This window comes from Diadema antillarum, unplaced genomic scaffold, assembly GCF_040938485.1.
Source record: "Diadema antillarum isolate AM-2024a unplaced genomic scaffold, OU_Dant_1.0 seq00000081_RagTag, whole genome shotgun sequence".
NCBI lineage: Eukaryota > Metazoa > Echinodermata > Echinoidea > Diadematoida > Diadematidae > Diadema > Diadema antillarum.
Window position 1 is genome coordinate 1,081,966 of NW_027271174.1, and position 144,179 is coordinate 1,226,144.

The 144,179-nt window shown below is 37.9% G+C and overlaps 1 protein-coding gene across 2 annotated transcripts; it reads left to right on the top strand.

Moving 5' to 3' along the window:
• Positions 1-12,942: 12,942 nt before the first annotated feature.
• Positions 12,943-117,860, top strand: LOC139726197 (tyrosine-protein phosphatase non-receptor type substrate 1-like). 2 transcript variants are annotated; one of them, XM_071637264.1, is made up of 9 exons: positions 12,943-13,108; positions 35,450-35,686; positions 57,559-57,676; positions 80,097-80,193; positions 80,484-80,816; positions 86,180-86,452; positions 87,928-88,287; positions 98,603-98,705; positions 115,050-117,860. In XM_071637264.1, exons 4-9 carry the CDS (start codon positions 80,133-80,135, stop codon positions 115,135-115,137), a joined length of 1,218 nt encoding a protein of 405 aa, XP_071493365.1. In that variant the 5' UTR covers positions 12,943-13,108; positions 35,450-35,686; positions 57,559-57,676; positions 80,097-80,132; the 3' UTR covers positions 115,138-117,860. The 2 variants fall into 2 exon arrangements, with proteins under 2 accessions (XP_071493365.1, XP_071493366.1); XM_071637265.1 differs by lacking the exons at positions 12,943-13,108; positions 35,450-35,686 and adding an exon at positions 45,628-45,811.
• Positions 117,861-144,179: the final 26,319 nt, after the last annotated feature.

Genomic DNA, 144,179 nt, shown 5'->3' on the forward strand with positions numbered 1-144,179 from the left:
TCGGAAAACCTGTCTTAAAACATGCAGTCAGCAAAAAAAGATCCATGACTACGACAAAAGTCAAAGGAAATGAATTTGTTAAGAATAGAAAGGATTGTAATAAGAGCAGTCAAGCAATTGGAATATATCATGTAGGAGGAAGTTATTGAAAAACAATACTGTTATAACAGAAGAAAAAGACGAAGAAAGGGAACACATTGATGATGACACTTGCGAAGACCAGAATGACAACATAGCAACAAATAGTAATGATATGACTGGCAAAACCACAGATCAGGTTCTTTAAATAATCAAAACAAATACTCCCACGACAATTATTTCAGTAGCGAAACTATCGATTCTCTTGTAGGAAGCACAGCTGCCCAATATGTTACCGACAACTTTTTTGAAATAGTCTACCCCAGAAAACTTTACATTTAATTTTGATAAAACAAACTGGAAAAATGGGTTCCATCTGTGAGAAAGAGGCGCTTCACTTGTCCAGATTGGAGGGAATATATATCAGGGATCATCAGTGATGTAAATGAAGTGTGTGTAATCAAATTCAAGGATCATGATGTGTCACAATATGGCAACAGATTTAGGTGTAAAGGACATTGTACTTTTAAGGATTGCTCTTTTTCATTTAATATCAATATGGACGAATCCCAACTGTGCAATGTAGTGCTAGAAGGGCGTATCAGGCATAATATAAGAGAAAGAAGAGCAAGAAAAATTTCAGGTCATACCAGGTCCCAATACATGACCACCTTTGCACACGGTAGAAAGCCATATAACCAGTATCACGAACTCTTACGGAGAAAAAATGACAAGGCATTTGTAGCGGGGAACAGAACAGGGGTTGGCTGCACCAAGAGCGTGTTGCAGAAAATTTCGAGTGAATCCAAACTTAATCTTCGCACTTGTACTGATGAATTACAAAGTTTGTTACAGATGTCGAATGTCAACTCAAAGACTCATTTTATAAGGCAGGTGTCTGGGTATCCCTTTTTCACAATCGCTTTCACTGAGGCAGGTATTAGAGTCTTCCATGACCTGAGCCCCAAACAGACTATGCACATTGACGCCACGGGGTCAATTATGACATCCTCTATTACTAAAAAAAGATTATTGTATTATGAATTGACAATATCCAACCCAATAAAGAGACAGACACCATTACCTATTGCTTTCATGGTGTCCAGCGATCATAGTTTACCTACTGTACTAAACTTCTTTCATCAAATACGATACCTAGAAGGCAAATGTTTTGGGTCTAGAAACCTATGCATTCCCAGGCAAATCAACTCTGACCGGGCATGGGTGTTTGTATTAGCCAGTATCAGAGTGTTTAATGGGGAAGAATACATCCAATATCTCAACAGATGTTTCCGTATCATTGTTGGAAAGGCAGAACCAGGAGATCTGAAGAAGACAGTACATCACACGTGTACTGCACATATCATGAAGGATATGAAGAAGATATGCAAAGATAATTTCAAAGGCCACCATACGACAGGAATGTACATGTTTAGTGTTTTGCTTAATTCATGGACGTGGAAGGAATTCCTGACTGTTCTGAAGGATGTAATAATACTCACTATGTCTCGATATGAAACAGAACTTGTAATAAGGGCATCACAGGATCTAGAAGAGAGAATAAACAACATGGGTGACGATACTGATGGTTTGATTCAAAGTTCTATCCAGTCCAATGATTGTGACGAGGACAGTAGAGAAAGTGGTGTAATGATGTTTAGCGAGGAGGAAAGTCTTAGCAAAGTCAATTCTCTGTTTATGAAATTCTTTGACTCATTTATTACAAAGGTTATCCAAGAAATAGAAGCCAGTCAATCGCAGACTCAAGAGATCAATAAACTCTATGCTCCTTCGTTCTGGACGAAAATAAAAACTCTATATCTCCCATCAACGCCCTTATGGTCTCTGTTGATGTTAGGAGATTTGTCTCGTCACCAGAATCCTGATCGGCAACATACAAAGGAAATTGCAGTGGATAAAACAAATGGATTATCCGAGCATCGAATGTCGATCATGAAAAATATACAGCTTCACAAGAAAAAAAAGATGAGGACAGACGAACTAATTGCCAAATTATCTGAGGATGTCCGTGGAATGGAACGAAGCTTTGTTGATATTTACTACAGAGGCGTTACCACACCTGCGGAGCCAATAAAGGAAACTTGGGCTAAGAAAAGCAAGACAGGGCACTTAAAGGCAACTTACCAGCACTCACCAAAATCCCACTTTTCGCTCAAAAATTCCTCAAGGGATAAAACTGTCCAAAACCAAACAACACTAGGAAGAGTTCTACCAATGGAAAACTTCAGCAACAACTGCTGGTTTAATTCTGTTAACCAGTTAATTGTAACGACACAGCAAGTGAAGGCAATATTTAGCAAAAATAATTGCCAAAGCGGGTATGATATCTTGTGGGACAACGCGTATGATCGTCGATTTGCAGAGACTTTGCACCTCTTATTCACAAATATTCACACAAAAGAAAAACTGACGAAGCTTGAACGCAGGCAAATAAGACCCTCTCTTCGAGCAGCTCAAAAAGCACTTAACCTTAACCGTTCTGAGCAGGCAGATGCCACTGAATACATCGTAAAACTCTCACAGACATATCTACAGTCCTATCGTATAGATACAACGGTTCAGATAAAAAAGAAACAAGAGTGTGTGGTTTGCGCAAAAAATGTCTTAAGCAATTATACTCTACATTCTTTGCCTGTAACTTTGCCAAGATCGACAAAGTCGTCTGAGAAAGTAACCTTACAACGACTTCTTTCAGATGTGACATCCAAAAAACCTGAAACCAGCATTTGTGGAAACAAGATACACACAAGCGTAGAGTCGGTAGATTTACATCTCTCCCTAGCCTTCTCATAATTACTATTTTGAGATGTGTAAATCAAACGGTTACAGGGCTAATGATCAAGCTAAAGAATAGAGTCGATGTGCCCCAAATTGTAACAATAAACGACACATCCTTCAGGCTACATGGAATTGTGTATCACCACGGGGAGGTAGCTGAAAGCGGCCACTACACGTGCACTGTTTTTAGACCTAATGGCACATTTGTAAGTGCAGACGACATGTCTATCACCGACAGTCAATATCATGATGAAAACCGAGATTCAGGGGATGCATACATTGTAGCTTACATTCAAGTTGAATCTGCTCCCTCTCTATCGGGTCAACAGTTCTTGTGTTTGATGAATTTGGTAAACAGCACAAAAGGTGGACGACTGGTACATGAACAAAGTGTAACACAAGGGACAGCAAGACAATGGTTATTACCACTTGATTTGTTTAACTCCTTGCACGATGAATTTGTGAAAATGAAATATGACTTACCTAAAACAATTGAAAATATATTGTCAATGGCATATCAACTTTTCACAATCGTAATGGCTAGATTTTCAATGTGTATAAACTGCAGCTGTCCTGCCGTCTGGGAAAGCAAAAATGTGAGAATCCTACGTAGTAACGGTTTCAATTCACAGAGTATTGCAGACGGATTATCTGACATGTTTTCATCATCAGACTCAACTTTGCCAAGTAAACTACTCAGATGCACGGCATGCATGAGCGAAAGGGTATTATCTGGATCTCCGTATGCAATTAAATTGCCAGAAACTATCGTCATTTGTAGGCACTAGGTGTTGGTCTATATGTACACTAGAAAGATTACTTAACATCGACCAGAGCATGATTATGGGAATAAACAAAGTAGTAGGATATGAACTGACTGCGTTGATTTCATCTGGTGCCTCATCTATGACTTTCTACATTCGCTCTGGTGAAACGTGGCGCAAACATACTCAGGATGAGAGAAATGTTGCGGTAGAATATCACAGTATTGCCGAAGAATGTGTAGACCAATCACAGATAATCGCCTTTTACGATCGATTGAATATGTCCAACCCATCTACTGATGTTTATCTATTTCGTACAGCAATTGACAGCAAGGTGCCATTCACTTGGCCTCGATCGCTAATTTCAAATTTGCCTCCATTAGATCCAGCGCAGCTGGAAGCCGTAGACAAGTACGAAGGATTGATAGAGGTAGGATGTGAAAAGATGGACCCATCGTCTATGCACAGATTACTGAACAACGAATGGTTTAATGATGAAATCATTAACACATACATGTCCCTATTGTGCAGCAACAGCATCGGGAGTACTTATCTAAGTTCTTTCGAAGTAGCTCCTCACTGGCGACCCACCGAAGACATAGTTGTGAAAGCAATACGGAACGCGAGGATACGCGAACGTATATTCGGTAAAACTAAGATCTTCATCCCCTGTTATGATCATGATAGGCGTCACTGGCTTCTTGTAGTTGCTTACCCTACAAGTCAAGACATCCTCGTATTCGACTCATTAGGTCAATCAATACTGCAGCTTGCAAGTATTATTGATCGAGTCACAAAGACTCTATCCATCTACATGTCAACAGTAGACCCCGCTATGTCCTACGAAGACCACTTCTGGACGGTATTTTCACCGTCAATACGCGAGGGATTTCCGTTACAGAATGACAGCGTAAATTGTGGCGCATATGTATGCATTTATGCCAAGTGTCTATTTTTGGAAAGCGACGTACGTTTCCAAAATAACGTAACATTTTTGAATGATTTTAAACGATCAATGGCTTACGAACTCATAACGAAATCAGTGATTGGTATGCCAAACTCCAGCGCCGAAGCAGACAAGAGTCCACCGCGTGGTGCACATGTTTCATCTTGGGTCAACTGCGACCCTGTTAGTCGTGACCCTCCAACCCACTCAGAATCTGACCATACTTATTGTAAAATTCACTCAGGTGAATTAGCTGGCATAGACGAAAATGATTTGGATGAGAATACGTCTAGCACTTGTGCGGAGACAACGATTGAATCAAGTAGAAGAACATTACCGGAATTACCCATGGAAATATGGAGTAAAATTATAGGATATGTATTACAACAAGACTATACGCAACTTCATGAGGTGAACAGAGTAAATGATATGTTTCAGAAATGTGCATGGTATAGCTTGATCAAGGTTCACATAAATGAGTTCATAGCCGACACTTTGTTGGATAGAGGTTATGTTAGTGTTCACAAACTAATAACCACTCCAGCTATAGGGGGTATATGTAGCGAAATTGTCCCACATATCCATTGCAATCCACGATGGAGAGATGCATGGTTGCATTTCACTCAAATCCAAGAAAATACAAGAAGGGATTGGTACGCGGTGACTGATGTACTGTGGATGAACAACAAATAACTTTACACAACGTATCTATTACTTGAGAACTAATAGGGTGAATAGGTATAGTCATAATGGCAGGATAAACATTGATCGATATTCCGATGACTTTAGCCCATAAAGTCAAAGCTATTTTTATCCTTTCAGGTCCAAAGGGGAGGAGGGGCACATTGTGCCCCCTGTATAACTACTTAATTGTTTGACGTATACAACCCTTATACTTGGCACATGGGTAGAGCAATTCATGCTCTACATGACCCAACATTTGAACTTTTTCAATGAATTCATGCATAGGATATTATGATGCTGATATAATGGGTTTTTTTTAATAATTTCTTTATCATCTTATGCTTTAACTTACTTTCGACCAAACATCTGCATATTCTGCACAAAAGAAGAGCAAATTAAACTTTGCCGCGAATTACGGTTGAAATTTATTCAGGTCACAACATATGGGGCGCTATTTGTTACAATATAAAGACAAATATGAGACCTAATATGTGATAAAATAGGGTTTATGATAGCTGGATACAGGTCTCACATTTCATTTTTCCATAAAATGTTGGAATTTTCAGTTCGTAAATTTTATCGATAATTTGATAAACGAATGATATTTCAGACAAAACTGAAGTGACGGATTCAAAATTACACAAAATTAAAGGATAGTCTTTAGAAAGACTGTATTTTGATTGATTTTTATTGGATCTATTGTTTGATGTCTTTGTCATATGAAAAATGAAGAAGTATCAAGAAGACCAATTCAGGGAATCTCACAACCATGATAATAATATGACGTTTTGGTCCTCCAGCAAATTACAGCCAGGAAACTCCCATTCGTTTCTACTTAAAATTAATGTAAAGTTAAATTGGAACAGAAAAACACGCAAAATCCGGCTGCATGACGTGGTTGTCAGTTTATGGCTGCAATGAAACCACCAATATCAGATATAGATGAGTTACATACCAAATGTTTGCAATAAAACTTTGTTTGTTCTGTATCTCAGCCATCTCAAAAAGCGATTTCATGAAATGAATGACGTACAGTTGTAAGTTCTGTACTGTTTCATTAATGATTTATGATAATTCTGCCAAACAAAATCTGAAATTCCACCTATATATACCTAAACTATACCATCCTTGCAAACTCATCGATAACAAAAAAAAAAAAAATCCTATTTACATACATGCTGGTTTCTTTCTCCAGAATTTGTGGTCAACCGTCGTTATTAATCGTGTATAATATACCAAGATTGATATATCAGTATCGAAATACGTCTGTCAAGTATCTTGTGATAGGGAATTTATCCGTAAGTGACCGGGCTATGTTGCATGAGGGCCTAATGCCCCCCCCCCCCCCAAGATCTTGGCATTTGATCATCTGTCATGAAGTTATGAATTTGTCCAATATTGCTTTGAATTCATAGATTACATTGTGACATTGTATATATATATATATATATATATATATATATATATATATCTTAATTTTGAATTTCTTCTGTATTTATTTTCTTTTATTTCGGGAGTATTTCTTTGTTATCAGTATAATATCTTTCTTTGTTCTTATAACGTAAGTTTTATTTCTTCTCCCAGCTGACATCACCGAATTACAGGTAAGAGAAGTTTAAAAAAGCATATGATTTTTTTTCTTTGAATTCTCGTACACTCTATACTTAAACAAAAGCAATTATTTTTTGTGAAATGCCGTGATGGGACGTATTTCTGTAACCTAATACCGGGGGCATACAAGTTTAGCTTCAAAAGTTACCGACAATTTAGATAAAAGGTTATGAAAAGCTTAGTTGATGAAAATTGATTTTGAAATGACCGTGATATATCCAAAATCAAAGTAGAACAAGGCAATTCTAATACTGTAAAAGGTGGGTCCCACCTTTAATTAGGATCTCTTTGTTTTGGATATCTCAGCCATTTCAAAACAAAATTTCATCAAATAAACATTGTATTCCTTTTATATGATCTTTTTTTTCATAAAAAAGGTTTTCCATTATCTAAAAAAAAAAAATCATCATTAAAAAGCGTTGGAAACCTGAAGCCCCGCCGCAACAGAAACTATAAACTACCTACCCTTTAAAAGCAGGGAGCGCAAACTGTCCAAATTGAGCATGTAATTATGATACCATTACTCCAAAATGCAGCGCACTGTTAACAGACCGTTCATTTCTTCTGCTGAGTCATCCTGTCCTAAAATTAGACGTCAATCACACCGTATTCATACAGTATTACAAATCATCAAACTCCTTCCAAAGGTATATGTATATCGATAATGACAAGCTTAATGATATAAGTACAAACTTCCGTAGATTTCCAAGTCTTCAACTCAAGTTGCTTTGCTCTGCTGTGCTTGTATAGCTATAGATAGCTTTCTTGCTGGGTTGCTCTAGGCTGGTGACGATGCCCTGCGTGGAGTATCGGGTTTTCCTTGCCGGAAACCCAAATGCCCTGTTAATTAAACAACTTATAAAGGGAATAGAGGGAATTATATAACTAGAAAATGACAATAAACAATTAACTTCCAAAGAGATGTTCAATCTAATCAAACGTTGCTGATAAACTCGGATCCTCTTTGTGAGCGATTATCTTTTGAGGAGGCCCTGCCCCATCTCCTTATTGTTGGGCGTTTTCTACCCGTGCAATCTTTCTTAACTATTTTATTTGCATCGGTCAAGCCTCGGTTTAACGTCTTAATAGCTGTCTATATACGGAAGAATTCTCCTAAATGGCTCTGTCTTGACCAACACTTGCAGTGACCAAGCTGTAGCTCGTGCTGTGACATAAAAGCTCACATTGCAAATAATGTGAGGCATACTCAGGGAGGGATAGTATTACTTGTATTTTGACATCACGAGGAGTTTCTCACTTTCGTCTTGAATTTCCATTCTTTCATTCAATTAAAACAAAAATCCAAATTGGTCATGTTGATGCAATCTCGTGTATGTAAAGTCGTACTACTTGTTTAACAATTAAGCAACATCAGTTTCGTACAATAAAAAAAAAATGAGCCAAATTATTGTTATGTATGTATATCCTGCTTGTTTGATAGTGCGTTTGAAGACAGACACTCATGTCTTCTTTTTCATCTTCTTAATCTTTTATGATACGTGTATTTTCAATTTTTTTCTTTGTTTTGGTGTAAGGCGCCTTGACCATTATTTTAAACATAATTGAAAATGGCGCTACATAAATTGTATGTATGTAAAGTAATAATGCCATTATACCATGCATGTCAGCTGGCTCGGGGCTACCTGCATCTTGAGAGTGGCTTAAGTGTTGTATGCTATCACTGCTATCCCTATAATATACAGGCAAATAAATTTGTTTCTAGAAATGAAACTTGAATTTTTTAACATAAGTGCTAATACAAAAAGAGTTATACCGCCCATATCATCTGTTACTAGATGGACATATAGTTTATTGTACTGTAAGTAGTGTCATTTTGCACTGTTTAGAAATCGATTTATGAACAGTACATATTATATTGATTTGTTTGTATACATTGTTCTGTTTATCGGTTATGCATTATGAGGGTAGACGATACGGAAATTTCACGTAATGTATGCATATATACTGTGCCATGTTTAGTTTGTGTTATCTCAAAAGAAAGAAAATGGCGGATATGAAATAGACAGAAAGGGATTTCGTATATTCCGACAAAAAAAAGAAGAAGAAGAAGATACAGTCAACACCATTAACTTAAGTGACTTCTTTATATTGCGTTCAATTCAGGTTTGTGCTATGATTAAATAGCGGATTGAACACTTTGGCCAAAGTTTTACGGCATTATAATATTTGATACGAAACAAATGATGTTGATGATGAGGTATGTTATAAAGTGGCGCGACAGTACATACCAGAATTAACGTGCAATTTTGACTCGTTCTTATGTGACATTGCCGCTTTTGTATGACATGGGATGGAATACATCGATACCAAAGAGACAGGTGTTCTCTATATGCGTTTGTGTAATGTGATATCTGTACAGTTATTTGGGATTCCTGATAATGATTGCAGATAAGTGTGTCTTTCATTTGCTTTCTCTTCTGTATAGCTTACTTTCTATTAGGATTGCAAGTGGGTGATGCGTTAAAATTAAAAACCGAAGTAGCATTGTGCATAATTTCCATAAAGACAAGGTGAAAAATACTTGACAAGGTGCCACTGACGTAGTATGTGCAATGCGGTTCTGTTTTTAAAAACGAAAACATACAGAACGAAGATGGATGTTAGATGATATAAAATAAAACAAGGTTAATTTTCTGATGATTATCCAACTGGAATGCGTGTTTGAAAGAAACGTGATCAAGGTACATGGATACGAAAATCCCGCGAAAGGTGTGTGTATCCAGGTTTGTTCCAATTTGATACTCAACGTCCTCAAAATGGAAATAAAAAGATATCTTTAAATGAATAAAGAAAATGAAGGTTCGTTTATGTCGCGACGCAAGCAGAAAAGAGTCGAGAGGTTAGAGTGCTAATTACTGCAAGGTAATCATAACATCCCCCCCCCCAAAAAAAAGACTGATGTTATGTAACCAGTATAATCCAATGCACTTTTCGTGCAATTATTGTGTTTACTAAGATAGTTGCAAAGGCTTTGGATTACAACATAAATCAGGCGTATTCCTGGACCTCACTCAACACTAATACAACATACTTCTTCACATTTTGTATCGTACAGTATACGTATGTGAGGAAGGTCTTGGAGTGGTTATGGAGCTACGTGTAAGAACCGCACAAAAATAATATTTTTCGATGACGGTTGCTCTTTGTTTTTTTATCATTGACAATGTATGCAAGAGTGGCTTATGCTCTTTTATACTTTTGATGTATATATATATATCATATATTATATATATATATATATGTGTGTGTGTGTGTGTGTGTGTGTATATATATATATATATATATATATATATATATATACAAACACACACACATACATATACACATATCTATATTTATATTTATTTAGGAGGAACAGTAACGGTGAGAGGAATAATGATGACAAAGTTACGCCCCGTTTTCTCATTCCTCACATATATGTATATACAGGTTTTCCCATCCATTTTCGCACTTTTGTCATTCAATTTCAAAGATTTATTGTTCAATTTCGTCCCGAGAAGCACGTGGAACGCAAATCCTAACTTCAATTTCGTCAATTGTCATTGTGATTCGTTTTTCGTCAAACATTTTCGAAGACATAGCATTTAAAATCGTCAATCGTCATTCAAATTCATCCCTCCCGCTGACGGATAGCAGAATGTGAAGATTAAATTCGTTTTTGTTCACACAATTTCATGAATTTTTCATTCAAATTAGCCAGATGTTGTCGATTCTATATTTTGAGGGTGAACCAACTTTAAGCCGACATATTTTTACTTTCTCTCGTAATGCATGAAGCAAACTTTAGATTTTGTACCCTGGAAAGCAGCAAACATGATTATGTTATCCATTCTTTGACATTAATCAGGCTACAATATTCTACACTTAAAATTTTGTCTTTAATCATGTTTGCCTAGAAATCGTTTGTCAGTGTTTTTGTATGCGAGACGGTACGTCTGTTTGTATCAGTGTGTACTCGGATTGCTTGTGTGTGTGTGTCTGTATATCTGTGGTTCTGTGTGTGGGGGGGGGGGGCACTTGTGTGCATGTTAACTCCTGAATGTAAAATGTGAACGGCTACAGGAAAAAAAATACATGAATGACTGGGAAATCACAACGGATAGAGATATGAGACGAATATGAATGAAAATTTAACGAAAATAATTGACAAAAGACGAAATCGATCCTGCTGTTTTAAGTGCTGCGAGTGAGACTGACGAATTTGAACTACAGTAAAATGACGAAAATGCATGCCAAATAATTAAATTGAATGGACTTTATTTGAAAATGAACGACGGAAGACGAATTTGAAAGTAAGATTGGCCTTTTCCCGACATCCCGCGACGAAATTGAAGTAAAAATTTGTGAAATTGAATGAAAAAAGTTTGAAAATGAATGGGAAAACCTATATTATATATGTGATATATATGAATATACAGTATGTCCCCAAAAAATTACAATCAAATTTTCGCATTCATAACAACCAATATGATTGGATTGTCTAAATGCTACTTCAGGGTCTTGAAATATAACATCTTAGCTCTATTTCGCAGAAAACCCCATTCAGTTTGATTAAGAGGTCACAGAGAAATGTGAAAAGTTGTTAAGCATGTCATGAGTCTGATTGTTTAGCACAATTCGAATGGGGTTTTTTTTCTGTACAGTGTGTTATAGTTTTATATCCTGAATTTGTATTTCGATTGATTCCCTATTTTTAAAGATATCTTTGCAGAGGGTCGCGTTGTGTCTTTTTCATATATATATATATATATATATATATATATAGAGAGAGAGAGAGTGTGTGTGTGTGTGTGTGTGTGTGTGTTAGTGTTAAGGAATTCGTAGTCCTCTTGTTGGAATGATGATATAAAAATGTTGAACAAAACTCAAGAAATGTATCATGGTGTCAATACCAAAAGTGAACTCGAAGAAACGCAAATTTTCGGGCTCCGTATCCTTTGTCAGATATCATTAAAAACAAATAGATAAAACAACATAAATTTTGGGCGTACTTTCAATAAACTGTTGGTATTTACAGCATATACTTGTCTTTAGTTCTGTTCTTTCATGATGTGTGTATATATGTATATAATACACACATAATGAGTATATACACTGCCGTGGAAATTGTGCACATTAAAAGGCGAAAGTGTATGCCATGTACTATGCCAACAAGGTCTCTTCAATCCTTTCTTCTTCTTCTTCTTCTTCTTCTTCTTCTTCTTCTTCTTCTTTTTTAAACGTGGGAAATTAAAAAGATGTCATTTATTTACAGCACAAGTGTACTAATGTGGTGGTGAATGGTGCACATTCAAAAGAAAAAAAAAAAAAAAAAAAAAAAAAGGTGTTTGACGGGCCTAGGAAGATTTCCCCCGGCCCTAGCCCCATTATGAAACAAACATTGTTCTAAAGCAATATAATACAGTCAGTCGTTCTGGTCGTAGAGCAGAAACCTTCTTTTTTTTTTCTTCTTCTTCTTCCAGGAAAGTTGGTGACAACGACGGTATGCAAATGAGACACATTCAAAGACAACAATGCCCTCTCCCAACTCCATGAAACATCCACATTCTTCCAATGCCAATGTACTTATATGTGACTATTTTTATACATACACTGTAGTTCAAAAATGCATTCAAAAAGTCGTCTCTCCGTATAGCAACAACACTTTAAATTTGGAATGCCCCCCCCCCCCCCCCCCCCACACACACACACACCACGCACACACACACGCACGCACACACACACGCACAGACACACACACACACACAAAGATGCAGTATCATCACAGTACTGATATTCCATAATAATGCAATTATTGCAATTATTATCCTACAAGCGTTCCATAACCAGCCCTTCTGCTGATCTTAGCGCTCATAATTTCTGTCCTTATTGCCTGAATTTAGCTGACTATGTTTTGCTAACTCCATAGACAATGCACGTGCCATAATCCCTATATTTATTATTTGCGTCCCAAATTGGCAACAAAATTCTGGCCGACCGTGGCAATTTACGGGGCATCTCTACAACACGCGTTCCGGCCAACTTCAACCCACGCATTTGTACCACCTTCGTGAATTCGGGCCCACTGGAGATTTACTTTCTGTGGCAATTATACTAGAATTGTGCTAAAACAGCCAAATTATGTCTAGCTTAATGCTAGATGCTGGAAAGTCTAAAAAAATAAGTGAGAAGACATAATTACGCCAACTCGCGGCAACATATCAAGGTAAGATGAATCACCTCCCTGGTGCTATATATTATACAATGCCATGTACGTACACCCGTTCGAACGAATGTAGTGAGCCACCACCAGAACGTACAATCGAAGCAGGGAGGTGGTAAAGCCAGGGAGGTGGACTTCCACCTCCCTGGTAAAGCTTACATCCTTCCACCTCCCTGCTCAAAGCCAGCGATGCTACACCATAATACTAGTGTATTATACACATAACACGTACGGACACACAGTCTGCTATTATCTTGTACTGAGTGAGTGGCGGGGTAGGCGCGAACAGCGTGTTGTATAGGATGAAGTGTATGAGTGCACAATTGGAGGGAAACATGATCAACATGAGGCGTGGGGAATCCCGCTGAACTTTGAACCTGAAGGGCGTCGGATCGCGCACTGCAATACTGTGTGCGAAAGTACGGCCTGTGATAACAGGCAACTGCCATCGGGCGCAATTGAAACGCGCGGAGTGCCGACTTTGACATGAAATTTTGAGCCAGATTTTGCCTTTATCGCCTGTTCCCCGTGGCAAGCCGCCAACGAATCCTAACAAATTCGAGATCACATGAAAGAGGACGTTGGTGTCGACATTTTCTAATAGGGATCACACCTGTAAATAGAATAGAATGTCCCAGACCCCTTCACAAATTCGGACCAAAGATACCAAATTAAATGAAGCAAAAAATGAATTAAAAATCATTATGCAGTTTGGCATAGATCTGAATAGCTGCAGATATTGAGTATGAATTCCTCTACAAACTGCATTTTGGTTTGAAAATTGAAATTTTTCTCATGGAATTTCAAGGGACTATAATTTCATTGGGTGCGAGTAATGAAAAAAAGGTGTTTTTTATTTTTTGTTATGATTATTATTATATAGGTTTTTCAGGTCAAATATCCGCAATATCAGATCAAGCGTCACATTAGGTAATTCAAATGTCAACAGGGAAATCAAATGTCCACTTAGCAAACCAATATCCTGTAAGGTAAGTAAGATGTCCATAGCCATGTCAAATATCCACACAATGTAAATTTCGTGTCACCTCAGGTCAATGAGAGCATATCACGACATTCATAGGTAATTCAGATGCCAGGTAAGTAATTTTTGATATCAGTTGACTCCAAAACACAGCAAAGAGAATTATCTTTCTCAAGAATATGACATCCTGATGAATATTATCAGGTGCAGACAACTGCGTTTTCATTCACAGACAATCTGTCATGACTTTATTAAAACAAAGCGAGTCTCGCTCATTTTTTTTCTTTTTCTGAAGAACACGGTTTTTATTCTTATCCAGGGAATTCAAAAGAGTGATGATACATAAATATAGAAATTTGAAACTCGAGAAGCAATTTTGCATTTGCAGTAAAATGGCAGTAAAATATCTATAAACTGCAAGAAAATGAACAAAAGAAGTATCACATATTCATGGGGTGAAGCAAAAGAGTTAACAATCATTATCACAAAGAGTGACTTCTTATTTTTTTTTTTCTGACCAAAGAAGTAAATAGTCCGAACTTGGAAAATCATATTCTTAAAAAAACAAAGATATTCGATGAAATTCCTATAATAAGATTCACAAATATATTTTCGTTTTTGGTTATTATTTGTATGTGTGCAAAGATTTCAATAAATTTCATATTTCTTGTTACCGTATAGTCTGGCATTTGATGTTGTTTGCTCTGCTGGCACAAGAACATAAAATTGTAGGCTATGTGAATCAAATTCATTAGCGAAGCAAGTATGATATAGTTATTCCAATGCCATTAGGGAAATCAAATGTCCAAACAGGTATATAAGCAGTCCATAGTCAAGTCAAATGTCCACACAAAAGAAATTCTTTCATCTCAGGTCAATGAGAGTATCATGTCGGTCATAGGGAATTCAAATGTTACATAGGTAATTCAATTATCCTTTGACTCGAAAACACGATGATAAGTATTGCCTATGGAGACTATATGCCAACATTATGCAACACAATTAAAGTGACATCACCGAAATAACTTCGTTTCTCTTGTTGTTTCTCAATTTTCTATCTAAAAAAAAAACAAAAAAAAACTTGTTTTTCAGGTAACACAAAAGCAGGACTTTCAAAATGAATGGCAAGGTATGCATTGTATACCACTTTTTAACCGAAAAAAAAAGAAAAAGGGAGAGAGAAAATGGGGAAGAGAAATGAGAGGATGGAGGGAGAAAAAAAGAGTTAGGAAAAAAACACACGAAGATAAAATGGTGATAAATGATAATTGGTTATAGCCCCAATTGAAACCGTCCAACTTTCAAATTTCGTCCGACAAGCCGGACAGGAAACGTTCTTTAGAAAACCGAAACTTAAGAATTGACATCAAAGTGACAGGTTTACGTTTGTTTCTGAGCTACAGCACAATCGTATTTAAGGGAATACAAGAATGGCCGTTCTGTATATATATGAACTATTTTTTCTATGTATGGGATGATGCAAAATATCAACAAAAAAGTGAAATAAGACTCTGAAGAAAATGACTTCCTATGTTTTAGACAATAAAAGAGAATAGTCTCATGCCAGAAATCTTCATTCTTTCGTATGAAATAATAAATTAATAATAATAAATACTAAAATGCTATCATGAGATTAATGTCAGTTTAGCTCTACTGATTTTGTTTGTATGCATTTTAAAAAAATTTCAATAAAATATGTTTTTATCTTGACATGGACCTTTATCTTATATGGACCTGTGTTTGTGTATGTAGCAAGTACATGAAAGACTAATTACTGAAGAATGCGTTTATGCACGTAAGGTTACGATGTCTAGGTTTAAATAAGCAGTTTTTAAGACAATGGACATTTGAAATCACTATGTCACATTCGATCTCCCTTATGGGACATTGCTCCAGTCATTTGGATACTTATTTGGCTATGCGGCATTTAAACTGCCTAGTCTGATTTTGACATGTGCTACATGGATATTCCATACCTACATGGACATTTGAACTGCCTATTGCTAACCGCATTGTATTGTGGACATACATTCATCTCTCTTGCAATACACATGAACATTTGAACAATGTGTTTGAGCCAGTGGACAGTTCACTTGGAAAACACGTCCTAAACGATACAATTACCTATGTGAAATAATTATTTTGTGATTCAAGAAAGCACTGTCTAGTAGGGAATGGACACCTGAAAACATTATCTGACAATGGTTTCCCAGCGCATTGTTCTCTGTAATATTTTGCTATGCTACATTAGGAAGTGCATTGTCTCTTGTCTGATATTTGTGTGGACATTTCATACCGAAGTGGACATTTGAATAGCCTAATTTGATACCATATTTTCTCATGAACATTTATTCAGCTGAACGGACATTTGAACTACCTATTTGACAGTTGGTTTATCTCGGTGGATATTTGACCTGGAAAACTAAGATGTATATTTCTTTATGTGCCACGTTCGCACGTCCGACTCAGTCGACGGCATGCCAACTTCGCATATTCTGCTCAACAAACAAAGCCGCCAAAACCAATCGATAAATCGCTAATCCCGCGGTACAATCAAAGCGTTTCTCGCGCTTTTGTTGCTGTCACATAGGGCTTGCATTCTATGTGGTGATTGACTATCAAGCGGTGTTCCCAACTAGATTTGCGTGTAGGGTTGGGGGTACCACGTATCGTCACCCTAAGGATCTGCAGCTTGTTTATTCTAAAAATATAACACAAATCCGCCTAATTCTTACCTCAAATATGCCATAAATACTGCAGTTTTGAATGTCGTGACCGTCTCGTTGATTATGAATCTCCGTTTTAAAATAGCGCAATTTTAGTGCGTGCGTTCCGTTTTCTTCGCGCAGCTAAAAAGGGAACCTTGCGATCGGCACCCCCTCCCCTCCATAGGTATACACGTGAATTTCACAGCATTAGGTAATACACGTAAATTTCACAGGCCATAGGTAATACACGTGAATTTCACAGCCATGCGTCGATACTGAGCGGATGTGTAATTTTTAGCTTGGTTTGTTTGAGTTTGATTTTCGTTTCTTCGTTTTTATTGTCTTTATAGCTAATGACACTTAATCCCGCGCGTACCTTTTCATTCTATACGCAAACAGCCATGATACGCAGGGTGCCGATGGGAAGGTGCCCTGCCGATAGATGGTGCCCCAACCATACGATTTTATGTGCAAAAGTCATGCCTTTACAGTAATGTAGCAACTGGTAATTCAAAAGAAAATTTGAAAATAAAATTGTCATACATGGTTTATGAAAGCAAAGTTTGGCATTCCTCTTAAACTTTGCTCACTATTATGTCCAGCTTAACAGAATTTGTAGAAGTTATACAAATTGGAAAAACAGAATTCTTTCTCAAAGCATGACTACCTTCGTGTCTCAGAATAACGTGGCACACAGGGGGTTTCCACCATGGCACATAAAGATATATATATATATATATTTTTTTGTTTTTTTTGTTTAGTGAACGAACGCGTAGTCTGGCTTTGCGGACCCTTGGACTGAGTTTGAGCCAAAGAACATTGTCTTGGAAATTTGACGCATGACAGGGTAAAGCTCATATATCTTGGTTAGTGAAGGTGAAACACCTCATTTCTCCCAGCTACCACAGAATTTTTTGAAATTTGAAATCTATTAACACATGTTTCTATGGGGAATTATTTACCCATGTGAGCCCTATAGAGAATGCACGCAATGCACACAAGTCAATGGGAAGTATTCATCCCATACAAGCTCTACTGAGTGCTGGTTTATGTTGATCTATTCTATCAAATCCATCCCTTCCCTCTCCACCCTCTTCTCCCCTTACCCCTCCCCCCTCTAACCCCAAACTCTGCTCAACTAACAATTTGTTTTCTAATTATGTGGTATCTTGTGGTACTAGATGGTAGATCTTGGGTGCTGTTCGTTATTCCGAAGGTTCGCTATTCCGAAGGTTAGTTATTCCGAAGGTTCGTTAATCCGAAATAGAAAAAGGGTTCGTTAATCCGAACATTTGCGGCGTTATTCCGAAGGTTCGTTATTCCGGAGATTCGTTAATCCAAAGGAAATTGGGAATAACGAACCTGCAGAATAATGCTACTTTGGACAGAAGAGCCTTTTGATATCAAACGAACCTTCGAACGAGCTGTTCACTCTAGATCTTGGTAGAAACTAGTCATCAGTATCACACAACTTTGAATGATTGCGTCATTTTAATGTATTTGTTTGTTTGGGCTACCACTGAAACAGCTCAAACTACATCAAGTTGATTTGTTTGATAAATAAAAGTGTTCCACTGTTCCACTGTACTTTGTAGGCAATAAGGTATTTTTTATTGAGTTTTTATTGATCATATTAACAGGATTAAAAAAAATATCACATCAAAATTCGAGATGATAAAAATACTACTACTGATAAATAATAACAAAAAAATATGTCAACAAATCATAGGAAATGAAAGCAAAGCAGCATAGAATAAATTCCATAAGAGTGTTGTACATAATGGTACATTTGAAAAACAAACTTAAGAGATAATAAAGAGCATCAACTCGCCCCTAGGACGCCCTCAGGAGAACCCACCAGATTCTACATGAGACAATTAACAGCATATATAGAAACATTTATACATATCAAACGGCTCCACCAGTTTATATGTGGAACCAAGAAGATGCCCCCAACGCCCAAAGGGGGCCCACACCCACTGCCACTGGCACCACAGATTGGCGCATATGACAGTGTCATTAACAATTTATCGCTTCAATATGCTAAATCTAGAGTGCTCACCGCAATAATATACCTTTTACATTGCGTATGTCAAATCTCCATTTACGGAAATGAAGTATAAGTTTTCCATTCTTATTAGCAATGCGATACTCAAGTTCTTTACACGTTTTTAAGTACACCTTAAATCCTTGAAATAAGGGTTGGTTACCTCTGAATTTACACAAATAAATATATTTAAAAATAAGGAAAATATAAGTTATTACTTCTTTAATTCTTTTAACCCCCCCCCCAAAAAAAAACCAAAAAAAAAAAAACAACGGAGGGGTTATAACTTTTCTTAGTATTTTGATTAATTACATTAACTATTCCATCCCAAACTTTTTTTTAACGTAATGACATTTAATGAATAATTTGTATCATGTGAATATCAGTTTATGGCAATCTTCGACAGAATGTGCAGTTGGGGGAGGCCTTTTGATTTTGTGCAAAAAATCATTTAGTGCTATAACTCTACAATATAGCTTGAAATAAAAGGAACGAACTCGAGCGTCAATAGAACTTTTAAGATAACTGAATATATATACATATTTAGGAACTTTCTTTACTAAACAGAAGTTATTTACTATTGTGTCAAAAATTTCATTGTGGTCCCAATTTGAGATAGTTAACCATGTTTGTGGAATATTGCTCATTAAAAAAAGATAAAATGTCCTCCTTCCTTCAGGCGAAATACCGAAATCAAGAATAGATTCTTCAAAAAGGTTGCTTCCAGGGAGTGGTGAATCTAAAAGAATACTGACAAAGACAATACCCCTATCAAACCACTATCGATAAAAAAAAGGAATCGCTTTGACTTGGATCTGATATTTCTGTTATAAACATTGACTTGATCCTAAATCTGAAAATGTCACACCAAACTCCCTATTTATTGCTTTCTCCCTGAAATAATACCAAGTTGTAATAGAATCAGATAATTGAGAGCATGGTAGCTTATTCAAAACAATTTCAAAACAAACAAAAGATTTCCATAAAATAATCATTCATCTGATTGAAATACAAGTATTCTAATACTGAAAGTTCAATGATCTTCCAAAAACCAGGTCCTTTTTTTGATTGATCATCCTTAAAATTCAATGTAGCCGCAGAGGGATCTGATTGAATCCCTGGGATGATTTTTTATTTCAAACAGTTGCTAACAAAATTATCTGAAACAAGAATAAGATCTAGTCTGATAGGGCCTTAGGGTTGATTTCATGCCTGGTATATCGTTTTAAATTTGGATGAAAATGTGGCCATATATCACACGACTTGCATTCTACTATCAAAGTTTAAATAATATTTTACTAACTTTTGTGTTTGAATGCCTTTGCCAAGCTCCTCAGTAATCTTAATGGCCCAACTCAGCATTAAAGTCACCAGCACATATCAATGATGTATAATCAAATTGTGGTACTTTAGCAAAAATATCAAGAAAAATATCAAAGTCATCATTGTTTGTTTAAGATATAAGCCATTAATAGTGAGATTATTAATTAAAAAAATCTCCCATTTGGATCAGAATGTGAAGAGTGAGTTATTGGTGAAACATGATTGCGAATTAAAATAGCAACACCACGACTATTGGAAGTATGGCTCGAAAACCATGCATGTGTCCCCCATTGCTGCTTACAGATTTTTTCATCTTCAACAGAGGAATGTGTCTCTTGAAGGAAAATGATATCACTGTCAATCGATCTTAGGTAATGAAAAATCTTTCTTCTTTTTAAGAAAAATCATGAATACCTCGACAATTAAATGTACTTAGTTTTGGTACCATGGATAATCATGACACTATTTGCGCAAACCAAACACTAGAAGTATCTGCATTGTGTAGCCTGGAGGTAACATACATGTAGGTGAAACAAAATATAGGAATAGAGCTGCTTGATATAAAGTATCAAATATTGTTACATGTAAAACAAAAGCAATGATTGCTGCTTTGAATTTAAAATCAATTGGAAAAAAGTCAGTATACAAAACAAAGCTAGATTGAAACAAAAGCAATAGTGGGGTGCAATTGCATCGCGACAGGTGACCAGTGGCTTCAAATCAACGACAGTCCTGGTCTGACACAACAACAAGAGCAACTTTTGAGCAAAAAAGAAAAAAAACACACTGTATGGCTATAAAATAAGAATTTTAGGTATTTTAATTCCTCTTGCACTGTAACTGGTTGTTGAATGTCTCTTTTTTCGGGGGGGGGGGGATTTGCAGGTGCATGTGTTCCCTCTTTAATACTCGCAATGTATAGATCTCTAATACTTTTTAACCGTATCATTGTTATCATATATTGAGTCATATTGTTATTATTGCCAGAACGACAAATCTGCATTAGAGAAGGATTTCCTATATAACTGTACAATCGTACTTTTTTCCTCTATGTTTCGGTCATTGTTGTACCCGTGCTCCCCATTTTAATCTTTAACTCGATTTTAACTGGGACCTACGCTCAACAAGCTCGCTTTTAAGTAGGTTCCTTCATATTTCTTTAGCATCCATTCACAGATTCAAAACTTCATTGATCGACCACTATATGTTTTATATATTTGCAATATTTTATGTATGTCTCCAGCTTGATATCATGTACTTCATTTAATTTTGTTATATTTGATGTATTTCTTCATCGAGAAATATGAAAATAAATCGAAATTGAAATTAAATTGAAGAAACTCTAGGGCACGCCTTCTGTATAATAGTACCACCTAAAAACAGATGACCCCCAACTCCTCACAATGAGCTTTTGTAATGAGACCCCCCCCCCCCCCCGGGGGAAAATTAGTAATATATATATATATATATATGAGATTAAAACCTAAAATGGCATTAAAACGCTTTATCCTGGCGAGGAAAGCGCATGTTTTAGAAACAAGACACCAAACAGGTTAGTCATCGCATTCTTCATCAGCGACCAGGATGCGATGTGATGTTAGATTAAAATCCGTTTCTGAAGCAGAACATACACACAAGGGTATACGTCTGCTCCTGGTCGGACGGATTTCAAAACTAACCTGCCTGTGATGGAATGCGTCTAGTCTGGTAGTTGCTGCCACAGTGCATGGTAACCGCGCAGTGTGTCTGTGCGCGTTTGGCGTAGCAACGACGCATCCATGGACTGGTTCCCTCCATGAAGAGCCAAAGATGAAAGAATGAATTCAGTGTTAAAAAAAACATGACAAAATGAATCCCTGATAGCTTTTCAATGGACTTACATTGCCAACGTCATGCTCCGATTTACTATCACGAAGATAAACGGTTCAGAGACACACCTCATCTTGTCTTTCACTGACGCAACCTCACACCTCCGGCCCCCAAAGAGACATCCCAGCCAGTAGTTGTGCCTTGTCCGTGATGGAATACTGTATCAGACTTTCCTGATAGTCAACGGTCTTTCCCGTAGTCAATCAGACTTTTCCTGATAGTCAATCAGACTTTACCTGATAGTCAACCAGCCTTTCCTGGTAGTCACTGATCAATGACGAACAGAAGTGAATGAGATTAAAACCTAAAATGGCATTAAAACGCTTTATCCTGGCGAGGAAAGCGCATGTTTTAGAAACAAGACACCAAACAGGTTAGTCGTCGCATTCTTCATCAGCGACCAGGATGCGATGTGATGTTAGATTAAAAATCCGTTTCTGAAGCAGAACATACACACAATGAGCTTTTGTAATGAGACCCCCCCCCCCAGGGGGAAAATTAGTAATAAATATATATATATATATATATATAAACATACATGTATACATCCCCTTCTCAGACAAAAACAAAAAACAAACAAAACAAAAATGGAACATCATCAAAGCGAGCATCATGGGAAACCCAGATATATAAAAGCTGACTAGACCATAACAAAGTCATAACTAAACATAATGAATTTCCAAGGTTCAAACATTTTTCTTACATTTTTCCTTTTTACCAGATCACTCGCCATGATGGAGTTTAAATTAGTAACTTAGTAATAAACATGATAAAAAATAACAATGAATCCAAAATATTATATTCAAATACACTTGCAGCTACTTATGGCTAAGGCAAAGGTTACGTGTAAATACATGTAGCTAAAATCAAAGATTTTTCGGAGAAGGAGAAGTTCAATCCACTGTCAATATATTCATTTTTGTTTACTTAATACTCCTTTTCTTTCAGCAGTACAACTGTCAGCTGTATGGTAATAAACTTGCTAGATAGGACCTCGACGTATACTCCATTGTCTAAATGTTCAATGTTTTTATTTCATGATATCTTTCTCTCATTAGCTGATGTTCTGAAAGATTTCTTGAAATCTTAAACTGCCGTAGTATGCCTGGAGGTAGTCCACTGAAACAACTTTCACAGAGGTTTGATCCGAGTATAGAATCTTATAAAGATAAGCGAAAAACGGTATTTTGCCTCCGTCTTTCAGGCGCTTGAATTTTTCCTGTTTCTTCCGGCGCAACTGGGGAACCCTTTGCGACAAGTCCTCTGCCACAAAGACCTTGAGATCATGGTACATGGAGCCGGTCTTGATACATGCTCTCCTGACCCTTTCCTTAGTTACAACTGTCGAAAACGCAACACGGATTCTTCTCGATTGCTTGGAATGAGTTCCATCTTTGCCCACAGGCTGATGTGTGGGCGTACGTTGACATCTTTCTATCTTTGCGAGATCTGCTTTTGGAACATCAGCGTATTGCAGGAATTGAGTGACAGTTTTCATACAATCTTCCGTTGTTGGGTTTGAAGATTCTGCAATACCAAAGAGTACGAAATTTTTTCTTTCCCCTATTCTCAAGGTCATCAAGCTTATTTACGAGGATCTCTTTCTCCTCTAACTGTTTGACTGAATCTTTCAGGGCGCCCATTTCAAATTCAATGTTATTCATCTTTTCCTCATGATCAGATACCTACAGTGAATTGTCTTTGAGCTTTTTGTCTAGCAGAGCTTCAATGCATGAGCCAAATCTTGATTCAAAATCTTTGAAAAAATGTGACAAACCACGTTGGGGGTGCTTCAGAAGATAAGCCTAGAGACCGTCGTGTATTGCCGGTGGGTTCGGCTCCACGCAATGTTGCTATCGTACTGACCTTGGGTTTCAGCTATTGTTTCCATACGGCTACTGCAAGCGGTGAGACTACTGTTAGACATCTTCGGCTTCTTAGCGGAAGGGGACGATTTTTAAGAGTGTTTTCCACTCTCTCTCTCTCTCTCTCTCTCTCTATATATATATATATATATATATATATATATATATATATATTTCATCTAACAAAATTACAACATAACGTTAAACAGTACGCTGGAAGCTGATAAACAAGTTAACCAGATGCATAGCGTCTGCAAAGTCTTCATTTTATGCGGAACGCGTACAAAAAATGAAGAAGATGAACCCCTCCCAGTGGCATAGAAACATAAAATCTATGACTGGAACAACGACTAATCAGACTCCTGCAGTGATTGAGGGATTACGTCAGGGTTACTTTGCAGGAAAAGCTGGACAGATCAACGAGTCTTTCATCAATATCGCCAAGGACATCGACAAACTCGACCTCACTTCCCTCCCCTCGTTCCTACCTACTGTCCAGCCTATCCCACTCGTTCATCCAAGGAGCTTTGCTCTCTCAACCCGCGGAAAGCCTCTGGCCCAGACGGCATTCCTGCCAAAATCATCACCGAGTTCGCTTATGAACTGAGCAACCCGCTTACCCACCTCATCAACGCATCTTTCAATGACACTACCGTGCCCAAATAATGGACGCGCGCGATCATTGCTCCAATCCCGAAAAAAAGCTAAGCCGTCCATTGAAGATCTGAGACCAGTCTCCTGAACGGACCACTTCTCAAAAATAGCTGAAAAGTTCATAGCCCGCTCGCTTACGAGCAGCATTAGCACCTCTATTGACCCGTCTCAGTTTAGAAATAGGAAAGGACATGCATCTCATCGACATCCTGAACACCATCTTTCGCAATGCTGACAAACCCAAAACCGTGTCAACACTGGTAGCCGTGGATTTCAGCAAAGCGTTTGATCGCATTAACCACAACATCGCGATATCCAAGATGCTCGAGATGAATGCCCCGCCCGTAGGAGTCGCGTGGATCTTTAGCTTCCTCTCCAGCCGCGAGCAGTGTGTTAGATACATGTCCGCGTACTCTGATTGGCTGGAAGTTTCAAGGGACTTTACTCGGTCCGGTCATATTTTTTGTGTATGATCAACGACGAGTGTCGTGATAGCGCCCACCCCAGTTGGAAATATGTCGACGATCTGTCAATACTGGAATGCAGGAAAGTGAACAAGACGTGAACTCTTCAGAACACTGTACATGAACTAGATATTTGGTCAGCTAGTAACAATATGAAATTAAACCCCAAGAAATGTGTTGCAATGAATGTCAGTTTTGTTCGTACAGAAATGATTTCGCCAAAGATAGCCATTGGAAACCAAGAGGTAAATGAAGTATCAGTTGGGCAATTCCATGGTAACTGACGTTACGCATAAGGATTTTCATGAAATTGTTTACGTTGTAGTTTTGTGAATGAAAGCACCCGGGGCTTGCAATTAGCATTGATGAATGAGTTCATGAAAATGAAGAAATAGGTGGAAAGTTTTTCTCTCAAACTGCATTTCTTATCAGATGGCAAGTGAAAATGTGTCGGTAACTGACGTTACGGAAAAAGGACATGGAAAATTATGGTGTAGATTTAAATGGAAATATCTCATGTCCCTGACTTCTAGCCTTTTTATGTTTAATAATGGCAATACACCTAGGTTCTTAGGAACAGGTGTGCAAAATAATGTGCACTGTAGATATTTCCTTTTAGCACCATGCCAATTTCAGTGAAGGCATGACGGTAACTGACGTTACGTAACTGACGTTACACTTACATTTGCCATAGGGTTTACACACGCAAAATCATGATTGAGAATAGTTTTGTGATATTTCATAATTCTGACCTTTCAGAATGATTTGTTTGATATGAAATCATACCTTGGTTCATCAATTATAAATACACAAATGACATGAAGCATTAGTCCATTTCCTTTGTGTTCTATGAAAACTTAAAGGTAAACATGTCAGTAACTGACGTTACATAACTGACGTTACACATACTTTTGCTATGGGGTTTACAGAAAACTAATTTATTCAACGGGTTATTATACTGCTGCAGTATACCAGTAACAATCCCAGGCAATTATTTAGCAACAAATTAAAACAAAATCTAAAGACACAATGGGGTGGGGCCCCTAGGGGGCAACCCCCCATGCCATAGCACAGTTGGGCAAAAATAATGTAAATGCACCAGAGGATATTTCTTGACATTTGTCTTAAGACTGAATGCTTATTCAACAGTTTTGATTACACAGAGCCATTTAGATTCATCAGTTCCAAGTATGAATATATTGACATAACTAAGGTTTTTTTTTTGTTTTTTTTACAACTGTAGAGTGCCCCACTCATAATACCCTGCAGTACTACACAAAACACAGATATTTTTGGGTGTGAAAAAAATATCTTTAGGTAACGGTGAAAAAACACATACCAAGTCATAAATATGCATAGATATGTATGAAATCTACTGTGATATATTTCTTCTTCTTTGCTGTATTTTACTCCTTCTCCTTCAAGGCATTGTTAGGGCCATAAATTAAAAAAAAAATGATCTCCATAATCAATTGATTTAAATGAAAAGTGTTGCACTTTTAATATTTCTCTGTGAAGAAGAAACATTATGCTTTTTTGGTCAAAAGAGCATTATTGGTTTATTCCTTGGTTGAAGTAATATAACTGTTTTTCTTTTCCTTTTCAATGATATAATTTGTATCTTAAAGGTTTGCAAATCATCCCAGATACCAAGAAATAGGAATTTGCAATGAAAGAATTCTAAGATCAATATAAACAAATCTTCCTGTTCGTCATTATCATGTATTACAAAATGTCCGTGCATGAATGAAATAAAGTAATCAACAAATGTGAACAATTTTTTTTTTAGCCCTAGAATTACCTTTCACTTTGAGCAGCATCAGTGTTAAACGTTTGGCAACATCAGTGTTAAGTTTCAAACAGTAACGAGTACATGCCTTACACGTATGCACCATAATATAAGATGTGCCACATTAACTAAACTACACATTTAAGTGCAAGCGTAGAAATGTCTGTTTGTGCATTTGCCTTGAGGTAGAAACTTCACTAAGCTTCCAGAAAAAAAGAAAAAAATGCTAGCAAAAGCAATCATTAGTAAAGATTATAAAACTGTTGGTATACAGCTGTACACAAGCTTTGTATAGAAAAGGTGGTTACCATGCAACCACGTCATTGATTAGGCCTACAAACTTTGGTAGCTTTATCATCCCGTAGGATTGGGAATGTACTGTATAGTGATTTGAGTGCATATATTGCATACCTTACAGTGGTAAACCTAAACTTCCAAATGATTTAACCTTAAACTTGTGCTGAATCAAAAATCAAAAGCTCAAGCCCCCCCCCCCTAAAAAAAAATTATGATAAATGAATAAATAGAAAAAAAATGAAAAAAAAAATGTATCCATGGACATACCATGGTGATGACATCATTCCCTATCAAAGGGATTGCTGCTCTTTGTTGATAACCTTTGACTTCCCAGATGTATTGAAATGACCTAAAGTCAAAAAATCTGTCTCAGTTATAATTACTGTCATGGTAACTGACGTTACATACTCGTGTATGACGTTTCGGTAACTGACGTTACACATTTTGAAGTGTTCATTTTGACTCTCCAGTATGCCAATTATCCTTATTTCTGGTATTAAAAGGAAGGCATATGGGCATACATTAGAAATCCCAAGTTACATCATACAGCTCACTTTCTTTGATGAATAAAGTTAAAAATTCCTTGTTTTTGGTAACTGACGTTACACCCATCATTGTCAAACTAATTAAAAGTTTTTATCAATTTCTTTAAAGCAACCAGCTTTTTTTTTCTATCGTGTGGTAAAAGACTTCTCTGGTAAACTGCATATACATAAAAGATTGTTGTTTAGAGTACTAGCAAAGTGGATATACAGAGAGTAAGTTATGTGGCAATACACTCTTTTTACCATTGAGTTATAGGTATATTTTGGCAGCCATTTTGAAAATCAAAATGGCCGCTTTTATTGAAAAACATAATGATTCTTAAAACTTCAACTCATGTATTGTCTGAAAATGTATGGTGTTTGAAACAAATATTTTGAATTTTTGGCACCTATGTCCTACATACTGTGGAATTGCCCAGTTGTAAAACTACTTGGAGTTTTGATCCAGAATGATCTCAAATGGAATTGTCATGTTAATGATATTGTCAAGGGAGCAAGCATGAGGCTGCCCATGCTTCGAATTCTCAAGGGATTCAGTCTTCCCCTGCGCGACCTGTTGTCAGTCTATTGCACGTATACGGCCCGCGGTAGAGTATTGTGCACCAGTTTGGCAGTCGGGTATAACCGAAAGTCAGAATGCTCAAATTTAGCGAATCCAACGAAGGGCTTGCCGCCTCGTGCTTGGGCCGCTCTATGACCACTACAGACATGCTCTGGACACTCTGTGTCTCCCAACTCTAGATAGCAGACGTGAAAAGCTGGCTCTCAAATTGGGTAGAGGTTTGACCAAAACACAGTCACCCTTCCACCATCGGCTCCCCCCTACACGAGCCGCCATAACTTCTAAGTCCTTACGTAAAGGTCAAGCTTACTCAGAATTCCGCTGTAAAACGGAACGATACAGGAAAAGTGCTCTTCCATACATCATAAGGCTGCTCAATACTAACGGTGTGTGAAGCTATAAACCAGGCAAGATATAGCAGGTTGAATTACATCTTTCCCAGTTTACATTTATGTTTTTACTGTTTCCAAGAGTACCCATAATCGCATGACTTAATCTATTAATGATGTTGCTTTTTGATATGAATATTTGTAACGGTGCAACATAAAGATATTTTACAATGATTATTTATTGTGATAATAATTGAAGAGTTTGTTTGCAAAAACCGATAAGTCCATTTTTGAAGATTTTGAAGTACTGTCTCTGTGATAAAGTACAAAATAATACCTTTTAAAATGATATATTGGTCACTACAAATAAAGGTACATTTTTGAAGTTATGTTCAAAAGAAGCAGAAATTTTCTTATAATTCTCTTTATTTTTCTTGACCTTTAATTGCAATATCTCCATTTGGCAAATATGGACTTATCGGTTTCTGCAAACAAGCTCTTCATTTACATTCCAAGTTGAATTCATTTTTACTCCATACAAGTCAAGACTTTTTTTCATACAGTCTACTCAAGGCAGTTTCAATAGTAGCAAGTGATTTTGTATTATTTGCAAATCGATTGTTATCCCGGAGAACTCGTATACTTTCACTGGTATAATGTTATGACGTAGATGTCAATCTTTTGTCTTGTTATTGAGCCTACTGTATCAACATTTAGAACTCACTATGAAGTTGATTATAGATAATGTGCACGTATATACTTGTGTACCTATATGCCATATTTTCACTCAGTTCTTATTCTTTGGGTTCTTGTTTTTTGTTTTGTTTTTTCACTTTTTCTCTTTATTCTCTTATTTCTTTTTCTCTTTGTACTTTAATATTTTAGCTTTCATATCGTTTCGTCATTATTACTTTGTGTCCTATCTTCATTGATTGCATAGCAAATTTACGCCGGTATTTTTTCATGGAACCTGCGCTTACAAGCTTTGCTTTTGCGGTTCCATCATATTTCACAAGTTATAGAGAATTAGTATTATGTACATTATGAATGCTGACACACTTTCTGTTCATGTCCCGACGTATGACATATTTTGTATCTTGCTTGGTTTGTATTCTTTTTTGGATGTATTTTGATGTCAAGTGAAATATGAAAATAAACGTGCTGGAACTGTTCACTGTGTCTCGAGTGCAAGACCAGTGCCGTTTCAGTTATTCAATTCAATTCAATTCAATTCAACTGTCTCAACTCTTAGGCAGCAATTTCATTCATACATAAACACAACACACAAACACACATACACACACGACGCACGCATACACACACATGCACACACACACACATGCACACAGACACAATCATACGTGTACAAGTATCCTATGCCTTTGCAAGCGCTTCAACAGGACGTTTGTAATACATACATGATACACCGAGACGTAAATTCCTCGTGATAAATATCAGATTGGTTTGTCTGGCAATTCCGTTCTATAATTCCAAAGAATTGTTGTTGTTGTCGTTGTTGAACATTTTCGTTTTTACTATTTCCAAGCACACCAACATCACATGATTTCATCTATTGATCGTGTTTTTTTTTTTTTTTCATATGAATATTTGTAACGGTGCAATATTGAGATATTTCACAGTGATTAAATGTTGTGGCAATAATACATATACATTGAAAGTTGAATTTATTTACTTATCTTATATGCATCTTCAACAGTAACGAGTGATTATGTATTATCAGAGACTCGATTGCTATCCCGGGGAACTGGTATATTTTCACTGATATAATTGTATGGTGTATGATTATAGAGGTCAATTTTTTTTTGTCTCGTTATTGAGCCTACTGTGTCAGCTCTCATAAAAGCAATTTTATTTATACAAAAACACAACACACACACAGACACACAACTCCCGCATATACACGCATACTCACACACACACACACACGCCCACAAGCATATGATCATACGCGTACAAGTATTCTACGCCTTTGCAAGCACTTCAACAGAACGCTCGTAATACACCTATATATAGATGTAACTTCTTCGTGGTAAGGATTGGAATTTTGTATATTTTTAGACAATTGCGTTTTATGTGTGCAATGAACTGTTGCTGTTTTCAGGTGATATATCCGTGGTGCGATAATGGACGATTTTGTTATGTTTTTATGACTGCGTGTCCGTCATGTATAATTGGAAGAGTTACAGCGATTTCATCGCTGTAAACATGGAAAGCCATACATTTGAATAGACACACACTTATGCACAATACACATATACATAGTACATTATACACATACACATTATACACACACCCGCATCAATACACACATATACACACACATGTTTACAGACACACACAGGTGACACCTCAAGCGCCTCAACATATGTTTGATAATATTTGATATACAGCATCAGGTTATTTCCTTGTGGTAAGAATCGGAATTGTGTATATTCTAAATGATTTGGTTATATATATGCAAGGCAGTGTTTTTGTGATAGCATTTGTTGTATAGTAAAAGACGGTTTTGTTATGTTTTGTGTAGGTCTATGCATGTTCTTCGAGTACAAATGGGAGCAATTCAGTAATGAACAAACACATCATAATATGCTTCAATGCAAACGCGCTAAATGCACACACGTTAAATGCACACACACATAACCGCATACATATTATTCACACGTGATGTTTAAAGATACATCCTTTAGGCACATTAGCAGCTGTTCGAAACGAACCAAGAGGCATTTTACTTGTAGCAAATTATCGGAATTACATTTTATGCATTTTAACGTGTATGTATAACGAATTGCAATTTTATGTTTATATCTACAGTACAAACAGTTTTGTTATATTTATATGTATACATCATGTCTTTTATGTACAATTGTGAGCAATTCAGCAATCCAAATTGCTGCGAGTCACGATGTCAATAAACCATGAATGATTATAACATTTTTTTTTTAAATTCATGTTCCAAATTCCACATTCCATACAAGTTTTATATTCCATTTGATTTGAAGAACAAATGCTTTCACACAATGGTCAGTTTGAACCAATAATGCACAAATGTATAAGGACATTTATAATTGACGTGTAATATGAGGAACCCACTAAAAAGCAAAGCTTGTAGGATGTGGGCTCCAAAAATAAAACATAGGGTTTAGTACAGTATAGTAATGTCAGAGGTGACGTAACATGCAAAATACAAGATATCGAGAATATTGTACAAAGTTTACGGGATGTACAAAGTATAATATATAATGTTTATGGTTAACTTATGGTATAAATGCTGAGAAAAGTAGCAAGGTGATCAAACTAATGAAGTCATCCGAGCGAGGCATCATTCGAGTATGCAACATTTTTTCAAATGATTACGGCAAAATAATTAAACATAGGATTAAAAAAAAAATGGCTTTGAGATTTTTCTTAAAGGAGCGTAAAGAACTTGAGTGCAGCCGATCCGAATCTAACTCATTCCAGAAAGAAGGGTCGGTCGATGTAATTGTCCTAAGGGCTAAAGCTGTACGGACAGGGGAAAAATGATAGGATTCACGGTGTCTTGTAGGGTAAGTATGAATATCACTGTTTTTCACAAACATTGATGAAAATATACTAGGAAGGTCACCAGTATTCAACTTATACATGAAAATTCCAACATGATACCAATACAAATCAGAAATTTTTGACAATTTACTTGACACAAACAATTCATCAGTGTGATCAAAAAAATGTGCTTGATTTATAATCCGTAAGGCCCTTTTTTTAAAACCAAAAATAACGAATCAATTTTAGTCTTTAAGCAATTACCCCAGGGCTAATATTCCGTTTAATTTTGTTTATTCATTGGGGCATCAGTAATGTTTGTTGTGACATTAAAGTGTTTTTTTTTTTCGTAGATTTGAATGAAAAAAAAAAACGCTTCAAGGGAAAATAGAATTAAACTACCTATCCCATTTCAACCTATAGACGAATTAATGCTATGTAATCACTTATTTATTATCATATATATGATTACCATGCTCTGGTTAACTCAGAAATAGAATTTAGGTGCAAATGCTATAGATTTGCATATTGGAACAATACAATAATGGATGTTGCATATGAACAAAAAGGCATTGATCGATGACATTCCCCCACACGTAGAAAGTTGAGTCATGATCCGCGTAGAGAGAGTTTTCATAAATTTGTTTTGCGATTATCGATGTACTAAGAATATTTCTTTTTCTAGAATTAACAATTTTATAGCAATATTGCAGCGATTTTGTATGTATTATGCCAGTTATATGTTAAAGTTCATTCGCTTGAAAAAGGCCCTTTTTGTATTGTTATTGTTTGTTTGTATATTTGTTGCTTTTTGTCCTAGCGCAATCAATTTTCGTGAAGAATCGGGTTCCTTACTTGAATTCTTACAATAAATCCAAAAGGATTTGCCTACAAAATGGTTTCATTTAAATAAATAGCTTGCATTAATTCTTACAATGGTTATCATGAACGCTGTCTGTTAAGCCATCAAACAGAAAAGCATTTACATGAGGATATAGATACAAAGGGTATTAAATTGTCCTTCCCCACGAAGGTGATTTTGCATTTTCACACCTGAAATTCAGTGATCTGTGGCAAACTTTTGGTACAATTCTCACATTTTTTTTTTGTCCTCCCCCAGGAAAAACAAAAATAATGGAAATAAATAGGGTCAATGCCATATCGACCATATTTATAGGCATATTTGGATTGTTGTGCAATGCGATGCCAGAACAGCGGAATAGGGGGACAGGGATAAGCTGTTGTTCTTTTCACTTTTTACGCACTTTTTTTTTCACGCTGTCTTATGTTAACCCTAGTCACACCGGGTTTTTTTGAGGGACTTGAAACCACCAGGGGGAAAGGCTTTTTGCTCCCCCTACAGATCTCTGTCGTGGATTGCGCTATCGCGAAAATTTTCACTAAGGTAGAAGCCAATGTTTTCTACAAGACTGTATAGTTAGGTAACTTAAATTTCAAATTATTTGTTTTGTATTAATTAATTTATGCTAATTCACGCAGACATTTTTGCCTATAAATAAAAAAAATAAAGCTCCAAGACTTCTAATTTTTGGTGAACATATATATATTTTTTAATATCATCAAAAATAATATGGAAGCAAAAATTCTGCTTCATAACTATTTGTTATGTATTTCTTTGTTAATTGAATTTCTTGTATATTTCTTTGTCTTTTTGTCTTTTTCTTTTTGATTTGTTTGTTTCTTGTCAAAGTTTGTTGCAGAAATGGCTTAAAGCATTATCAGGCTAAAATAAATCATTATCAGCCATTGAAAGTAAGCATATGTGACCGTGCACCTCAAAACGAACATAAAGTCGCACACACTGATTTTGCGTGAGGACTGAAAATAAGTGAAATGGGTCAACCTAGCCAAACTTGTCTTTTTCATATTTTCTGAAAGAGCGGGTCTTCTTTTACATTATGCTAAAATTTGGTATCATAAAACGGGTAGGAAAGTGTGTTTCTTTTTTAGCAGTTTATCTCGAATATTTTTGGTAGAATAGTGTGATTAGGTGTGTCTTCAGAATCCCTTTTTCATTTCTGAAAAACCTTGTCCACACTCTTCACTTTCAACTCTAATAACTTTTGAAAGGATAATGCTACTGCTTTGAAAGTTGGCATTAATTATGGACAGAATGTGTTAATGAGGCATGCTCAATTTTAGTTTAATTTGATAATCTTTTTATTGTTACTCTGGTGTTTCACTTCCTGTTTTTTGTCTCATTCATCGCACAGCCAGCACGGTTTGGTAAAGATTAAGCGCTTGAATAGACACTGTACTGCAGAGCCTCTTTTCTCAGTACACACTTTTCCTGAGTTCGTGCTTTCTTTCCAATATTTGGATAGGTTAGGAGAGTCCGTTTGATTTGAATTATACATCATTTTAAAGCTTAACGTTTGCTCTTTCAGAATGTGGTCTTAACTATTAAAAAATTCATGTCTGGCAACTTTTTGTTTGTTTTGAGGAGCAGGGTCAAATTATGTTATGTGAATTAATTGAAAAGCACACAATCAATGTTGGATTTGTACACAAAATCATGTTTTTGAGAAATTTTTGGGTGGATTAATTTTTTTTTTCGAAGGGACGTGGCTTCAAAACGGTATGCCCGGGAGCAACAAATTTGGTCTCAAAAGTTGCGCGATACTTGAAAAAAAAAAGTCATATAATGTCGCGGCGAGCGCATAACGCGTTGCGGAATAGTCACGCGAAACGTCGTGGGGGGGGGGGGTGCTCCCACCCCCTCCCCTCGGTTGGAAAATAGGGTTAAATCAACTTGCTCATTTAACGATATTCTTCTACATTTAGAAATCTCCAATATATTCTGCCTTTATTTTGTGAGCTCGTTGCTCCATTATCAATAGCTCCAATTCAAAGTTTATTTTTTCTTTGTGTTTCAATCTGTTATCGGTCTATTGTATACGTAGATTTTTGTAGTGCTCGAATGTACTGATAGTAGGTCTTTTTTAATTCAATTATTTTCAGAGCAGGAAATTTGAAATGAAATGAAGTTGAATTAAATTGAATTGAATTAAAATAGGTGCCGAACCCCCTAGAAATAATTGAGGGGGTCGGTGCAATATAGTGCTAACCCACAATTTTGTCAAAATTGAGTTACATGCATTTTCATAATCCTTATCCCTCACTCTAGCCTCTGTGAAAATATATTTGAATTCAACCAATAAGATGGTAAAAATGCATACATTCATGTTTTATTAATGTATAATGTATGGACTTTCAAAACATTCAACAGCGATTATCTCAAAATGGCTATTGTGTGGATTAGCACTATATTGCACCGACCCCCTCAATTATTAAGTACATCGGTTAACGGCAAGAACAATTGGTCTTCATGTGTCTCTCTTTCCAGGTCATGGAATAAGCCTGTCCTGTATAGCCACATCCTTCGTCGAGAATACCTGGCTCACAGTGTGACATCGCCAATACAAGCGAACTTCTCATCGCCCAAACCATCTCCTGTTGTCTCGCAAGCCAGGCATTGCTGGTATCAGTACCTGATTGACCACATTCGTCAATACATCATGTCTAAAAAAAACGTTCTTTAACACCTGAGAAGGAAGGACTGTCCAGCAAGGATTTGAAAAAGGTTACCGACTTCAACCCCGGCTTGATAAGAATATGTATACGTTATATTGTAGCATTATCTACACGAGACATTTCTCTCTTTAATACTGGGCATTCTTGGCGAAGTCATGCATAACATAATATATCTAATATTCCCAAAGTTAATGGCGGAGAGTGAAAATGCGTATACAGTGTTTTGAGAAACAAACAGAGAAAAACGAAAACAATACACAAATGTATCAGTACATTGGACATAGTTTTCTTGTCCATTTTAGTTTAACAAATGTAGACCCAAGTACATAGTTTAGAGATTAAAATCACGTTTTGCTTTACTGATCTTAAAGTCATCAGAACTTGATCGGTGGTTATTCTACCCCCCCCCCCCAAAAAAAAAAGAAAAAGATATGGCATGTGATTTGGCTTGAGACATACTTTACGTTTAAACCACTTAAATGAAGGGTTTATCAGATTAAGCTGAAATTGACCATGCTATATCAACACATTCTGTCATTGATTAATGTCATTTTTTAAACAAAGTATCCTTTAACGAGAAAATAGAATTTAATGAGAAGAGTGTGCAAAGGGTTTCCCAAAAAATGAGAAGGGGCCTCTAAGATATAATCTGATGTCACAACCAAAAAAAAAAAAAAAAAGGTTTGTAGAAGAACTGCTGAAAACACAGCTTTCCATTCATTTTATGATCCCAAACTTAGGAATAGTAGAAGAAAAGCTCTTTCAGAAAATGTGAAAACTTGAGATTTACGTGGTTGAGCCGTTCCACCTTTCGGAGTCCTCACGTAAGGTACGACTTTTTGTTGATTTTATGTTGCACGGTCACAAATACTGTTGGAATTGTCGTACCAAAGTGCGTAGGGACGCTGATTAAACGCCAGTCAGTCAACAAGAATACATGAGGGCTCACGAAGAACAAATTGCAATGAGATTATATATCGCTTGTCCCTAGTTAACTGATATGACATGCAATGATTCATTGCATGTCATATTCACACGGTGGCAATATTATCTTAGAAGTTTTCACGACTACCAAATATTACATTGAAATGCGTTTAATGTTCCACGAAGGACACTATCCATTGTATTAGAATCAATCGTGATTATATGATTCGCATCGGGTTTAAGAATCACAAGTAAAGCACCGCTATTTTTATCATTTAGATTAATGCAATTCAATTCAATTCATTAATTTTCCTTCTTTTTTCCCAACAAAACATAACGCATAATAAATTTGGAATTACATCATAAATATAAACTTTCGAATTTGCAAAAGATAAATGATACAGATAAACAAAAGAATGCGGGACGCCGAAAATAATACGAAGTGCCTTTTTTTGTGCAGGAACAGTAATTTATCAAAGTTTGATGGGCACTACCCGATACTAGGAGTCCGTAATTAAGATAAGGTAAAATTAGACGAAAATACAAGGTCAACAAAGAGGACATTGGAATAAGAGACTTTGAATCTTTGAGTCTATTTATGATACCAATATTACGTGAAATTATTGTACTAATGTTAATAATTTGCGGTATGCACCAAAGTTTATCGTCCACTGTGATACCAAAGAATTTTATATGAGATACACGTTCTAGCAAAGTGTCATCAGAAATGATATTTGTGCGCAAAGCTTCAATGGAATTGCTTAATACTTAGTTTTCTGGAGATTAAGGGATAATCTATTAGCTCTTATCCACTGAGTAACTTTTTTTTTCAATTCGGAATTGACAATGCGTACGAGAGTATCTGGATTTTGGTGAGAAAAGAAAACATTTGAATCATCATCAAAAAAGTATACGTGAGAAGATCAGATGTACAAAAGTCGCTAATGCAAATGATAAAAAGGAAAGGTCCTAATAAGCTACCATATGGGACACCACATTTTGATAAATTCTAGATTTGAGTCATTCTCGTTCAGACATACATATTGTTTTCGATTTTGTAGGTAACTCGTGAGCCACTCCAAGGCCTTCCCCCTTATTCCATAATGAGACAATTTGATGATAAAATCTCATGATTTATCGTATCGAAGGCCTTGGAGAAGTCCAGGAAGATACCAATAAGATGAGAATGATTATCAATAATATACGCGGATGTGGTCAGTAAACTTCAAAGGGCATGAATGGTACTGTGTTTCTGACGAAACCCAAATTGAGAATATTGTAAAATCATTATGAAAATTAAGAGAATTATTTGTTCTTACAAATACCAAATTTCCCAAAATTTTAGATAAGGATGAAAGCAAAACATTTGTCTAAAATTACTTATATCAGATTTTTCTCCTTTTTTAAATAAAGGAAAAACCTTAGCTATTTTCATAAATTGAAAACACCGCTTATTATAGATTTGTTGAAAATGTGTGAAAGTGGGTCAGCAATTGATGATGTAATTCCTTTTAGAATAAGATAACTTATATCATCATAACCAGCACTTCGATTATTATTCATTGCAAAAACAATATCTATTATTTCATATTTTAAAATGAAACAAAAAAAAAAAAAACACTAGAGTAGGTTGACCTAAGAATTAAAAAAAAATGAATATCTGACTGTGGTACTTTTTCTGCCAGATTTTCCCCGATCATTGAAAAATAAGAGTTAAAAATATTAACTGTATCATTGGGATCTTCCAAAATTGCATTATCATGATTTGTGACAGTGCACCTCAAAACGAACATAAAGTCGCACACACTGATTTTGCGTGAGGACAGAAAATAAGTGAAATGGGTCAACCTAGCTGAACTTGACTTTTTCATATTTTCTGAAAGAGCGGGTCTTCTTTTACATTGTGCTAAAATTTGGTATTATAACACGGGCAGGAAAGTGTGTTTTTTAGCAGTTTATCTCGAACATTTTTGGTAAAATAGTGTGATTAGGTGTGTCTTTAGAATCCCTTTTTCATTTCTGAAAAACCTTGTCCACACTCTCCACTTTCAACTCTAATAACTTTTGAAAGGATAGTGCTACTGCTTTGCAAGTTGGCATTAATTATGGACAGAATGTGTTAATGAGGCATGCTTAATTGCAATTTAATCTGATAATCCCTTCATTGTTGTTACTCTGGTGGTTTACTTCCTGTTTTTTGTCCCATTCATCGCACAGCCAGCACGGTTTGGTAAAGATTAAGCGCTTGAATAGACACTGTACTTCAGAGCCTCTTTTCTCAGTTCACACTTTTCCTGAGTTTGTGTTTTCTTTCCAATATTTAGATAGGTTAGGAGTGTCCATTTGATTTGAGTTATACATCATTTTAAAGCTTAAAGTCTGCTCTTTCAGAATATGGTCTTAACTAAAAATTCATGTCTGGCGACTTTTTGTTTGTTTTGAGGTGCAGGGTCACATTTAGCTTTGTAATATTTGATTTCTCTTTTGATATATATGTATAGCCTCCTTCAATACCTTCCATGTATCTTTTATATCATGTTTATATTTTTCTAACTGAATCATATAATATTTCCTGTTTTCCAACCAACTAATCTTCGTCAAAAATATTTTCATACGAAGTGTATTAACTTTTTTTTTAAGTTTCTCAGCTTTTTTTTCATTTTGAATTTATAGTATAAGTTTTTTTTCTGTTTATTGAACGAATAACAGATTTTGAAATCCATGGAAGTTTAGGGGACGTTTTATGATTAACTGACTTATCTTTTAAGTTAGGAATAATACTAATCATCTAAATGTTTATTCATGATCCCTGAAAAATATCCAAATGACACATTTACATCATCATTATCATAAACACTAGACCGGTCAGCCCTATCTAGGCTAGCACCAAGGTTAGCCAAATTTTCCGGTGAAGCTCTACGTCTCAATGAAGAAAACTGAAACTTATCAACCAAATGTTTAAGATCAAAACATGCTATGGAAATGATCAGTTATATCAGATGAAATTATAGCAGAATTTAAAATCTGCATAGAATTACAAAAAAAAAAAAAATACTATCAAGGAGGGTTGCGGAGTGATTTGTAACACGAGTTGGCTTCGAAGGCAAGAAGGAGGGTGACAAAAACATTTCAAGAAATTCTTGATATGTATTATCATTCTTAATCAAATCAATATCAAAATCACCAATTAGAAAAAATGCTTTTATTGATACATAAAGGACTTTTTAAAGAATTTGTCATACAATTCATAAAATCTTTGGAACTAGAACTTGGGGGTCTATTAACAATACCAATTATAATATTGTTAATTTGCGGAATAAAAATTTCCACGAACAAAGTCTCTACAATTTCATTCATTACATTCAATTTACTACAAACACTAAATTCAAAATACTTTGAGAGAGCGACCCAATCATCCGTCCTGTTCACTCTATTATAAACAATAAAATTATTAGTAATGCATACGGCAAACTAACATCAAATGATAAGCATGTTTCAGTTAAAACTATTATTGAAATTTGTTGTTTTTAATTATCTAATAATATCTGTAACTCATCAAAATACTTATTAATACTCCTTATACAGTGGAAACTCGATATAACGAGATGGTCGGGACCGAGTCATTTTCCTCGTTATAGCCGATATCTCGTTATATCAGTAGGCATAAAAGAAGGCATAAAATAAAGACATTAATTTGCACATGTGGGACTACCCATCATATTTCAATCAATACTGATAACTTGATATTGTGTGTGAGGGAATTACTCACCTTTATGGGTAAGACGATGTTTTTCGCCAAGGAAATCCAATATCAAGAATGTGTTTCTTATTAATTGTAGATGTTTGAATTTATAAATTTATATAGCTTGCGATTGTATCAAGATCGTCTGTGGATTGGTATGTGGTTATCGTATCGGTGTGTGTTGTGTGGAAAGCTTGAATAATGGTCTGCACAATGCTGTGTGTGTATGTGACACATTCTGTATGTACATTATGACTGCGTGTGTGTGTGAAGACGGGGAATTCCCTAAGTAGAAGGCCAATCACAGCATCCGATTGCCTCACACCTGCTAAATGTCATGATGATGTCATGTATACATATGGCCGTCCCACCACATTTTCTGCATGTATCAGTGTGCGTGCACACACACACTTCACACGTACAACATGCAGTGCTAGCTGGAGTGCACTGACGAAAATGATTATGTGTGTACAAGACAGTTTTTGGCGCATCAAGCTTTACAATCTCGGAAGATGATAGCACAGGCGAAGTAAAGCTTTACCGAAGGCATTTTGCTTTACCTCGCTATAGCAGGTTTGATTTACTATGTTTTTCTTTGTTTGGAAGTCACAAAATTTATCTCGTTATAGCAGTTATTTCGTTATAGCCGATCTCGCTATAAGAGTAGCATTTTACATAGACTTGTGTGGAAGGAAATTTGGGACCGAGAAAATTTCCTCGTTATAACCGATATCTCGTTATAGCAGTGTTCGTTATACCGAGTTTCCCCTGTATTAAAATGTAACATAGAAAATACATACTTTGTGAAAACTTTTTTGTATGATCTTTAAATTGATCAACAGTTTAGAAGAAATTTGAGTGGAGTCACATTCAAAATCAAATCATTATATCTATCTCTTGAAGACGAGTTTACATTATTGGCAATAAGATCGTCAAAAAACAAACAAAAAAGCAAACAGACGATTGTGACTTATTCCGACTTAATTCCAAAGGGGAGCGTCTAAACAGATCAAAGAGTTCATAATCATCAAGAGAATCAAATGCTACAGTAAGTCGATTAGCCATAAAGAGAGGCATAACGTATATGAAGACATGTTAACTGACGAGTTAACAAAGGAATGGAAAACTTTGGCACAGAAGATGCATGAATAATTCCGGGCTCACGAATAGTACAGCGAGTAGGCAAATTCATGAAAACATAGACTTTAGGCAACATAAAGAACATAGAAGACATAAACAACACAGGAAGAAAGCTTACACACAAATAGTCAAAGTCTGTAACAGAACTTTGACAGAACCAGTGCAAAGCATATAAACGGACATGGAGATAGAGATAGCTCCCGAGGAGGAAATAATTATAAATATTATCTAACCAATTATTGATTTATAGGATGAAAATATAGTGAAGGCATAACAAATGCATGTGAAAATAAAAACCTCTTTCTTTCCTTGGATTGGTATGTAGTATCATAATATCATCAAGGCCCAGAAGTCAGACATTCATTATACTTCATACACAAGGTACATAACTAATGAAGATGAATTAATATGCTGACATTACACATGTCACACAACTGCTGAAATGAGTGAACGATAATACTGATAACCCTCGCAGGGGCAGACGGGGCAACAGCTGTGTGTGAACTGGATACCATACTTACAAAAGGTGATAAGGCAATAAGAAAAAAATGCTATGAAAAAGATATACTGTACTGCAAGTAAAGAGCACAACAAAGTGTAAATATTTTTCAATGCCTAACAGGATGGCTGCTGACCAGTCGGACCAGTCAGAAGTCCCTTCTGCATCAGATTGCCAAAGATATATCAATCACTGACGACATCGATGCCCTTGCGACATACTTGGACTCACTGGCGTAGCCAGGGGGGGGGGGGGGGGGCGATGGGGGCGGTCGCTCCCCCCTAAGATTTGGACCGGGGATTTGGGAGGCGGAAAAAAAAAATGCGTGTATACTGTATGCATGCACATGAAGCGGGTCTCCTTTGCAACCTTTCATCAAATAAGATATTTTTTTGAATATTTCACTCAAAGTGTGCACCAGATCGTTGAATTTCAATTCAAAATATGCAAAATCTCTCGTGCTTGGGAGGGGGATACCCCCTCCCAAACCCTTCCCCTCTGTGCCTCTTTCCCTAGCTTAGTACACTTTTTAGATTTGCAAAAAAATTCTGAATAATTCTGAGTGCACAAGACTTATCACTTATATTCCGAAAACTCAAGGTTCCCTCATGTATAAGGGGAGTTTCCCCTTTTAATCGACCCTTTCCTCCCTCAGTCCCCCCCCCCATCAGTTTTTTTTTTTTTTTTTTTTTTTGGTGATTTCCCAAATGTTGATTCCATCAAATATGCGTATACGAGATATCTCAATTTCAACCTTAAAAAGGCAAAAGCTCCATCGGAAGGGAAGGGTGGATATAACACTCGCCCACGCCTTCTTCCTGCTCGCCCGCCCCTCCCCCCCCCCCCCACCCTTCCGCCATGCATAGAAGTAGACTGTGGCTATACCCAGATCGCTTTATTTCAATTCTAAAAACGCAAAAGCTCCGCGAGCGGGAGGGGAAATCCCCCTTCCCCTAAGCTCTACCTCACTAGACTTTATACATACACACAGATGGTGCACATTCGGAATAAGAGCTAAATTCCGTGATTTTAACACTTCGATGAAAAAGTATTGCACCAAAAATGTGCACCAGATCGCTGAATTTCAGGTCTGAAAACGCAAAATCACGTTCGTGTGGGAGGGGATATGCCCCTATCTACACCCTCGTGTGCATGCTTTTTCTGTTTGATTGCTGAACAGACAGCGTTCATGATATTCAGTGTAAGAATTAATACAAGAAGATTATTTAAATGATACTATTTTATAGGCAAATTGTTCAATAATAATCTACACTAAAATATACTGCAACCTTAAACAAGTGGGACTGTTTCAACTCGTTAAAACACGCAAAAACATGCATCAAATTGCACCATTTGCAACATCAAAATGCAAAAAGTTCTCACCGTGGGAAGGGGGGGGGGGACACCCCCCTCCCACACCCTCCCCTCCCCCTTCGCTCGCTCCGCTTGTTCGGGTTCAGTCGCGTTCATGATATTCAGTGAAAAGAATTAATACAAGAAGATTATTTAAATGATACCATTTTATAGGCAAATTGTTCAATAATAATCTACATCAAAATACACTGCTACCAAACAAATGTTACTGTTTCACGTCGATAAAACGCGCAAAAACATGCATCAAATTGCACCATTTGCAACATCAAAATGCAAAAAGTTCTCCCACACCTTCCCCTCCCCCCTCGCTCGCTCCGCTCGTTCGGGTTCAGTCGCGTTCATGATATTCAGTGAAAAAAATTAATACAAGAAGTGTATTTAAATCATGCCATATTACAGGCAAATAGTTCAATGATAATCTACATCAAGATATACTGCAACCTTAAACAAGTGGGACTATTTCAACTCGTTAAAACACGCAAAAACATGCATCAAATTGCACCATTTGCAACATCAAAATGCAAAAAGTTCTTACCGTGGGAGGGGGGACACCCCCTCCCACACCCTCCCCTCCCCCTTCGCTCGCTCCGTTCGCTCGGGTTCAGTCGCGTTCATGATATTCAGTGAAAAGAAGTAGTACTAGAAGTGTTTTAAATGATACCATCTTATAGGCAAATTGTTCAATAATAATCTACACCAAAATATACTGCTACCTTAAACAAGTGGGACTGTTTCACATCGATAAAACGCGCAAAAACATGCATCAAATTGCACCATTTGCAACATCAAAATGCAAAAAGTTCTCACCGTGGGAGGGGGGACACCCCCCTCCCACACCCTCCCCTCCCCCAGCGCTCGCTCCGTTCGCTCGGGTTCAGTCGCGTTCATGATATTCAGTGAAAAAGAATTAATACAAGAAGTGTATTTAAATCATACCATATTATAGGCAAATTGTTCAATGATAATCTACAGTAAAGTATACTGCAACCTTAAACAAGTGGGACTGTTTCATCTCGTTAAAACACGCAAAAACATGCATCAAATTGCACCATTTGCAACATCAAAATGCAAAAAGTTCTTACCGTGGGAGGGGGGACACCCCCTCCCACACCCTCCCCTCCCCCTTCGCTCGCTCCGTTCGCTCGGGTTCAGTCGCGTTCATGATATTCAGTGAAAAGAAGTAGTACTAGAAGTGTTTTTAAATGATACCATTTTATAGGCAAATTCTTCAATAATAATCTACACCAAAATATACTGCTACCTTAAACAAGTGGGACTGTTTCACATCGATAAAACGCGCAAAAACATGCATCAAATTGCACCATTTGCAACATCAAAATGCAAAAAGTTCTTACCGTGGGAGGGGGGACACCCCCCTCCCACACCCTCCCCTCCCCCAGCGCTCGCTCCGTTCGCTCGGGTTCAGTCGCGTTCATGATATTCAGTGAAAAGAATTAATACAAGAAGTGTATTTAAATCATACCATATTATAGGCAAATTGTTCAATGATAATCTACAGTAAAGTATACTGCAACCTTAAACAAGTGGGACTGTTTCAACTCGTTAAAACACGCAAAAACATGCATCAAAATGCACCATTTGCAACATCAAAATGCAAAAAGTTCTTACCGTGGGAGGGGGGACACCCCCCTCCCACACCCTCCCCTCCCCCTCGCTCGCTCCGCTCGCTCGGGTTCAGTAGCGTTCATGATTCAGTGAAAAGAATTGATACAAGAAGTGTATTTAAATCATACCATATTATAGGCAAATTGTTCAATGATAATCTACAGTAAAGTATACTGCAACCTTAAACAAGTGGGACTGTTTCAACTCGTTAAAACACGCAAAAACATGCATCAAAATGCACCATTTGCAACATCAAAATGCAAAAAGTTCTTACCGTGGGAGGGGGGACACCCCCCTCCCACACCCTCCCCTCCCCCTCGCTCGCTCCGCTCGCTCGGGTTCAGTAGCGTTCATGATTCAGTGAAAAGAATTGATACAAGAAGTGTATTTAAATTATACCATTTTACAGGCAAATTGTTCAATAATAATCGACATCAAAATAAACTGCTACCTTAAACAAGTGGGACTGTTTCACGTCGATAAAACGCGCAAAAACATGCATCAAATTGCACCATTTACAACATCAAAATGCAAAAAGTTCTTACCGTGGGAGGGGGGACACCCCCCTCCCACACCCTCTCCCCCTCGCTCGCTCCGCTCGCTCGGGCTCGGTCGCTTCGCTCCCTCGCAGACTAACCGCCCCCCCTAAGATGAAATCCTGGCTACGCCGTTGCTTGGACTTCAATGTGGTAGAAACCCAGAACTTTGTCAAAAACAACTGTCGTTACCAACACGGAACGAACTATGCAATTGTCAGCATGCTTCGTGAATGGATTGACAGGGTAAGCCTATTTTCACTTCGATCAGACCTGAGAGGAGATTTGATGCACGCCGAGCTAGTTCGATTGCTGAAACGCATCTACCATCAGGTTAGTCATTACATATTATATCCCTCATGTAAAGCTTCTTGCCATAGGATTGTACAGAGCACGAACATGGTGTAGTTTTACTAGCTAGCTACGAGCAGCTGGATGCGGTGCAATTGGTTACTAGCCAGCGTGATATAGTACTTTTGGGAATCCACGATTTGCACCCAATCGTGATCGTGTGATCGATATCTACATTTCTCACCGTAATAAGAATGTACGCAGTGCGCGTAGTAGCGATACTTTTGAGCGACAGTCCTGTGGCTTGTAGCTAGCTAGCTAGCGCTAGAGAGCGCGAAGCGCGCGGTGTGTTGTGCGACAGCATTACAGAAATCTGTGGTGCGATGCGATGGCGTGGTAGGGTGTGTGTAACGTTATCTAGTTTAGTGTACGTGTGATCAAATGCATGAAAGTGACTGCTTCAAGTAACGGAAGAATGGATCGCGGGAGGACACCATATCAGGTACGAATTAGGAATAAACTAAAACCGATTTTGAAGATGATCTGGGTAACGAAGCCGCTTTAGGCCTACTTCTAACGTAGTCCTGGACCTCCTCGATCTTTCGGAGTTTTGCACGCTGTAGTGTAGCTAGTGTGTAGGAATCAACAACAACGCAGCGGTGTTGTTCACTACGCGCTGCACGCACTGATGCTGCACTAGCTGTTACGGCCTAACGTTAGATTTATCGTTCACGAAACCTGCACACTTTTCCCAAAGGACCGTCATTACTCTAGTAAAATGCTCGATAGGGATATAAAACAAATATCGACTGCTTTCTTTCGGGCCATGGTAAAACTATTTGACCTCGGTGATGTCTCAACAGTGCCATGTCCCTAGACTTCGTCTCGGGACATAGCACTACGTTGAGACATCACCTCGGTGCAAATAGTTTTACCATCTCCCTCTGCAGCAGTCGATATTTGTATACTAAACCCGGTTGAAAATTTATAACGCGCGCTCCCACTAGATGCTTTCTTTAAATGCGCATACATTTCTGAAAATAGTGAATTAACAGACAAGCATAATCAGAGGATTTACAAAACAACGCGATCCGAAAAATACATATTCATTGACTGAATGCAGCAATTACATTCGTAGAAAGTTTGAGCTAAATCGGACAATTCCTTCAAACGTTATGAATTTGTAATATTTTAGTGACGAGACTGCCGGATCAGAAAACTGCTAGAGGTTATGACATTATGCTATACTATGGAAATGCGATATTTGGGACAAAAACATGTAAACCACCGGAGCAGCAACAACGAAGGGATTATTAGATTAAGCTGAAAATAAGCATGCCATATATATTAGGGCCATTCTTTGAATTTCCAAAAAGAAAAAAAAAAGTTGTTCTGTGAAAACTTGAGTTGAGTAATCATACAGAGCACTGTCTGAATTAGCATGAATGATATTTTTATTTTCTAATTAAGGCCATTATTGTGCTCATTTGCATATATTTGCAAAGGCATTGACTTTATGGGAATATTACATATTTGTGCCCAATATTTGACTTATGGAATTGTGTGTCTATTTACTTCTATTCTGTAATATTCAATAATACGTTTGCCCACACCTATTTAAGCATATCTAGCCAAAGAATGACAGACATGATTACATCATAAAGAAGTAATTAAAATACAAAGGTAATTATTTCCACATGTCACACACGTAGCCAAAAACAGGAAAAAATTATGCTAGATAACAAAAAAAAAACCAAGCCGTGATCAACTTTCTTTTTCATGTCAAAAGCTAGTTTGACTGTATCAAACTTTTCACCAAATATAAGCACTCTACACTATCAACAAGCAAATTAACTAGTCACACACCTGACCAATGGTCACGAGTGTGACATATGTGCGGTCACCAGTGTGACCAGCAATTCATGGTACACTTTATGATGCACATCATTGCCCCTTTAACGATTAAAGAAAATATCATGAATATGGGTACAAGAATGTACCCCTATTCTATGGAACAGTCTACACAGTTATTCCGAGAATTTTACTCTTACAACAATGGAATAATACCAAAATACACACAGTTTATTGTAACTTCAAATTTGAGCCGCTGAAGAGTCTGCTGGACAGCTGAATGCCTTTACACAAACTTTTTTTAGGAGTCTATTACATTTTAGAGCTGTTTTGAACTGGAAAATATATAGATATTGGTATATATTCCAAGGACGAGTTCACCTTCATAGACATGTGGGTTGAGTGAATGCAGCAATATTAGTAGAACACATCAGTGAGAGTTTGAGCAAAATCGGACAATCCGTTAAAAAGTTATGAATTTTTGAAGTTTCTGCGAAGTCACGGCTGGATGACAAGACTACTAGGCCTATAGTTTGTGAGGTCACATGAGTACAACGATATAAAGAAAGAATGAAGAAAATTCAACATATTTCCATTTTTTCTCCCATAACAAAAGAACACTCGACTTCTCTCTTTCAGAAGGCAGGGGGAATAATATCACCCTTAACATACGTCAGTAGCAAGTCGAAGAACTGTGCACTTTATTAAAAAAGTAAAGTTTTTTGAAATTCTCTTTTTTTACCTTACATAGTTGTACGCATATGACATCATACACGGTAGTAGTCTTCTCTCCCAGCAGTGACTGCGCAGATACTTAAAATATTCGTAACTTTTGAACGGATTGTCCAATTTTCCTCAAACTTTCACTGATGTGTTCTACTAATATTGCTGCATTCTCTCAATATTTATGTGTATGAAGGTGGACTTGTCTAAAAGCACTGTTAAACGACTCGACGATTCTGAAAGGAAAGATGACTATATCAAATAATTGATTTTAAGATTTTTTTTTTTTTTTATCGCTGTGTACTATAAAACTTCAAAAGATTCCCACAATTAGTGAAACCAGGGGGATGGTAGCGATTTGATTAGAAATTAAAGCACCACCTGAAACATCAATGCTGGATCATCATATAAAAATAATTAAGTCAGTCAAACATGTTGATGAGAGTCTGATCTGAAATGTGACAGAAGAGTGAGGAGAGCATTCACAAAGTTTTTCTTTGTTACAGTAATACGGAAGAGAGATGACTTGCCATTCTAATTTACTTTAATCAAACCACACTGTATATCAAAGAAAACATAGTCATGTGTATAAATGTGACCCTGCACCTCAAAACAAACAAAAAGTCGCCAGACATGAATTTTTAGTTAAGACCATATTCTGAAAAGGCAGACTTTAAAGGGGATGACTAGTAACTGATCAGTGGGAATCTTTAGGAATGCTGAGGGATGATTGTTCCAATACTTGTGGGATTCATTTAAGAGTACATTATAAATCTATTCTTGTGTGAAAATTATTTGCTTCAGAATGGTCTCATATTCAAGTAATGTGCAGTTTAATGTTTCCAGGTAAGCGTCCCTGGTCAGTGACGGGTCATTAATCTGCACATTATTTGAATATGAGACCGTTCTGAAGCAAATAATTTTCACACAACAGTAGATATATAATGTACTCTTAAATGAATCCCACAAGGATTGGAACAATCATCCCTCAGCATTCCCACTGATCGGTTACTAGCCATCTCCTTTAAGCTTTAAAATGATGTATAACTCAAATCAAATGGACTCTCCTAACCTATCTAAATATTGGAAAGAATGCACAAACTCAGGAAAAGTGTGAACTGAGAAAAGAGGCTCTGAAGTACAGTGTCTATTCAAGCGCTTAATCTTTTAATACCAAACCGTGCTGGCTGTGCGATGAACGGGACAAAAAACAGGAAGTAAAAAACCAGAGTAACAACAATGACGGAATTATCAGACTAAACTGAAATTAAGCATGCCTCATTAACACATTCTGTCCACAATTAATACCAACCTTCAAAGCAGTAGCACTATCCTTTCAAAAGCTATTAGAGTTGAAAGTGAAGAGTGTGGACAAGGTTTTTCAGAAATGAAAAAGGGATTCTAAAGACACACCTAATCAGATTATTCTACCAAAAATGTTCGAGATAAACCGCTAAATAACACACTTTCCTGCCCGTTTTATGATACCAAATTTTAGCATAATGTGAAAGAAGACCCGCTCTTTCAGAAAATAATATGAAAAAGTCAAGTTCGGCTAGGTTGACCCATTTCACTTATTTTCAGTCCTCATGCAACATCAGTGTGTGCGACTTTATGTTCGTTTTGAGGTGCACGGTCACAAATACAGTCGTTTAAAGTTGAATTTCACCAATTCTAATTGCTTCTGATTGGCATAAAACATGAATATGGCATTTGTACTAAAAATGATTGTATGAGTTTGTGTGAAAGTGTTTGTGAATTTCACATTTTGAACATGCACACAAATCAATGCAATCACATTATTAGAAGACAACAAATTGTCGGGTGTGTAATCTAAAGGCCGTATCACTTTTCCGGGCAAGCTACGCGGACTTGTTGCGAGGAGAAATTTTCCGCGAACGGAAAAGAATGTTTGCGTTTTTCGCACTTGTTTCTTATCTGCTGGATGAGTGCTGCTTACCCTCTACTTGTATTCCGTGTGACCTGCGTGAGAGCTTTGCAACCGATCCATTCTCTGTTACAAGCGACTTACTGAGAAGTACCTGCGTTAGAGTTGCCTGCGAGGTGCTGCCGGTAAGGGTCTCCAACTGGTGTTTTGCATGTAGCTCCCACGACTTACTCGGAACAAGTTTTGAGCTTGCTCAAGGCAATGTCATACCGTATCTGGGGAAGTTTTGCGGCTTGACTTGACTACCCGGAGCTCTCCGCAGTTGGTCCGCACCTGACAGTACCTAGCGCGCATCTCGCCTGTACTAGTTGCAAGGAGGTGCGCAAGCAAGTCCGATCTAACCGATGCTAAGTTTTGAGCATGACCAAAACTTTTTCCGGGTGAGTCGTGGGAATGCCCGGAGAGCTCCACGAAGAACGCCAGTAGGAGACTCTTAGCGGCAGCACCTCGCAGGCAACTCCCACGCAGGTACTTCCCAGTCCCCGTATGCAGCCAAGATAATGGCATTCTGTGGGACTCCTGCCATTCATTCAGAGGAATTCCTTCACTGAGTGGTCAGCCCCCACACGCATGGGACACATGTCACACAATATACACGCAAGTAGAATTTTAAAGTGGAACGCGTCCAGCAAGGAAGAAACATGCACTGACTCGCCCAAATCCTTGTCCGCCCTCAGAAATTGTCCGGAATGCTGGAAATTCCCTACACGCAACAAGCCAGTGTAGCTTGCCCGGAATGGTGTGACAGGGCCTAAACATGATTACAGGTAAAAAAATAAAATGCGTGCGCACCTCCGGGCGACTCCGGGTGAGATGCGTGCTAGGTACTGTCATTTGCGGGTCATCTCTGGGAACCTCCGAGTAGTAAAAATTGTTCTTCGAATGTCGCACGCAAGGCTTGCCCGGAAAGGTGTGACGCGGCCTTAAGACAGCATAACAAATAAAACCAATCTACTGCAGTATGTGCATGTTTATTATTGTTTCATATACACATTCCACTTTTTATTTTATTTTTTTTAATTTGCAGTACCAATAAACATAAACTCCATGTAAAACTACCCTCTTTTTTATAATGACTTGATTGCTTGATTAACAAGTCACCGACCTTATTTGACCTCTGACCCTTGATCAACATAATGTACTTAACATTTCAAAGGAATATATATTGTCACCTAATAGGTTTTTACATGCATTTATAAGTCAAATACAAACTTAGTATATCTGTAGGGCCTTTAGAGTTATATGGGATACTTTCTCCAATGTGCAGTATTTTAGGTCACACATGTGACTAAGCACTGCCTATTGTGAATAAATGGCAGTTTACAAAGCTGTAGAATTATCCTCTCTTAAGTTATTAGTATTGAAAGGGAAGGGTTTTTAAGAAATGATGACACATCGAATCACACTAGTTTACAAAAAAAAAATAAAAATAAAAGAAAAAGTGTTTAAACGGGATGGCTAGTAACTGATCGGTAGAAATCAGTGGGAATGCCGGGTGATCGATTGTTCCAATCCTTGTGGGATTCATTTAAGAGTACATTATATATCTATTGTTGTGTGAAAATTGTTTGCACTTCAGAATAGTCTCATATTCATGTAATGTGCAGTTGAATGATTCCAGGCTAGCATGCATGTACATGCATGTACAGTATGAGACCTTTCTGAAGTAAATAATTTTACACAACAGTAGATATATCATGTACTCTAAATTGAATCCCACATGAATTGGAGCAATCATCCCCCAGCATTCCCACTGATCCCGACAGATCAGTCACTAGCCATCCCCTTTAAAGTGGAAGAGTAAGGGAATAATGTCATGTCATTTACAGAAAATTGTCCTCCCCAACTTTCGGATCCTTTTGTTGTAGCGGGTCATAAACAGTGATATGTCCTTATATTTTAGGCGTTTTTGCATGATTTTTATAACGTAGGATATTTTGTTGTACAACTGACCTACACATAGGCATCAAATGTGTTAACTCAAAAATTTTTATACCCCCGCATATCCAAAGTGTATAAGGGGGTGACATGAATCAGCGTGTGGTCGGTCGGACGGTTGGGCGGTCCGTTGCAAATCTTGCCTCGCTAACTCCATGTACAGTTTTAAAGCAAATTTAATGAAAGTTGGGTTATATGATTACACTGAAGAGTAGATATGCAAGACATGTTATTCTTTTTTTTTGTAGGAGAAAGCGTTGCCATGGTAACACAACTTTCCCCAAACCTTGTGGAGTGAACTACTTCCACAGCATTGAACAATTTATTTCAATTTGGTATGTATAATGATTTTTACTTAAGGTGTAATTGATATGCAAAACACACTTTATGTTTGGACCTGACAAGGCTTTACCATGTGGTAACGTGGATTATTTTCTTGAAAATCTTGATGAGTGAACTGCTGTCACAATTTGGAAGCAATTAAACTCAAATTTGGTGTACATTGTGATATTGAGCTGTGGATGTGAAGAACATGTTTGTTTGTTTGTGTGTGTGTGTGTGTTTGTAGGAGAAAGCGTTGCCATGTTAACCGTAATTTCCTCAAAACCTTGTGGAGTGACCTACTTCCAGAGTATTTAAGATTTTTTTTTTCTAATTTGTTTTTGAGGCCTATACAATGAATTATAGTTGAAGAGTTTGTTCGCAAAAACCGATAAGTCCATATTTGCCAAACGGAGATATTTGCAATAAAAAGTCAGGAAAAATAAAGAGAATAATAAGCAAATTTTTGTTTCTTTTGACCATAACTTCAAAAATGTACCTTTATATGTAGTGACCAATATATCATTTAAAGGACAAGTTTACCTTCATAAACATAAGGATTGAGAAAATGCAACAATATTAGTAGAACACATCAATGAAAGTTTGAGGAAAATTGGTCAATCGATGCAAAAGTTATGATTTTTTTTTTTAAATTTTTGTGTTGGAACCGCTGGATGAGGAGACTACTACAGCTTGTGAGTCATATGCGTACAACAGTATAAAGGAAATATAAAAGAAAATTCAACATATTTTCACTTTTTTCGCATAATAAAAGAGCAATTGACTTGCCTCTTTCTAAAGGCAGGGGGAATTATATTACCCATAACATTTATCGGTAACGAGTCAGGGGAATGTGTACTTTTTTCAAAAGATGGAATTTTGTGAAATTCTCTTTTATATTTTCCTTATATTGTTGTACGCATGTGACATCTAAGTTATTCATACACTGCAGTAGTCTTCTCATCCAGCGGGTACTGCACAAAAACTTCAAAAATTCATAACTTTTGAACGAATTGTCTGATTTTCCTCAAACTTTCAATGATGTGTTCTACTAATATTGCTACATTCTCTCAATCCTTATGTTTATGAAGGTGAACTTGTCCTTTAAAAGGTATTATTTTGTACTTTATGACAGAAACCGTACTTCAAAATCTTCAAAAATGGACTTATCGGTGTTTGCGAATAAACTCTTCAGTTGTAGTTATTGAGACACACAGTTTTGTGTTTGTACCCATCAAGGCTTTATCATGGTAACAGTTTATTTTTCAGGTGTAAGTTTCTTCAGTTTGTCTCCCTCTACAAATTAAATGTGTTAAGATCGCAACTGCTGATACTGTAAATTAACAAACATGTCGGAAAAAAAGAACCAATGGGACTCGAACCTGTCATCTTCTGCTTTCCGGGCAGTGACACTACCACCAGGCTGTTCCTGGTTGCCGGCAGTGACACGATGAACATGGAACAAATACCAAAGCTCCGAGATTCGGACATTGTTATGTTAAGCAGTCCAATGCGGACAATTATTCATGGGATGAATGAAAGCAGGATATTATTCAGTGGGGTGAAAGCTCAGGTGTGAGTTTCTTCAGTTAGTCTCCCCCTACAAATTAGATTTGGTAAGGGTGGGATTTCACGGAGCACGCGAACGATTTGCGAAGGACGCGAATGACAAAATCCAACATTCGTAAAAGCTTTTTCTCCGAATGTGTTCCGACAATAAAGCCGAAAACTATTCTTGAGCATTTTGTGCGAAGTTTCCACGACGTTTGTGCGAATGTCGTGTGTATCATTGCTAAAGTACAGCATGTTCACTACACGAAGAATACGCGACGGAAATGCGAACAACGAAACATTTCCAATAATCATGGGAGAAAATGTACCCATGGAGAGGTGGAAGCTGTCTTGAGTTGATTTTTTTCTTCTTTCCTCTATTTCTCCTTTCTTTTTCTCTCATTTCTCTATCGTGTGCTTGCCTACATTCTTTTTCCTAATACCTATCTCCACTAGTAACGAGCATCTAATTTTTTTTTTCAGTTCCTCCGACACATAATCTCTATAGTTCAAATGAAATTTTACATACTTAAGATTAATTTTAAGTGTATTCTGCGATTTGTTTTTGTATATCAAACATTTCTTTCTCTTTGCTAGTCTTTAATTTCTTTTGTTACTATAGTTGTTAATAATTCTTTGATGTTTAGATATATGCTACGATTTTAATCTGTAGAAAACGTAGAAGTCATACATCCCCCAAACGTGCGCTAAACGTTCGCGAGAATGTCTCAAAAGGTAAGCGAACAGATTGCGATTACGTCGTAAAATGATCGGAAAAACTTCGCAGATTTCGCATAACATACGCGAGACATTCTCCAAAGTTTCGGACTCTGTTTGGGGTTTCACGAACATTTTGCGAACATCGCGCATGTCTTGCGAAGGTCTTGCGCATATGACGAGGCTTTAAAGACACTATCGAGAACAATTCACGAGCAAATCACGACCAAGTGTGCGGAAAAGGTTCGCAAAAAATTTCAAACTTTTTTGAAATTCTCGCCGAAGTAAAAACGACATTCGCGAACAACTGACGACGCTTCCGAACCCTCACGTTCGTTTGGCGAACTTTTGCAGACTAAAATACGAATGCTGGATTTTGTCATTCGCGTCCTTCGCAAATCGTTCGCGTGCTCCGTGAAATCCCACCCTAAGGTGTATGGGTGGGATTTCACGGAGCACGCGAACGATTTGCGAAGGACGCGAATGACAAAATCCAACATTCGGAAAAGTTTTTCTCCGAATGTGTTCCGACAATGAAGTCGGTAAACTATTCTTGCGCAATTTGTGCGAAGTTTCCACGACGTATGTGCGAATGTCGTGTGTATCATTGCTGAAGTACAGCATGTTACGTACACAAAGAACACGCGACAGAAATGCGAACAACGAACAATTTTCAATAATCATGGGAGAAAATGTACCCAATTCTTGAGTTGAATTTTTTCTTTCCTCTATTTCTCCTTTCTTTCTCTCTCATTTCTCTATCGTGTGCTTGCCTACATTTTTTTTTTCCCTAGGACCTATCTCCACTAGTAAAGCATTTGATTTTTTTTTTGCAGTTCCTCCAAGACATAATCTCTAGGATAGTTCAAATGAAATTTTACATACTTAAGATTAACTTTAAGTGTATTCTGCGATTTTTTTTGTATATCAAACATTTGTTTCTCTTTGCTAGTCTTTAATTTCTTTTGTTACTATAGTTGTTAATAATTGTTTGATGTTTAGATGTACACTACGATTTTTATTTGTAGAAAACGTATAGGCCATACATCCCCCAAACGTGCACTAAACGTTCGCGAGAATGTCTCAAAAGGTACGCGAACAGTTTGCGATTACGTCGTAAAATGATTGGAAAAACTTCGCAGATTTCGCGTAACATACGCGAGACATTCTCCAAAGTTTCGGAGTCTGTTTGGGGTTTTACGAACATTTTGCGAACATCGCGCATGTCTTGCGAAGGTCTTGCGCATATGACGAGGCTTTAAAGACACTTTCGAGAACAATTCACGAGCAAATCACGACCAAGTATGCGGAAAAGGTTCGCAAAAAATTTCAAACTTTTTTGAAATTCTCGCCGAAGTAAAAACGACATTCGCGAACAATTGACTACGCTTCCGAACCCCCACGTTCGTTTGGCGATCGTTTGCAGACTAAAATGCGAATGCTGGATTTCGCCATTCGCGTCCTTCGCAAATCGTTCGCGTGCTCCGTGAAATCCCACCCTAATGTCGCAATTCTGATCTGTAAATAAACAAACATGTCCGAAAAAAGGAACCAGTGGGACTCGAACCTGTCATTTACTGCTTTCTGGGCAGCGAACCTAACACCAGGCTGTCTCTGGTTGCCGGCAGTGACACGATGAACATGGAACAAATGCCAAAGCTTCGAGATTCCGACATTGTTATGTTAAGTAGTCCAAGGCGGACAAGGCATAGGATAAATGACAGAAGGATATTATTCAGAGGGGTGAAGGTTCAGCAAAATGTTCAGGTGTGAGTTTCTTCAGTTTGTCTCCCTCTATCTTATTATTTTTGTTTGAAAATCTTGTGATGTGAACTACTTTCACATATTTGAAGCAGTTGAACTCAAATTCGGTCTACAAAATGGCATTGAGGTGTAGGTTTTTTTTTTCTTTTTTGTCAGAAAAAGCGTTGCCATGTTAACCACGATTTCCCCAAAACTTTGTTGAGCGAACTACTTCCACAGTGTTCAAGCGATTCATTTCAAATTCAAGTATGTACGCACTATAATAATCTATAGGAGTAGATATGTAAGACACTCTTTGTGTTTGTACCTGATGTGTTGCCATGGTAACTGCATATTTACTTCAGATCTTGACAGACAGAGAGACACAATAATAACCTTTTATCATATCCAAGCTCAATTCTGTTTTATAAGAATCTAGGCTGCGGGAGTAGCAATCGGGGGTAGTAATCGCCTTTATCTTTTTTTTTTTCATCATTGCTCCCAAAGGTAAAGGATACCTGTAATTCTACATCGACTTTTCTTCTCACCCGTCCTTTCTCTCTCTTTTTTTTTGATATCACAAAAACATTTCGAGCTCCTTTCTCCTTTCTCCTATCAAACGAACTTTGGACTGAATATTCATGCCTTGGGTTTTCATAATCCAAATTTTTGTTTAATTTAGAATTCAAGATATTCAGTTCTTCAGAAAAAATTCATTACTGGTACAGTGTATGTACTTAATCTCATCTGGAATTCCGAAATATCTCATAGAGTATTTTCTTTTTAACTTCTTTCCTTCCTGTTCCGAGAATTTTTTTTTTGTAGGTTTCTCTAATTGAGCACTTCAGAGATTCCCACATAATATGGGGCTTGCATTCAGAGTAACGATTCGCAATAAAATTTTTCCTTTTTTTTTATAAACATTGTAATATAATCCGAATCACTATATAAATGATTACAATTAAGTTTCCAAAACCAATTGATATTGAATGACCAGGAGCTCCCGTCTCGCAAGATTCTTACGCGCTGGAATTGTCCTCGGCTGCTCCAGGAGATTCACGAGGAGGAATTGTTGTCCATGGGATAACTGATCGACTTTGAAGTCTTTGCAGTCGGTGAGTATTATTGTTTTACCATCATTGTGACCACCGTTGTGACCACCGTTGCATATAAAACTAAAGTTACAGAAAAGTAAAAGGAGCAAACTTGACCATGTAAAAATAACTCCTGATAATATTCATCATCCCTAATGGGTGTGTACAGTTCTGGTCAGGGTGAGGATTTAGCTTTAACGTTTTGCGAGATATTCAGAAACCACTCTATGAGATGTCAAAGAGCATGTAATTGAAGACGTGAATATAAAAACAACCCAAGTCCAATTTTTGGCAAAATTCAGTTTGACGTAGGAAATTGTAGCTTATGAATGGACTCATCTTGTGTATAAATGTTAAATCCTAATTACCCCCGGAAGTGCCAGAAATGAATGAGTTAAATATTGTATTAATGTAAGAATGAAGGACTTGGGTCATTCTTACATTCATATTATAGCGCCCTCTCTCATCCTCTCATCTGTATAGCAGAATATTATGTATACGAATCAAAGAAAGACCCAAGTCCATCACACAAAATGGCCTCTCCACAATTAATGTAAATGATAATTGTCAAAATGATATATGAAGATTTTGTTCGCAAAAACCGATAAGTCCATTTTTGAAGATTTTAAAGTACAGTCTCTGTCATAAAGTACAAAATAATACTTTTTGAATGATATATTGGTAACTATATAGGAAGGTACATTTTTGAAGTTATGGTCAAAAGAAGCAACAATTTTCTTATTCTCTTTATTTTTCTTGACCTTTAATCGCAAATATCTCCATATGGCAAATATGGACTTATCGGTTTTTGCAAACAAACTCTTCATATGTTCTAATTTGTATATGTGACCGTGCACCACAAAACGAACATAAAGTCGCACACACTGATTTTCCGTGAGGACTGAAAATACAAGTGACATGGGTCAACCTAGCCGATCTTGACTTTTTCGTATTTTCTGAAAGAGCAGGTCTTCTTTTACATTATGCTAAAATTTGGTATCGTAAAACAGGCAGGAATTGTGTCTTTTAGCAGTTTATCTCGAACGTTTTTTCTAGAGAAGTGTGATTAGGTGTGTCTTTAGAGTCCATTTTTCCTTTCAGAAAACCTTGTACACACTCTTCACTTTCAACTCTAATAAATTTTGAAAGGGTAGTGCTACTGCTTTGAAAGTTGGCATTTATTATGTGCAGAATGTGTTAATGTAACATGCCTAATTTCACTTTAATTTGGTAATCCCTTCATTGTTGTTACTCTAGTGGTTTACTTCTTTTTTTTTTTGTCCCATTCATCGCACAGCCAGCACGGTTTGGTAAAGATAAAGCGCTTGAATAGACACGGTACTTCAGAGCCTCTTTTCTCAGTTCACACTTTTCCTGAGTTTGTGCTTTCTTTCCAATATTTAGATAGGTTAGGAGAGTCCATTTGATTTGAGTTATAGCTTAAAGTCTGCTCTTTCAGAAAATGGTCTTAACTACAAATTCATGTCTGGCGACTTTTTCTTTGTTTTGTGGTGCAGGGTCACATATACAATGTTGCCTTCCCGTCACAGTTGAATAGAATATTATTGGACAAATACAAAAAGATATGAAGTTTTATTAAGTTTACTCGAAATGGTCTTCCATGGACTTGGGTCGTTCTTATAATTATTCAGATACTCAATTCCAAAGGGTATCAAAAGTTTATGTGATGAAAATCGGTTTTGAAATTGCCGAGATATCCAAAAACAAGGTGGAACAAACAGATCCTGATAAAAGGCGCTATTATACAGCGCATATAAAAAAGGTAATCCGACTTCAGAGGACTGCTTTTTTTATAATTGTCACCTATGGAGAGCGCAATGTTAGTTGTGAGGAAGGAGAACTCTGCAAGTTTGTGTTTAGGGTTTCCTCTAACCTTTTGTGGTCCCCACCTTTAAAGTAGCCACGTGTCATGAGCCTAGTCACTCCCACAAAGTTTTCCCACAAATTCCATATTTCTCTTTTTATATCTAAACACATAGTTCCCAGCGACAAACCATGTCTTAAATACGAAGAATGAAAATTACGGAAGTCATACGTTATCAAGGCGAGTTGTTTAAGTCGCCAAGGGCGCCTCGTTTCGGGCAAAAAGGCGACTAGGCGACTTGTAAAAAATCACCAAGGCGCTTTGTTTAGACGAGAAGGCGATAAGCCGACATGTACAAAGTCGCGAAGGCGCTTTGATTCCAATGAGAAGACGGGAAGCGACTTGTACAAAAGTTGCCATGGCCCTATGTTTAAGACGACAACGCGTGAAGGCACCTTTTGTCGATCAAAAAGGCAAAAAGGTTGCTTTCATTAATCACCAAGGAACCTTGCTTAAGACGACAAGGCGAGAATGCGATTTGTACAAAGTCGTTAAAGCGCCTTCTTTTATAAGACGACGTGGCGAGAAGGCCACTGTTGTACAAACTTACCAAGGCGCCTTTGGACAAGAAGGCGAGAAGGTGACTTGTACAAACTCGGCAAGGCGACTTTTTCAAACTCGCGAAGGCGCAGTGTTTAAGACGACAAGCGCCGTGAAAGTGACTTGACAAAGTCGCCAAGACGCCTTGGTTATGGCTACACGGCAAGAAGGCGACTTGAGCAAAAGTCGCCAAAGCGCCTTGTTTAAAAAGAGGAGGCAAGAAGGCGACTTGTACAAAGTTGCCAATGTGCCTTATTAAAGGCAGCCGAGCGTCATCCCTTATGGTACAGTAGCCTGACTAGTAACCGCTCACTTTGATACTTTATTGTGAATAACTTTACCAAATGTGACTCTGCACCTCAAAACAAACAAAAAGTCGCCAGACATAAATTTGTAGTTAAGACCATATTCTGAAAGAACAGACTTTAAGCTTTAAAATGATGTATAACTCAAATCAGACGGACTCTCCTAACCTATCTAAATATTGGAAATAAAGCACAAACTCAGGAAAAGTGTGAACTGAGAAAAGAGGCTCTGAAGTACAGTGTCTATTCAAGCGCTTAATCTTTACCAAACCGTGCTGGCTGTGTGATGAATGGGACAAAAAACAGAAAGTTAACCACCAGAGTAACAACAATGAAGGGATTATCAAATCAAACTGAAATTAGGCATGCCTCATTAACACATTCTGTCCACAATTAATGCCAACTTTCAAAGCAGTAGCGCTATCCCTTCAAAAGTTATTAGAGTTGAAAGTGAAGAGTATGGACAAGGTTTCTGAGAAATAAAAAAGGGATTCTAAAGACACACCTAATCACACTATTCTACCAAAAATGTTCGAGATAAACTGCTAAAAAAATACATTTTCCTGCCCGTTTTATGATACCAAATTTTAGCATAATGTAAAAGAAGACTCGCTCTTTCAGAAAATATGAAAAAGTCAAGTTCTGCTAGGTTGACCCATTTATCAAGAATTATCAAGAATTATCAAGAATTCCATGTTTTGTAAGCTGAAATACAAAAAAAAAATTGGCTCGCTCGCTACGCTCGCTCTCCAAAAATGATCATAATTTATTACATTTAAATCACTCTCAAAAGACCCCTTTTCAGTGCTTGAAAAAGCATATAAAAAGCATAAAGTCCCTACCGGGATGGGGTTGGGGTTGAACCCTTTTTCAGAAATTAGGGGCGTATATTTCCGCGCTTGCCCCGGGCGCCGTTTTCCCTAGATACGCCACTGGTCGTGACCAACGTCATCATCAAAAAGAACCATAGTCATCTTTGATTTCTCATTTCAAGGCAACTTTTATTCAATCAGGTGATTGCTGATTGTGTTGTGAATTTACATGATAAAAGGATTCGTTGTAACTCATTTTTGATATTGGACATCAAAAATGGCATTTCGGAGGCTAATTTAGACACCGCGCATGCGCACTTGAATGTCTACAGAAGATCGGATTTCAATTATGCCAAAATCTTTTGTTTTCATAAAAAGGGATATTCATTTAATATCCAGACCAAATTTCAAGTCATTTAACAAATTTTTCACAAAAATATACAAACTTAAAGGGTGAAACTTGAAAAATTGAACACATTTTGTAAAATTTTGTTGAATTTTGTCGACATCGTTGCCCATTTCGTTGTCGATGACGACAAACTGAGGGCTTATATTGCCAAACTTTGCTTTGCATCATATTTTCCATCTTCTGAGGAATCTAGAAATACCACAATCTTTTGTTATCATTGAAAAATAAAGGCATGGGGACCACTTTATTAGGATAATACCCAAATGCTATTCCCCCGTATACGCGAAGAGGTCGTTCCGGAAGTGACGTCACAAAACGTCACGGGGCGGGTCTTGGGACCCAACTTTTTTTTTTGTTAACATCACTTTTCTGACTCTCCAGACCAAGGGCTACATGGAAACAACAATGAATGTTAGGTGCAGCGGGGGTGCACGTTGACCCATACTAGCCCATGGCCTAATCATAAAATAGTCGTGAATACTTTGAATATTGCAATTTGTTTGAGCATCGAATTCTTAGCATTGCGCACACGCGTACTGCAGTGCGTGCAGTGCGTATTCGAGAATGTAGGGCAGATATTCGCGGTCATCATCAACTACACCCGTGCGCTAAGGGGTGAGCGGTTACTAGACAGGCTACTGTACGTAAACTCCGAACGACCAAAGTTTGTGCATGCAATTGCGCAATGACAGACTTAGTCCAGATTCTGGACGTTTTTTTTTCATTACGCATCCACGCGCGCTCCACAGCTTATCGCGCTATCCCCTGTAACCGCTCGATATCGATGAGGGCGCCAACAAACCTGTCCGAAAAAAAAAAAACCGTCCAGAATGGTTTGACAGTGCGTAGGGTCAAAAGTTCATATTAGGTATGCTGACGTAATGCCCTATCTCTCGCAAGCTCATTGCGTATGCATGAAAACTAAGGGATCGATCACAGAAAAGAGTTCTGTGGGATCGATCGATCTGCAGCCAGCTGTGTGCATTGCACAAGGCACCGTGAATACAGTGCGATCTGCAACAATTACTAATTATGTGCACAGAGATGCCTGCATTTTTGCACAACACACATTATCACAATCAAAGAGCCAAACTCTTTGATCACAATGCAATGCGAAACTCAGTACTTCAGTGATCCGTACCATGCACCGTTGCACAGCTGATTCGTGCAACGTTTTTGACTGGCTGAAAGTTATGGTTGCAGTCATCTAGGACCTACTTTCACGTTGTGTTTTGGACTTTGTTGTGCCCAGATTCGATGATGACTTGAATATTATTCTTGAGATTGGAAATGGCTAGCTACAAATCGCCAGCTCGCCGATGTATGATTTGTGATGTGCCACCTCTAACGTCCAAACACTACATAAAACTGCAAAGAACTCTGTGAAGGTCGTGAGATGTGGACCTCAAGAAAAGTTGGAAGATTTGTTTGGCGATGTTATTGTTGGTAAAGGGGATCAATGTGTTTTTTGTTTGTTTGTTTGTTTGTTTGTTTTTTTTTTTGGGGGGGGGGATTGTGCCAATCATGTTCATTAAAGGAAATAATTTTGTCATTAATTATTCTTCATTAATAATATTGTATGATGAAATATTCAGAAATTAAAGAAATTCTTTAATTGACCTAGGCACTTGTATTCACCCGTTTTCAATATTATCTGGCCCACTAAGTAACAATGTAATTTTGGAATGTAAGCTCAGGGCTGTGAGATGTGGGTTCTATGAACCGTACTTAGCTATGGTATACAAGATATCAAGCATATTCAGGGGTGGAGAAGGTGAAGGGGATACATTACACAATTTGTAGTGCAAAGTTTTGAAGTACATGTAAGGAACCAGAAAATGCCTTTTTTGTTTGTTCTTTTCCCCAAATGTTAGTAGAGAGCAGTCTAAATTTAAAGAATTGCGCTAAGTTTGTAAAACTTTTATCATTTTATTACCACTTCATGTAGGGCCTACTGGGCAGTTAGACCGAAACTATTTGCTTTGATAATTTCTGTAACAGAGACAATCAGACCAATATCCCTGTTGTAAGAATACCCTGTCACTCAGTCTTTTGTCTGTTAGTCTCCATGATAATAAAGCTAAATTTAGTAAAGCAAGATGAAGACGCTTAAGGGCATTTTTGCTACAGAGATATTGGTAGATTGGTCTCTGCAATTACAGAAGTGAACAGTTTTGGTTGAACTGCCCTTCTGCATATGTATATATATATATATATATATATATATATATACATATCCAATCATATCCTCCTTTTTTTTTTGCAAGCCATACCTGTATTTGCTCAAAATAGTAGCTCCATGTATATATACATTATTAGATAAGTAGGCCTATTCATATCAAAAAACTGTATGACAGAGCAACTTGTTTGTTTCTAATTTACAAACATTTAAGGGGGATATCAGCATGAAATTATGCTTGGGAAATGTGTGGGCCATGCACACAACACACACAAACGCATACACGCATGTGCACACACACACACACACACAAACGCATACACGCATGTGCACACACACACACACACTCACATGTTAGCAATTTGATTAAACCCCCTATTACAATTCACATCCAAATTAAAACATTGTACATATACTTTGTACATGCCGCTGTAATTACAATGTAGTAGACTTCACTTTTTTTTTCCACGTCTATGGCGGCTAATTATAGGTAAATAAGTTAAGATTTTTTTTTTTCAGTGTTGAGGTGTGGTCAGGAAATACGTCAATTTATCACTGTTGTACTTTGAAATGTACAATGTACAGTGTACATGTACATTGTACATGTGCAATATATGTTCTGTTAAATACACTGTGTAGTCTTCATCATTTCATGTCCAGTAAGAGCAGACAGCAAAGTGAAAACAAATGGACTACAAGTAGTGTAATTTGAACATATAATTTGTACATTTTTTAATCACATTACTTCTTAAGCCTTCATTATAAGAATTTGGCCATGATGGTAAAACTGTTAACGTTGTACCAACTACCAAGGAAGTTTCAAAGCTAGCATCCCACTCCCAACTGCCAATAATGAGTTCAAAAAGTTGTCACTCTGGGAAGGATGTTCAAAATAATTCCTCAGGTGTATAAGTGCCTTTAAAGTTGGATATTCTGTGCCACCAAGTACTCATAAGGAACTGAAATTAAATTTTCTATTGTTTCTCCATGCTCTTGAAATTCCTTCATTATACAATTTCATTTGTATATGTACATGTACAAGTACTGTAATATACAATACATTTACTGTATATTCATGATAGTTTATAATCATTGTTCAATAACAGTGCATTATTTCAAACAAAATACATTGTAAACTGTTTGACTCTGAATTTTGATGTCAGAGAAATGATATGATATGTCACATTTCAGTCTGATTACCATGTGTAGTAGACTCTCATTACACATCAAAAAAAAAAAACAGGATTAACACAAACTAGTTACAAGTTATGACAAAGAAATCTTCCTGGTCCCACTGAAGATTTTGTTTTTTCATTTGTTGTGTTTTACAACAATTGTTGGTAAAAAAAAAAATTGCTTCGAAGTTCAAAAAAAAAGAAGAAAATAAATTCATTGCTACACAGTTCAAACTACAGGTACAAATGTTCATGTGCATTAACAGAACTAGTTTTATTTTTATCAAAATGGGCCAAAGAACATACTGTACTTCTCATGAATGATTTTGTATGTAAAGAAAGTATATGTAAATAAGTTCTTGGTAGTTGTACAACTCAAAAACATAGGGCCTACCGTACACATGTGTACACTTGTATGTACATGTATGCATGGATGAATATGCGATGTACAATTACATGTGCAGACAAACCGCATAACAGTTCAATTTTCAAACACCCACCCAAACACCCAAAACACACAGCCCATCCCCACTTGGCATGGTCTGTATGTACATACGTACATGTAATCCACTACATCACAAAAACAAAACCTTGAACTAAAATATTTCAACTTTTCCATAATCTTATCACTTGTAATTACGATATGTACCCATCAACATGTCCAATGAAATGAAAATATTCATGCCTAAAAAACAAAGTACAGTATGAAAAGTAGGTGTGTACAAATGTACATTGCATTTGCTTCTATGAATAAGAGCAAGGTACAGTAATTGCAGTGATAAAAAGAAAATTATGTATTATTTATGTAGCGTGGAATTGCAAAAATTTAGGTGCACCAGAAACCAATGTACCAACCACTCACCATTACAAACCACCCACAGTGGATTCTTGTTTTAAAACAATCATATGAATTCTCTAAAAAAAAAAAACAATTTTCAAAGCCCAAAGGTACAAGCTACATGTATACGTAACATTTTTCAGTTTAAAAAAAAAAAAAAAAAAAAAAAAAAAAAAAAAAAAAAAAAAAAAAAAAAAAAAAAAAAAAAACTTTAGCTACGATGTACAACTGTACAGCTGTACATGATTCTTCATGTTACCAGTATATCTGATAAGGCCTGAAAATTGAGTGCTTTTAAAAAGTGGATATAATCGTCTAGATCACTTGGGTATCCACACAAAACCGTACTGTGTACGCTGCTTACGTCAACACCCAGGCCAGACGCAATGCTAGCTATCAGAACTCTGATTTCACCATCTGTTGCCAACATGCTGTCAACAATTTCCTTTTGGATATCAGTTTCCGTGTTCCAGTGGTACATATAAACTTATTAACATACCTGCGGCAACCTTCTGGAAGCAGTGCCATAAAGGTCGCGTACACATTACTGCCAGGTTTTCTTATCATCCTTTCACAACATGCACCATGGGTCTTCAAGTCATCTGCCAGCCACTTGAACATTGTATCTAAATCTCTTGCAGCAGACTTGACAACATGTTTTATATTTTGCTTGTCCGGCAACTGATTTACCCACACATAATTGCGAAGACCAAAGTTTTCGATTATACCGCTACGCACATCTCTGGTTGCAGTGGCTGTCAGGGCAACAGCGGGACTGACTGACGACTTGAGTTTCGATCGTTATTCACCCAATTTTCCATACGCTGCTCGAAATGCTTTGGTGTCTCCAGATGCGGTCCCCCTATTTGAAAAATAAGAAAAAAAAAACAGTAAGATTTAAAAAAAAGCAAAACATTTTCTACATTGCACATAAGTTATTTTAATAATGCCTGCAGTCTCTACGATGCATATCACATAGCCATAAGACAGCATAATTTTATTCTACAGATGAACAAGAATGAGTACATTTACATACTGAAGCATGTTCCCATTTGAGTTTTTTCTCAATGTACATGCACATGAAGAATTAGTCTGTGGGCCACAGCGTGTGTCTCGATTGCTCCTCTGTGTAGAGGAGCAAAGCCGACGAGGCACAGGCTGTAGCCCACAGACTAAAGCTATGAAAAGGCAGTAGGCCTATGTGTAATTGCATTTGTATGCAAGAAAGTTACAGTAGTTACTGTACTGTACAAAACAATTAAACCAGTGCAGTTACGGTGTTAACAATTTATCACAATTACACGGGATTTAACTCAGTACACCTAGTACTAACACTCACAAGATATAGTACTGTAGTAGAAGCCTGCCATGTGTTTACCCTACCCGGCCCAGAGGCCAGACATAAATAGTTTTACAATCATTTTTTGTTGTTCAACTAGTTGAACAACAAAAAATGATTGTAAAACAGTTACAGTTTGTAATTCAAGACAAGAGACACGTAATGAAAGTTTCCTTGACGAATCATTTTTAGAAACTGGATAGATCTAAATTGATTAGCTTACCGCTAGGCCGCTTGAGTCTTTGACTTTGTCACGCAGGCCAAGCAAGATCTATAGCCCTGCTGATCTGGTCCGAAATTAAAGACTTCAAAGGCATGACAACAAGAGCCACGGCTTTCGGAGAGTCTGGTCCATCATGTAGATCTAGTTTGCGAAGAATATCAACGCATAACGGTGCAGCTTGGAAGTTGGAACACCACACTATTGCCGAAACCAGTCGGCAGGGAGATAAACAAATATAAAATCATGACCACGCACGGAGAAACGAGTACGTGTAGTAGGGACTTCTGAGTTCTGGTTCTGCTGCCGCTCCCCATACAAAACCGTCAACGAATCCAAGCTTCTCAGTAGCACATTGCATTGAATGCTCTTCTCATTATCACTGTCAGAAAAGCGACGTCGAGACGCTGATGTTGACATCCATTGATCATGTAAACAAGATTTGGAGGAAATACTTGAAATGCTGCACAGATTTTGGTCGGAAAACGCAAGACCCGGAATCAATACGAAAAGCACATTGCACAAGCTGTATGCTGTACACGCGATCCGGGGGATACGGGGGATCCCCGATCGAGAAGTAAAAGCCACCTCGAAATTGACATGTACGATAGGTCACGATTCGCTAAATGGGCGAATATTTTTTCTATACGTATTTATCAATTTTTAATTGTTGATTTTTGAATTGTTATTTTTTTTTGTCGAAAAATAGATCCAAAATGTTGATAATTGTGATATTTATAATTTAATTTATAACAGTTGTGGGAACGAGTAGAAGTTAGTCTTAATCTTACGCACGGTTTATGTACGTTCTAATTTCATTTTCCTCTTATGATCTCTAAGATATACTATTTAAGCAATTTTTAATAAAAAGAAAAATAATTTTGAAATGCCAGTAATATATGTTGAGATTGATACCAATATTGGCGTAAAATACGTATGTTATATTGCTAAATGCAATGTACCTGTTTCCAATAAGACTATTGATTAGAGATCGATCGACTTTTTTCGATCCCGCAAATTGCCTGCTGGACGCGATCTCATCGACCAATCAGAATGCTCGAAATGAATGAGCGGGTGGGGGTGGGGCCAATTTTTTCCGAAATATTTCGGGGAGACTTGGCAAACCAGACTGGACTGTTTTGGAGGTCGAGATGCGTGCGTGCGTGGCAAATAATACACGAGCGTACGGTGGGGCATACGCGTGCTGTAGCGGTGTGTGCGCGCGGTAAATGCTCACACAAAACAGTCCAGGCAGTGGACTATGACAGACTCGGTGCTATATCCATAAACGTGTGGGACAATGCTGCCACTGAGACACGTGTGTGTGTGTGCGTGTGTGTGTACGCATCATACACAAACATTGTCACCGCGAGCTGCGGTGATTGGAAGAGAGAGGCCAGAAGACGCGTGGCTCTTTTGGCCTCTCTGCGTCCATTCGGAAGCTCTCGTGGCTCGCTCGGACAGCCATTTTGGGTTAGGAGATTTGTAGCACAGAGCTCTTGTAGCCTAGCGTGTTGTTCGCTGACCCATTGAGCCAGCACTATTCTCATTCGGGGGTCACTACATTTGATACAAAATGGGGAAGGCAGCATGTTGCGTTCGTATGGCAAGCCGTTTTTACATTTAAAGTTAATTTCTGATATCACAAATTCCATTTTGTGATATCAAAAAATCTAATTTTTGATATCAAGAATTCAGTTTGTGATATCAAGAATTAAATTTGTGATATCACAAATTCCTGTAAGAGTAGCACATGAACTTAATTTGTGATATCAAGATATCGAATTTGTGATATCACAAAATCCATTTTTGATATCACAAATTCAATTTGTGATATCAGAAATTCGAATTTGTGATATCTAAAATTCAATTTGAGATATCACTAAATGAATTTGTGATATCAGAAATTCGAATTTTTGATATAAAAAATAGGTTTCACGTGAAAAACCAATGGTAATTCGTGATATCACAAACTGATTTTTTGATATCACAATTTCGAATTTGTGATATCACGAAATAAATTTGTGATATCACTAATTTCAATTTGTGATATCAAGAATTCTTATTTGTGATATCACAAATGCGAATTTCTGATATCACAAATTCCATTTTGTGATATCACGAATTGAATTATTGATATCACAAAATCGAATTTGTGATATCAGTAATTCACAGGGAATTCGAGCGTTAGTTTTGCGCTGAAATTCAACTGTGAATTCGAGCGTTAGTTGAGCGCAGAAATACACGGGGAATTCGAGCATCAGTTCAGTGCAGTAAATCCCTGTGAATTCGAGCGTTAGTTGAGCGCAGAAATACAAAGTTAATTCGAGCGTTAGTTTTGCGCTGAAAATCAACTGTGAATTCGAGCGTTAGTTGAGCGCAGAAATACACAGGGATTTCGAGCGTTAGTTCAGTGCAGTAAATCCCTGTGAATTCGAGCATTAGTTTAGCGCAGAAATACAAAGTGAATTCGAGCGTTAGTTCAGTGCAGTAAATCCCTGTGAATTCGAGCGTTAGTTGAGCGCAGAAATACGAAGTGAATTCGAGCGTTAGTTTTGCGCTGAAATTCAACTGTGAATTCGAGCGTTAGTTGAGCGCAGAAATACACAGGGATTTCGAGCGTTAGTTCAGTGCAGTAAATCCCTGTGAATTCGAGCGTTAGTTGAGCGCAGAAATACAAAGTGAATTCGAACATTAGTTTAGCGCTGAAATTCAACTGTGAATTCGAGCGTTCGTTGAGCGCAGAAATACACAGGGATTTCGAGCGTTAGTTCAGTGCAGAAAATCGCTGTGAATTCGAGCATTAGTTTAGCGCAGAAATACAAAGTGAATTCGAGCGTTAGTTGAGCGCTGAAATACACAGGGAGTTCGAGCGTCAGTTTAGTGCAGAAAATCGCTGTGAATTCGAGCAGTAGTTTAGCGCAGAAATACAAAGGGAATTCGAGCGTTAGTTTTGCCCTTGAATTCAACTGTGCATTCGAGCGGTTTTGTTTGTTGTTTTTTTTAGCGCAGAAATACACAGGGAATTGGAACATTACTTTTGAGCTGATATTCAGATGGAAGGTATACTACTGCTAACTTTTTTTAGAACAATGTTCAAAATACCAATAACTATATATGAGAGATTTACACATCCATCATTCCCTAAATGATCGTCAAGGTATATTCGATGAATTATTGATACAAATCAATTGTTTTGCAACATGTTATCATGAATTCAATGATACTATGTTCACTTAGGGCTTACATTTAATTCATCGTTTTGGTCCTCAAATTGTCATCTATTACTACATTATTGTTAATTATGATACATTTTTCATGTGGTAATCCCCTTTACAGTAGACTCTTCCACCAAATCGATGATAATTATGTGTGGTTGTATGTGTATGTGTGTTATAAAAGCATATACCATGTGTTTGTATTGCGGAGGACCGACCGAGGGCAATCAACCCTCTGGTCTGTGTATGTCAGCAGCGGAGAATAAGAGAGAGAGAGACTGTGAGTCATGCGGGGTGCGAGAGGGAGTCGTAAACTTGCCAATTTAATGTCCACCACTGGTGTCGGCTGAAGGTCACATAAAGCAACGTGTTTCTCCTAAAGACATTTTCTCACTCCTCAAAATCAGTCCTCCAGAACAAAGGGGTGTATCCATTAAAACCAATTGTGTTGGGTGTACAGTTTGCCTGCCCCAGTATGTTTATGATTTTGTAAAATAATTTAAAGTGTAATCATATAGGCAAGTTATTTCAAGAACCAAAACCAGGGAGAACAAAACTGGAACGCACAAGCCCAAAAGTCTTCAGACCAGATCAAGAAGAGTGAAGATATCCAGATCTTATGAGGAGTTTATGCAGCAGTATGCATGGCAAACAAACAGTTAGAATTTGTAGTAAGAAAAAAGCAGTGGTACGAAGGACTTCAATTTTGTTAATCTGCGCAATGAGAAACTTCTCTTATTAACTCGGAGGAGTAACAGGGGGAGGTCGGGAGAGAGTATCTTTCACATGACAGAGTATTAAGAGAAACGCAAACAAAAGTTGTAAGTCAACCAGTCTCTGCCAAATCAGTGGCGAGAAATGGAGGAAAAAAAGAATGTAATAATGACTTTGAAGTAATTGACAACATATAAATAATGGCATTTTAGATATGTTGCTAAACGATTTATTTTCATCGATTCTTTTAAAACCAATTCCTAATCACTTTAAATGAAGACGAGTTGCCAAAACTCTTCATTTAGGTTTTTTTGTAACTATCGTTATATACTATGTAAAGATAACACCTGAAATTCCATAGGAATATCTGCGCTAAACTAATGCTCGAATTCACAGCGTATTTCTGCGCTCAACTAACGCTCGAATTCATTGTTGAATTTTAGCGCAAAACTAAAGCTCGAATTCCCTGTGTATTTCTGCGCTCAACTAACGCTCGAATTCACATTTGGATTTCAGCGCAAAACTAATGCTCGAATTCCCTATGTATTTCTGCGCTCAACTAACGCTCGAATTCACAGTTGAATTTCAGCGCAAAACTAATGCTCGAATTCCCTGTGTATTTCTGCGCTGAACTAACGCTCGAATTCACAACTGAATTTCAGCGCAAAACTAATGCTCGAATTCCCTGTGTATTTCTGCGCTCAACTAACGCTCGAATTGACAGTTGAATTTCAGCGCAAAACTAATGCTCGAATTCATTGTGTATTTCTGCTCTCAACTAACGCTCGAATTCACAGCTGCATTTCAGCGCAAAACGAATGCTCGAATTCCGTATGTATTTCTGCGCTCAACTAACGCTCAAATTCCCGTTGGTTTTCTGCACTGAACTAAAGCTCGAATTCCCTGTGTATTTCTGCGCTCAACAAACGCTAGAATTTACGGTTGAATTTCAGCGCAAAACTAATGCTCGAAATCAAATTATTTCTTTGCGAAAGATATATGCTGAAATTCCATGTAAATTAATGATATCACAAATTGGAATTAGTGATATCACAAAATGTATTTCTTGATATCAAGAATGTGAATTCGTGATATCTCGAATTGAATTCGTGATATCACGAATTGAATTTGTGATATCACTAATTCGATTTCGTGATATCAAAAATTGGTTTTACGTGATAAACCAATGGGTATTTGTGATATCAAAAATTGAATTTGTGATATCAGAAATTCGAATTTTTGATATCACGAAAGGGAATTCGTGATATCAGAAAATCTTTTTAAAAAGTAATATGGCTTGCCATACGTTCGTATGGCAAGCCTTTTTTACATTTAAAGTTAATTTCTGATATCACAAATTCCATTTTGTGATATCAAAAAATCAAATTTTTGATATCAAGAATTCAATTTGTGATATCAAGAATTAAATTTGTGATATCACAAATTGCCGTAAGTGTAGCACATGAACTTAATTTGTGATATCAAGAAATCAAATTTGTGATATCAAAAAATCCATTCTTGATATCACAAATTCAATTTGTGATATCAGAAATTCGAATTTGTGATATCTAAAATTCAATTTGAGATATCACTAAATGAATTTGTGATATCAGAAATTCGAATTCTTGATATCAAAAATAGGTTTCACGTGAAAAACCAATGGTAATTCGTGATATCACAAAATGATTTTTTGATATCACAAATTCGAATTTGTGATATCACGAAATAAATTTGTGATATCACTAATTTGAATTTGTGATATCAAGAATTCTTATTTGTGATATCACAAATGCGAATTTCTGATATCACAAATTCCATTTTGTGATATCATGAATTGAATTATTGATATCACAAAATCGAATTTGTGATATCAGTAATTCACAGGGAATTCGAGCGTTAGTTTTGCGCTGAAATTCAACTGTGAATTCGAACGTTAGTTGAGCGCAGAAATACACGGGGAATTCGAGCGTTAGTTCAGTGCAGTAAATCCCTGTGAATTCGAGCGTTAGTTGAGCGCAGAAATACAAAGTGAATTCGAGCGTTAGTTTTGCGCTGAAATTCAACTGTGAATTCGAGCGTTAGTTGAGCGCAGAAATACAAAGGGAATTCGAGCGTTAGTTCAGTGCAGTATATCCCTGTGAATTCGAGCGTTAGTTGAGCGCAGAAATACAAAGTGAATTCGAGCGTTAGTTTTGCGCTGAAATTCAACTGTGAATTCGAGCGTTAGTTGAGCGCAGAAATACAAAGGGAATTCGAGCGTTAGTTCAGTGCAGTAAATCCCTGTGAATTCGAGCGTTAGTTGAGCGCAGAAATACAAAGTGAATTCGAGCATTAGTTTTGCGCTGAAATTCAACTGTGAATTCGAGCGTTAGTTGAGCGCAGAAATACACAGGGATTTCGAGCGTTAGTTCAGTGCAGAAAATCGCTGTGAATTCGAGCATTAGTTTAGCGCAGAAATACAAAGTGAATTCGAGCGTTAGTTGAGCGCAGAAATACACAGGGATTTCGAGCGTTAGTTCAGTGCAGAAAATCGCTGTGAATTCGAGCATTAGTTTAGCGCAGAAATACAAAGGGATTTCGAGCGTTAGTTTTGCCCTGGAATTCAACTGTGAATTCGAGCGGTTTTGTTTGTTTTGTTTTTTTTTAGCGCAGAAATACACTGGGAATTGGAACATTACTTTTGAGCTGATATTCAGATGAAAGGTATACTACTGCTGACTTTTTTTTTAGAACAATGTTCAAAATACCAATAACTATATATATATGAGAGATTTACACATCCATCATTCCCTAAATGATCGTCAAGGTATATTCGATGAATTATTGATACAAATCAATTGTTTTGCAACATGTTATCATGAATTCAATGATACTATGTTCACTTAGGGCCTACATTTAATTCATCGTTTTGGTCCTCAAATTATCATCTATTACTACATTATTGTTCATTATGATACATTTTTCATGTGGTAAATCCCTTTACAGTAAGACTCTTCCACCAAATCGATGATAATTATGTGTGGTTGTATGTGTATGTGTGTTATAAAAACATATACCATGTGTTTGGATTGCGGAGGACCGACCGAGGGCAATCAACCCTCTGGTCTGTGTATGTCAGCAGCGGAGAGGGAGAGAGAGAGAGAGACTGTGAGTCACGCGGGTGCGAGAGGGAGTCGTAAACTTGCCAATTTAATGTCCACCACTGGTGTCGGCTGGTGGTCACATAAAGCAACGTGTTTCTCCTGAAGACATTTTCTCACTCCTCAAAATCAGTCCTCCAGAACAAAGGGGTGTATCCATTAAGACCAGTAGTGTTGGGTGTACAGTTTGCCTGCCCCAATATGTTTATGATTTTGTAAAATAATTTAAAGTGTAATCATACAGGCAAGTTTATTCAAGAACCAAACCCAGGGAGAACAAAACTGGAATGCACAAGCCCAAAAGTCTTTAGACCAGATCAAGAAGAGTGAAGATATCCAGATCTTATGAGGAGTTTATGCAGCAGTATGCATGGCAAACAAACAGTTAGAATTTAGTAAGAAAAAATCAGTAGTACGAAGGACTTCAATTTTGTTACTCTGCGCAATGTGAAATCTCTCTTCTTAACTCGGAGGAGTAACAGGGGGAGGTCGGGAGAGAGTATTTTTCACATGACAGAGTAAAGAGAAACGCAAACAAAAGTTGTAAGTCAACCAGTCTCTGCCAAATCAGTGGCGAGAAATGGAGAAAAAAAAAAGAAAATAATAATGACTTTGAAGTAATTGACAACATATCAATAATGGCATTTTAGATATGTTGCTAAACGAGCTATTTTCATCGATTCATTTAAAACCAATTCCTAATCACTTTAAATGAAGACGAGTTGCCAAAACTCTTCATGTAGTTTTTTTTTTTGTAACTATCGTTATATACTATGTAAAGATAACACCTGAAATTCCATAGGAATATCTGCGCTAAACTAATGCTCGAATTCACAGTGTATTTCTGCGCTCAACTAACGCTCGAATTCATTGTTGAATTTCAGCGCAAAACTAATGCTCGAATTCCCTGTGTATTTCTGCGCTCAACTAACGCTCGAATTTACAGTTGGATTTCAGCGCACAACTAATGCTCGAATTCCCTGTGTATTTCTGCGCTCAACTAACGCTCGAATTCACAGTTGAATTTCAGTGCAAAACTAATGCTCGAATTCCCTGTGTATTTCTGCGCTCAATTAACGCTCGAATTCACCGCTGAATTTCAGCGCAAAACTAATGCTCGAATTCCCTGTGTATTTCTGCGCTCAACTAACGCTCGAATTCACAGTTGAATTTCAGCGCAAAACTAATGCTCGAATTACTTGTGTATTTCTGCTCTCAACTAACGCTCGAATTCACAGCTGAATTTCAGCGCAAAACTAATGCTCGAATTCCGTGTATATTTCTGCGCTCAACTAACGCTCAAATTCCCGTTGGTTTTCTGCACTGAACTAAAGCTCGAATTCCCTGTGTATTTCTGCCCTCAACAAACGCTAGGATTTACGGTTGAATTTCAGCGCAAAACTAAAACTCGAAATCAAATTATTTCTTTGCGAAAGATATGTGCTGAAATTCCATGTAAATTAATGATATCACAAATTGGAATTAGTGATATCACAAAATGTATTTCTTGATATCAAGAATGTGAATTCGTGATATCTCGAATTGAATTCGTGATATCACGAATTGAATTTGTGATATCACTAATTCGATTTCGTGATATCAAAAATTGGTTTTACGTGATAAACCAATGGGTATTTGTGATATCAAAAATTGAATTTGTGATATCAGAAATTCTAATTTTTGATATCACGAAAGGGAATTCGTGATATCAGAAAATCTTTTTAAAAAGTGATATGGCTTGCCATACGTTCGTATGGCAAGCCATATTGCTTTATAAAAAGATTATCACAAATTCAATTCGTGATATCACGAATTCAATTCGAGATATCACGAATTCACATTCTTGATATCAAGAAATACATTTTGTGATATCACTAATTCCAATTTGTGATATCATTAATTTACATGGAATTTCAGCACATATCTTTCGCAAAGAAATGATTTGATTTCGAGCATTAGTTTTGCGCTGAAATTCAACCGTAAATTCTAGCGTTTGTTGAGCGCAGAAATACACAGGGAATTCGAGCTTTAGTTCAGTGCAGAAAACCAACGGGAATTTGAGCGTTAGTTGAGCGCAGAAATACATACGGAATTCGAGCATTCGTTTTGCGCTGAAATTCAGCTGTGAATTCGAGCGTTAGTTGAGAGCAGAAATACACAAGGAATTCGAGCATTAGTTTTGCGCTGAAATTCAACTGTGAATTCGAGCGTTAGTTGAGCGCAGAAATACACAGGGAATTCGAGCATTAGATTTGCGCTGAAATTCAGTTGTGAATTCGAGCGTTAGTTCAGTGCAGAAATACACAGGGAATTCGAGCATTAGTTTTGCGCTGAAATTCAACTGTGAATTCGAGCGTTAGTTGAGCGCAGAAATACACAGGGAATCTGAGCATTAGTTTTGCGCTGAAATCCAACTGTGAATTCGAGCGTTAGTTGAGCGCAGAAATACACAGGGAATTCGAGCTTTAGTTTTGCGCTGAAATTCAACAATGAATTCGAGCGTTAGTTGTCTTCATTTAAAGTGATTAGGAATTGGTTTTAAAAGAATCGATGAAAATAAATCGTTTAGCAACATATCTAAAATGCCATTATTTATATGTTGTCAATTACTTCAAAGTCATTATTATATTCTCTTTTTTTTCCCTCCATTTCTTGCCACTGATTTGGCAGAGACTGGTTGACTTACAACTTTTGTTTGCGTTTCTCTTTACTCTGTCATGTGAAAGATACTCTCTCCCGACCTCCCCCTGTTACTTAATAAGAGAGATTTCTCATTGCGCAGATTAACAAAATTGAAGTCCTTCGTACCACTGCTTTTTTCCTACTACAAATTCTAACTGTTTGTTTGCCATGCATACTGCTGCATAAACTCCTCATATCTGGATATCTTCACTCTTCTTGATCTGGTCTGAAGACTTTTGGGCTTGTGCGTTCCAGTTTTGTTCTCCCCGGTTTTGGTTCTTGAATAAACTTGCCTATATGATTACACTTTAAATCATTTTACAAAATCATAAACATACTGGGGCAGGCAAACTGTACACCCAACACAATTGGTCTTAATGGATACACCCCTTTGTTCTGGAGGACTGATTTTGAGGAGTGAGAAAATGTCTTTAGGAGAAACACGTTGCTTTATGTGACCACCAGCCGACACCAGTGGTGACATTAAATTGGCAAGTTTACGACTCCCTCTCGCACCCCGCATGACTCACAGTCTCTCTCTCTCTCTCCCTCTCCGCTGCTGACATACACAGACCAGAGGGTTGATTGCCCTCGGTCGGTCCTCCGCAATCCAAACACATGGTATATGTTTTTATAACACACATACACATACAACCACACATAATTATCATCGATTTGGTGGAAGAGTCTTACTGTAAAGGGATTTACCACATGAAAAATGTATCATAATTAACAATAATGTAGTAATAGATGACAATTTGAGGACCAAAACGATGAATTAAATGTAGGCCCTAAGTGAACATAGTATCATTGAATTCATGATAACATGTTGCAAAACAATTGATTTGTATCAATAATTCATCGAATATACCTTGACGATCATTTAGGGAATGATGGATGTGTAAATCTCTCATATATATATAGTTATTGGTATTTTGAACATTGTTCTAGAAAAAAGTCAGCAGTAGTATACCTTCCATCTGAATATCAGCTCAAAAGTAATGTTCCAATTCCCAGTGTATTTCTGCGCTAAAAAAAAACAAAACAAAACAAACAAAACCGCTCGAATTCACAGTTGAATTGCAGGGCAAAACTAACGCTCGAATTCCCTTTGTATTTCTGCGCTAAACTAATGCTCGAATTCACAGCGATTTTCTGCACTGAACTAACGCTCGAAATCCCTGTGTATTTCTGCGCTCAACTAACGCTCGAATTCACTTTGTATTTCTGCGCTAAACTAATGCTCGAATTCACAGCGATTTTCTGCACTAAACTAACGCTCGAAATCCCTGTGTATTTCTGCGCTCAACTAACGCTCGAATTCACAGTTGAATTTCAGCGCAAAACTAATGCTCGAATTCACTTTGTATTTCTGCGCTCAACTAACGCTCAAATTCACAGGGATTTACTGCACTGAACTAACGCTCGAATTCCCTTTGTATTTCTGCGCTCAACTAACGCTCGAATTCACAGTTGAATTTCAGCGCAAAACTAACGCTCGAATTCACTTTGTATTTCTGCGCTCAACTAACGCTCGAATTCACAGGGATATACTGCACTGAACTAACGCTCGAATTCCCTTTGTATTTCTGCGCTCAACTAACGCTCGAATTCACAGCTGAATTTCAGCGCAAAACTAACGCTCGAATTCACTTTGTATTTCTGCGCTCAACTAACGCTCGAATTCACAGGGATTTACTGCACTGAACTAACGCTCGAATTCCCCGTGTATTTCTGCGCTCAACTAACGTTCGAATTCACAGTTGAATTTCAGCGCAAAACTAACGCTCGAATTCCCTGTGAATTACTGATATCACAAATTCGATTTTGTGATATCAATAATTCAATTCGTGATATCACAAAATGGAATTTGTGATATCAGAAATTCGCATTTGTGATATCACAAATAAGAATTCTTGATATCACAAATTCAAATTAGTGATATCACAAATTTATTTCGTGATATCACAAATTCGAATTTGTGATATCAAAAAATCATTTTGTGATATCACGAATTACCATTGGTTTTTCACGTGAAACCTATTTTTGATATCAAGAATTCGAATTTCTGATATCACAAATTCATTTAGTGATATCTAAAATTGAATTTTAGATATCACAAATTCGAATTTCTGATATCACAAATTGAATTTGTGATATCAAGAATGGATTTTTTGATATCACAAATTTGATTTCTTGATATCACAAATTAAGTTCATGTGCTACACTTACGGCAATTTGTGATATCACAAATTTAATTCTTGATATCACAAATTGAATTCTTGATATCAAAAATTTGATTTCTTGATATCACAAAATGGAATTTGTGATATCAGAAATTAACTTTAAATGTAAAAAAGGCTTGCCATACGTTCGTCTCCGTGCCGCACAAACCACTCGCCACGATTTACCAAGTGCCTTTAAAGGCGAAGAAGCGAGAAGGTGACTTGTACAAACACGTAAAGGCACCTTATTTAAACGAGAAGGCGAGAAGAAGACTTGCACAGACTTGCCATGGCGGCTTGTTGCGGCCAAGAAGGCGAGAAGATGACTTGTACAAACTCACTAAAGCGCCTTTTTTAAGTGTGCCCATAAAATGCGTGGCTTAGATTATAACATTATCGATCGAGGAAACCTGAACACAAATCACGGATATATATATATATTTTTTAATTCTGAAAGCGCCCGCTATACCTACGCTGTTTGCGCATGCTCAGCTATCAATTTAGTTCGAAAACAAAACAAAACAAAACAAAATAATCGGGCTTATGCTCTCCAGGCTGATCTGAATGGGAAATGAAATAGTGCGCTAACTTGCGATTGCAAAAAAAAAAAAAAAAAAAAAAAAAAAAAAAATTGGTTGGATTTTTCATCGGTCTGATGTAAAAACCCATTCTGAAATTGTTGGATTCGGGGAAAGAATGTGCTGTTGAAGACTCACACAGTCTATAAGGACCATGTCACTCCATTCATATCCCATGACAGGTATTGTTGTCAGCATAACAGGAGGCCTGAGGAGTGATGGCTGACTTACATTTCATCTTCGTGTATCTTCCTCTTTTACTGGCGACACCTGGATTATGTAAGTTAAGTTCACTTGAAAGATATAAACGTAATTACTAATCACTTTGTATCCTCAACCCTACAATGGCCAGGAAACCACCAAACATAGAAAAACAAAGAAATCAGTTAAGTTGTCATGCGTGCTCTCATTGCTTTATAGTTATTGTGAAGGGGTGTGGACGTTTTCATGCCTGAATTTGGTAAGGCCTCATGAATTTCATGTCACCACATTTACTGATTGCGATATCAAGCAGCATCACGTAGCTTTACTATAATATATTCTGTGACCATTTTTTTTTTGGCACGCAGCTTCTTCCCAAATGGTCGTCACAGGGTCAAACATCACTCTTGTTTCGGGGACATCAGCATCCATTCCGTGTGAATACGATAAGACGGTGGGTCTCGTTTCCTGGCAGAAGGGCGATCTAGGAAGTTCTGCAGCAAGCGAGGATTTGGTGATTTTAGATAAACGTTCTCCTTCTGTCAAGAGGACGGGTGACGACGATCGTTTCAACATCACCGATGCTTATTCACTGAAAATACATAACATCAGCTGGCAGGACGAAGGAAGATACTTCTGCACAGTTTATGACTTCGCAACTGAAATTCCAAACATTAGGCAAACAGACGTGATGATAGAAAGTAAGTTGACGTTTCTCTCACGCTGTTTAGAAAGGCTGAAGTAACAGAACAAACCTCTAAATAAGTTCACAAAGTAAAGAAAAAACAAACAAACAAATTGAGGGATAGATTATAGGACCTTGAGCGATATGCAGCTTTGAATACTTGACTGGTTTGACAAAGAACTAGTATGTCTTGATATTACTGCTTATTTGGTCATCCGCAGAATCAAATCTGATCACCTAATGTGATTTAACTAATTTCAATTTTCCTTTTTTTTTTTCTATCGTATGATTACAGACTATGCACTTCCGGTACGTGTCATTAATTTTTCGGTCAGGGCCGTCAAAATTAGATAACACCCACTGCAGGACATTATTTATTTTCGTGCCGTCAAACAGCTGTGACACACTGCGATCATTGTGTTATTCAAGACCCGGTAGCGTGGGGATTCGTGTAATAATTGGGCTGGCCTGATTCTGATATAATCGCGAGTACCCTAAAATTGCGTGTAGCTCTATCATTCATCTTTCTGTAAGTACTGACACAGTCGAAGAATGTCGACTGGAGTCGAACGTTTCGTTATGCCCAGTATATATCTTTTATGTCATACCTATCAGATATAATTTGTCACAAAGTACATTTTCTCACTCCTCAAAATCAGTCCTCCAGAACAAAGGGTAATAATTGGGCTGGCCTGATTCTGATATTATCGCGAGTACCCTAAAATTGCGTGTAGCTCTATCATTCATCTTTCTGTAAGTACTGACACATTCGAAGAATGTCGACTGGAGTCGAACGTTTCTTTATGCCCAGCATATATCTTTTTATGTCATACCTATCAGATATAATTTGTCACAAAGACATTTTCTCACTCCTCAAAATCAGTCCTCCAGAACAAAGGGGTGTATCCATTAAGACCAGTAGTGTTGGGTGTACAGTTTGCCTGCCCCAATATGTTTATGATTTTGTAAAATAATTTAAAGTGTAATCATACAGGAAAGTTTATTCAAGAACCAAACCCAGGGAGAACAAAACTGGAATGCACAAGCCCAAAAGTCTTTAGACCAGATCAAGAAGAGTGAAGATATCCAGATCTTATGAGGAGTTTATGCAGCAGTATGCATGGCAAACAAACAGTTAGAATTTAGTAAGAAAAAATCAGTAGTACGAAGGACTTCAATTTTGTTACTCTGCGCAATGTGAAATCTCTCTTATTAACTCGGAGGAGTAACAGGGGGAGGTCGGGAGAGAGTATTTTTCACATGACAGAGTAAAGAGAAACGCAAACAAAAGTTGTAAGTCAACCAGTCTCTGCCAAATCAGTGGCGAGAAATGGAGAAAAAAAAAGAATATAATAATGACTTTGAAGTAATTGACAACATATCAATAATGGCATTTTAGATATGTTGCTAAACGAGCTATTTTCATCGATTCATTTAAAACCAATTCCTAATCACTTTAAATGAAGACGAGTTGCCAAAACTCTTCATGTAGTTTTTTTTTGTAACTATCGTTATATACTATGTAAAGATAACAGATATAATTTGTCACAAAGTAAAAGCACGTCAACCTTCACTATTATTTTGTTGTGGTTGAAATTTCTCATGGTCAACACATGGGGACGCTATTCATTACAATATAAAGATGTATATGAGACCTATGATGCATTGCTTGGGATATGCAGACCTACACGTATTTGATATCACATTTCTCATGTCCACAATAATAGAATTTTGAGTTTGCAGATTTGATAATTTTTATACTATTATGATAAACAAATGATACTACAGGCAAACGTAATGTGAAAATGACACAGAATAAGAAGGTAGTCTTTGGAATATAATATACTGCCTTTTCAATTAGGCCAAGTAAAAAAAGAAAGTAGTTTCTCGTCCGGGTTTTTTGAGCAAGGCGATGAGGGAGGTCCTTACTATTTGATATCTTACTATTTTTTCGAGGATTGTCAAAATGAAAGTAATATGTGTTTATATGTGTGATATAAACCATGCACTTATCATTTGAGTGATGCACAATTTAATACCAAATCTGCGTATATTGCTGTTTATGCATGACAAGTATACCAATTTAACTACACTGTGACTGTATTCATTCAGTGATATCAAGGGTATGGAAAAAAAACAACGTTTTTTTAACATAAAATATACACATTTGTGCATCACTTGTTGAACCTACATTGTATGAATCCAACCATTATCTCTGGAAATGCATAACATTATTTTTGCCTTTCAACACAACACAAACTTACTGAGTTAGATCTTTTCTCATATGAAAACTTATTCGCTCAAGGATTTAAAATGCCGCAGACAGTACTGCCAATTGTCAACCCTGTGAAACAACCACCTGATTTCCTTTTTACTGAAAGACAGAATACGAACCAGTTGAATACTATATTCACTATTTAAAGCCGTTCGCTGTGCACACGTGCGCTTGAGATCGGTTCTCTCCATCACTCCACGATTTTTTTTCCAGCTCCAGAACGCATGCTATGCTGGCTGGCTGGTCTCCTCTACTACAGGGAAACCCGTTATAACGAGTTCGGTTATAACGAGGAACCGCTTATAACGAGGTGATCGCGTCGGTCCCGTTTTCCTTTGCGTGTAATGGCAGAACGAATCGCTTATAACGTGTTCGGTTATAACGAGATTCCGGTTATAATGAGGACAATTTCGGTAAATCATGATAAAGAAAAACATAAGCAATTTGATCGGATATAACGAGGTTCCATTTCTTGACCAAATTGCCGCTTTCAAACACGCGACAAATGAAACATTGGAAACCGAAATCTCGCTATCCACGTCTTTTCCCGTTTTGCAGAGAACCGTTCCTTCCATGTTTTCTTCTTAATCACGCGATAAGACACAGGAACACCTTATGATGTTCCTACTAATCATTAAACATAATCATTCGGTTTTCTTTTTCGCGAGAAACGCGTGCGTGATATGAGGTCAGACCACAGCGCAACGAGAAAAATAGATAACGCATTCAAAAACTTTTCATGTAGCGACGATAAAATTTGACCAAAAATGGACAATTGGAATGCGTGTGCAACTCCTCATTATATCCTTTCCAATTTTAGTTCGGACTTCCAGTTCTTTTGCTGGTGTTGAGCAAATATGAGTTTGGATGATTAAAGCCGAAATAATAAAATCATCGCCCCGATCCCTTCGGGTGACAGTAGCGTTAAAATAGTTGAGTAACGCATGTTAACGTATACTTAATCGGTGTTCAGAAAAAGAAGCAAACGCATTTATTAGTTTGAACAGATCTGGATTTGTTCATTTTTTATCATTTAACAAATGATAATTTAAATATGAGTGTGTATGATCAAAGCAGAAATGATTAGTGAAATCATCGCGATCCTGCCAGGTGACAGTAGAGTAAAAATAGTTGAATAACGCATGTAAACCTACTTAATCGGTGCTCGGAAAAAAGAAACAAACGCATGTATTAGTTTGAATAGATATGGATGTGTTCATTATCATTTAACGAATGATAATTCAAATATGAGTGTTCATGATTAAAGCCGAAATAATGAATGAAATCATCGCGATCTCGCCGGGTGACAGTATCGTAAAAATTGTTGAATAACGCATGTTAACCTACTTAATCGGTGCTCGGAAATAAAAGCAAACGCATTCAACAGTTCAAGAACGGATGTACAAAACGCGAAGAGATTTTCGAAAGAAAATAAAGAACGCATTTTTAATCCCTTCGAGCGCAACGATCATACATTGTATAAAATTACAGCCAAATGATTCATGAAATTATCGAATTCCCGCTGGGCACCAACAGCGTAAAATACCTCGCAAGTTAGCGGTAAACAACGCACGTATGTTACTCTGAAATCATTGCGATCTCGCCAGGTGACAGTAGCGTAAAAAAGTTGAATGACGCATGTTAACCTAAATCAGAAAACGAAACGCATTTATTAGTTTGAATAGATCTGCAGTACAGATTTGCGTAAGCAGGATGACAACCTCCCACATTCAATCCTGTCACATATTTTCAAGAACGGTCGTACATAAAACGCGAAGAGATTTTCGGAAGAAAATAAAGAACGCATTTTTAATCCATTTGGGCGCAACGTTCATACATTGTACAATGTGTACAAGAGTAGATTACAGCCGAAATGATTCATGAAATCATCGCATTCCCGCTGGGCACCAACAGCGTAAAAATACCTAGCAAGTTACGGTATAAACAAGGCCTGTATGTTACTCTACTATATTTGCCCCCATATTTGCGCTGGTGTTTAGAAAAAGCTTAACAAACAAGAATTACAATAAAGAATTAACTTATCATTTCAGCCTCTATTTCTTCGTCTAATTCACAAATAATCTCCCTTTATTCTCTCAATAATAACGCTCAATAATTGTGTAATAACAACGCAAAGGATATGTTTAAGTTTCATGGATGGGTATATGACGTCATGCTTATGTTTTTCTTTGTTTTTAATGAGTATGAATATAACGAGGTACCGGTTATAACGAGGTAATATCGCCGGTCCCACGGATCTCGTAATAACGGGGTTTGTGGTTACATTGCGCAATCAATCTAGCAGCACATGAATCGGGCAACAGCACGAGAGAAATGTACAGAAGGTGCTCAACGTCCTGCCTACATCACGACGTACCGAGTGCGCTGTACATCACAGCCCATATGCAGGCCCGCCCGCGCATCCAACTACAGTTCAACTGCTTTGTGGGTCAGCTCGCAGTGTGAAATGCATGCGTTATTACATACGCGCTACAGAAGCTGCAGCTGTACAACAGCTAAGTAGAGGACGCAAGGCGCAATTAGATATAAGACATCACGATTGGTAGGTGAATTGTTGATTTTTTTTTTTTTTTGCGGCCGAAAAAATAGTAAATATCAAAAAAGTCGATGCGGCAACTGAGCGGGCTGGGACGAGAATTATGAATTTCTTGGTATTTTCAGCGCCATTTTGAAAATAGTAAATAGTAAAAAAATCGATGCGGCGGCCAAAATCGATGCGCGCGAGGACGAGAAACTGGTTTCTTTTTTTACTTGGCCTTATTTCTATTATGTCTATTGTTTGATGCCTATGTCATGTAAAAAATAAAGGAAATGATAAGAAGACTATTTCAGGGTAATTCATGACCACAGCTCACATTTTGGTCCATTAGCAAATTACAGCCAAGAAAAACCCATCATTCTTTATCATTATTGCTAATTATTGCTTATTTGACGACAGTCTTCTTCATTCACGCTCCCAATACATGTGTCGTAATTCAGTCAGATCATTATAATTCACTCTATCCCGAGTGGTTCCCAAATGATGCGTTCTCTTATTCTTTTCTTAAATCTGTAAATTTTAACTATGCAATTTTCTTGTCCAGAGCGGGTGGTCCACGAGACCTTCCTTACGCTTCAAATAGGAAGAGATGCCATTATTCCGTGCCGATTCAGTGAGACAAACGCGACGACAATCGTTCGGTGGATGAAAGACGGACTCCAAATTGGCGACGACAATCGCTACCAGTCTTCACCAGAAGACCACTCTCTCTCGATTCGTCAGGTGATTGTGATGGACGAAGGGATGTATGTTTGTGAATACTTTAACTCCAACAAGAAAACGCGACATCAACATGTAGCACACGTTACAGTGATAGGTGAGTCATTCAGTATCCTTTGCGTTGTTTTGGTTATTATGTTTTATTCAAGATTCAAGATTCAAGTTTGTTTTTCATTTCCATAAAATAAACAGAGAAATTATATAAAATGCATAAGAAGAATATATTTGTTATGACTGCAAATTTGTAAATTGACAAAATACATTTGACAATGAGTAACAATGAAAAAAACACAATTGTATTTGTTTTTAATATATACATATGCATGTCACTGCCTCTTCTCTCTCTCCCTCTACACACACATGAATTATACACACATAAACCCTCGCCTACCGTTTATTGATATAAACATTTTATAAGTGTTATGATAATGAAATACAATATCCCTACAGGACGGTTAATGCTTACAACAATTTCGGTAACATTATTTGTGACCCTGCACCTCAAAACAAACTAAAAGTCGCCAGACATAAAATTTTTATTTAAGACCATATTCTGAAAGAGCAGACTTTAAGCCTTAAAATGATGTATAACTCAAATCAAATGGACTCTCCTTACCTATCTAAATATTGGAAAGAAAGCACAAACTCAGGAAAAGTGTGAACTGAGTGTGAACCGGGCTATTTGACTGTGGGAGGAGGGGGTCAATTTGATCCTCCCACCCCCCCCCCTTTTCAGATCTTGGCCGCCGATGGCCCGATCGCTGCACAATTTTGCCCAAACATAGAGTCGGATGTCAACTATAAGATCATAATATGATACATATTATGTATTATAATTCCACATTTTCAATTTTAAAAGGAAAGGGTTAGACTTGCCAGAAGACAGCGCGCCACAAAATAATATGCAAATGAAATAACCTTGTATAGTACTATATCGGGGTTACGGGGTGCAACGAGTGTATGATGCGTGTTTGTGTGTGTATGTGTGTGTGTGTGTGTGCCGGTGCCATCACTACATAGCCCAGACGTAAAAACCGTAGGCCTATAGGTAATATAATTCCACATTTTCAATTTTAAAAGGAAAGGGTTTAGACTTGCCAGAAAACAGCGCTTCACAAATGTTACAATAATAACCTTGTAGTACTATTTCGGGGTTAAGGGGCTGCAACGTATGTATGATGTGTGTGTATCATGTGTGTGTGTGCGCGTGTGTGTGTGTGTGTGTGTGTGTGTTTGTGTGTGTGTGTGTGTGTAATTGTGTGTGTGTGTGTGTGTGTTTGTAATTGTGTATGTGTGTGTTTGTGTTTGTGTGTGTGTGATTGTGTGTGTGTGTGTGTGTGTGCCGGTGCCATCACTACATCGCCAAGATGAAGTCGTAATCAAAGGATTTCCTTCAAAGCAAATCTTACTAAAGTCGAGAGTGCGATATGTTAACTGTCCTAAGTAAGAATTTCAACGGCTATAGTGTTCGGAGACTCCGTTTGCTTAGGACATTTTGTGGATCAGGAATATTTCCATCATTTGAATTGTTTTATTGATTCACACACCTTGAACCATTTATTCCTTTTGAAGGCTTACCTGTCAGCCTGTTTCCCGTCATCGATGTCTGTGATACGAACATGGAAAGGACGACACAGAACTGTACTCAAGTGTTATCCATTTCTGTAGTTATCACGTGCTCCGTCAATAACTACTTTCCCAATATTTCGATCATCTTCCTACACAAACAAGATGTTATGGAGGTCTTGACTTCAAAAGAGACTGCGAACAACGATGGGACGAAGAATAAGGAAATCTTTATACGTGCTAACCCCAGCAATGAACCGTATGTATGCATGGCGCAGTGGATACCTGGAATTGACGGAGAGAGAGGCGCTGAAGTCACGATAACTCAAAGCAAACCACCAAACATTCCCAACACGAAAGTTGCTGGTAAGCAGAAAAGCATCGTGCAAGCATTGCTTACATCTCTTTCAGGCTAAACCTAACTTTGGATAATCCATCATGTAAAATGTAACATGGATAACGGGAGAGCTAGTGGTAAGCACACAAATAGCTACCGTGCCTTTGTATTTGCGTGCTTTTACAATACTTCGTCATGGGAAATCCGTCAATGGTTGCAGATGTTCCACGTCTGATAAAATGAAGATGAACAATGACTGTGATGAATTTCATGCCTTAAAATACGTATCCGGGCAATTACCCCCAGAGGGCAATTACCCCCCGGCCAAATACTGGTTAGTGGTAAGGTTAGAGTAAAGATTAGGGTTAGGGTTAGGTTTAGGGTTAGGAGTTTGGGTTAGGGTCAGGGTTAGGTTCAGGATTAGGATTAGGATTAGGGCCAGGGGAAGGGTGCGGGGTAATTGCCCAGGGGGTAATTGCCCTAGACCCCTTAAAATCATCCCAAATGACAAATGACAAATCCTCTTCTAATCGTGAAGAGAAATTGTTTGTTCTATTCATACAATATATATATATATATATATATATATATACATATATATTATATATATTATATATATATATATATATATATCAGAATTTTGAACGATGTACAAAACAAATCAACACCTAATTCAAAAGTTAGGAATCTAATACTCAAAATTATTTCTCTTTCCTAGAAGAGTATAAAATCAAGCTTTAAAATGAACCCAATTTACCAGAGTCTTACCAGAGGAACAAGTTTTTATTTACCGCGGAAGTTTACCATGTCCCAGCAGCTAATGTCCGTGAGGAATAATACTGCACATGCATTTGGATGCAATTTAACATAGCAAGCAACAATCCGATTAATTTCAGAATCGTAACGAAATATCTTAAGGAATATGTGTATGTGTTGGCAGAATATTAAGCTTGTAATGTCATCCTGGTAATGGAAAACAACTGATGATTTAACCAAATTCGTTATTTCTGTTGACATATTAACTCTTTCGCTAAACACTTTCTCCGGTTTACGCATAACTAACAGAAACTCAATATTTCGACCTCTTATTTTACTATCCTATACTTTAATCCTTACTCCCAAACAGGGAGATGCTTTTTAAAGATGCATCTGATCTTAGCAGTCTACATGACCAAACAAACATAGTTTTCATCACGGAGGTTCGCATATAGCTCCCAGACATTCGGAACAAACAAGATATTGAGTAATGCAGTTCTCTGGAGTTGAAAACGCATTCTATTCATAAAAAACAACGATTTCATGTCGAGAACAAACTCGTAAGCAAAATCCTAAACAAATATTATTAATGCTCAGATATAAAAGCTTGTTTACCTGTTCATGCTAAGAAAAAAACCCCTTTTTCATTCTCTGGTTGATGAACGTACAAACGTACATGTAATCTCAGTGACGTAGTTCATCTGATAAAACATTACATCTTGTCGATAGTGTGTTCCATTAAGCAAATTAGTGAACAGTGTAATTATAACGACTGTCATTTGTAAATATACACGTCAGGTGAAAAGAATAAAATGAAATGTCGTGTCTTGTCGGTTGTTAGCAGACCATCGGCAACCTCTGAAAATTGAAAAAAAAAAAAAAACTATTTTCCAAACACATTGTTTTCATTACCATTACCCAAATGAATTTGATGATGTTTTTTACATTTTTTATCATAAGTCTAGATGTCTTAAGGGAAGTTCGGTTATTAACCCAAGTCCGTATGAAACAAACAAAAATGGAAGCTGATCGCATGTAGAGTTTACTGATTTCAACAAATTTAACGCTCCCATGTATTGCACTTCCTTGAGAACGAACATTTATCAAAATTTCGTAATCACTAAATAAAGATTCAGGTCCTAAATTTGTTTTCTAATGTCTACAATGCAAAATTTGGTTACAACGAACACGGTCGCAGCTAAATATGACAAAGATTTGACAAAGAAAATAAAAAGAAGTGTGCCAGCCGTTGTCGAAATACAAAGCTTAGTAGCGGAGGGCAAACGCTTCACGTTTCAGTGTGTGTAAGTAGAAATCAAAATATTATTCATCTCATAATATCGTTTTTACCTAGACGAATATCAGTTCAATTCCACTTGAATGAATGACGGACCTTAAAAGAAACCTGTACTGACATTTTCTACTTGTCTGATAATTCTAATCTACATTTTTTATGCCTACAACTGGAAAGAGAGGATTCTAAAACCCAGGATAAGCCTGTAATGATTTTTTGAAAAAAAAATGAAAACGAGCAAGCCAAGGAACGATCCACACAATTTGGCATACTTCACAGGTGCCAACCTCCGAATTTAGCAAAACGAACTAGAAAGGTTCTACACATGTCAATTTACTGATGAAATCTCACACGAAGTACTGCAAAAACTGTTAGTAAAATTGGAATATGGAGCTGAAATAAGCATGTTAAACAATATTTATTAATTTTTAAAAGGAATCTCTTCAAAAGCTTTTTATTTAGACCAAATTTATGGGGAATATTCCAGATATGCAAAATGAAATTGGCATCATTGTCCGAACGTGCTGCCCATAGAAAACTATGTGTAAAAAAAGTAACGTTGCACTAACTATGCATTGATGATGAGCGATAATGGTTCGACATCACAGTTCAAACTATCTAACGAATATGAGGACTGAGTGATTCTTAAAATCTAAATCCAAAAAATAGTCAACGGCAATCCCGGTTTACGCCTAGTTAGAAGAAAACGGCACTCAGTACATATAGACTCTAGACCAACTAGGACTAGGACTAGTGAGCAGTCAAGGACCGAGAAGATTCTACTCGCCGCTCCGTCGACAGCAGCTGCTGCTGTACGTGCACAGCGCTAATAATAGGCACAGCGTAAACGTCTCGTATGCAATACATACCCCGAATGGCCCTGCTGCCAGAACTTGAAGAAAGTCCAGACGAAAGTCCAGACTCCAAGGTCTAGCGTTGCCGCTAGAGGCCCTTGTGCTGCAGGCCCTGTTGTTTCTGTGCTATATTTTGCAGGTAAGGTATCTGCTTTATGGATTTTCAATGTTTTTGTGGTAGAGATAAATCTCATGGTGGTCGTATTAACACCAAGGACTAACTTAGATCTACTTTTAGTAGGACCTATACCTCGGAAGAGTGGCCCGACCACGTAGATACAAACAGTGCCACTGCTTCGCGATCCAAGCGCTGGTGCAGGCATAGTGCTAGAGTACTTCCGTATCCATGTAGATATCTCAAAATTCACCCAACCAAATTGCACCAAAATCACAAGAAGTATTTTATGACTCATGTCCACTTGCTCACGCTAATTGGAACCAAATCGCAAGTTGAGAAGCGTAAGTGAAGTTGTCGACTTTCCTGTCGTCGCTAAAACAATCTGCTCTGTACGACTAAACAAGAGTGATCGCGGCGTAGAGTAGCCCTACTTGCCTGCGCACGCACAGACTGAAGTTAGCCATATAATATCAGGAGACAAATCTTTCAAGTAATCGAGAGCAAGAAATCAATTTATAAATTATTTGAGCTAAGTTGAATGAAAAATAAAGTTCATAAATCACACAAATCGCTAAAATCATGACATTTTTTAAATTTAGTTCCCGCGTAAATTCCCCGTTCGCACAGCACTAGTCGGCTAACTTCAGTTCTAGATTGTGCATATCGCGTTTACCAAGCTCTCTCGCGAAGTGTGAGGTTTTTTTTAGTGACAACTTGAAATTCGGCGTCAATATTGATACTTCTCGATTACCGATTTCGTTCATATATAATACGGTATTTTGAAATATGCTTAGAAGTATATCCTGTAATTTTGGTGCGATTTGGTTCAGCGAAATTTGAGACAGCTGCATGGATAGGACAGTACACAAGTGCCGCCTGCTAGCTAAATTGGGCCTAAGCGTCGTCTGCTACTCGGCACGATTTAACGCACGCGTATGCGAGGGCTTGTAATCAGTGAAACATTTGGCACCTGTGACATCACGACATCCGGGCTCTTCAGCTCATTAGCATAATTCTCGCCAAAAAATTTCCGTTTTCAACATGAAATTACGGACTAAATCGTTATGAAATTTTGATTCTGTTTGCACCGCTGGGTCTTTTAGAATTAAAAGAACAACATATAAAAAAAAAAAAACCGGTACAATGCCCTTTTAAGAATAGTTAATCTTAAAGGTAGGGAATCCCATTTGCACGCCTTAAATGAAGAGTTGTATAAATACAGTGGTATATTGAAGAGAATATCATTTTAGAAACTCCCACAAAGTATTGAAAGTGGAAGGTAACATTTAGTACAGTTTTTTGACGGTTAGATTTTGAATTGAATTGTTTTCGGGGCTCACCGTAAATTCCAGTACATTACTAGGCTACCTTTGCAGACCCATGTACTGCATGTGTGTCCATCATGTATATTTTGTGAAGAAAGTTCATCAACACTTACAAACATTTCTATATACATTCTTACCACACAGTCTATATGTTATTACATCAGCTCTTGTACTTTTAGATTTGTGTTTATAGATCACAAATACAGAAGAATGCAACAAAAAGGCTTAAGTGTGGCTGACACACAGAACTACTGAGTAGTTGAGTTTTGTGCATTATTCAAATTTTAGATAACTGTTGACTTCCAAATTTCTAAGCAGTGGCCTAAGCAAGTCCGCTGAAGTTCATATTTAATGTTTTGCTGCATTTTGGGAGGTCTGTAAAAGGTATCCCCTACCTTTAACATTTATTTTTCTGATTAAGACACTTTCGGAATAAGAACATTTTTGATGATCCTCCTGAAGTAATTACGAACCCCCCCCTTTTTTTTTGTCTCGCCCACCGGAGGTGAAGGCGAGACTATTAAAAGGGATCCAAATGGCGTCCGTCCGTCGTCCGTCGTCCGTCCGTCGTCCGTCCGTCGTCCGTCGTCCGTCACAAATGTTAAAGTTTACCTGCAAGACTCTCTTATGATGCATAACTTGGCAACTGTTACAGCAATGGCAGCCACACTTGGGTGATAGAAGCACTAGGGGTATCTTCATGTTATGGTGTTGTCGGAGGTCATGTGATAATGTCAAAGGTCATTTGAGGTCATATATTAAAGAGTATGTGCAAGACTCTTTTCTATGTTAAAGTTTACCTGCAAGACTCTCTTTTGACAAATAACTTCACATAAGTTGCTTGGATTACAACCTAACTTGGGTCATAGATGCACTGGGGGTACCTTCATGTTATGGTGCCGTTGGAGGTCACAGGATAAGGTCAAAGGTTATTTGAGGTCATACGTTAAAGTTTACTTGCAAGACTCTCTTATCACACGTAACTCGACACATGTTGCTGCAATGGCAATCAAACTTGTGTGATATATGCACTGGGGGTACCTTCATGCTATGGTGCTGTAAGAGGTCACATGATAAGGTCAAAGGTCATTTGAGGTCATACGTTAAAGTTTACTTGCAAGACTCTCTTATCACACGTAACTCAGCACATGTTGCTACAATGGCAATCAAACTTGGGTGATGGTTGGTGTCTCTTGGGAAGTTGAAGGTAACCACAAGGTCAAAGGTTACAGACGGGGGTCAACGAACTTTTAGGGCCCAATGTTAAGTTTTTAGAGCGCATTTCGTTTATGGCTCATTACTTTTGATCCCTTTGTCCGTTTGTGACCAAACTTGGATGGAAGATGTCCCTTGGGGAGGTGAAGGTCGTCACAAGGTCAAAGTTCACAGACAGGGGTCAACAAACTTTTAGGGCCCAATGTTATGTTTTTAGGGTGCATTTTGATTGTGGCTCATATCTTTTGATCCCTTTGTCCGTTTGTGACCAAACTTGGACAGTAGATGTCCCTTGGGAAGTTAAAGGTCACCACAAGGTCGAAGGTCACAGAAAGGGGTCAAAAATTTTTAGGGCCCAATATTAAGTTTTTATGGCGCGTTTCAATTATGGTTCATTACTTTTGATCCCTTTGTCCGTTTGTGACCACACTTGGATGGTAAATGTCCCTTAGGATGTTGAATGTCACCACAAGGTCAAAGGTCATAAGCAGGTCAATTAACTTCTGGGAGTTATAAAAAATGTTAATTCCTTGTACGCGAATGGGCGAGACACAATTTGGCGATTGCCTTGTTTCATTTTCGGAATAACCAACCTTGGAATAATGAATTAAGGTAATAACGGACATTCGGAGTAACGAATCTTTGGAAAAGCGAACGTATCAAAGTGCGACCTCCAACTTATTACTAAATCATCACTTTTTTAATATGAGTTTTCAAAGTACGCACAAAAACACAAACAATTTGACGATCTCTCTGTCTCTTCGATGTAAAATGTAAAAATCATGTAATATGAGAAAGAATTGTAAATTAACATTGTTTTTCATTGATGAGAAACTGATGATTTGCGTGTTTTCCATCAAACAATAATGGTATATTGCTTTATTTCTATTCGCTTTTGACGAAATTTCGATGAATCAAAAATAAACAAAAGAGCCCCTCCAGAGGAATTCAGTATAACGGGAGTGCATTGGCAATTCTTTTCTTTTTGTTTTTTAGCTCGATCCCTTTCCTGTTTCTTCTCAGTTTCATTCAACAGCTTCCACGTTCTTTTGAAACTTTTACCTTTCTTCTTGCCACATGCAAATCACAGACTTCTTCAGTCACTTCATCCCTTTCGTTTCAATCTATCCCGAATGTGACTGCGTAGCACCTTTCGTTTTTGTTTTATATTTTTCTTTTTGGTCGTAGCATGTTCAGGCTATTTTAATAGGGAAGAAGAGAAAAGAGTGTTGTGAAAAGGAAAATAAGAATGTGTAAAGGCATAGAAGATACGACAATATTACAGCGAACGTCCGTGCAGGAGACCAAAAATGGATGCGTTCTGTTTGAGATGGCAGCTACCTCACTCAAAAGATATATCTGCTACTATGTATTTCATGGACTTACCCTACGAACATCCGTGAGCAAACCATGTTCCTTTTGTTATTACATGTAAATTGAATGCTAAACATTATTTACTTTTATGTATGAGAGACACAGTGATTTAGTAATATTTTCAAATAACATTAACTTATCGTACAGTAATATGTTTGTAATTATCATAAATTCCCTTGCTCGGACCGAACTTTCAGAACCTGTAACAGTGCAAATTGTCTCCAAAACCTCATCAGAAAGAAATTAAAATGCACAGAAATTACAGATTATGCAAAATTCCAGTTTGCTATAACTTGATTTTCATTGTTTAGCTGTATTCATATAATAAGAGGGAATGCAAGCGTAAAATTGCAAGTAGATATTTAGCTGTTTGTTCATCATTATCACCTACCGCATTGAAAATTCTGACACTGCTGCTCTTAGCTCATTTCTTAATTTGTAAAACTTTACTTTTCCTTATTTGAGCTGAAAGTTCGAAGGAATAAAGGACGCTTTCGAGACAATTTATCCCTATTGGTCGCATTGTTGACTTCACGGACGTCCGCTAAAATTGTCACGGACTTGCGTCCTACCTCCAGGGTCATGTTCTAGGACTGATAACTTTTAAATCGACAGAGAGTATGTAGCCATCCCAACTCTTTCAAAATTTTAAAAAGGTATTTGCAATGTAAATCATTAGAAATTTGACACCTTTTCAACATATATATTGCTCAGAGAGGGAGTAGAAAGCGGATTTACAGAGAAAATATGCACTATTTGCTTGGTTTTCGGTTAATCGTATAGTCCAAAAACTGCAGACGAGTCCCAGTCCGCCCCAAACATGGCATGCAGCTCCTCGGCTAGAGAGCCAGAGGTAAAATGTACCTGCGCCATCAAAGCAAGGTCCCTCATTCGATAACGTTTTAATCATTACGGACGTTCTTTTTTTTTTCTCGGGAGGTTTGTCTGAAAATGTGATTTCGGTTCGCATTTTTACCATGCGACTAGATATTAGTTGATTACGATTCAGAACAATAACGCCAATTACATTTACTGGACTACGGTCTTGATTAGTAAATGGGGGACGCACGTCCTTGACGAAAACTGAGTATAATCTTGCATAAAAGACTGTTTCGGACTTCGATATTTCAATTGTTCTCTGTAATTTTATACGAACTTATAGAGTTCTTTCAATTTTGTGGTACATTGCCATGATATATCAGATCCAGAACACAATCAGATCAATGATGTCACGTACCTTAAAAATGCACATCATTTGTTTGAAAAACAAACCTTAAAATTATTGCGAAAATAGCGTTTTTACTGTATTTTTAGGCTTTAAGTCCTTGCCAAATGCAAATTATCAGTCAAAAGTAAACTAACCCACATATTTCCTGAAAGGGAATTTACCAGGCTTTGAGATGACATGAAAGAAACTGCATGGTTTCTTAGATCATCCTGGCGTGTTCTAAAGTAAAGAGTGCCGTAAGGTGCGAAAATTGGCAGTTGTACATCGCTCAAATTCCTCCCCCATTTATATATATATATATATATATATATATATATATATATATATAATATACAACATAATATATATATGTACTATGTGTTACAAAAAAAAAAACCCTTTCCCACTTTTGATGCTTATTATCTCAAGAACAATATATCAGATAAAACTGTCATTGATATGAGTATAAATGGCTAAATAGTGAACACTTTGGTTGGAGGTGATTTGAATATGAAAACCAATATCAGTTTCATGAAATCCCTGATCAATTTCAAAGTAAGTTTCCAGATTTTGGTCAAATTTGAACTCCCTGTAAAAAACCTGAACTCAACACAGGAACTAATGATGTGCATATGAGTGTGTACTTACAATGATCCTGAACAATGGACCTGGATACCACCCGTTCAGATCTCGTCTCCAAGGCACATGAATGTTTATTAATCATTCATGATGGATTGCCCTGGGCGCTGCTAGTCTGAATCCCTGGCAAAGGGTGAACTGCATATAGCTGTGTTCAGACGGAGGCAGTTTTGGTCGGAGTAACTTCGGAGGATAGGTCGGAGTAGTGCCCGTTTGAACAAGGTTGTGGTAACTTCCTCCGATCGGAGGAACTTACCACGACCTCTTCCTCCGAACTAGATACTCCTGAGTTTTCTCAGGAGTATCTCGCTACCACGACTAGCTAGTCGAAGTAAATTGCCCGTGCGGACAAGCCCTCGGAGTGTAATTCTAACCTAGTTAATTGCGACGAAGAGGCTAGCAATCATACAGAAATTTCCATCAACAAGAATGGAGAAGACACATGCCACTGGTGAAAAAAAAAAATGCATGATCAACGTGCGCGACGCTACCACTTCCGGAAGTTACACCGACCCTCGTACATAAATTGGTCGGAGTTTCTTCCCACGACCGTCGTGCGGACACAAGGGTCGTGGTAAGATATGCATAAATTTGTGCTCCGACCAGAAATACGTCTGAACATGGCTAGTATGCGCTTGCATACATCACATTCCAGAGTGAATAAAGCCATGTTCAGACGTATTTCTAGTCGGAGTAAAAATTTATTTCACGGCAATTAAAATTCAAATTAATGCACATCTTACCACAACCCTAGTGGCCACACGACGGTCGTGGGAAGAAACTCCGACCAATTTATGTGCGAGGGTCGGTGTAACTTCCGGAAGTGGTAGCGCCGCATTTGTCGACCATGGGATTGTTTTTTTACCAGTGGCATTTGTCTTCTCCATTCTTGTTGACGGAAATTTCTGCATGAGCGCTAGCTTCTTCGTCGCAATCGACTGAGGTTAGAATTGCACTACACGCGCACTTGTAGTCGCAAAATGTCAACATTGCGATTTGACCCAGGAAGTTTTACCTAGGTCGTAAGGCATGTAAGTTCATAGATAGGGATTGTCCGTACGGGCAATTTACTCCTACCGGCTAGTCGTGGTAGCGAGATACTCCTGAGAAAACTCAGGAGTATCTCGTTCGGAGGAAGAGGTTGTGGTAAGTTCCTCCGATCGGAGGAAGTTACCACGACCTTGTTCAGACGGGCACTACTCCGACCTATCCTCCGAAGTTACTCCGACCGAGCTTCCTCCGACCCTTCCTCCGAAGTTACTCCGACCAAAACTGCCTCCGTCTGAACACAGCTTAAGGCTAGCTGTGCCAGTGGAATTCCTCATGAATAAATAATGGAGCATTCAAATCCTGGTCATTGTCCAGGACCATTGTCTGGTTGTCAACTACACACTCCCATACACACCAATTGACGTCTATGCAAAGTTGAAATTTTGTACAGAGGATTGAAAGGAGCGTAGCCAGGTATCCCACAGGCCGGGGGAAGTAGATGCAAATATGTCTTATGATATATGTTGGGTGACTAACTTATTTTTAAATCTGATCATTTCATTCACTTCAAGTTATTATCCTTGGAGTATTATGTACTACACTGGCTGCAACCGTCCTTGGAATGTTGCTGTATATTCGCCTACAAAAAGGGGGCTGGAAGACTACGGGAACGAGGTCAGTGTTATTCAGCCTGATTGTGCATTTTTTTTTTTCTGTTGGTGAAAAACAGTGGTTTTAACATACAGGTCATCAATCACACCACATTCAATATTCGCATATATAAATCATTCCACCAGACAAAGCTCTGTACTTCAAAATAACTTTTCCCATGTAAACTGGCATGTCCCGTGTAACTTGCCTCCTAATGTGACCATGATATTGCAAACCAAGTACTTTTAACACATCTACTTTTTAGAGAAATAAATCTGCCAATTTTCTCTAGTAGGTTACGAAATCAGCCATTCCATGTAACTAGACACCAGGACCTTAGATTTCCAAGTTTCGCCATGGCCGAGTAAAAATTAGCAAAATTCAAAGTTGAATAAGTTCTCAAAAACTGAAGTTTCCCGTACAGGTTCATAGTACACTGTATTTATCATGGAAACAGAAAACCCCTTTCCAATAACTTTTCAAGGTGTTATTGTACCACACTTCCGACTATTTACTAAGACTATTTATTGTATTTGCCTAAGATTTGAGAATGCTCCATTAAAATGGAAAAAAAAACAACAACAATAAAATAAAACAGCCTAAAGATCGCTTTGCGTTATCCATACTTTCATTGTTTTTGTTATACTTCAACAATCATATTTTATGGCGCATTAATTCACTCTCAGTTTAATTTTTTTTTTGAGATTTTGTTTATTCAAAATCTACTGACAAATTGTGACCGCGCGTCACATCAAAGAGTCATAATCCTATATTTTACGTGAGGACGCAAAAAAGGTGAAATTGGTCAACCGAGTCAATATTGAGATTTTCATATTTTCTGGAAGAGATATCCTTCTACTACATTAATCTTTAGCTTACGTGAATGGGAAAGTGTGTTTTTAGCGGTTTTTCTACAACCCTTTTTGGGGGAGAACAGAATGACCAGGACACGGTATGTCTTAAAGGCCCCTTTTCATTTCTTGCAATCCTTTGCACACGCTTCACTTTTAAGTCTAATAACTTGCTAGGTTGCTACTGCTTTGAAAGTTGAAATCAATCATGAACAGAATGTACTAATAGAACAGGCTCTATATCAGCTTAATCTGATAATCTCTTCATTGTTGTTGCTCCGAAGATTTACGTTATGTGTGTTTTCCCTCTCATGGCATAGCTTGCACGGCTTGGTAAAGATTAAGCGCTTGAGTACACACTGTACCTTTAATAGAGCCTGTTTTCTCAGATCACATGTTTTCAAACTGTTTCCCAGTATTTAGATCGGTTAAGGGAGTCATTTGAATCCAGATTTACATCATTTTAAAACTTAGAGTTTGCTCATTCAGAATCTACCCATCACTATAAAAACCCTGTTCGGCAACATTTTGTTGATTTTGTGATGCAGGGTCACAATTGATATAATGCTGGTGTCACGGAATTGGGAAATGTTTTCCGTGAAGTAACTCAACATACTGATTTTTTTTTTTCCACAGCTTGTAAATAATATACCTTTCTCTACATTTATTTTGACTCCCTGAAAACTCACTAAACATTTTAAGAAATATTTCTTTTAGTTCTGCTATATTTGTGGTAATAGAATTATGTGGTAACAGAATTTATAACAAACAACTAACTTACTTTAATGAAGATTTTCTATGTTAGGATACATGCAATACAAGCCATGCGTGCTGGAAATACACTTCTAGAATGAACACTGTTCTCATACAAGAACCACATGGACACGGCGTGCTATTATTGTATTCCCCGAACAGAGTTCGGAGGATACTATGGATTTGGCCTCGCGCGCCGCGTCCGCCGCGTCCGCCGCCGCCGCCGCCGCCGCCGCAGAGATTTCCTTGTGAGCGCACTACCAGCTGCGTTTCTTTTCCGATCATCTTCAAATTTGGCATAAAGGTGCATTATGATTAGACGAAGAAGCCTATTGTTTTTGGTAATGGCGCCCTTACTTGTTCCGTGTGTATACATGAAAAGGTAAATCCTATAAGGTCTGCTTGTGAGCGCTCTACTGGCTGCAGTTCTTCTTCGATCATCTTCAAACTTGGCATGAAGGTGTATTATGATTAGACAAAGACGCCTATTGTTTTTGGTGATGGCGCCCTCGCTTGTCCCGTCTTTATACATGAAAAGGTAGATCCAATAGGGTCTGCTTGTGAGCGCTCTACTGGCTGCAGCTCTTCTTCGATCATCTTCAAATTTGGCATGAAGGTGTATTATGGTCAGACAAAGACGCCTAATGTTTTTGGTGACGGCGCCCTCGCTTGTTCCGTCTATATACATGAAACGGTAAATCCTATAGGGTCTGCTTGTGAGCGCTCTACTGGCTGCAGTTCTTTTTCGATCATCTCCAAATTTGGCATGAAGGTGTGTTATGGTTAGACGAAGACGCTTATTGTTTTTGGTGATGGCGCGCTCGTTTGTTCCGTCTTTAGACATGAAAAGGTAAATTCAATAGGGTCTGCTTGTGAGCGCTCTACTGGCTGCAGTTCTTCAATCATCTTCAAATTTGGCATAAAGGTGTATTATGGTAAGATGAAGAGGCCTATTGTTTTGGTGATGGCGCCCTTCCTTGTTCCGTCTGTATACATGAAAAGGTAAATTCAATGGGGTCTGCTTGTGAGCGCTCTACTGGCTGCAGTTCTTTTTCGATCATTTATTTTCAAATTTGGCATGAAGGTGTATTATGGTAAGATGACGAAGCCTATTGTTTTTGGTGATGGGGCCCTCGCTTGTTCCGTCTGTATACATGAAAAGGTAAATCTAATAGCGTCTGCTTGTGAGCGCTTTACTGGCTGCAGTTCTTCTTCGATCATCTTCAGACTTGGCATGAAGATGTATTATGATTAGACAAAGACGCCTATTGTTTTTGGTGATGCCGCCCTCGCTTGTTCCGTCTGTATACATGAAAAGGTAAATCTAATAGGGTCTGCTTGTGAGCGCTTTACTGGCTGCAGTTCTTCTTCGATCATCTTCAAACTTGGCATGAATGTGTATTATCCGTAGACAAAGACGCCTATTGTTTTTTGGTGATGGCACCCTCGCTTGTTCCGTCTTTATACATGAAAAGGTAAATTCAATAGGGTCTGCTTGTGAGCGTTCTACTGGCTGCAGTTCTTCTTCGATCATGTTCAAATTTGGCATGAAGGTGTATTATGGTCAGACAAAGACGCCTAATGTTTTTGTTGACGGCGCCCTCGCTTGTTCCGTCTATATACATGAAAAGCTAAATTCAATAGGGTCTGCTTGTGAGCGCTCTACTGGCTGCAGTTCTGCAATCATCTTCAAATTTGGCATAAAGGTGTATTATGGTAAGATGAAGAGGCCTATTGTTTTTGGTGATGGCGCCCTTCCTTGTTCCGTCTGCATACATGAAGAGGTAAATTCAATGGGGTCTGCTTGTGAGCGCTCTACTGGCTGCAGTTCTTCCTCGATCATCTTCAAATTTGGCATGAAGGTGTATTATGGTAAGATGACGAGGCCTATTGTTTAAGGTGATAGCGCCCTCGCTTGTTCCGTCTGTATACATGAAAAGGTACATCTAATAGGGTCTGCTTGTGAGCGCTTTACTGGCTGCAGTTCTTCTTCGATCATCTTCAAACTTGGCATGAAGGTGTATTATGATCAGACAAAGACGCCTGTTGTTTTTGGTGATGGCGCCCTCGCTTGTTCCGTCTTTATACATGAAAAGGTAGATCCAATAGGGTCTGCTTGTGCGCGCTCTACTGGCTGCAGTTCTTCTTCGATCATCTACAAATTTGGAATGAAGGTGTATTATGGTTAGACAAAGACGCCTAATTTTTTTGGTGACGGCGCCCTCGCTTGTTCCGTCTGTATACATGAAAAGGTAAATCCTATAGGGTCTGCTTGTGAGCGCTTTACTGGCTGCAGTTCTTTTTCGATCATCTTCAAATTTGGCATGAAGGTGTATTATGGCTAGACAAAGACGCTTATTGTTTTTGGTGAAAGTGCCCTTGCTTGTTCCGTCTTTATACATGAAAAGGTAAATCCAATAGGGTCTGCTTGTGAGCACTCTGCTGGCTGAAGTTCTTCTTCGATCATTGCTTCGATCATTTTCAAACTTGGCATGAAGGTGTATTATGGTTACTATAGACGCAGACGCCTGTTGTATTTGGTGATGGCGCCCTCGCTTGTTCCGTCGTTATGAAAAGGTAAATCCAATAGGGTCTGCTTGTGAGCGCTCTACTGGCTGCAGGTCTTCTTCGATCATTTCTTCGATCATTTTCAAACTTGGCATGAAAGTTTATTATGGTTAGACGAAGACGCCTGTTGTTTTTGGTGATGGCGCCTTCGCTTGTTCCGTCTTTATACACGGAAAGGTAAATCCTATAGGGTCTGCTTGTGAGCGCTCTACTGGCTGAAGTTCTTCTTCGATCATTTCTTCGATCATTTTCAAACTTGGCATGAAGGTTTATTATGGTTAGACGAAGACGCCTGTTGTTTTTGGTGATGGTGCCCTCGCTTGTTCCGTCCTTACATGAAAAGGTAAATCCAATAGGGTCTGCTTGTGAGCGCTCTACTGGCTGCAGGTCTTCTTCGATCATTTCTTCGAATATTTTCAAACTTGGCATGAAGGTTTATTATGGTTAGACGAAGACGCCTGCTGTTTTTGGTGATGGTGCCCTCGCTTGTTCCGTCCTTACATGAAAAGGTAAATCCAATAGGGTCTGCTTGTGAGCGCTCTACTGGCTGCAGGTCTTCTTCGATCATTTCTTCGAATATTTTCAAACTTGGCATGAAGGTTTATTATGGTTAGACGAAGACGCCTGTTGTTTTTGGTGATGGTGCCCTCGCTTGTTCCGTCTTTATACACGGAAAGGTAAATCCTATAGGGTCTGCTTGTGAGCACTCTACTGGCTGAAGTTCTTCTTCGATCATTTCTTCGATCATTTTCAAACTTGGCATGAAGGTTTATTATGGTTAGACGAAGACGCCTGTTGTTTTTGGTGAAAGTGCCCTCGCTTGTTCCGTCCTTACATGAAAAGGTAAATCCAATAGGGTCTCTGCTTGTGAGCGCTCTACTGGCTGCAGGTCTTCTTTGATCATCTTTAAATTTGGCGTGAAGGTGTATTATGGTTAAAGAAAGACGCCTATTGTTTTTGGTGATGGCGCCCTCGCTTGTTCCGTCTTTATACATGAAAAGGTAAATCCAATAGGGTCTGCTTGTGAGCGCTCTACTGGCTGCAGTTCTTCTTCGATCATTTTCAAATTTGGCATGAAGGTGTATTATGGTGAGATGAAGAGGCCTATTGTTTATGGTGATGGCGCCCTCGCTTGTTCCGTCTTCATACATGAAAAGGTAAGTTCAATAGGGTCTGCTTGTGAGCGCTCTACTGGCTGCAGTTCTTCTTCTTCAAACTTGGCATGAAGGTGTATTGCGGTCAGCCAAAGACGCCTAATGTTTTTGGTGACGGCGCACAGTGGGCCAGAATGAGCTCAAAGTGCACTAAAATTATATTCCGTTGTTTCTTTCTACCCAAATTTGGTGTCTAAGGGTAATTGGGGCGTAGAATTGATTGAACATAATTTCAAAGTCATTTGACGTCACTGTGATGCTGTTTTTTTTTTATTGGCTACCAAAAATCTGTCTGTAAATGACGAATAAAGCGATGCAAATCTTAGGTTGTTATTTTTTTTCTTTAAAGATTAATTTATCTTTTCACATTCACTGACACTGCTTCTATACTACCATCGAATACACGATGCTTACATGTCATAGAAAGTGTATAAACATTCGGGTTTCGTTAAAGGAATCAAATTTTTGCTGAAAGTTCCATATTGCACACGTACTGCAAAATGATACTGTTGTCCGTATAAACTAGTTAGAATATAAGTTTATGATGTACGCTGTACGTTTGGGTGCATTTATTCACTTTATTCTAGCAGGACATAAATGTGCGATATAAAATCAACCTCCGACACAGTTCTTATCTCTCTACTTCATATATAACCTTAGGCCTATGTCATATCAATTCATACAAGCGCAAAAACCATTTTGTCTAATGTTAATGGAAAGATCACAAATTGTGAAGTCAGTAATCAGGAAAATGAAAGCTTATGACTTAGCAGCTAAGAATGAGTCTGCCGTGTATGAACGTTTACTTGGAAAAGCTAAAATAAAAAGATTTTTTTTTTTGAATGAAAATTCTATCGGAATCACTATCATATGAAATTATGAATTCATCCAAGTTCCACAATGATTTTTTTTTTTCTCATCAGTCGTCGGAAGCAAAGTTTTTTTTTTTTTTTTTTTGTGCTTCCGACAACCCACAAAGTGTATGGGATCACAGTCTGATGAATCCGACTTGTATTGGTCGCCTATCAGGTCAATGTCAGACATGTCAGGCATGATCCGATGAGGCAAGATCGTCTGATGAGGATCACGCGAGCAATGTCTGACATTGACCTGCAATCGGATTCACAAACTGCGATCCTTTACACTTTGCTGAGCGGCCGGAAAGCAACAGACTTTGCTTCCAACGAGTAACCGATGAGAATAAAATCTTTGTGTTTTGGTGTATAACGTTCTATCTGCATATGTCAAGAGTAGGATCGAAGTATTTAGGTGTCCATACAATATGTATCGCAGTGGGAATAGCTATGTTTACAGTAGTGGCTATGACAATTATGGACAATATGGCTATAGGCCTTGGCTATGTGCAATTATGTACTCTTTTATCTTCGGAGGAGGGGTCTTTTAGGTGCCGGACTAGCCCTATGCATGTATTTCATAACTCTGTTTGCCTCTTATTCAGTGTTATTCATTTTTCTGTGCCTTTAACATGCGAGAAAAAAATAAATAAAAATGCCGCCCTCATGCGGCCCCGTATGATATGACAGCATTCCTAAGCGGCTTCAAGGTCCAAAATAGACGTAATGTGTCGCGGAAAATCGGCTCTAACACAAAAAGTGGCAAAACATGGAAGCCAAATCTGGTATCAGCTTAAAGCTGAGACATCAGGTAATGTGGTGGTAATAGAATGTAGTTGGAAATCCGTATCAATCTAAACTTTTAATTAGGGTATATTAAAAAGACAAATAATTAGCCTGTTTTATATTTAGCGTAAAATATCCATGAACATTACGTTTCTTTGCATTTTTACGGCATTCATAACGTTAAATGAACTCTGAGAAATATGTGGGAGAAATTACAGGTTGATATCTCAAAAATTACATGTTGAAATTACGTATTTATCAAAGACGTTACAATTTGCTTTGAAACTCTCAAAATATTGTATTTTGCTACTTCAGGTAGGAAATATACCCCTTTAATGTACATACCTGATTTAAATATTTTAATGAATAACCCTCAAAGTATTGCCCTTCAAGAGCGCATGTCAAAAAATAAAAAAATCCCAATTGCCCAAAGTGACTTTTGGCGCACTTTGGTATCTCTCTGACCCACTGTGCGGCGCCCTCGCTTGTTCCCTCTTTATACATGAAAAGGTAAATCCTATAGGGTCTGCTTGTGAGCGCTCTACTGGCTGCAGTTCTTTTTCGATCATCTTTAAATTTGGCATGAAGGTGTGTTATGGTTAGAGGAAGACACTTATTGTTTTTAGTGATGGCGCCCTCGCTTGTTCCGTCTTTATACATGAAAAGGAAAATTCAATAGGGTCTGCTTGTGAGCGCTCTACTGGCTGCAGTTCTTCAATCATCTTCAAATTTGGCATTAAGGTGTATTATGGTAAAATGACGAGGCCTATTGTTTATGGTGATGGCGCCCTCGCTTGTTCCGTCTGTATACATGAAAATGTAAATCCAATAGGGTCTGCTTGTGAGCGCTCTACTGGCTGCAGTTCTTCTTCGATCATCTTCAAATTTGGCATGAAGGTGTATTATGATTAGACCAAGACGCCTATTGTTTTTGGTGATTGCGCCCTTGCTTGTTCCGTCTTTATACATGAAAAGGTAAATCCGATAGGGTCTGCTTTTGAGCGCTCTACTGGCTGCAGTTCTTCTTCGATCATCTTCAAATTTGGCATGAAGGTGTATTATGATTAGACAAAGACGCCTATTGTTTTTGGTGATTGCGCCCTTGCTTGTTCCGTCTTTATACATGAAAAGGTAAATCCGATAGGGTCTGCTTTTGAGCGCTCTACTGGCTGCAGTTCTTCTTCGATCATCTTCAAACTTGGCGTGAAGGTGTATTATGGTCAGACAAAGACGCCTAATGTTTTTGGTGATGGTGCCCTCGCTTGTTCCGTCTGTATACATGAAAAGGTAAATCCTATAGGGTCTGTTTATGAGCGCTCTACTGGCTGCAGTCCTTTTTCGATCATCTTCAAATCTGGCATGAAGGTGTATTATGGTTAGACGAAAACGCTTATTGTTTTGGTACTGGCGCCCTTGCTTGTTCCGTCTTTATACATGAAAAGGTAAATTCAATAGAGTCTGCTTGTGAGCACACTACTGGCTGAAGTTCTTCTTCGATCATTGCTTCGATCATTTTCAAACTTGGCATGAAGGTGTAGTATGGTTCCTAGTAGACGAAGACGCCTGTTGTTTTTGGTGATGGCGCCCTCGCTTGTTCCGTCGTTACATGAAAAAGTAAATCCAATAGGTTCTGCTTGTGAGCACTCTACTGGCTGCAGGTCTTCTTCGATCATTTTCAAACTTGGCATGAAGGTGTATTACGATAAGACGAAGAAGCCTATTTTTGGTGATGGCGCCCTCGCTTGTTCCGTCTTTGTACATGAAAAGGTAAATCCAATAGGGTCTGCTTGTGAGCGTTCTACTGGCTGCAGTTCTTCTTCGATCATTCTCAAATTTGGCATGAAGGTGTATTATGGTAAGATAAAGAGGCCTATTGTTTATGGTGATGGCGCCCTTGCTTGTCCATCTGTATACATGAAAATGTAATTCAATAGGGTCTGCTTGTGAGCCCTCTACTGGCTGCAGTTCTTCTTCGATCATCTTCAAACTCGGCATGAAGTGTATTACGATAAGACGAAGAAGCCTTTTTTGGTGATGGCGCCCTCGCTTGTTCCGTCTTTATACATGAAAAGGTAAATTCAATAGGGTCTGCTTGTGAGCGCTCTACTGGCTGCAGTTCTTCTTCGATCATTTTCAAATTTGGCATGAAGGTGTATTATGGTAAGATGAAGAGGCCTATCGTTTTTGGTGATGGCGCCGTCGCTTGTTCCGTCTGTATACATGAAAATGTAAATTTAATAGGGTCTGCTTGTGAGCGCTCTACTGGCTGCAGTTCTTCAATCATCTTCAAATTTGGCATGAAGGTGTATTGTGGTAAGGTGAAGAGGCCTATTGTTTTTGGTGATGGCGTCCTTGCTTGTTCCGTCTGTATACATGAAAAGGTAAATTCAATAGGGTCTGCTTGTGAGCGCTGTACTGGCTGCAGTTCTTCGATCATCTTCAAATTTGGCATGAAGGTGTATTATGGTAAGATGACGACGCCTATTGTTTATGGTGATGGCGCCCTCGTTTGTTCCGTCTGTATACATGAAAAGGTAAATTCAATAGGGTCTGCTTTGAGCGCTCTGCTGGCTGCAGTTCTTCGATCATCTTCAAACTTGGCTTGAAGGTGTATTACGATAAGACGAAGAAGCCTTTTTCTTGGTGATGGTGCCCTCGCTTGTTCCGTCTTTATACATGAAAAGGTAAATTCAATAGGGCCTGCTTGTGAGCGCTCTACTGGCGGCAGTTCTTCAATCATCTTCAAATTTGGCATGAAGGTGTATTGTGATAAGACAAAGATGAATATGGTTTTTGATGATGACGCCTTTGCTTGTTCCGTTTTTATACATGAAAAGGTAAATCCAATAGGGTCTTCTTCTTGATGCTGTGGGTTCGGGGGATACATGTGTTCGGCTACGCGACCCGCCGAGCGCGAACTTTCGCTAAAATTTCATATTGGAAGACATTTTTTGTTCAGTGTAGTGGTGAGGTACGGGCGGATGCGTTGAGATAAGTTGAACTAAGAAAAAAGAGGACATAGCATTGAGAGAGAGAGATAGAGATAGAGAAAAAGCACTAAGACATTAACGGGAGGCAATTAAAAAAATGTGTTAGGAAGGATAAAGTGTAGGGGAGGGGGAATACACAGTATGATGGTCTTAAATTGTCTTTTAATTTGGACCTGCATAATGGTGCCCAATGAATGTCACACCTCTGAATTTCTATAAAACCTAACTGATTACGGTAACGCAATTAGTCAGTAGACTGACCATTTATTGAACATATTCTATTTTCACCTTCAAATTCTTTTACTTGAATGGTAAGCTGTAAATGACTATTATCTTCTTTGATTTGTTTCTTTGATCCTTCCTCTTGTTTTGATTTCCATTCCTTTCTGGTCCAGAGCATAAGCTGATTATGTGACCGTGCATCACAAAACGAACAAAACGTCGCAAACACTGATTTCATGTGATGATTGAAAATAGGTGAAATGGATGAAAAAAGCCAATCTTGACTTTTTGATATTTTCTGAGAGAGCAAGTCTTCTTCTACATTATGCTTAAATGGGGGTCATAAAACGAACAGGAAAGTGTGTGTGTTTGTTTTTTTTTTTTGGAGTTAACCCAAACACTTTATTTTCTTTTAGAATAGTTTGATTAGGTGTGTATTTAGAGTCCCCTTGATTTGCTGATCAGACAGCGTTCATGATATGCATTGTACGAATTAATACAATAAGTGTATTTAAATGATGGCATTTAATAGGCAAATTGTTCAATGTAATCTACGTTAAAAAAAATCTACTTTTAACAAATAGCACTGATTAATATTATTCATCTCTCATATTGTCATACTTGAATTATGGTATTCTTGCGTTTGGAAATACATATCAAACATTCTTAGATAAATTACTTTTATTACAAAAGAAGTCACTCCGTATTATATGTCATACTGCGTTTTTGTCTCATACTGACCCGTTATTTTTTGAAAACAAAATATTGAAAATTAAGGATTTGTAGTTGTATAATCTAGGACAATTTATGTTTAATTATGATAAAAAGTCTTCCAAATATATTTGAAACAATGCTTCCAAGAAATCAGTCCGTTCACAAATACCCAACAAGGCGTTCGAATGAGTTTCATTTGCCCTTTTTCAGAACTGTGCTGGCTCAGAACACCTTTACGATGGGCAAAAGTATTGGAACTCACTTCCTAATAATATTGTAACAGCACGAACTTTGAATTCTTTCAAGAATAAATTGAAATTATTTTTATTGAAATCTTATAACATATTACCGGATTAGGTTTGTTTTTATTAACTCAATTAAGTTATAATTTTTCTTTCTTTTATATATGCAGTAATCATTACATATCAACTATTTTCTATCATTAGAGTAAAATAATCTGTCGAATATAAGTTCTCCTCAAATATGACAGTTATTGAACAATGCATAATTGTGTTTATTCTTTCCTTTTAATATGTCCGCTCTTTTGTATATTTTACTGGTATATGTACCCAATTCTTATATTCGCATTCAAGGGTGCGTCTTATTACTCCTATACATACTGGAATTCAGTTTGCTTGTGTGTTGCAGTTTCATGTTCTTGTTCTTGTTCTTGTTTCCCTTTTTTCTTTTTCTTTTTTTTCGTTCTTTCCTGTTATTTCATTTCATTTCAGTTGACATTGGTTTCTGTGATTTTGTTTCATATATTTGTTTGTAGTTTCAGGAAGTCATTATTCGTTTTTTATGCATTTCTGAGGGTCCAATATCGTACAAGCTCGGCTTTTTAGTGGGACCCTCCATTTCCATTCCCATCCGTGTAATATGCATGTGTATATACACCTTATAGATGCAATTATGTTGTTACTCATCACCACATGTATGTTGTTAATGTACGTTTTTTGAAGTTACTACAAATTTGATTTGTTTAGGCATTGTATATAAGTTCTCCTGTTTTTTTCATGGAAATGAAGAAATAAAGTGGAATTGAATTGGACTGTTTCAAGTCGATAAAGCACGCAAACAGGCTTAAAATTGCATCATTATACAACATCAAAATGCAGAAAGTTTTTATCGTGAGAGAGGCACCACCCCCATTCACATCCCCCCCCCTCTCTCTTTCTCTTTCGCACTCCGCTTACTGTCTCACAATGATAATCTACGTCATAATAAACTGATACCTCAAACAAATTGGAGTGTTTCAAGTCGATATTACACGCAAACACATTTGAACATGCATCAAATTGCACCTTTACAGCATCAAAATGGGCTCGGTCGCGTTCATGATTTTCAGTGTAACCAAACTTGGATGGTAGATGTCCCTCGGCGAGGTGAAGGTCATCACAAGGTCAAAGTTCACAGAAAGAGGTCAACAAACTTTAAGGTTCCAATGTTAAAGTTTTAGGGCGCGTTTCGATTGTGGCTCATAACTGTTGATCCCTAAGTCCGTTTGTGACCAAACTTGGACGGTGGATGTCCCTTGGGGAATTAAAGGTCATCACAAGGTCAAAGGTCACTGAAAGAGGTCAACAAGTTTTTAGGGCCCATTAACTTTTTATGGCGCGTTTCGATTATGGCTCATAACTTTGATCCCTTTGTCCGTTTTTGACCAAACTTGGATGGTAAATGTCCCTTGGGGAGTTGAAGGTCACCAGAAGCTCAAAGGTCATAGGCGGGTCAACGAACTCTGGGAGTTTAATAGAAAAATATTAATTTCTTGTACGCGAATGGGCGAGACACAATTTGGCACTTGCCTTGTTTATTGTTTTAATTTGAACACATGTCACTTTGGAGAATGCAGGTGTGACTCCAAAATCAAATTAAATCAGGACAGATTGCCCTCGTCAATATCTTCAGCTAAAACAGTGAAGAACATGCAAAACCTAAAGGTCGTGTCACACCTTTCCGAGCAAGATACACGGGATTGTTGCGGGTAGAGATTTTCCAGCACGCAGATTTATTTATTTATTTTTTTTCTGCGGGCGGACGAGAATATTTGCGAGTTTGGCAATTGTGTCTTACCTGCTAGAAAGTGCAACTTACCTTCTTCTTGCATGTATTTCTTGTCACCTGCGTAAGAGCTCTACAACCGATCCGTTTTCTGTTACGAGCGACTTACGGGTACTGCTAAGTAACTGAGTTGGGGTTGCCTGCGAGGTAACGCCGGTAAGGGTCTCCTACGGGAGTTCTGCGTGAACCTCAGCGGGCGAACTCCCGCGACTCACTCAGAACAAGTTTTGAGCATGCTCAAGGCCTTGTCATACCGTATCTAGGGAAGTTTTGCGGGTTCACTTGCGGGGAAACAAATTTGTTACCCAAAGCTCACCGCAGTTGGCCCGGACCTGACAGTATCACTAGCGCGTATCTCGCCCGTATAGATGCCCGAAGGTGTGGACGCAAGTCCGATTTACCGAAGTTTTGAGCATAACCCAAACTTCTTCTGGGTGAGTCGCGGGGATTGCCCGCAGATGTCCACGCAGAACGCCAGTAGGAGCATCACTTCGCAGGCAGCTCCCACGCACGTATTTCGCAGTCCCCGTATGCGGCCAAGAAAATTACATTCTGTGGGACGTCTGCCATTCCTTCAGAGGAATTCCTTCACTGGGTCGTCTGCCCCACGCTCCTGGCATACAGGTCACACGGAATGCACTCAATTAGTACTTAATTAGAAGGCGTCCAACAACTATTACCCGCAGCAAAGTTTTGAGCTTGGCCATTTTTTCCGGGTCCACGCAGAACACCGGTTGGATGCCAGTAGCTGCTGCTTTGCCTCTAGACACAAGCAGTTAACCCGCTTGAAGTACGTAAGTTGACCTTGGCATTCTACAAGCATCATACGGGTGTTTTTAACTGGCGAGGAACCGTGTCGAAATTGCGAGTATTTGTGTAGGTGGTCAGTTCAGATGGTCCCTTCAGGGTGATTCCTTCACAAAGTTGTCAGCCCTCACTCGCCACCCGTGCGCTGGCACGCAGATCACATGAAATGCACGTAAGTAGAACGTACAGTACGTAGCACGGGTGCAGCATGTAGGACTCATGGGGAAACTCGCCCAAATCCTTGTCCGCGCGAATGCGTGCTGGAAAATCACCATATGCAACATGCCCTCGTAGCTTGCCCGGAAAGGTGTGACAGGTCCTTTTTGGCTGCGGGTAAACAGGACCTGGCCAGGGTGCGCAACTCCGGCTAACTAATGGTGAGATACATGCTAGGTACTGTCATGGGCGGTCATCTGTGGGGACCTCCGGGTGGCAAAAATTGCTCTTCGCAAGTCGCAACCAAGGCTTGCCAGGAAAGCTGTAAGACTGCCTTTGGAAACCGACCTTTTCTGTCACGAGCTACATAAGGGGTGCTGGCGCTAAGGGCCTCCTACTGGCGTTCTACATGAACCTCTGCATTTGACCCGCTTGAAGTATGTAAGTTGCCCGTGGATCTATGCTTTTGCGCCGGGAGCGCGTGTCATCTCCATGACATTTTGTGGAAATTCCTTCACCGAGTTGTTAGCCTTCGCTCGCCTTCCATGTGCCTACACGCAAGTAAACGGAACGGGCCCAAGTAGAGCGTAAGTAGCACGGGTCCATCAGGTAAGACACATGTGAAACTCGCCCAACTCTTTTCCGCCTCCAAAAAATGTCCCGCGTGCTCAAAGTCCCCACGAAAAAATTCCAACGTGTCTTGCCCGGAAAGATGTGACTGGGCCAAAACTTAGCTGCGGGTAAAGATGACATGCGTGCGCAACTTCGGGTAACTATGGTTGAGATACGTGCTAGGTATTGTTATGTGCGGGTCATCTGCAAAAATTGATATTCGCAACTCGCACGCAAGGCTTGCCCGGAAAGGTGTGACACGGCCTTACAGTAAATCTTATAACCACGCCGTGTTTACTGATGACGGCCGTAACTACTTTTTTTTTTTTTCCGCCACGTAATATTTACTCTTCTGTTACAGTGTATTTTTTTCTTTTTATCAAACTGAAAGATAATGTTAGCAATACGTATATTGATAAAAATGAATAATGTTCGAAAGGTAGTTTTGTACTGTAATCACATATTTAAATACACATTTACAAAGAAAATAAGTTAATGTCCTATAAGTCAGAGGAATCTATGCAAAGCTAGATTTCTGTCATTTGTGTATAAAGGTGATGATTTTCAAAAGATTGCAATTTGTGCTAGTAACATTTGCAGTCCTTTTAAGGACCAAAAGCAGAGTGTTTAAGAACCAAAAGCAGAGTGTTAAAAACATGGAACAGCAATTTATCAGTACTTTCCTCTTTATCAGTACTTTCCAACGTTTCACAATATGAGTGGCTCATTTCCACAAAAGTTGATGTCCAAAACTCTTGGAAAGCTTTAGCTGTATGAAATTATCTTTAGCTGGAGGAGGATTTTTTTTTTTCTGTTGTGGATATTGGGTTGTTTTGCAGGTTTGATAGTAAATGCATTAGGTTAGAAGCTGACGACAGCGATCATCCTCTGTCATTCATTAGATTATCCATGTTGAATCAGCACAATGGTTCTCGGTGATGTGTTACTTTTCGATTCACAAGTGACCGCGCCCACAACTGTTGATCCTCGTGATTGGGCCGGATGCATAAACGCTAGCAATTGCTTGTGCTAGCCTCGTACTCGAATCCGTATGCATACAAACAAGCAATTGCTTGCTGCCCGCAAGCAATTGCTTAGAGACCAAGCGTTTGTTCAAAAACGTATGCATAAAACATACCTTTTGCTTCTTCTTGCTAGCAATTGCTTACAATTTTCCAAGCTCTGCAAAATGAACTTGAGCTTTTGCTTAACTTGGACGTTCCTTTTTAAGTATCATTTTCACATTCTTACAAGAAAGACCACCCTTGTGCAGGAGTAGTATAAATCTACAAGAAATAACTTTTTAACAGTAATAGAAACTTGTTTATGTCAACAACGGGAAAGTCCAATGGTCAGGACGCAAAATGTGATGAAAAACATGTACATGTAGATGTCTGACTTCGGTGGAGAGCAAGGAGACCTCTCTCCACGTGAGTTCTTGCAGATCCTGGCTATCTCTATGTGCAGTGATGGGAATCAGCCAGTACGTGTGTGTGTGTATAGCTGTGTGTGTGTGTCTGTGTACGCATGAGTGCCATTTCAAGCTCTGTCGCTATGTCAGGAAATGTTTCGCACACACACGCCTTTGCAAATACATGCTGTCACACTCGCCTTTGTTCTTGTGTTGGCACAGGCGTGACGTTCCTTTTGTTGAAAACACAAGCAATTGCTTGTGCAGGACAGGCAAAAGGTGTGGGCACAAGCAAAATGTTATGCGTATGGATGTAAGCGATTGCTTGAGCTATACCTTTTGCTAGACGAGCTTGTGCTTTTTCTTGAAGCAATTGCTTACAAGCAATTGCTTGTTTTATGCATTCGACCCACTGTCTTTGTCCAGGAATGGGAATCAGCTTCAGGGACCCAGGGCAGTCTTGACAGCGAGCAAGAGAGTAGTGAATACGACTCTGAAGGAGTACACTGATTGAGATCTGGGCGAATTTGACGAGAAGGGATAGTTCATTGCTGGATACGGCGACAAAAAAAAAGTAGAGGGAAGGAACATTCTCCACGTTTGCCTGACAGGCTCCGGCATCAGGGTCAAAGGGAGGCCCATATTACGCTAAACTCTCTTGTTAGTTCGAGGAATGCACTTCATGTTTCTCTGAACGACTGACGAAGGGCATCATCTGTAGGGACAAAGTGATTAATATTGTATAGGTTCTCCCGATAATGCAAGGGAGGTAACGTAAAAACGGCAGTGGGACATTGTGAATTACATTTATCCACTGAGAGGCCGGACCTGCTACAGGGATTGGAGTATAGAGTTCACAGGCAATCGACCGACAGCAGAAGTCGTCATGAATTTATAGCCAAGACCTCACTGGATGGTTTATGACCGAACTTGAATTTAAAAGCAGAGGTGCCTCTGCTGTTAAATGTAACAATACTTCAAGCGTTGTCAAGTGTATTTTAGAACTAGTACACATTTGATTCATGTTTGTTTCTGCTTCTGTTCTACATGTACCTGATGATTCTTTTTTTTGTGTGTGTGTGTGTGTCACTTGCCGCTTTCACACTGACAAAGGATCGCGAATTTAAAGACTGCGAAGTCCGTCACACTCTGAACATTACATCAAGCCCACGTCCAGGAGATGAAATCAAAAAGATTTCAATCCTTGTTTTGTGTCACACCCCGCCACTGAGATTCCGTATAATGGATTTACAATAAAGCTTGCATAACAAATATAGTGCATCATATAACAAAAAAATCGGAAGCCGTAGGATGTGATTATCAACTTCCTTTTTTTAGCCTGGATAGGAATTTCATCTATCTTGGCCCAAATTGTATTACCGTAATGCAAAGCAAAAAGTTCAGTTATTGTTTATCTTTTTTATGTGGATCCCATTGTCATTTGAGATTTTGGTGACAAAATCATTTTGAACCACTCTGAAACAGTGTTATATTTGACAGTATGTCATTGGGAGCTTATGGACAGACGAAGGTGATAAAAAGTGAACCGGCGCTACTTGAACAAGGAGGGAAAAGCTCAAAGTGTGTGGTACATAACATAAACTGACATTTTTGAAAACTACTTGGTAAATATCAACTAGTAGTACCAACATCACACCAAAGCTGGTTTTGTTTTATCACAATAGGGTATTATGTGAATGTCAAACAGATATTTGATAATGAAAATACATCTTCTTGCTGTTTGATTTTCTTTCTTCAACAAGAAGTATAACCATCATGAAACAGGGCAGAAGACGAAGGCTCTGCTGTATCATTTTGTCCTTTGTGTGTAGATCTCGCTGCAACTTGGACTTTGGTGACGTTCAACTTTTGATTCGTTTTGGGAATGCACCACACTAATGCACTGAAAAAGTGAAAAAACAGTATCTTGTAAATACGATGGTAGTACAAATGTACCAACATGTCACTAAACTAGTTTTGCTTTTTAAGGGTATCCTATTTGAACAGTTTGATATGAACATATTATGTCAAACAGTATGATAATCAATGGCTGAAATGCCTGTATTATTATTGTAAATATATATCTCTATTCTATTCTAGCTGCATGGTAAAAGAATGTACAAACTAACATCATCGTGCATACAATGTTCATACCACAACTTCCCATGGGATTTGTCGTGTGAACAGATAGATTCAATAACTTTAAAGGATAAGTTCGCCTTCATATACATGTGGCTTGAGTAAATGCAACAATATTTTCAGAAAACGTCAGTGAAAGTTTGGGGAAAATCGGACTATCTATTCACAAATTATGATTTTTTTTTAAAGTCTATGCGCAGACATTGCTGGATGAGAAGACTACTACAGTGTATGATGTCACATGACTTTGTACAACGATATAAGGAAAATAATTATAAAGATAATTTCACAAAATGAAAAAAAGATACCCATTTCCTACACTTGTCACTGACGTATGTTAGGGGTAGTATTATTCAGCTTGCCTTCTGAAAGAGGCAAGTCAAGCTTTCTTTTATTATGCGAGAAAAAAGTGAGAATATGTTGATTCTTCTTATGTTTTCTTTATATCGCTGTACATGTGACATAACAAGTTACATCACAATATGTATATATATATATATATATCAAGCCAAGAATGTCGAGGACATTTTCTAAAACATGCGCTTAATTTCCTCGCCAGGATATAGCGTTTTAATGCCATTTTAGGTTTTAATCTCATATCAATCCAAGAATGTCGATGACATGTAGTTAATGAGAAATATACCAGCTCGTAATTCCACTTGAAAATTAGCAGAAAAAGGTCATTTGTACCAAAGGGTGTTTTGGTTTGTAAGTTATTGAGATAAGCATCTGTGATACAATGATTATTCATATGATTCTTATCTAAATGGTGCTTGCCAGGACATCATACTGATAGCAGAAATGGTGTTTCGTAATGTTTTGATTGATTGAATCATGTTTTTATTCAGGAAAACAGGCTGTTATTGCATTCAATACATAAACAATGAAATGTATGCCTGCTAAATTGACAGCTGATGGAGTATGCTGATCACCTGATCTCAACGCAAGCTCTTTGTTTGAACATGAATTCCATAAATTTTTACGTCGGGCGAGCTTATGCATTATGCTGCTTTAAAAACGAGCGAAGTGCCTAACAAACTGCAAAAAAAAAAAGTACCAATATGTACATGTACCAATGTGTGCATGAGATAATTACGAACTGGCTTATTGTAAAAAAAAAAAAATTAAAAAAATGAAACATACTGTCATTAATCTTGAATTATTGTTATTATGATTATACAGGGCATCCTTGATGTCTATGTGTGCCCGAATGTCACAAATTAATCTGATGCATGTAGTATATGTATATTATAAGGAGTGGCGTGTAAGCGCTTGTTGCTGAATTTCTGTGCATTTCAGGTGTTGCTACAACTTATTGTTTTGATATTCTAGAAAAAAGAAAAAAATGCATTATAACAATTGAATTTGTGGTTTAAGTTGTATTCTGAGTTTTGAATAACATGGTATAAGGACGTTTGTTGCCACAAGGAGAAAACCTCGGAAATGTTAATATCATACCGATGGTGAAACATTCATACTTGTGAAGCGTGAATGTGAAGCGAACATCTCTGAACTGATGCTTACAAGAAATAGGGGTGTTCACGGTGTTTTTGGATTCCTGACGTTCCGTGAAAGGTTCTTTTTTTTTTCCATGCAGGTAGGGTACTATACAAATAATGATATATTTTTCCTGGATATGTTAAACTCTGTCAGTATCGCACAACACTTGATACATGCAGCGCATACAGCTTACAGAAAGTGGCACAGGTCCGGATTGCGGAGGTTATGAGCACTTTGGCGGTCAGGAGATTTTGGAATAGCAGTTCTCAGTGCTTGCATGCTGTGTCTTCAGCATGGGTATAGCTATGTTGTGAATAAAACCATAGCCCATGAACGTTAACTTCCATACGACTGGCTAATAGTAATGTGAACTGAGTAATGCCTGTTCGACATGGTGGCAGCCAGGAAGGGACCTGTGTTATGGATTTGAGCTGACAACATTAAGAACGATCGAGTTGTTCCGTTCAGGCCATGTGGACCATACGATGATGAAGACAATGGGAAACTAGGAAATCACCCATAGAAACAACAACAAGATTCTGAATGGTATTTGAGAACTACAACTTTTTACGGTGGTGCAACAGTGGTAATAGTTTGGGTTTGACACTGTTATCTGATAAGTTTGCTAATACAGTTATGTAATTCTAATGTTAACTTGAGAAGTGTAACTCAACGGAATTTGTTTTGGTTATCAACACTTAAAAAATCAATTTCTTGTATCAGAATAAGTAACAATCGATTGTACAATATCTGCAATATATATGACTCACAGAATGGAGTCTCAAAGCCACATGGATCTTAATATATGCGAAACATATTGAACATAGATATTTAAGATAACTCTGTGTATGGTATATTGAAAACTCTGTGTATGGTATATTGAAATATCGTATATCCCCAGTATGATTGCTTATATCCATGCTCAAGTAAACACTCTATACCGTATATACATGTGCATGTATTTCGCATGGATAGTAGTAAAGGCTTTATTACAATATAATTTAGTTCAGACTTGCAGTTATTGTATGAATGCTATTCCCGTATCAACACTCATGTTCAATGTTCAGTGTATGGCTTATGTGATTACGTTTTCATACATGCATGTACTAGGTGTTTCAAAAAACAATTTCCCACTTTTGATTTTTAATAATTCAAAAACTATATATCAGATAACACTGCCATTGATATGAATGATAGCTGAATAATGTACAATTTGGTTGAAGGTAGTTTAAATATGAAAGCATAAATAAGTTTCATGAAATCCATGATTAATTTCACAGTTAGTTTCCAGACTTTGCTCTATTTTCAAGCCTCTGTACAAAATTTCACTTTGCACAGGGGTCAATGGGTGTGTATGGGAGTGTGTGGTTAACACCCTGACAATGGTCCTGAACAATGGCCAGGGTTTGATTGCTTCATTATTCATTCATGAGAAATTCCACTATCACAACTAGTCTTTATTCAGCCTCTGGCAGTATCTGTGTAAAGTCAAACGCCTGTCGATACTGTCGTTGAGTCGCGTCAGTGCTCTCCCTACTTTTGAAAAACAAAATTACAATGAATACCTTCTGTTCTATCATAAACGTGGTCATAGGCGTACCCAGGATTTTTTAGAGGGGGGTGTTCAGTGGCGTACCGTGGGTCAAGACATTGGGGGGGGGGGGGTGCACCTCATGGAAGCAATATCAGAATTGCATAACTGTACAATTAAATGCGAGCGAGCGAAGCGAGCGAGCTTGAAAATTGTGACATTTTACAGTCCCCAAACTGCCGTTTGTAGCTATATACAGCTGTATAGTAATATATGTATATATATGCTTTGGAAATTAAGGGGGTTGCACCGGGTGCAACTTCTGGCAGTTGCTGGCAGTAACATCAGGAGAATGGCATAACGATTAAATGCGAGCGAGCGAAGCGAGCGAGCTTGAAAATTTTGACATTTTAAGTCCCCAAACTGCCGTTGGCAGCTATATTTTTTCGCTTTAGAAATTAAGGGGAGGGTGCGCACCGGGCGCAACTGCTGGTAATTACTGACAGCAACATCAGGAGAATTGCATAACGATTAAATGCGAGCGAGCGAAGCGAGCGAGCTTATAAATTTTGACATTTTACAGTCCCAAAACTGCCGTTTGCAGCTATATTTTTTCGCCTTAGAAATTAAGGGGAGGGGCGCACCGGGCGCAACTGCTGGCTATTACTGACAGCAACATCAGGAGAATTGCACAACGATAAAATGCGAGCGAGCTTGAAAATTTTGACATTTTACAGTCCCCAAACTGCCGTTTGCAGCTATATTTTTTCGGTTTAGAAATTAAGGGGAGGGGGCGCACCGGGCGCAACTGCTGGTAATTACTGACAGCAACATCAGGGTCCCGTTGCATAAAACTTTTTTAGCAACCTTAAAAAATTCTGGTTGGGATTTGCCCAACCTGAATTTTTTAAGGTTGCTAATCTAAGAATGTAAAATCCGTTGCATAAAAACTCTGGTTGGGAGCTTCCAACCGGAATTTTGTGATTTCAACCGGAAAAAAATCCGGTTGGAGTTTGATGCAACGGGCCCCAGGAGAATTGCATAACGATTAAATGCGAGCGAGCGAAGCGAGCGAGCTTTAAAATTTTGACATTTTAAGTCCCCAAACTGCCGTAATATGTATGTATATATATATATATATATATATATATATATATATATTATATATATATATTTGCTTTGGAAATTAAGGGGGTTGCACCGGGTGCAACTGCTGGCAGTTGCTGGCAGTAACATCAGGAGAATGGCATAACGATTAAATGCGAGCGAGCGAAGCGAGCGAGCTTGAAAATTTTGACATTTTAAGTCCCCAAACTGCCGTTGGCAGCTATATTTTTTCGCTTTAGAAATTAAGGGGAGGGGGCGCACCGGGCGCAACTGCTGGTAATTACTGACAGCAACATCAGGAGAATTGCATAACGATTAAATGCGAGCGAGCGAAGCGAGCGAGCTTGAAAATTTTGACATTTTACAGTCCCAAAACTGCCGTTTGTAGCTATATTTTTTTCGCTTTGGAAATTCGGGGGGGGGGGGCGCACCGGGCGCAACTGCTGGCAATTACTGGCAGTAACATCAGGAGAATGGCATATAACGGTTAAATGCGAGCGAGCGAAGCGAGCGAGCTTGAAAATTTTGACATTTTAAGTCCCCAAACTGCCGTAATATATATATATATATATATATATATTTGCTTCGGAAATTAAGGGGGTTGCACCGGGTGCAACTGCTGGCAGTTGCTGGCAGTAACATCAGGAGAATGGCATAACGATTAAATGCAAGCGAGCGAAGCGAGCGAGCTTGAAAAGTTTGACATTTTACAGTCCCAAAACTGCCGTTTGTAGCTATATTTTTTCGCTTTGGAAATTAAGGGGAGGGGGCGCACCGGGCGCAACTACTGGCAATTACTGGCAGTAACATCAGGAGAATGACATATAACGGTTAAATGCGAGCGAGCGAAGCGAGCGAGCTTGAAAATTTTGACATTTTACCGTCCAAAAACTGTCGTTTGTAGCCTACATGTATATATTTATTTCGCATTGGAAGGAGGGGGGCGCACCGTCCAAAAACTGTCTTTTGTAGCTACATGTATAATATATATTGAATTGAATTGAATTGATAAGGTTTCTTGTTCCTGAAATTAGCAGCCCAGAGGCTGAAATACATTTAGTTTACAGAGTACATGTACAGTGTGTACACGTATATAGATAAAAACCACAGTGCTTCACAAATAACATTTGAAGGTTGTTTACAATAAACATATTGAGAAATTATACATAAGATCATACAACTGTTAATCTAAAACAACAAAATCTTACATACATGTATACAGTACAACAACGGAGAAAAAAAACTACTCAATACAATCACTTTCTTTTACAACTCTGGATTATGAATATTTATAAAAACCCTTAATCTAAGCAACAACAACAAAAATACATATGCAGGGGTGTACAAAAATGAGGAGACGTTATTGCACAGCAATTAAAAAACTTTTCACCAACCACTAAAATTACCAAAAAAATTGAAAAAAAATCAATGAAATTATTAAACACCAAAAACACCTAACATAATATAATTCATCAAATGTTACATTTTCTTTTTACTATATTATATCATAACAGAATTTATATAATAATTTCACTTCATTTCTTTCCACATACATGTATTACCAAAAAAAAAAATCATATGATTACATGTATACAATAGATTCAAAATTGCACTTTCATATTCCTCGTAATATAATTATAGTTGTACTGGTACAGTGTATATACCAAGATATCCATATACCATCATACGTCATAAAAAGTGAAAGAAATGTACCTTAAGATGCAGTCTGATAAAAAGGGTGGGAGGGAGAAGTGAAGCCTAAAAGGCTTCTAGACGAACAAAAGTAACCTTTTCATAAAGCAGTGACTGGTTTTGTAGTTAAAAAGGGAAAAGAGTATGAAAAAAAAGAGAGAACAGCAAACAAATGTGGAAGAAAATTGGGAACATCAAATCTTGCAGCTTTCACATACAAATATAAAACAATTACGATTTTTTTTCGCATTGGAGGGAGGGGGCGCCCGGTGCGCCCCCTGGATTCACCACTGGTAGTCAAGGGTGTCGGTTTATGTTCGTGATTGGGGGAGGTATGACCAGCGAGGGGGCGTCGAAGTGACCAAGCGGGAGAAGGATGTCCAACATCTGCACTTTACATAGAGCATGCCCTAATTTGTTTGTGTTTGTGAGTGTGTGTGTTTCATATAGATGGAAAAGTTAGGAAATAGCCAAGGGCAAGTCTTATCATTGGCAATGCAAGGCATTTTAATATAGACTAGAATGTGAAGCAACACTGCAAAATCAATGATCAAGCTTTGATAGCAAATGTGTACAACCTATCAAACATTGCGCAACATTGCAGCGACTCTTTTTGCCATTCTGATATTCTGGGTACACTGCGCACATCCTGCTTGTATTCAAAATGCCAACCAGGAATCACGCTGAATCACAATCTTTTGTCGTCTCCGGGCTTTTTGAACAATGTTATACCTCTTTAATTATATGGTTAAAAGAAATCTTAGAAAAATATCTTTTTTTTTTCTTGATCATCGTTTCATGTCGATTTCAAAAGCAGTTTACTAACCCTTGAGTTACCATTTTCGTAGGTTTTTTTTCTTTCTTTTTTCTTTTTTTTTCTTTTTTTTTCTTTTTTTAAATCAGCGGATTGGGGGGGGGGGGCACGTGCCCCATGCCCCCGTAGTTACGCCACTGTTCCTAGACCTAGATATCTAATGAATTTTAGGCGCAATAAAGTCATCCAACCACAATTTATACTCTCAAAAAAAAAAATCGAGTGAAAATTTTCACTCTAAAAGGAGTGAATACAAAAAAGAGTGAATTTCGAGTAAAATTGGAGTAAATTTTGAGTGAAAATGCTCATTTTCACTCATTTTGGAGTGACGTCAGGGATTACTCGAAGATTTTGGAGTGATCCCTGACGTCACTCCAAAATGAGTGAAAATGAGCATTTTCACTCAAAATTCACTCCAATTTCACTCGAAATTCACTCTTTTTTGTATTCACTCTTTTTAGAGTGAAAATTTTCACTCGATTTCTTTTAGAGAATAATCTCACACTCAGTTATCTTTCAGTTTTAACTTTCAGCCATTGAAAAAATTCATATCTACTATTACTAAAGATTACCAAGTCCATGTGCTATTACTAATTACATTGAGTAGCAAGTAACTTGCTACTCCCAGAGCTTCCAGAGCTTGCTGCTTCCAGTAGGCTACTATACTGACTGTACTTGGTAGTCAGTGGCGTATCTAGGGAAAACGGCGCCCGTGGCAAGCGCGAAAATTGCCCCCCTAATTTCTGAAAAAGTGTTCAACCCCAACCCCATCCCGGTAAGGACTTAAAAAAGTCCTTATGATATGCTTTTTGAAGCACTTGAGAGGGTTCTTTTGAGGGTGATTTAAATGTATAAATAGGCAACCTTAAATTTTGATATATTTTGGCGAGCGAACGCAGCAAGCGAGCCGAAAATCTGTATATTTCAGCTTTATACATAACATGGAATTTTTGTCATTTTTGGTTATTAAATCTTCGAATTACAATTCTAATCATAGTGACGGCCTTATAGATAACGATTTGTACCAACAGTGTCCAACCCCATCCCGGTAGGGACGTAAAAAAAGTCCACATGATGTGCTTTTTCAAGCACTTATAGAAGGGGTCTTTTGAGGGTGTTTTAAATGTAATAGATATTGAAGAATTTTGGCGAGCGAGTGCAGCGAGCGAACCGAAAATTTTTGTATTTCAGCTTACAAAACATGGAATTCTTGTCATTTTTTGTTATTAAATCTTCGAATGACAATTCTAATCAAGATATAGTGACAGTCTTATAGATAACGATTTATACCAACAGTGTTCAACCCCAATCCCATCCCGGTAGGGACTTTAAAAAAGTCCACTTGATATGCTTTTTCGAGCACTTAAAAGGGTTTTTTGAGGGTGATATAAAATCTGATAAATTTTGATAAATTTTGGCGAGCGAGCGCAGCGAGCGAGCCGACAATTTTTGTATTTCACCTTACAAAACATGGAATTCTTGTCAATTTTTGGTTATTAAATCTTACAATTCTAATCAAGATATAGTGACGGCTTCATAGATAACGATTTATGCCAACAAACTTAGGACTTGGAAAAATACTCTGAATTACTACGAGTGAGTGAGCCGAAATTTTTATATTTCCACGTCATCATTACGTTTTGTTCTTCTTATTTTTATTTTTTGGGGAAATAAAAGTGGTAAAGACAGCTTTTGTTTCATTTGTCAACATCTAAGCATTGCTGAAGAGGGGTGTTGAATAGCTCAAGCACCTCCCTTTTGCCCAAGGGGGTGTTTGGACACCTTAAACACCCCCCTTTAGGCAAAGGGGGTGTTTGAACACCCAAAACACCCCCCCCCCCCCAGGTACGCCCTTGAACGTGGTGACAGGAAGCAAAGAAAATCAATTAGAGTATATATACACTTGTGTATATGGAGCCTTAAATAAATCTACTGTGAAACAAATCGCCTCAATGATAAATGCTGCTGAACTCTTTACCAAAAATGATCTCTTTTTATCGAAAAAGCGAAAAATTTGTCAGACTATTTAATTAGTAGACAGCTGTAGTAAAATGAGGAACTTTAGATTATTTATGCTTATTTATATCCCAAATTTAGTGATATGTGAAGCAAAATTTGAAAATGATTGCCAGCTGGAATGAAATATGGTGTTTTCAAGCACTTTACCGTGCATGAATTCAGACTAGCAGTACCCAGGGCAATCCACATGAATTATTGATTAAGCATTCATGTGCCAGGGAGCGCGAGACTGACGCCTAGTCAACAGGTGGTTCAGGCATGTCCATTGTCCAGGACTTCAGGGCCATTGTCAGCACACACTCACATACACATCACTGGTTCCTGTGCGAAGTTCAATTTTTGTACAGAGGGTTAAGATTTGACCAAAATCTGAAACCTTACTTCAAAATCAATCTTAGATTTAATGAAACTGATTAATGCTTTCACGTGCAAATTACCTCCAACCAAATTGTACACTATCCAGCTATTACTGATATCAATGACAGTTTTATCGAATGAATAGTTTTTGAATTACTTATGATCAAAAGTGGGAAATGTTTTTTGAAACACCTAGTATAATCATGTTGCAAAAGGTTATAGAGGATTTTTTTTTTGTTGAAATCCAATCTAAAGTCCGAGGTGAAAATGCATGGTAGAAAAGAAAATAGTTGATGTGCATTTGTGAAATATCTTGAATGTCAATTTTCTCTCTATATGAAATAAGGGACGTCGAGCAATGATTACGACATCCGTCAATTGCTAGTGACTATGCTAACTCACCGCTTTGTTAAAACAGTACCCCGGGTCGATTCACGGATCACGAAGCAATGTTTTGTGTAATCACACCCTCCCCGACTTTAGAGTATAGGGGAAAAAGAAAGAAAAATGAAGAAGAAGAAGGGCACGGTTTACGAGGGGCGACTGAAAGGTTTTGAGCCTAACATAGAAAGGATTAAGATATGAAAGCAAAATTTAGTCCATGAAGTCTTCATTATATCTTAATCCTACCAACAAAATTTCTTGGTCGTAACAATTTTTGTCCTTATTTTACAGGTTCTTGAACTTTCTGTATGAGGTGATTCATAAAAAATGGACAAAATGATCACAAAAGGTGTCTTGTTTCACCAGGACATGCTCCAGCGCATTCATCAGCGGTTGCAATGGCAACCATTCATGACTGTGGGTTCCAACTAGTTCCGCACCCACCATATTCACCAGATCTAGCCCCATCGGACTTCCAAACCTCAAAAAAGGTTTGCATGGACGACGCTTCACCACTGATGAGGAGGTCATTGATGCTGTTGACTCCTACCTGGAGGACCAACCAAAGAACTTCTACTGCAGTGGAATAGAGGCACTACGTCACCGCTAGAGGAAGTGTGTGGACTCACAAGGGAACTATGTAGAAAAATAGAGCAATAAAGTACTTCTGCCTTTTACCATCTCTTGAAGGCTCAAAACTTTTCAGTCGCCCCTCGTATCATAACGATCGAATGTTGGGTTGAAGTTGTATACTGAGTTTTAAAAAGCATGGTATTGGGACGTTCCGTGCCAGAAGGAAAAGACCTCGGGAATGTTAATGTCATGAAGATGGTGAAACATTCGTACATGTGAAGCGTCTGAAGGGAACTCTCTAAACTGATGTTTGCAAGAAATAGGAGTGTTCACATTCAGTGTTTAGGAATTCATGACGCTCCATGAAGTGTTTTTTTCCTTCTTCTTGTAGTTAGCGTACTACATCATGACATGTTTTTCCTGGATACATGTATGTTAAACTCTGTCTGAATGCAGAAGATTTGATACATGCAGTGCATAAAGCGTATAGGGAGTGGCGCAGGTCCGGATTACGGAGGTTTTGAGCACTTTGGCGTTCAGGAGATTTTCGAATGACAGTCCTCCTCAGAACTTGAATGCTGTGCTATGGCTATTGTGTAATGGCTATTTTTATGTCGTAAATAAAGCCGTAATCCTCGAACATTGACTCACCTACGACTGGCTAATATGAGAAAATAGTAACTCTTGTTCGACATGGTGTCAGCCAGAAAGGAGCCTGTGCTATGATGGACTTATACTAGTCATGGATCAACCTTACTGACAACATTAAGAACGAGGTTGTTTCGTTCAAGCCATGATGACCACCATGATGAAGTCAGTGAGAATGGCGAAAGTACCAATAGGAGCAACAACAAGACTTTGACTCGAATGGTGTTCGAGCAATTCACTTTCTACAGTGGTTTAATAGTGGTAATAGTTTGGGTTAGACACTGTATCTGATTAGTTGTATATACAATTATGTAATTCTAATGTTAAATTGGAAAGTGTAACTCACAGGAATTAGTTTTGGTTATCAACACCGTTAAAAAAAAATAATCAATTTTGGTATCAGAATATGTAACAAGCGATTGTAGAATATCTGTAATATATGACGCGCTATGTCGTTTATGTTCATGTATTTCGCATGGTTAGTAGTAAATGCGTTATTACAGTTTCATTGTTCACTGTTCAGACTTGCAGTTCTTGCACGAATGTAACTCCAGCACACTTGTGTTTAATGTTCAGTGAATGACTGATGTGCTTGCATTTTCATGTCCATGTATGTATAATCATAATTATGTTGGCAAAGGTTATAGAGGATTTTTTTTTTTTTTTTGGGGGGGGGGGATCCAGTCTAAAGTCCGAGGCGTATTTGTGAAATATCTTGAATACACATTTTCTCTCTATATGAAATAAGGGACGACATAATATTGTTGATAGCGATAATTGATATCATTATGACATCCCTCAATGGCTAGTGGCTGTGCTAACTCACCGCTTTGTTCAAAACAGGAACCCGGTTCGATTCCCGGGTCCCATTATGAAAGCAATGTTTTGTGTAACACACCGTCCCCGACTTTAAAGTACAGGGGGAAAGAGAAAGAAAGAAAAAAGAAGGACACAGTTTAAATGAGGAATGTCTGTATAATTCTGATGGGACATCCTTATGTCACACTGTGCTCGAATGCCACAAGATTTGATGCATGTGGTATAGGTAAACTGTATTATATGGGAAGTTGCGTATTATGCGCTTGCTGCTAAAGTTCGAGCATTTAACAGGTGTTACAAACACTTGTTATTTGAATAACCCAGAAAAAGAAAAATGTGTATAATAACTATTGAATGTTGGGTTTAAGTTGTATACTGTGTGTTGTATAGCATGGTATTAGGACGTTTGGTGCCAGAAGGAAAAGACCTCGGGAATGTTAATGTCATGAAGATGGTGAAACATTCGTACATGTGAAGCGTGTTAACCAACCTCTCTGAACTGATGTTTGCAAGAAATGGGAGTGTTCACATTCAGTGTTTAGGAATTCCTCACGTTCCATGAAGCGTTTGTTTTTCCTTCTTCTTGCAGTTAGCGTACTAAACATAATGATATGTTTTTGTTTTTGTTTTCTTGGATGTGTTCAACTCCGTCTGAATGCACAAGATTGATACTTGCAGTGCATACAGCTTATAGGTAATAGCACAGGTCCGGATTGCGGAGGTTTTCAGCACTTTAGCGGTCAGGAGATTTTGGAATGGCAGTCCTCCTCAGTGATTGCATGCCATGTGATCAGTATGGCTATTGCTACGTCGTGAATAAAACAATAATCCATGAACGTTAACTCACCTAGGACTGGCAAATATGTGAACCAGAAACGCCTGTTCGACATGGTGTCAGCCAGAAAGGGACCTGTGCTATGATGGATTTTTACAGTCATTGATCATCCTAAATGACAACATTAAGAACGAGGTTGTTTCGTTCAGGCCATGATGACCAGCCTGATGAAGCAACTACAAGACTTTGACTAGTGTTCAACTAATGTTCGAAAACTACAACTTTGTATACAGTAGTAGTTTAACAGTGGCAATACTTTGGGTTAAACACTGCATCTTATTAGTTTGTAAATGCAATTATGCATTTTTTATGTTAACATGAAAGGTGTAACTCACTGGTATTGTCTTGGTTATCAACACTCTTTTATATCATGTATTTCTGGTATCAGAATAAGTAATATCGATTGTACAATATCTGCAGTATCTTGTATGACTCACAGAATGGAGTTCACGCCACATGGATTTCAATGTCTGACGAAACATTGATGTGCATATTTTGTTAAATATCTTGAATACAATCACTCTTCTTACATGAAATGAGGGATGTAGTTAATAGCAATGATAAGTATTATCATGTCATCCCTCAATTGCTACCAAGTGTGCTAGCTCACCGCCTTGTTAAAACAGGACCCTGATTCGACTCCCGGGTCCCACTGAGAAAGGTTGTGTGTAATCATACCGCCCCCTTAATAAGGCAAAAACAATCTGTCCCTCGGATAGGACACAAAATCGAGGTCCCGTGTGTGAGAGAGTCACAACTCATGCACGTAAAAAAATCCCACTTCATTTATTCATCGCAAAGAGCAGGGTGTTTAACCCGGTGAAGTGGTCCCGCCTTACATCTGACTGGACCCCATGGAAGACCAGCTATTGCAGCTGAATATGGGCTATCCAGCCATCTTCTCGGATGGAAAAATGAAACAAAGAAACAATGAAGCACAGGTGCAGTTCATTCAATTACTCATGCGCTCTACCTTATACGCGCAACCATGGTTACGCGTAGCGGTATACAGGACATTTTGGAATGACAGTTCCTGACCTCCTCGGAGCTTGTTCTGCTGACTCTTTGGAAGACTTCCAACTTTCAAGTGGACTCTAAAGCGCTTTTGATAATGGTGTTCGGTGTGCATTAATTCTTTGTGAGCTAGATTACAGTAGACCTGCTACATTTGAATATTACTCAGAAAATGTTTTGCCCAATTGGTGTTATTCTCTCTCCCAATAAATCCATTGAAAGAGATGATATTGGAGTACAGCCAAACCATTGGCTATCGATTGATTTAAATGTTGAACTGGTTTTAGTATCCTAAAGTGGTATGACAAATCGTTACTGTTTCAAGTAAATGTCAAGCGAAAGGCACTTGATGCCGAATAACGGGAAAAAAAATGGGGAGGGGAATCAAAGTAATTATTTGGCACCTATAGGGTTTGTAGTTAATATGTTTTGGAATTCCGTATTCTTGTTTATGCATTGAACTGAGATTCACAGATCAAGTGCACTTTTACAAGTAATAACCATTAAAAAAAAAAATCTAAATAGCCCAATTTCTGGCTATATGGAGAGAGAGAAAAGTAATGTTGTTGCTTTAATAATTATAACCCAACTTTAATGACCTTTTATCAAGTAAAGATTAATCCCTTTCTGGAATGTTTTGAAGTGCAAGAAGATGAATGGTTCCCCTAAATGAATGACAAATGGTGTAGGCACAAAGTTTGTGTATTCAGTGCGAATAGAGTCTTGCTGATTACGGCTAATTAAGCCATACTCCTAGGAAGATAAAGTGGTAGTCATTATCCAGAGGGAATACGGCAAAATACGGCAATAAATTATGCACCAGGTGTATAATTCAAATCTCATCAACAGCCAGACAATTTAGAATTATTTGTTCACAAATGTATCTTATAGGGATGGCGGTCCTAAGGATTTGTTTTTTTTTTTCACTTCTCTTTAAAGAAGAGTAAACGGTAAAGCTTTTTACCGGTTTTCTTTTTCTTTCCGCAAGGAAATCCACCACTCTCTCCGTAGGCGATATATATATATATATATATATATATATATATATATACATATTTATATATATATATATATATATATTTTTTTTTTTTTTTTTGGGGGGGGGAATCATTTCTCAAGGCAGTGCAAGCAATCGTGCAAGAGCCTGCAAAAGTGGCGATGGTCAACTCATTGGCTGGAGGCGGCACATTAAAAAAAAAAACCCGCATACGACACATACGGCACGATTTGAGGAATGTTGTTGAAAAAAAAATCAGGTTCCCGCGATATCTGAGCCATAACATCTGAGCCATAACTATACAGTGCACCTCCCACGATCTTTTTTTTTTTTCTTCAACTGAGATGGGGGGGGGGGGGGGGAAGTCTCACTATAAGTGAGCGTACACATAACGAACAGAACACGGTGTTATTTACGGTTGGAAGTCAGTGACGACTGACCTTCATCCACCACTCCCTCATTGGCATATCCCATACAACCCATACATTTCACCAACCTTTGTCCGAGGATGATGTGTGATGGGACAATCACTTGATTAGTTTTTGAGCGAAATAGGACAGAGGTCAAAGATCAAAGATCAAGGTCAAATCCTAAAATGTATCTTTTTACGTGATAACTCAAAAGTGGATGAAGCAGCTTTCCCCAAACTTGGTCCAAGGATGATGTATGATGGGGCAATCAGTTGAGCAGATTTTAGTGACATTTGCAAGAGGTCTAAGGTCAAAAGGTCAAGGTCAAATGCTAAAAGTTTTGCTATTTCCTCCATATCCATGCAATGCCCAAAGGTATTTTCTTGAAGCTTAGTGCAGACATGTACTACTGCATAAAGATTCTCCTGAGAGAGTGTCATGTCATAAGGTCAAAGGTCAAAGGTTAGGTGAAAATGTAACAATTTCACTTTTCTCGCAAATGGTTCAATGTATCTTCATGGGACTTGGTACGGACGCATACTGACTGGCAGGGATTATGTATGGCATGTAGGGGCCATGGGTCAATAGTCATGGGGTCAAAGGTCAAGATCATCTCCTCAAGATTTTACTTTTTTCCTCATATACTAGTATATGCGATGCTTGCATTATTATTTTAAAAACTTTATATATACATGTATTACCTAATGGAGATTATCTGGGAAATTTATAGCGAGAAGGTCACAGGTTAAGGGTCAAAGACCAGGTTTAAATGCAAAAAAAATACATATATTTTATACTGTAATTACACTCTTTCTTCCTACCTTGAAAATTACTCAATGCATAAAATTATAAAAGGGTTGGTCAGAAGTCAAGTAAAAATCCTCAATTCCCCAAATACATGTACCTGCATTTTTAGATAATTATAGCAAACCTGGTTCAAGGAAAGTGAACATTCAAGATATTTCTGACAAACCTGTCATTTCAGTATTTTGCCAGTTATGTGAAACTGTCATCACACATTGTGAAGACATTACACCATACACCTATTTGGAGAATCATACATTATGGCGGAGGCATCAGTTGCCGTAGCGACATTTCTAGTTTTGTTCTTGTTTTTTTCAATCGAAAGTTACTCGCTTTTTATGTGATTTGAAAGTTTGTTGTTTGAAAGAAGTTCAGTAGACATATCAACAATAACGTGTGTTTTTTTTCCAATTCGTGAGGATTTCCTCACATTTTAACAACCACAAAGCTTGCCTAAGAGATGGTCTACCTAGGAACGTCTCAGCAAATTCCTGCGTATGAAACTTAATGGGAGGGAGCAGGTACATTACATGCTTCGTTACTAAACTGCAGGTACAGAAAAATCCATAGATTGTAATAGATTACAGAAAAGGTCTATTCCATAAATTTGTCATCCATAGGTGTTTTTTTTTCAATATGAAATTATGAAGATTAGACATTTCCAAGAGAATTGTTCAAGCAATTCAAAAATGTAAAGTAGAAAAGAACTAAAACCAGTCATTATCATAAGAGTGATTTCAGTGAAGTCATTAAAACAACTTCTCTTGAATTACTTGTGTATGCAATTTTCAATCTGGTTCTATTTCAACGAAAAACAAAATAAATCAACTCACTACATCACTTATGGAGGTCATGAATTAACTTTTTTTCATAATAGGGAAGAGAGTGTGAGGTTCAAAAGTTGTCTTCTTACTTTAAATGTATGTATATCAATGTAGGGTCTACCTCGGAAACGAAAAGAAAAAAAAACCAGTTTTAATCTTACAAAGAGAAAAAAAGACTTTTAATTTCAATAAACTAAGATTTCAAGGTATAGCAAGTTTTAGTTGCCTTTCAAATATGTTACTTGATACCTTTTGTCTAATTACCTTGCATAATGAAAAACAAATGTGTGTTCGGACGTGCATCTTTTATTGTACGTCCGAAACCATTCGTATGAACAACTGAAACAGTTCTCATGAAGTCATGGACTTCTTGCTTTGCTCCAGAGCCGTTTGAAAACAATATTATTGAAATCAAGATTTCAAAGTGCAGAAAAAAAACCAACAACACAAAGGTAATTATATCGATGTTACGGCAAAGACATTCATTAAAGCCGTGTTTACTGGGAAGCTATGATCAAAACAACAGTTTATTAATGCAAGCCAAGCACAAAAGGAAAGTTCACACGAATCATGAGACGCATGCTTGAAGCCAAACGAAATCAACAAAAACCACACGACAACTATTGCAATGCTTTTCTATCTCTTTTTTGGAGGGATTATGAATGTAAGGTTCAAGTGGGATAAAGCGGAAATGTAACTCATTGTATCGTCGCGTGCAGAAGTTCGGTACGGGACTATTTCGATGACATAGGCAGTGAAACATTTTGGGCAGGTGATTACAGTTATAGTTAAACATGAACTGAAAAATCTGAAGTGAATACAAATCTTGTCTTTTCAAAATCGAATGTTCCTTTAGCAGAACATCAGTATGTGGTTGGGTAATTAAGGTTAAAACAATATTGTGAGCGCCTTCCTTTGTAAGAGTTTACCTAAAAATTTGTGATACGTACTTGCCCCTAGCAAGGGTTCCATCTAAGTGTGGCAATATTAAACTTGAATAAAGTGTCATTAATGTAAATGAAGGAAAACTTTATCATAACTTTTCTCTACACCTTCATTGCACTAATAATTTTGCAAATGGTGATTTAAACACCAAGAAACACCGAGTGGAAACGTATGAAATGAACTTGTATATTGTTTGCAATGCTATCGAAAGACTTGATCAAAGCGTAAAGTCATCTTTTTTTTCAAGGTTAGATGACAATTTAGTGTTTTTGCAAAAAAAAAAAAAGATAAATGCAATGTAGTGTTTGTAGATTAGTTGTAGAATATCACGAGCAAGAAAGGTTTTTTTTTTTCGGCAACATCTTGTATATTTAGCTTGTGAGGATGCCAAATAACATTGTTTTCTATGATACAAAGGAATATTGTGTAACTTTCTTGTTTATTTTGTGATTTTTAGTTATTGTTAGGTCTTTTTATAGCCTGTAGTAGTAGACCTAACAACAGCTTATGAGAGAAATCTCTATTTAGAGAATTTGATTTTGAAATGTATTGCAAGAGCATGTGTACATTTGTCTAAACGGAATGTTAATGTTTAGCACGTCATACAGTTTTTGTTTTTTGGTGCATTAGGGTCCTATATCATCTCTTTAACAACAAAACCGAGAAGTTTGTGTGTGTTTGTTTTTTGTTTCCGTGCTGCTATACACTGATTCTCATTGGTTTTTCTTCAAGTATTATAACGATTGTTAGCATCCATGCATCTTTCTGTTTGTAAAAATGAATGCTTTGTTTCTGTCTCGGATGGATTGCATAAGATGGAAGATAAAACGGGGTCATCCCACGAGACCGACATTATGTCCATTCAAACAGCCCATGCGTTACACGGCTTAGGAGTCATACAGCCCATTAATTACACACAACGCAAAAAATAAAGGCTCACGAGACCGACACTAAGCAAAGAAAGCCCACGAGACGGACACAAACAATAACGGCTCGCGAGACCGACAGTACGCAAAAGAGGCCCACAAGACGACAATAGGCACAGAAAGCCCATGAGACTGACACTAGGCAAAGCAGGATTACGAGATCGACAATAGGCAAAAAAAAAAAAAGTCCACGAGACCGACACTAGACAAAAAAGCTTACGCGATCGACAGGATGACCAGCACCATCTACAAGTTAATTACCAATCGTACCCCAACAGGATGTTCCATGAAGGGAGGGGGGGGGGGGGGGGGGGGGGGGGTTACATACTGGCTGGTGCAATTTCGTCACGCTATCGAGCGAGAGATTGTAACAGCACAATGTGACCGTGCATCACAAAACGCACAAAAAGTCGCACACACTGATTTTGCGTGGGGACTGAAAATGGGTGAAATGGGTCAACCTAGCCGATCTTGACTTTTTAATATTTTCTGAAAGAGCAAGTCTTTTTTTTTTACGTTGTGTTAAAATTTGGGATCATAAAACAGTCAGGGAAACGTGTTTTTTAGCAGTTTATCTCGGAGAGTTTTTAGCAGAATACTGTGATTAGATTTGTCTTTAGAGTCCAATTTTCGTTTTTCTGAGAAACTTTGGACACACTTCACTTTCAACTAAAATAACTTTTAAAAAGATGGCGCTACTGCCTTGAAAGTTGGCATTAATTATGGACAGAGTGTGTTGATAAGGTATGCTTAATTCCAGTTCAATTTGATAATCCCTACATTGTTGTTACTCCGGTGGTTTACTTCCTGTTGTTTGTCACCTTCATTGCACAGGCAGCACGGCTTGGTAAAGATTAAGCGCTTGAATACACATCGTATTTCAGAGCCTCTTTTCTCAGTTTACACTTTTCCTGAGTGTGTGCTTTCTTTCCAATATTTATATAGGTTAATAGTCAGGTCGCTTAGTGAAATTACCGTTACACGGCGGATAAAAGCATCAAATTTGGTATACGGATTCCTTTAAGACTATTAAACAATAATAGAGTAGGAGCCCTCTGGAATTTTTCGATCTTTAGGGTGAAAATGCTGAATTTTGATATTTCTTTATAATATGATATATATACTGTATTGCGTAAGTAGTCAGGTCGCTTATAATAGTGAAATTACCGTTACACGGCGGATAAAAGCATCAAATTTGGCATACGGATTCCTTTAAGACTATTAAACAATATTAGAGTAGGAGCCCTCTGGAATTTTTCGATTTCTAGGGTGAAAATGCTGAATTGTGATATTTCTTTATAATATGACATTGCGTAAGTAATAGTAGGGTCGCTTAGTGAAAATTACCATTACACGGCGGATAAAAGCATCATTTTTTTTTTCACACGGATTCCTTTAGGACTATTAAACAATATTTAAGTAGGAGCCCTCCGGGATTTTTGGAGAAAAACACTAAAAAGATCAAATTTCAAAATGGCCGATACTTAAGTGGCAAAACCCTCACTTTTCATGTCATATGGGTGATATGATGACAATATATTACATTTGTTTTTGTATTTCTGGTTTGCTTTAGAACCTTGGCTTGAACATTGCGTTAGGAGCATTATATTCTTGTGTAATGTAAAGTCTCTGAACTGCTGGGGGACGGGTAGGGCAAAAGGGGCAGGACCCCCCTCCTTAAAAAAAGAAGAGGTTGTTCGTTTGTTGTTTTCCGTGCTTTTTTTCTCGTTTTGCTCCATACACGGGGGATAAAAGCATAAAATTTGGCGCACGGATTCCTTGAGGACTAGGAAACAATATTAGACTAACCACACACACACACACACACACACACACACACACACACGATCAAATTTCAAAATGGCCGACACAATGGCAAACCCCTCACTTTTCATGTGATATTACTTATATAGAATCGTCGATATGATGACAATATTGGTATATATCTTTATTTTTGGTTTGGCTTAAAACCTGAATTTGGAGATTGCGGTAGGAGCATTGTTTATATTCTTGCGTAATGTAAAGTCTCTGAATGGCTGGGGGAGGGGGTAGGGCAAAGGGGCGGCCCTCAACTAAAAAAGTGGTGGTTCGCTTGCTTGTTCTGTTGCGTACTTTCTGTTTTTTGCCGTCTTGCTTTAAACACGGTGGAAAAAAGCATCAAATTTGGCGCACGGATTCCTCATTATGTAGAGTGAGAGTCCTCCTGCAATTTTTAAGAAAAACACACACACACACACACACACACACACACACACACACGAAATCAAATTCCAAAATAAATCAATTCACAACAGATCTGAACTTATATGTTATCACATTCCCTTATTCAGGTCGCTTAATGTCAACATTTGGGCTTACCGTTAGTTAGAGCGGATAAAAGCACCAAATTTGGAGAGGTGATCCCCTATAGAACCTACTCATTGATATTAGAATAGGAGCCCTCTGGAATTTTTCGAATTTTAGGGTGAAAATGCTGAATTTTAATATGCCTTTATGATATTATATATATACTGTATTGCGTAAGTAGGGGAATGTGATAACAAACAAGTTCAGATCTGTTGTGAATTGATTTATCTGTCATGGAACTGAAAATATAAACCCAAACTTGAGACCGTCACCATGATTAACATCAAAACATCTGAAACATGGAGTTGGTAGAATTAATTACTGATCAAATATTATGTACCTATATTATATACTAATCAAATATAATGTATATAGTTTAAACAGACAGAAGATAGTTTCTAGAAAAAAACAGTTTTTCTACTCAGTGGCGGATATGGGTGCGTGGAGGCGCACTGGGCACGCCCCTTCTATTCTTTGTTAAAACAAAGAAATAAAAAGTTAACATGGAGGGGGGCATGCGCCCCCTTTAATTTTGCAAAGGCGCCCCTCCCCCTCATGGAATTCCTGGATCCACCGGGTCCCTTGCTACTCCCATGCTCTGAGACTCTAAGAATCATTTTACACTGAAATAATTTTTCAGTGCAGGAAGATTTATTTGTGGATACAGTGCACTCCCGTTATGACGAACGCGGTAAAAATTTTCGTAACTAAGTAAAAATCAGGTCCCAAAACTCTCATCTATCTCTCTATACATTACTGTTCTGTTTATAATAAATCGAATTGTCGATATAGCAGGGAAAAAAGCTGCCGGTCCCGACGACGTTTGCTATAACGGGGGGTGCATTCTCCTGCTACTACTTTCTTCTTGTGCCACTGATATGACCGTGTCTCAGTATACCAGAAAATTTCCCTTCTGAGATTATGGGTGAGCTTTATCTTTTACCAGGAACTTTACTGATGATTGTACCAAATGATGACAGAAAGATAGACACGATGTCTTGTCATAAAAAGTTGTGCTGGCCATAATATTTATTTGGGTTAAATATGTTTAAAGTTGCGTATGCATGCCTAAGGTGGCTTATTTTGCAGAATATTTCATTAGACGAAAGGAACTAACTGACTATCATAGTCGCTTTACCAGAAACTATATAATGTCTCCCCTCCCCCCCCCCCCAGGATTACATTTTTCATGTACATACGGTGCTTTCTGCTGTTACATTCCAAAGCAATACATACGAGTACATACTTAGAGATTAATTTTTACCAGAAATGTCTTCTCTGACAAATGCATGACAACATTACTCCATTCCACCATAAGTGAAATGATGCGATGGATATCAAAGTTTTTACAATCATTGGATTAAATTCCAATACTTTTGCTTTTAAGAATGTGATCCGTCATGGTATTCAAGTGCATGGGATCGTTGTGTGATTTGCCAACAAGACACGGCTCAACCCTTAAAGTGTCTCTTGAAGAGTTCAAGGGCAAGTGGTGACAAGACAGATTCCTACAAGTCATTCATGTCCAATGCTGAACAATTCCGAGCCATTAATGCAGTTCCAGTTGAACTCTGCTTTGGGAGTGAAGAAACTGTTGAAAGCTTTGTTACACACTCAGCTCAATTGCACAAATCTTATCATTTGAAATTCAATAATTCTACATTGGAGAAGACAGAGAAAAAGAGAGTTCACACCCCAAATGAAGATCAGAAAAGGCTCACTAAGCGCAGAGCATTATATTCAAAAATGTTTCTTCTGTGGGAAAGAAGGAGAGGCTGGAGGATGTCCTCCATGAAGTGTCAACATCCGACGCAGATAAAACTATCCGTGACATGATCACAGAGCTCAAAGTCACCTTACTAATGGCCAGTACAACTGCAATTGACATTCGCAAGGCAGGAGAGACGCCAGTAGATGAGAGGGCTCCTACTCTCAATTGTTTCATGATCTCAAGGAATCCGTGTGCCGAATTTGAAACTTTTTATCCGCCGTGTAAGAGAAAAAAGAAAGAAAAAAAAGCATTCAAAAGAACAAGCAAGCAGCATTTTTTACGGGGTCCCATCCCTTTTGCCCTACCCCCCCCCCCCCCGAGTTCAGACACTCATTACGCAAAAATGTAAACAATGCTCCTACCACAATGTCCAAATTAAGGTTCTAATCGCACCCGTATGGCATGAAAAGCGGGGAGTTTGCCATTTAAGTGCTGGCCCTTTAGGAATTTGATTTCGTGTGTGTGTGTGTGTGTGTGTGTGTGTGTGTGTGTGTGTGTGTTTTCCTTAAAAATTGCAGGAGGACTCTTACTCTAATGAGGAATCCGTGCGCCAAATTTGATGCTTTTATCGGCCGTGCATAAAGCAAGACGATAAAAGAGTACGCAACAGAACAAGCGAACCACCACTTTTTTAGTTGAGGGCCGCCCCCTTGCCCTAACCCTCCCCCAGCCGTTCAGAGACTTTACATTACGCAAGAATATAAACAATGCTTCTACCGCAATGTCCAAATTCAGGTTTTAAGCCAAACCAAAAATAAAGAAATATATTAATTTTGTCATCGTATCAACCATTCTATAAGTAATATCACATGAAAAGTGAGGGGTTTGCCATAAGTGTTGGCCATTTTGAAATTTGATCCTGTGTGTGTGTGTGTGTGTGTGTGTGTGTGTGTGTGTGTGTGGGCTCCAAATTTTATGGGTTTTTTTTTTCCCCGTGCATGGAGCAAAACGAGAGAAAAAAAAAGCACGCAAAACAATAAGCGAACAACCTCTTCTTCTTTTTTTTTTAAGGAGGGGGGGGGGGGGGTTCCCACCCCTTTTGCCCTACCCGTCCCCCAGCAGTTCAGAGACTTTACATTACACAAAAATATAATGCTCCTAACGCAATGTTCAAGCCAAGGCTCTAAAGCAAACCAAAAATACAAAAACAAATGTAATATATTGTCATCATATCACCCATATGACATGAAAAGTGAGGGTTTTGCCAATTAAGTGTCGGCCATTTTGAAATTTGATCTTTTCAGTGTTTTTCTCCAAAAATCCCGGAGGGCTCCTAGCATACTCTAGTATTGTTTAATAGTCCTAAAGGAATCCGTGTTAAAAAAAAAAATGATGCTTTTATCCGCCGTGTAATGGTAATTTCGCTAAGCGACCTGACTACTACTTACGCAATACAGTATATATGTGACCGTGCACCTCAAAACGAACATAAAGTCGCACACACTGATTTTGCGTGAGGACTGAAAATAAGTGAAATGGGTCAACCTAGCCGAACTTGACTTTTTCATATTTTCTGAAATAGCACGTCTTCTTTTACATTATGCTAAAATTTGGTATCATAAAACGGGCAGGAAAGTGTGTTTTTTTAGCAGTTTATCTCGAACATTTTTGGTAGAATAGTGTGATTAGGTGTGTCTTTAGAATCCCGTTTTCATTTCTGAAAAACCTTGTCCACACTCTTCACTTTCAACTCTAATAACTTTTGAAAAAATAGTGCTACTGCTTTGAAAGTTGGCATTAATTATGGACAGAATGTGTTAATGAGGCATATCTAATTTTAGTTTAATCTGATAATCCCTTCATTGTTGTTACTCTGGTGGTTTACTTCCTAATTTTGTCCCATTCATCGCACAGCCAGCATGGTTTGGTAAAGATTATTGAAGCGCTTGAATAGACACTGTACTTCAGAGCCTCTTTTCTCAGTTCTCACTTTTCCTGAGTTTGTGCTTTCTTTCCAATATTTAGATAGGTTAGGAGAGTCCATTTGATTTGAGTTATACATCACTTTAAAGCTTAAAGTCTGCTCTTTCAGAATATGGTCTTAACTAAAAATTCATGTCTGGCGACTTTTTGTTTGTTTTGAGGTGCAGGGTCACATATATCATATTATAAAGAAATATCAAAATTCAGCATTTTCACCCTTAAAATCAAAAATTCTAGAGGGCTCCTACTCTAATATCAATGAGTAGGTCCTAGGGGATCACCTCTCCAAATTTGGTGCTTTTATCCGCTCTGTAACGGTAAGCCCAAATTTTGACATTATGCGACCTGACTATAAGAGAATCCATTTGAATTGAGTTATACATCATTTTAAAGCTTAGGGTCGGGTCTTTCAGAATCTGCCCTTTACTTAAAATCTATGTCTGGCGACTTTTTGTGTGTTTTGTGGTGCAGGGTCACATATCAACTACATCAAATATGTTTTTACTACACATATGACACTTGGGGGGGGGGGCAGTTCAGTCACGCTACGTGGAGCGACATTGTTACCAATTATGTTTATTTTTACATGAAATTGTGCTCTTCATTTGACCCCTACAAAGAAAATGAAGGAAAAGAACGATATATGGTTTAATTTTAGATGTCATCGTGCTATTTTCTTTATAGGCTTTCCTCATTTCTAGCTAGACGGTGGTCAGGATGTAAGTTTTCTTTTCGCCCTTTTCTTTCTGGCTTCACTAGTTAAGTAGGCCTTATTAGATTATTAGATTCTATCCTCCTCCTTACACCCGCCTGCTTAGAGTTCAACTTTGTTTTATTTTTCTATGTAACTATAATGTATGATAGTCCACAGATGAAAACATCTCATATCATTTCATTGTGTTTGTAGAGTTATTTTCCTGAAAACGGTACATTTTTCATGACGCAGAATAGCTGATCTGTCCAAATCCTTAGACGATTACATTATTTTCTATGCATTCATAATAAATCAAACTTTTGTAGATTACTACTCCCCCTCCCTATCATGTACAGCAGGTATGCACAGCAACGTTGACCAATGTGTGAAATGTTTTCTTATAAACCTTTTCACAACTGAGTATTTTTTTTTTATTTGGTTGATCTGAATGTCCATATTATTTTGTTTTATTATGTTTGTTTTGCTTTGTGTAAGTGGGTATATACCGGTATGTGTTTTACCGGTTGCAGAAAGGGAAACAAGGATGTCTTGGCATTTTCGAAATTAATGTTAAAACATCTCATGTACTTTTACTGAATTTTGTTTATTTTTCACAAACAGTTCAAAGGGTATAAGGGAGGGTGATTGGCGAGGTAATCCTCCAGCAACTCTCATTTTCCATCTGTTATTTCTTCCTTATGTCATTATCTGGGCACCGTGTAAATTTGATTTGCGTGTGGCGCTGTTCGTCGTGTCGGTCTCGTTGACCTAGTGTCAGTTGGTCGCGTGATCTTTTTTTTTTCTTTCTTTCTTTTTACGTAGTGTTTGCATAGTGTCGGTCTCGTGAGACTTTCGTGTGTAATGTCAAAATCATGGGCTGTATAACTCTTGGGCTTAATTTACTTGATGTCGAGCTCTTGGGCTTTATTTATTCAGTGTCGAATTCGTGGGCTGTATAACTCGTGGGCAATATGACTTGCGAGCTGTATGACTCGCGGGCTGTATGACTTGTGAGCTGTATGACTTGTGGGCTGTATTGTGTTGGTGTCGGTCTCGTGACGTGCACCCGATAAAACGCACCATAAGTGTGATGTGCCCCTATTCCGGAAAGGTTTAATGAACAAAGATTGGAGAGTGGAATTGATATGGAACCTTTGCTGCTGACTGCTTTGATACCTATCATCGTATTTGATTCACTTCTTTCTTATTATGTTTCAACATTTCAATTAAAATTGTTGTTAATCAACTTAAAAGCTCTGCTCTAGTGTGTTCATATTGTCATCTTGCAGTACTGCGTTTGATTGACAGAGTGTCAGTGAGTATCAGTTTACACTGAGTTATTATTGTCCCCAACATAATCACGACTAATTTGGATTGATAGACTCATTGATTGATATTGATTGGATAATGGATAAATTGATTGGCTGCTATCGATACGGTAATGCTCTTGACCAGCTGATATCAACGAAATGTTGGAAAAATCTAACACTCCGAATGAAGTTGAAAAAATAGCAACATATATACACTGGATACATTATATACAATTTTTGTTTAATATATTATGTGACCGTGCACTCCAAAACAAACAAAAAGTCGCACTCCTTGATTTTACGTGAACAGATGAAATGGGTCAACTATGTCAATCTTGAGTTGTTCATATTTTCTGAAAGAGCTGTCTTTTTTCTACATTATTTTTTAGTTTGGGATCATAACACGAATGGGAAAGTTTTCAGCAGTTTTTCTACATCCCCTTTTTGGGGAAGAGTATTAGTCAGGTCGCTTAATGTCAAAATTTGGGCTTACCGTTACAGAGAGGATAAAAGCACCAAATTTGGAGAGGTGATCCCTTAGGACCTAGTCATTGATATTAGAGAAGGAGCCCTCTGAAATTTTTCGATTTTTAGGGTGAAAAAGCTGAATTTTGATATTTCTGTATAATGTAATATAATAGGCCTATACTGTATTGCGTAAGTAATAGTCAGGTCGCTTAGCGAAATTACCATTACACGGCAGATAAAAGCATCAACAATTTTTTTTTTTACGGATTCCTTGAGGACTATTAAACAATATTAGAGTAGGAGCCCTCCAAGATTGGTAGAAAAACACTAAAAAGATCAAATTTCAAAATGGCCGACACTTAATTGGCTAAACCTTAACTTTTCATGTGATATGGGAGATACGATGACAATATATTACATTTGTTTTTGTATTTTTGGTTTGCTTTAGAACCTTGGCTTTAACATTGCGTTAGGAGCATTATATTCTTGTATAATGTAAAGTCTCTGAAGTGCTGGGGGAGGGGTAGGGCAAAATGGGTGGACCCCCCCCCCCCCCTCCCCCTTTTTATAAACAAAATGGTTGTGCGCTTGTTCTTTTGCGTGCTTTTTTTTTTCTCGTTTTGCTCTATACGCGGGGGATAAAAACATAAAATTTGGCGCACGGATTCCTTGAGGACTAGAAAACAATATCAGACTAAACACACAC

Bases quoted from the DNA above. Each gene is read 5' to 3' on its own strand.
- LOC139726197 (XM_071637264.1), top strand. From the start codon at position 80,133: ATGGCTGACTTACATTTCATCTTCGTGTATCTTCCTCTTTTACTGGCG. The intron at 86,453-87,927 runs GTGAGTCATTCA...TTCCTTTTGAAG, and splicing joins AGCACACGTTACAGTGATAG to GCTTACCTGTCAGCCTGTTT. The intron at 88,288-98,602 runs GTAAGCAGAAAA...ATTCACTTCAAG, and splicing joins TCCCAACACGAAAGTTGCTG to TTATTATCCTTGGAGTATTA.